At 44.1% G+C, this 124596-nt stretch overlaps 1 protein-coding gene and 1 pseudogene across 2 annotated transcripts; both read left to right on the top strand.

The window, feature by feature from the left end:
• Nucleotides 1-5162: 5162 nt before the first annotated feature.
• Shq1 (SHQ1, H/ACA ribonucleoprotein assembly factor) lies at nt 5163-89979 on the top strand. Of its 2 annotated transcripts, XM_042680192.1 has the most exons (12): nt 5163-5168; nt 9625-9798; nt 13641-13705; nt 15216-15338; nt 15936-16096; nt 20953-21065; nt 28680-28807; nt 36180-36334; nt 38217-38270; nt 40554-40677; nt 54261-54381; nt 88691-89979. In XM_042680192.1, the coding sequence occupies exons 2-12, from the start codon at nt 9656-9658 to the stop codon at nt 89262-89264; spliced, it is 1761 nt and encodes a 586-aa protein (XP_042536126.1). In that variant the 5' UTR covers nt 5163-5168; nt 9625-9655; the 3' UTR covers nt 89265-89979. The 2 variants fall into 2 exon arrangements, with proteins under 2 accessions (XP_042536126.1, XP_042536125.1); XM_042680191.1 differs by lacking the exon at nt 5163-5168 and having other exon boundaries at nt 9595-9798.
• On the top strand, nt 24829-25450 carry LOC122107884 (annotated as a pseudogene).
• Nucleotides 89980-124596: the final 34617 nt, after the last annotated feature.

Raw genomic sequence — 124596 nt, 5'->3', positions numbered from 1 at the left:
CAGAGCCCAAGCATTATTTTCTGAAATGGAAAAAAAAATTCAAAACAGTGGTAGAGGTGACCGCTTTAAAATTGCCATTTGTAAAGCTTTGAAGCTTGGAAAAGGCAAGTTTAAATGTTCTTTTTTTCTTATCTAAAGAGAGAATCTAATTAAGTTTGAATTATGACATAAAATATCAACATCAGAAAGCTGCTAACAACTGAAGTGACCCTGAAAAATGAGGACAAGTAAACAAATAAATAAATGTAAAATAAATAAACAAAACAAAACAAAAGGTTGATGTGAAGCCAAGAAAATATCAGTGTAGGAAAAGGTGTGTGAGCAAATGGAAAGACAAATGAACTCTTGCAGAAAATATGCAAAATTCAGAGTGGAAGTTAGAGTAAAAAGCAAGACAAGAAGATGGATGAAGACTCCAAAGCTACTTTGCTGTGTACAACTGACAACAGTGAAACTGCTACCTGCATTTTATTCCCTGAAGCATCCTCATGACAGAATCTGTCCTTATTTAGGGGAAAAGAGACTCATGTAAATTCCTCTGGAACAAAAAACAATATTAAACAAGCCAGTGATGTGATTTTTTTTACTTTATAGGAAGTGCTTATAGTGAGTTTACAATACGTATAATCAACAGAAATAGTTTCAAATTGCAGGGGGAAATATTTTTCATTTACTTAGCTTGTGGTTTCGTTGTTATTGTCCACAACATTGTTTTTGTTTTGTTTTGTTTTGTTTTGCCAAGCACTAGTGGCTCATGCCTGGAATTCTAGTCATTCAGAAAGTTGAGATCTGAGGATTGAGGTTCAAAGCCAGAAAAATCTGAGAGACTCTTATCTCCGTTTAATCAGCAAAAATCTGGAACTGAAGGCATGGCTCAAGTGGTAGAGTGCCAGCCATGAGTATAAGCAAGATGCTCTGGGTTCAAACTCCAGTTCTGGCATGGGTGCATTGTATGAGCACGCAGGCATGTGTACACACACACTCAGACACACACACACACACACACACACACTTCATTCAATGCTGGGCACCAAGGACTCACATCCTAGCTACTGCAATCCTAGCTACTCAGGAAGCTGAAATCCAGAGAAGCAAAACCTAAAGACGGTTCAAAATGTGATACTGGCAAATAAAAAAGAAAAGACAATGAGCCTTAAAACTGTTTGGTAGATGATGTTTGTCTTTTCCTATTTTTTTTTTTTGAGGCAGGGCCTCACTGTGTAGCTAAGGATGGCTCGGAACCATGCCCAACTAGTGATTCCCTCAATGAAGATAAACCAGAAAATGATGCTGCAAGCCAATCAAGAAGGAAGCCACAGAGTAAATCCTGAGAATTTCACCATTTGGGAGGATGGACCTTTGGCACAGGTAGGTGTGTGTGTATGAGGGGTACTGGGATGAAACTGAGGTCTTATATATGCTGAGCATATACTCTACCACTGAGCTACACCCTCAGCTTCCATCTGAACACAGACATTAAGGAGAGTTGGGTACACTTGGGTACATGGGTACAGAGCAGGAAGAAGGAATTGTTCAGTACAATTGCAGCCAAGTCCTTTGTCCCTTCTAAGGAGAGCTCTTGAGATGGTAAGATGGGTTAGACGCCCCCTTTCCCCAGTATTTTAACTGCCTTTTCAAATTCCCTGTCTGAGGCAGGGAATTTGGCCTTTGTACTGCATCAGACACTGGTGTGGTTTAACATTGGATGAGGTATTTCTCCGCAGCTGAGAGCAATGTGCTTATGTGTAGAACACAGGTGCCAGCAGCAGCTTATCTTCCCAGCATCCTCTGCTTGTCTAGACATCTACAGATTCTCCTTTTTACTGAGATAATTCAGTAAAGTACTTAACATTTAAATCAGTTTTCAGGTTTTTCTTTTGCCAGTCCTGGGCTTGAACTCAGAGGGCCTGGGTGGTGCCCCTGAGTTTTTCAGCTCAAAGCTAGCATTCTATTACTTGAGCCACAGCTCCACTTCCAGCTTTTCTGGTGGTTAATTGGAGATAAGTGTCTCACAGACTTTCCTGCCCAGGCTGGCTTTGAACCTCGATCCTCAGATCTCAGCCACCTGAGTAGCTAGGATTACAGGTGTGAGCCTCCCACATCCAGTCTAGTTTGATGAATATATATATATATATGTATATATATATATATATATATATTCAAGCAATCCCCACCCAAATCAAGATTTAGCTACATTCTCAGTCCCCAGAAAGTTTGTTGTCCTGTATCTTTTCCAAGTCAATAATGGTTCCCCCAAAGCCAGTCACTATTTTTACAGCTATGACAATGCACTAGTTTTGCCTGGTTCTGACTGTCGTATAAACGGAAACATCCAGTGTGTGCTTTCTTGCATACATTTGACTTAATAAACCTGTGAAATTCATCTATGCTATTGTAGACTGGAAACTGAAGATTGGTTCTGGCCCCTCCCCCACCATCAGTACCCAAATCTGCAGATGCCCAAGTTATTGTATAAATGGCATAAATTTTGCACATGACATAACAAAAGATTATCCTATTTAACTTTAAATTACCTCTAATTACTTATGTAGTGCAGTGCAAACACCGTGTATAAGGCATTATACTGCATTGTTTATGGAATAATGACAACGAAAAAAGTCTATATACATGCAATATGGATGCATTTTTTTCCCCCACTACTGTTCATCTGAGCTTGACTGAGTCTGCAGATACAGAAGCTTGGATATAGAGGGCTGAAGGTAGTTCATTCTCACTGCTACGTAGCAGTATATACTACATATGCTATGTAGCAGTACAACCTATCTAATTTATATTCAAGTTGTTTCCATTTTGGGCTGTTCTAAATAATGCATTCCTGAACTTTTTTTTTTTGGAAGTACAAGGGATTTGAACTCACGGACTTATTCTTGCTAGGCAGGCTCTCCACCAATTGAACCATACTCCCAGTCCTTTTTGCTTTAGTTTATTTTTTTCATATATGGTCCTATGCTATGCCTGAAGTGGCCTTGAATCATGAACCTCCTATCTTCTTCCTAAGTAATAATAACATAAGGAGTGTGCCACCAGGCCTGGCTTATTTTTCACTAGCTTTTTAGCCCAGGTTGATCATGAACTATAGTTGTTCTATCATATCTGCTTCACAAGTAGCTGGGATTGCAGAAATGCCCATGAACATTCTTGTGCATATCTCTTAGTGAACTATAAACATTCATTTCTGCCATATACCAAAGAGAAGAATTGCAGGGTGTTATGACATATGTTTCTTTGGTGTTCGTAGATACAGCCTTAGTGATTTTCTTAAAAGGAAGTTGTAACTTTTCTTCAATCCCGCCACAATCTTTGAAGCTAAGATGTGCATTAAAATAATTTCTGCATGAGGAATAAAAATATGTTCTCTCTAAATCAAGAAAATGGTTAAGGATACCGAGGTTGTAGGATTCCTTTTAAAAAAACAAGAAAGAGCTTGAGGCAGGCACTCTCTGTGGACACTGTAGGTACTTTCTCCAGTAGTCCTGAAGGACTATGGAGAATATTCAGAAGTTCTTAAGATGTGGTCATAGGTCAGGGGCCCTACAAGTAAAACTCAGTTTTGGATCAGGATTTTTCTGTCTCTGTCTCCTGAGTAGGTAGGGTCATAGGCACGATTCCTGACCGCTCTGTGTGTATCTTTAATAAATATATTGAACAATAAAGGAAGCTTGCAGTGCTGTCTGGTTAGTATTCCTATGTGATCCTGTATCTCATCAGGATCCTGTTTCAATAGGATGGGATTAGCCGCTCAAAGGCATGATGCTAAGCCCTTAGGTACATCACACAGAAATGTTGTGGACAGATGTACTGATGTGGTCTGTGGCCATTTTGTATTTTTTTTTCTTTAGATATGAAACCGAAAGTGGAACTTGATACCTGATGCTTTTCTACTGCTCATTGGCCGGCACTCTACCAACAGACTGATGCCTCCAACCTCCAATTTGGGATTTTCTTCAGAGCTTTACTGAGTTTGTGTAAAGTTGGAATTGGGCCATATCCCACCTGAAATACTCACTCATAGCATTGTTCTCCTGAAGTTTAGTCTTGACAACTATAACTTGAATTATAGGATAGGAACGACTGCAGCAAGGGACAAAAATAACTACAGTTGCAGGGCACTGATGGCTCATGCTTGTAACCCTAGCTATTCAGATCTCAGGAGGCTGAGATATGAGAATTGTGGTTTGAAGCCAACCTGGGCAGAAAAGTCCCTGTGAGACTCTTCTCTCCAATTAACCACTCAAAAACCAGAAATGGTGCTGTGGCTCAAAGTGGTAGAGCAATAGTCTTGAGCACAAAGAGGCTCAGGGACAGCACCCGGGCCCTGAGTTCAAGCCCTACAACCATAAAAAACAACAACAACAACAACAAAAAGCCCCCAACAAACTACAGTTAAATAAAAAGTATTTTGGAAACCACTAGGAATATTACCAGTATCTGACTCATGTTTTGTGGAGCTGTCTATATACTGTCTATGTCCTTAGATTCTTTAATTGTTCTTCATATATCTGTTGGGTGCACATGAATTCACCCAAGCCCTTCCATAGTAGAGATGACCTCAAATCTTACAACTCAGGATAGCTAACCCTATTGCATTTAATAAAGGATATTTTTTAAACTTCAAAATGTGTAATCTAATATCTTTCATATTCTTGTTCTAGGAGGTGTGTGTGTGTGTGTGTGTGTGTGTGTGCACACGTGCGTGCTGCCTGACTTTGAACCTTGATCCTCACATCAGCAGCCTCCTCAGTAGCTAGATTACAGGCATGAGCCCTTGGTGCCTGGCTTGTTCTAGTTCTTTTTTTTAATCTATATTTATGATTATGGCCTTAGAAGAATGATTTCATTCTTCTTTTCTCAAAATGAATCACCTGAGTTCAGTTCTGTTTTTTTCTAAAGTTACAAGTACTGATAAGTACTTGTACAAGTATATATAATTATGGATAAATATTCTTGGAAAAAAATGTAGTCGAGTGGGATTAATGGGATTACATACTAAGTAAAAAAGTAAAATGTAGAGTATGGCACCATTTTTGTTGGAAAATCTTCCTATGCTTCTTTAAAGAGAATCTGAAAAGTTGTCTATAAAGGTAATAGCAGTGTTTAACATGTAGCTTGACAGCTGCAAGAACCCATCACTCCCCTGCACAGCTCCGGTAATAAACCAGGGGCATGCATGGTTAATACCAGAAAACATTTTCCAGGTTAAAATTTAAGAGGTTAAAATCCTGTTCTTTTAGTTGGTGGTGTTCATTTACCAGGCACACGCCCCCTTCTGGAAATATGGTATATTTCACTATTAAAAGACTTCCCAATGTAAGAATTTGATAATGAATGGAAATTAGAATAGTTTATAATTGCCATTTTTATTTAACATTTAATTCTAAAATTTACAGATCACAATCATGTTTGTTATGCCAGAAGAGGGAATAATTTACTATCATGAAAGATGATAGACTAAATATGTGTCCTCCATAAAGAAAAAATAAAGCCTATTTTTTAAAAATCTCAAAAGTTTTGCCCAAAGTAGGACTTACAGAAATGTAAAAATAAAAAAATATTGAATTGTCTCAAAAATGATGAAAATTTCATACACACAACATAAAATGTTAAAATAATATTTTTATTCTTAAGCAATGTCCAGAAATAGGAACTCATTTTGATCTATAAATCAGCATAGCTATAGCTCAACAAAGTTCTCAAGTAAAGAAAAAGCATATTCCAGAATTATATTTATACCATGGTAATAAACTTAAATAAAATATATGTTGACATAAAGTCACAGAGAACACAGAAATACATGTAGAAATATAGAAGATCTTCAAGAGTAGCTAGAAGGATCATCTTTGGAGAAAAGGAAAGAGAACCAAAGTTGCTCTATAGTTTTGTTTTTTTTTTTTTTTTGTGCCAGTACTTGGAGGAACCTCATGCTCTCGCTTAGCCCCCCTCCTTTTTTACCCCTCAAGGTTATTTTACCCCTTGAGCCACACTGTCATTTCTAGCCTTTTGCTGGTTAATTGGAGATAAGGGTCTCAGGCAGAGGCTTAGATCAATGATTCTCAGGTGTCAGCCTCCTGAGTAGGATTACATGTGTGAGCCGCTGGCATCTAGCCTATGCTTTTTAAGGAAGAGTGAATTTATACTCTGTGTGATTTACCACTAACTAGGAATACAAAAGTAAAGAGAATTCAGAAAGTCCCTCTCTTCAAAACAAGATGATGCTGTATAATAGTCTGCAATAAAATACAAGTGCAAGAAAGAAAATATAGTCTTAAGTACAAGCATTTTGTCATATAGCAGCAAATAAAATATTTATTTCTAACAGATAATAGCAGCACAAATTGCAATAGTGTGTGTGTGTGTGTGTGTGTGTGTGTGTGTGTATGTGTGTGCGCATTACCAAACACATATAATAAAGTATACAGGAAAAGTATTGCTCCAGTTTGTAAGTGCTTTTAATTAGAGTTTCCTGTGGCTAGAATTAGGATGGCTTGTTTCAGCTAAATCTCTGGCATTAATAATTTAAAAATATTAATGTTTGTGACCTACAGGAAGGAGGTCCCATGGTAGATGTAAAGATTCCTCCTAGAGAAGTTAATTTGAAATAATTTAGCCAAAGACATCTCTCAAGGGACCTCTTTAGGGCCTTACTGAATCTAGGTTGGCCCCAATTCATTAGCAATATTATGAGTGCCTATTATTTGTAAGGTTTAGTTTGGTCCAAAGCAGGCAGGCTTGCCTCAGATTATGAAAATAAGGGGTCGATGATACTGTTAGCTATTGTTTAGTAGTTTAGAGCCTGGACCCAGTACTCAGACTTTCTGGGGCTTCAACCCCTATTGAACCACTTTGTGGCTATGGGGTCCTGCATACTGGGGGGGGGGGGATATATGAAGCCTTCATCATAGAGCTGTCTGTCAAACAGGAAAATGAGGTCATAGAAGGGTTACAGCGGTCTTATCACATAGTTAAGTATGTGATGAATGTTAGGTCCCATTAATATATTTTATTATTTTTTTGTGCCTGTACTGGGCACTATCCCTTGGCTTTTTTGCTCACCACTTCACTTCTATTTTTTTTCAGTGGTTAACTAGAGATCAGAGTCTCTGCCTGGGTTGGCTTCAGACAGTGATCCTCAGATCCCATCTTCCTGAATGAGGTATTGGTGTCTAGCCCATTAATACTTTAAAGAAAGTTTCAAGATTGTCCCTTTCAAATCATAAAACAAAAAGCAAGCAAACAAAACTAAACCCCACAGATGCTGAAAAGGCATTTGAAGTTACTTGGTTATCTTCACTGTCCTAGAAGGTGACTTTAAATGTTTTTATAGATACTTAAAACCAAGCGATAAATACTATACTTGGACCATGCTAGCTTCTGGAATGGAATAACAGGGAATGAGAAGGGCAGGCCAAGGGAATACATGGGAGAAAAGGAAGACCAGTAGAAGCAACATTGGGAAGTATGAAGAATATAGACTAAAGGGAGAATATCCAGTAAAGAGGAGGAAGGGGGGAAAGGCAGAAAAGAGCTTTGACAAGTGTAAGGAGAAATGAGAAAAATAACAGCAACAACAATGAAATGGACTAAGTACAAAGGGACAACATTTCAATGGAGGTAACTGATTCAAAAGGCAGATTGCAAGTCAGGAACTGGTGGCTCACGCCTGTAATCATAGCTACTCAAGAGGTTGAGATCTGAGGATCACAGTTTGAAGACAGACTGGGCAGGAAAGTCCATGAGATTCTCACCTCCAATAAACTACTTAGAAAAGGCTGGAAATAGTTCTTGGCTCAAGTGGTAGAGCACTACCGTTAAGTACAGAGAAGCTCAGGGGCAGAGCCTAGGTCCTGAGTTCAAGTCCCAGATCATAAAAAAGTCAGATTGCCCAACACTATGATTCCCTTCCCTTATGATGGAGAAACATTCACACTTGAGGGAATTGTGTTTTTCTGAAACACAATTGCGTCCACAAATTAATTATAAAAGTTTGGCATGTCTATCTGCACTTTTTTGTAAGCTATTCTCTCTGCAGATACTATGCGATCACCTTAGATTCTGGGAAGAACTGGAAGAGCCTTCTGACAAGGAACCAAAACTTCCTCTAGGAACAATAAAGCCTCCTTAGTACAGATCCCCTATAAAACAAGGTGATTTGTCTTCCGTGAGGATGACAGTAATCACCACTTCTCCAAACAAGGACTAAAGATAATCATAAACCAGGCCATGTTCTGAATAGGACTGTTTAATAGTTGCATTCCTCTTCTCCACCCGCCCCCCCAATCTCTGTCTATAAACCTAAAGTTCACATCTGTACACCAAAGATGTACTCACGTGTTGTCTTCCCATGGCTACCATGTGCTAACTTTTCTTTCTCAGCCTTTCACCAGGTCCTTTATTTGGCATAGAGTCGATTGGCAGGACATGATGTGGAATTCGTGGGGTTTGGACTCTATCTAAAACACTGGTTTCAATTTGATTGCCATCCTTACATGTCTAAGAAGCTAGGCTTTGGTGTTAGCCGTCTTCTATAGTACAGATTCCTGAAGCACATTTCCTAAAGTCATGCAGCAGGAACTCAGCAGAAAAGGGACTCAAATGTACTCAAATGCAGGTCTGTCTGACCTGCCAAGTCAATGCTGTTAAAATAATTTCCTTTTTATTTATTTCTGTGCCACTAGCGGGGCTTGAACTCAGGGCTTCTGTGCTCTCTTAGCTACTTGAGGCACATCTCCATTTCCGGGTTTTGCTGGCTAGAGATAAGATTCTAAACAAGATTGCCTTCTCCAGCTGACTTTGAACCATTAATCCTCAGATCTCATCCTCCAGAGCAGTCAGGATTAGAAGTGTGAGCTGAGGGTGGCTGCTTATTAAAATCATTTCTAAGAACCTCTATAGACCCTTTGTTGGCTTAAAAGGGATTCTTCTGGGGCTGGGAAGGTGGCTCAGTGGTAGAGCGCTTGCCTTGCATGCGTGAGGCCCTGGGTTCGATTCCTCAGCACCACATAGCAAAAAGAAAAGAAGCCGGAAGTGGTGCTATGGCTCAAGTGGTAGAGCGCTAGCCTTGAGCCGAAGAGCTGAGGGACAGCGCCCAGGCCCAGAGTTCAGGCCTCACGACCAGACCCCCCCCCCCCCAAAAAAAAAGGGGGATTCTTCTTTCTGTTCTACACAAATTTCGGCTGGATAAAACTCGTGTGTCCCAGCATAATAAACTCTCTCCAGAACATTTTATTGGGGGGGTCGGTCGTGGGGCTTGGACCCAAGGCTTGGGCTCTGTCTCTGAGCTCTTTTGCTCAAGGCAAGCTCTTTACCAATTTAAGCACAGATCCTCTTCCGGCTTTCTGGTGTTTAATTGGAGATAAGAGTCTCTCAGACGTCCCTTCCTGGGCTGGCTTTGAACCGCAATACTCAGATCTGAATAGCTAAGATTACACGCGCGAGCCTCTAGCGCCCCAACTTTTGAAAGCTCCGCCTGGCCATTTAAAAGCGTCCTGTCTCCATGGAGACGGGCGAGGAGGCAGGACTTCCGTCTTACGCGCGAGCACTTCCGCCTCGAGCGGAAGCGCCGTGGCTGACCGCGCGGGTGCTCGCGCGTGCGGGCTTTCGGGAGAGCGGTGCAGTCCCCGCGTGCGGCGCAGCTGCGATGCTGACCCCCGCGTTCGACCTCAGCCAGGACCCCGATTTCCTGACGGTCGCCATCCGCGTGCCCTACGCCCGCGTCTCGGAGTTCGACGTGTACTTCGAGGGCGTGGACTTTAAGTTCTACGCCCAGCCGTACTTTCTCAGGCGAGTCCCGGGCGGGCATGGCGTCTGTGGGGTGCGCACCCTGCGGCGTGGGGGTCTTCCTTCGGTGACTGCTGGTGGCGGGAGCCGCTCTCCACGGAGACGACGCCGTTCCCGCGCCTCTCCGGGGCTGACGGGAGCGCGGCCGGGCGGCCGCGGACGCCGGATCCCTTCCCACACCGCCGCCCGCGCGCGCGCTCCCCGGAGCCGCCTTACGTCGCGGGCCCGCGGCCCGACGCCCTGGGTCTCCAGGACGCCCTGGGTCTCCAGGACGCCCTGGGTCTCCAGGACGCCCTGGGTCTCCAGGACGCCCTGGGTCTCCAGGACGCCCTGGGTCTCCAGGACGCCCTGGGTCTCCAGGACGCCCTGGGTCTCGAAGCCTCCCTCTCCCGCCTCTGCCCCGCCCGGACTCGCGCGCCCACCTCCTGTTCGGTCCTGCCCGGCCCGTCCTGAATCTTTCGGACTCCTGCCAGCGCTCCTGGCTGGCTTCCCATCCTCTGCTTCCTGAAATCCTCACCTTCTTTGGCACCTCCGTGCCAAGCTAGCGAAGCTCTCCCCGACCCCGATGCCCGGCTGCTTCACTGTCCGGCCGGCCCCTCTCCCCCTGGATTTTGGGGTGTGTTGCTCCACGTTCTTCCCGCGAGAGGCACCCAGCTCCCGTCGAATTGGATCTTTTCTCCACGCAGACTAAAAGTAGCCGTAGCTGACGCTAGTCACCCACCTTCGGTGTGATGTGCAAAGTGCTGTGCCACCTTGGTTGATTGTTCGGCAGCGATACTTGAAACGCGCTCCTAGTTAAGTTCCATTCTTCAGGAGGCTGCGTTTGTTGCCAATCCCTTGTGCTTCCTATTAGAAACACACAACGAACGGCTCTGCAGTGACTAATGAATTAGACACAAAAAATACAAGAGATTTCGTCAAGGCACTTTTATTTTTGTGCTGAAGGATGCAGCACCCTTACTCTATCCACAGCTAGGCAGGCACACTGGACAGGGAAGTCTGCTAGGTTTTTGTAAGGCTCCAAACTGTCCCTCCTCCTCCTCTTCAAGGAATTAGACTCGCATTCTAAGTAGAGTTGATTACCAAGGTTAGGAAGGGGGCTCTTCTTTGACTCTTATCAAAGTTGTTTTTGTTTTTGTTTTTTTCCTCTCACAGCTGACTGGGAGCAAGGCTGGGAATGGGGTGGCTGACAGATATAGTTGGAGGAGGTAGATGAAGTCAATAGAAATCTACTCAAAGAGTCTTATTCCTTTTAACTCCATTGATAAAGATTTATGTTCCTAACATGGCTTGCTGGTCACAAGCAGCACACCTAGTAGTTTGCAGTTTATTTTTAACTCCTTTGATGAAGATTCATATTCCTAGCATAGTTGGCTCGTCCCAGATCGTACAAATAATCATTACAATTGAAGTCAAAATGCAAATAATTCCAGGAAATATCAATATACAAGATGGAGGTACTTTGGTTTGACAGAAAAGACTGCTTTGTCTCACATTCCCCTTTCCCACTAAACATCCTTCTAATCAGGTTGGCTCAGTGGGGCCGAACCATCAGATCCTAGCTTACTAACTTAACAGTGTCCACTTTGTCTATGGGAATGGGCCCTCAGTGGAGACCTGAGACAAGGGATGGTACTGAGCCCTATGTATACCTTCCTACACCTACATACTTAAGATCAAACTTAATTTATAATCTAGGTTTCATAATAATAATGAACCTAACAAGTTAACAATACATTCTAATAAAGTTTATGTGAATATAGCCTCTTTCTCCCTGAAAACACCATGTCATATTGTACTGTGTCTGGATCTTGGACAGGAAACTGAAACCACAGAAACTGGGGAGATACATATTAGCACTATGTATGTGGAGGGCTCACTGAACCTACTAACCCAACCAAACTTACAAAGTGTGAAATGTCAGCAGTCATTTTTATGGACTCCTGGCTTCTGTGGGTAAGGAATTTGGTTAAGAGCTTGGCTAGTCTGTTCTGGCTTGAAGGCTTTAGTGCCACTGTGGTCACTTGATAGCTGGACCTAGAATGTGAATAGTAAAGAGTGGAAACAGCTGGAAGTGGAGGAGTGTTTTCCTTTGAAGTACCCTAGGGCTTCTTTGTGTGGCTTCTTTATCTGTCTTTTTTGTGTTTTGCAGGAGAGTTGGCCTGATAACACAGTGGCTATCATTTTAGTTATTTATTTTTTGGCAGTTATGGGGGAAGAACTCTGGGCCTGGGCGCTGTCCCTCAGTTCTTCAGCTCAAGGCTAGTGTCCTACCACTTGAGCCACAGCACCACTTCTGGCTTTTTTCTGCTTATGTGGTGCTGAGGAGTCGAACCCAGGGCCTCATGCATGTGAGGCAAGCACTAAGCCAACTTCCCAGCCCAAGTTGCTACCATTTTAAAGAACAAGAAATTCCAGCTAATGGTAGAATTCCTATCACCTTTTAGGACCTAACTTCAGAAAGCACAGTACTACTTTTTATTTTTTTAATTGTGTTGATGAAAAGCTGCAGAAGCCAGCTGAATATTAAGGGATAGAAACCCTAGACCCAATCAGATTTCTGTGTTGGAACAATTCTTTCTGAGTTCTGTGGAAGGCTGCTTGAAAAAGAGTTCACCTGGAAGCAAAACAGAAAAACAGTTCTCCTCCTTTAAGAAAAAAGAACTTATGTAGTAGTCATGAATTTTGAGGAAAACTTTTGCTTTCTGCCTTTTTTTTTTTTTTTTAATGCCTGTCTTGGGGCTTGAATTCTGGGTCTGGGCACCGTCCCTGAACATTTGTGCTCAAGGTTAGTGCTCTACCACTTGAGTCACAGCTCCACTTCCAGCTTTATTCATAGTTAATTGGAGATAAGATTCTCACAGCTCTTCCTGTTGCAGCCTGGCTTTGAACTGTGATTCTCAGATCTCAGCCTCCTGAGTAGGTACGATAACAAGTATGAGCCACCTATACCTGGCTTCTGTCTTTTTTATAGTAGGAATTTTGGGGCTGGAGGTATGGCTCAAGCAGTATAGTACCTGCCTAGCAAGCATGAAGTCCTGAGTTTAAACCCTAGTACTACCAAAAAGTTAAAGGTAATTTGCCTTATATCAACAGTTGTTTTTGTTGTTTATTGTTTCCTGTTTTCTCCTAAAATCAAGTTAGTATACTTCTATTGAGCATCTTCTATGTCAGGCACCAGTTATATAAATAATTCTCTTGTTTATTAAAAAGAGAGAAGTAATCCTAGATACTTGGGAAGTTTAGAATGCCTTCCCAGGCAGAAAAGTTGGCTAATTTTTTTTCTCAAACCATTTGTGGGTGCAGTGGTATGAACCCATCATCTTAAGCTATATGAGACACAGATTGGGAGGATTGCAGTTCTATGCCAGCCCAGACAGAAAAGTCTAAGAGACTCTATCTCAGCAGAAGGAAGCCAGTTGTGGTGGTGTATGCCTATCACTCCAGCAATGATGGGTAGCATAAAATAGGAAGCAAGACTCTTGTCTACAAAATAACCAGTGAAAACAAGATTGGAGGTGTGGCTTAGTGGTAGAGGGCCAGCCTTGTAAGCATGATGGGTCAAACTCAGTATTGCCAAAAAAGGGGGTGAGGAATTACTGTAATTATAGTGATACCTATTTGTTCTGGCTTTTGTTTTATTCAGTATCTATTTGATGACTGGCCTGTTCTGATGGAAAGTTTTTTATTTACATGGGGAAGGAATCTAGGTTATTTAGTTTGTAAAATGTGAAAGAAATGCTGAAGAACTTCCTCTTAAAATGTTTGTAGATTTTGATGGATAAACATGTTGTATTTTCATTGCTTTATAACTTAAGGACTTAAAACTTGTGTTAAATCTGCAGATTAAATCTTCCTGGAAGAGTTGTAGAAAATGGAAGTGAGCAGGGATCCTATGAAGCAGATAAAGGTACTGTCTTTGCATTTTTGTCTTTGAAGACATTATGAGGACTTGAGGTGTCTGGCAATTGCCATCTTTCCTAGTCTCTCTTAGTGTTCAGTCCCTGGTATTCTTGGATATTTGGACAATTATAATTTCCTCAGTTCTTTAAAATATTTCACAGTAATCTTCAAAGTAAAGTTGAATTAGTTATTGGCTCATGCTTCTACATTTAGTAGGTGTTTAAAAGTGAAAATTGGAATGTGCAAGACAATTGATTATAAAATGTATAGATAATTTATAAGCTTTTGAATAGACCCTTTCTTGTATAATTTTTATTTTATTTTATTTTATTTTTTTGGGTCCGGTTGTGAGGCCTGAACTCTGGGCCTGGGTGCTGTCCCTCAGCTCTTCAGTTCAAGGCTAGCACTCTACCCCTTGAGCCACAGCACCACTTCTGGCTTTTTTCTTTTTGCTTATGTGGTGGTGAGGAATCGAACCCAGGACCTCAGGCATGCAAGGCAAGCGCTCTACCACTGAGCCACCTTCCCAGCCCTCTTGTATAATTTTTAAACTTAAATTTCAGTGACAAATAGTTGAGAGAATAGCTATCCTTGGGTGGCTTTTAAAGGCTAATTGTATTTTTTTTCTCCTTCATGATTTTATAAATACCACATTTTAACTAGCCACAAAACCATTTATTTTCCTTTTCTAGAATGCTTTCCTTTGTCACTGGATCTGGATCAAGGGGATCCTGTGTACTTCTGTATCATTTATTGAATGGCTGTTTATGGCCTCAGTACATGAGGATAATGGAAGGAAGTAGGATGAGAAGTTGTAGAAGAGTTTTCACTCACAGTTATTGTAATTAATGTGGTGGTGAAGTCTCAGGGAAACTGCCTTTTCCACAGTAATTACAGTTACTTTGTGTATTGAAACAATTACTACATGTTAAAGGTTTAGATAGGTTATGGATGTAGGAGTTGAATTGCATTTGTTTTATTGGGATGCAATTCACTGCTCTCGGTGTTAAAGATAGAGTTTAAACATAGATGCTAGGCTTAGTGGCACAAAATATGATTCCCGCATTTGGGAGGCTGAGAGGGAGGAGGATTTTGAGTTTGAGACCAGCTTTGGCTGCATAGCAAGCCCTGTCTCAAAAAAACCCAAACACTAAACAAAAGGCTAGTAAGCATTGTAATAAGTTTATAAGGGAGGCTAGTCAAGGAGAGAAAAGTAGTAGGTAGATTAAAGGTCTGCCATAGATAGACTGTGTGTCTCTGTCTCTTGAGATAGTGAAGAAACTCTATTAAGCCATAATTACTTTTATGTTGTTGTTGTTTTGGTTGTGTGTGTGTGTGTGTGTGTGTGTGTGTATGTGTATATGTGTGTGAATGCACGTGTGCATGTGCATGGGCCTTGAACTCAGGTTTTGGGTGTTGTCCCTTAGGTTTTTTTTTTTGTTTGAGGCTGTATTTCTTAGGTATATTTGTGAAATTTTGACTGTTTTGATGTGATTAAGCATAAATTTGCCTTTAAGGAATTTTTACCATTCGATTGCCCAAAGAAACTCCTGGCCAACATTTTGAGGGGCTGAACATGTTAACTGCTCTTCTTGCACCAAGAAAATCCAGGACAGCCAAACCACTTGTGGAAGAAATAGGTATGTTGACTGTGATTTGGAAGATGTAATGATAAAATGTAAAATAAAGTGAAAGTACTTGAAATGGCCTACATACTTAGAGGAAAACAGGAAATGGGAGAAAATGTTTCAGATGACAAGCTAAGTAGTCATGTGAAAATCACTTATTTGATATGTAATAAGAAACATAAGTGACTTTAGTGAACTAGTCACATTTTTGGACCAAGTAAAAGATCATCTTGCCATAGTAAAAAGCTGATTGAGTTACTAAATATGAACACTAGCTAGGTCAAGAACTGAAATACTTATTTCCACCACCCTGGGATCTATCTGATATCTCGTTCCTAGTTACCTTGTCCTGTCTTTAACAGTATGGATTAATTTTCTTTGACTTCTTGTTTATCCATGTTGTAGCATTTATCACTATGTGATATTCTGTTTTCTAAAGATACCACATTTGTTTCTGTTTCCTCCTTCTGAACATATGGGTTTGTTCTGTTGCTTTGACCATCAAGAATAGTGAAGCTGTACTTGTAGTACACACATTCAGACACTTTTTCCTATACTTTTTTCCTCCCTGTTACCCAATTTTTTAAAAATTTTGTTTAACACAATGAGGTGGTTCTGCGGTTTCTGAAGATGTGGTTGAAGATGATGATGAGGAGTTTGATTGGGACATTGAGCAGACCCCCTATGAGGAGGTGCCAGACAGTGCTTTGAACCGGCAGTGCTACTATGGATTTGGAAACCTGCGATCGGGAGTGGTTCAGCGGTTGCAGGTATGGTGTCCTGGAAGAGCTCAAGGCGTAAGGTTTTCTTATTTGCGTATTTGAGTTTCAGTTCTGCCTGTTCTCGGATGAGTTCATGGATCACTAGGACATTGAGACCATAGATACACTGGCTAATGCCATCAGTGAGGCTGAGGTGAGTGTGGTGCTTATCAGCATGGCTTCCGGCTCATTCAGCAGGTTGCACTGGAAATTTGGGTCTGTGAGAAGCAGACAATCAGCAAGTGGCCTGGAAACATCATGGTTTACAAAGAGCATCTCAAGTCCAAGCTAGAAGATGGGGAGTCCCAGCTCACCAAAAGCAACTACAACAGGTGAACCCTTAGCCAGGCTAGGGTCAAGAGACATGTTGAGACTGCCAGCTGCTACCTGACCCACTGCTCAGGAAAGAACCTTGGGTTTCTACTTCCACCTTGCTTTAGTACTGCCCACCTCTCCCTATGAGTAGGCCAGCCTTATCTACAGCTGCGCAGCACCTGTTTGTCTCCATCCTCTTTGCAGTTCCATCAGTCCCTCTGGGTTCAGCTGGATGATTCCTCCAGTTCTTTGCTGGTTACCTTGTACTGAGCGAGATGCAGCAGAGGTTTCCTGGATTAGCCCAGGCCTATGCTCTGGGTTTGGCCTGTGAAAGAGTCTAAGAACCTCATTTTCTGGGTTTTGTTGATATTGGAGGAATACCTCCCATTCCTTAATGCTTCTGCTTGGGAGCTCTGGACCAGGACCTTGATTCTGATCAGGTTTTTAAAAAGTCATTGTAACAGAATAGCTCTTAGACCTGTATGACATCTACAGAGCATCCAATAAAGAAAAAGGAAGCCATTAAAAATAAATACAAAGGTAAAGGTAAAAAACTGCAACCCAGGTATCTTGTCTTTCTTGAATAATTTAAAACCTTACAAAGGATATAGTCTTTCCTTTTAACCTTTTAAACGCCATTGCTTATAAACTTGTGTATTCTATGCTGATAATGGGAAGAAGTATAAATATTTTTGCTGAAACAAATTATCTTTTACCATTCTCCCCTGCCCCCTCCCCCCAACAAGCACAAACACATGCACACACTCCTTTCTTTTCTAACATTACTGGCAGACACCAGCGTGTCTTTGGAAAACTGCCCTAACTCCTCAAAGTCAAAGCTGCACAACAGGCTTCTGGCAATGGTGGCTGCCAGCAACCACAATCCTCGAGTCTCTGGGCGCTAGCCCAGCAAGCTCCTGGGACCACTGCTGCCAGCAGCTGCAGAATGCCAGCCTTGCTGTTCCTTCCCTTCCCTTGACTTGCCTGGGGAACTGAGGTCTTTGTTTCCAGGAGAGCCGCTGGGTGGTTGTACACACAGTTCATTTTCTCTCTGGTTGACACTGCCTTGCCTGTGGTTTCAATGGAAGTTAGCCTGATTGAAATCCTCTGTGGACTTTGCGTGGTAGTGTCTTTTAAATAGCTTTCATGACTAGTGACCATAGCAGTTCTTTGAGCAAAAAAGAAAATGAGGAATCCATGCTATGGTTTAAAACTGTTTTCTTCCTTCCCACTTGGTTGGTTGATGGCTCAGACTTTTTTTCCAACTTTCCTTCCCTTAGGTTGTACCTTAGACCTTTTAAATTTCAAGCTAACTTTGCTTTTTAGGTTTTTGTTTTTTTTTGGCTTCTCTTTTTGGGTCCAGTTTGAGCAGGACTACAGTGCACAGCTGTGCAAAGAGCAAGACCTGTCTTGAACGGTTGGGCTCATCTATATACATGTTGCGTATCTGTATATGGAAGCCCTGAGTCAAGGCAAAGATCAGTCCTCATCTGCATGAGAGCAAGGACCTTATCTATGTGTTAGTTACTTGATTTCCATTCCACTTCTCAGACAGTACCTAGCCTATGGCAGGCCTCACATAACTCTGTGCTGATTAATGGCTAACATTGACTACTACACCCAGTGCTATTGCACAGTGATAAAGATGATAGAGAGACCCCTATCTTCATGGAATGAGATACACAGTTAACATGTAAACAAGGATACAAAATGATGGCTGAGTGACAGGTGAATGGGAAGGGTGATTGGAGATATCCCAGGCAGGGATACTAGTTTGGTTAGGATGCCTAGAGAAGACCTACTGAGGATGGGATGTTTCTCTGAGTTCGGGATGAGAAAGGCAATGTAAATGCAGACACTCAAGATGAAGAATGAATGGATATGTTCCAAAAACGGAAAGAAGTTTAGTGTGGCTTGAGTGTACTTGAGCCAATCGGAAAGGGAAACCTGAGTTTCAAAGGCAGGACAGGCTAGGTGATGAGGGACTCTGCCGAATCTGGATTTGTTCTCAGTGCAGTTAGATTTTGAGAATTTGTCTGGTTACTAGCGTCTGTTTTTCCTCAACTGTGGGGTTATCTATGAAGCCTCACTTATTATAGCCAGAAGTTCAGATTTTTACTGTAATTCCATTTTTAATTGCCATTAGTGAAGCAGAGGAGGATCTTAACTCTCAGTAGAAAGTTAGTCAGTGGGTAAAGGAGATAGGAAGGAACCTACTATTGAGTATTATTAAGTATATTAAGCCTATGCTTGATTACTTATATTATCTCAATAAATCCTTATAATTGTCCATGTTGCCAAATGATTGTCATCTCTCTCCTCCACCTAAAGGAGGTGTTCTTGTGCTTATCCCCAGAATCTGAAGATGTTACCTGGTAAAAGGTATTTTGTAATTAAACCAAGGATCTAGAGAGTACCCTGGATTATCTGGGTAGGCCCCATCTACTCAAAGGTATAACAGGGAGACAAAGAAGGAAGGTCATATGTACGAGAAGCAAAGGGAGCAATGGTGTCATGCTGTGGGCTGCAAGTGAAGGACAGGGACAACCTCTAAGCTGGAAAGGCAAAGAAACAATTGTCCTATAAACCTCCACAAGGGCATGTAGCCCGGCTGACACCTTGTCTTTAACCCATCGATCCTGATCTTGAACTTCTAACCCCTAGAACTGTGAGATAATAAATATGTGTTGTAGTAGACAACCAAGTCTCTGGTAATTGGTGGCAGCAACAGAAGCAAGAGGAACCGAATCTCCCACACTGTAATAGAAATGTCACTCATGTCATGTGAGCAAGCAGAGATTCAGTGATGCTGTCTGATACAACTGCAGCTAGGACTTACATTTAGGCTCATCTAACTCAAGACACGCTTTCTCCTTCACCATAAAGCATCCAGAAGTGTGGCAGGGAGAGAGGAGAGGACTCCTAGGGGCTAGGAGGAAAGAGATGACTTTAGGTTACTGGGGAGTGACTCTGCTATCCAAGGACAGGACATGGTTCCCATAGTGTTCTTCTCTGTGAGTTTAGTACCCCAAGGCCTGTTTCAGCTCCCTGGCCCAGGCTGTGACTCACTGTGAGGTTTAGGCAGGTGTGGATATGAAGTGAAAGAGGAAGAATCCACATGGACTTGGTCAGAGAAGAGATGTTTCTAATGGATTCACCTGGAGAAAATGTATTTCCCACGGGTGTACTGCTGTGTATGTCGTGTTCCTTATGAATTGCAAGTTCCTTATGAATTGAGAAAACTTGAAGACTTCCCTGAGAATCTTAACTACTATTTATAATGGTCTTTCTGTAGGAAAATAAGTTTCCAGATCCCCCCAAAAGTAGATTGCAAAGGTGTTTTTAGAATGCAGATTTTTAAAAGTTTTTAGGGAGCCAGCAATCTGGTTTGTTCAGAATGTTGATACTTGGAAGCATTAAGCTATACTGCTTTCATAGCTTCCAAAAAGGTCTCTGGACCCCATCATTATATTCAAGTGTACTTAGATTGAATATTGCTATCTGACCTAAAAGGATTGTGATAGACAAGAAATTTCATATTGTATAAAAATGTGTATGAGGAAACTGTTTCCTAGGCATTTTTACTAAATCAGGGTAGCTCACTAATTTTAGTGAGTTTGCCTTACAGCCATCCATTTTTAAACCTGCTGTTAGGTGCTAACCTGTCATTCCATTGACACATCTTTTTTAAGTTTGCCTTGTTATTTCCTTTGGTTTCTTTTAGCTTACGTCTTTTCAGTTTCTGTACTTCCTCATTTGGGGTTGGTAGTTGGAGTGGGAGCTTGAAGGAAACTAAGGAAAAGCAAGAGCACAGTTTTAGAAATACTTTACATTGTGTGAGGTGTCTGTGCTTCACAGGTGGACCATGTAGTATCCTGTGCAGCTTCCTCCTCCACACCTATTATAGGGGGATGAATGCCACATGTTAACATGTATCATCCTGATAAAGAAGTCACAGTAAAGTGAATTCCCACTTAGGATTAGATTTCTAAATTTTCAGATGGAAAATTGTCTACATGAGCATTGTCCATAGATAATTTTCAATCAGTTCATAAAGTTGGTTTTATGTTTTATGGTAATTCTTTGCAGAGACAAGCTGAGGGAGATTGAAGGAGAAGGAAAAGTCTCTGTTGATGTCTGATACTCTGACATAGCTCTGAAATCTCCAGGAGTAAGTGGGAAATGGATGAGGAATTAAATGTTCCTGCTTGCTTGCTTGAGTTTATTCCATTCTGGCTTCTATGTTAAACTTTTATAACCCTAATAGATATGAGTAAGTTCATTTATTGTAAGGATTAAATGGGATAATCCACATGGAAGTCTCCAGAAGGACCTCGGGAGTAGTAAGTGCTTAACAAAGTTCATTAGATACGAATTGTAATGTCACAGGCACTATCCTAGTTTGCTGTATTCAATTCTTTGTGTGCTTGGGCATTTTTTTTTTTTTTTACTCCTCCCCCTCCCAAAAAAAGAAAAAAACCTTTGATTTTTTTTTTAGGTGATAAAAATTGGTGATAGCAATTATTTTCTCCTTTTCTGGTTGTTTTTAGGATGAATTGAGCGAGGTTATTGATGTTAAAGATCCAGATTTCACGCCTGCTGCTGAGCGAAGGCAGAAACGCCTGGCTGCTGAGCTGGCAAAATTTGATCCAGATCATTATCTGTGAGTATTGAGTTTTAGAGAGTTAAAAATTTTACTTAAAAAAACGTTTTTTGAGTGTCTTTAGGTGTAGTGGGCATGTAGGTTATGGGGGTCATGAAATTAGTGATGGCTGAAACCCTCACCGACGTCTTCTTAACCTGCAGCTGTTCTGTGTTCCTTGGTGATATTTGGAATCTGATATTGAGTAGTAGTTCGCCCCAGCAACTGAGAACTCTTCTAATATGTTCTTAAGGTTTTTCTCACCAGGCTTAAAATGAAACACTGAATACCCAGACTTCTAAGTAGACTTTTTATTGTGATGGATGGTATGTGAAGCTATATCTGGTTTTCCTTAAGAATTGGCCTGTGCTGCATTATTTGCTCATCCATTTCTTCCTAACACTTTCATCTACCTATATCGAGGTCTGTTTCAAATGGACAAAGAATTGTCCTTTGTAGTAGCATTATAAATAGAACCTAATTTTGAGGTTTGCTGTATTTCCCACTGACAGTAGTTATGTCTTTAGCGTGATGAGTCTCTGTAAAGCTAATATTTGCACAAGGAAGGAATATAATTAGAAATTATGCAGTCTCTCATGGGCTGTGGTAGTTTCAAATTGTCACCAGCCCCCTGTGAATACTTGCCTCTTCTCTTCTGGAATGGTTGGAGAATGGACATTATGTGTTGAGGTAGAACTCAGTGTTCTTACCATGCTGTAGGCTCACAAGTTCTCAGCAGTTCCATAGGCAGCTGTAATCATCATTTTCTCTTATGTTTGTGCAATGTTTACCACTTATCTAGTGCCCTTGTGGGATTATTTAATTCTGTTTGTACAACAGATGAGGAAAAGAGGTTAAGTGACTTGCCTAGGGTCACACTACTACTAAATGACTTGGCCAGTACTTGAAAAGAGACTCTCCATTTGTCACTCCGTGTTTCCTTTTTATGTACACTATTTCAGTTTAACTGCTGTTGCTCTTGTGATTAACATTCTATCTCCTGTGACACAGTGGGATACTAATTGGAATGGCAGAAATCTATCTTGTGATGTGCAAATGGAATGAGTGATGTGTGATGATGAATGGTTGAACCATTTTATGTCCTAAGGGAAGCTGGGTTAAGAGCAGAGTCCGTTAGATTTTGGAGGACATCTGAGAGATTCAACTCCATTTACATTGCCATTTCTAATTACCTTTATCTCTCCAATTGTGGCTTTAAAGGTCCACTGAAGAGTAATTTGAAGAAACCCATTTAAAATCATGCTGAATATTTAAAGTGGAAATTTCATTGTCAGCAAATTTCTGGGTCTAGCATGAATACAGAATGAGCTTTGCAAGACTGAAATTTCAAATGGGAGGGAGCTTAATTAGAAGAACTGCTTATCCTCTTTTAAAACTAGAAGAATAAGCCTTTGGCCTGAGAGAATTAGGAAATTGAAATTTATAGTTGGTACTGTGATATTCTAAGCAGCACATATCCCCCCCCCCCCCCATCTTCTGTTTTTCTTTACCCAGAAGCTCATTTTCTTTAATTGTATGCATGAAGTGTTCTATCCCAAGTAGTAGTGCTTCTGCAGTGGCTGGAATTTAGGAAAGCCTAAGCAGAACACAGTAAGTAGAGTACATTGTATATTGTATATGTGGAGATTTATACATTCCAAAAATAGACATAATTGATTATGGATTTATGTTATTTTTAAGGTTTTTTTTGTCTTTTTGTTATTGTTGGAAAATCTGATGTCAGTGTGGTTTGGTTTGTATTATTACTATTGGTACTGAAGTTTGAAGTCAGGGCCTCATGTTGACTGCTGAGCCATATCGCCATCCCTTTTTGCTTTAGTTGTTTTTAGATTCTGTCCGTCTGTCTATCTGTCTGTCTGTCTGTCTGTCTCTGGCCTAGGCTAACATGGGCTAACATGAGGTTTGATCCTAGTGTTGACGTTTCTTTCTATAGTTAGGATAACAAGAATGTATCGCTATGCCCAGCCTTTGATATAGAGTCTTGTGAACTTTCTCTGGCAGTCGAGATCTTCCTCAACTTTCTGTGGGGCTGGGATGACAAGTATTTGCTGGCAGTACCAGCTCCTGGTTGAAATGAAGCCATGTGAACTTCTTGCTCAGACTGGTCTTGAATTGCAATCTTTCTGGTCCCTCCCTCCCCCTTCCCAAATAGCTAGTGTTATAGGCATAATCTACTAAGGCCTGGCTTGAAGTACCATTTTAAATAATAATTTTTCATTATTTTAAATTTGTTAAAGATAGATTGATGTGGCTTTTGGCTATACAGAGTGGATCTAGTAATCATGCTGGTGCGACAAGGAGGCTGCGAGTTGGGTTCCATGCATCCAAGATAGTTTCCTATTCAGAATACCAAACGTAGGAAATAGCCTTAGAATAAAAACTTCACTCAGTCTCATTTGTGTGTTTATTGACTCAACAAGCATTTGCTTGAATGGACTGCATGCCAGGCAAAGGAAACCACAGTGAGCATGGCAGGTCTTTGCACTCTGTTGGGGGAGAGGGAACTTGTGTTGTGACAAGGACTATGAAGATAAAGCAGCTTGAAGGCGTGGACAGTGACCAGGCATTCCTTTGACTCCTCTGTTTCAGTGTGTCCAAAATTGAGCTCATCATTTACCTCTGAAGTCTTCATGAATTTTCTCACTTGGTTGAGTGCCCTATTTTTCACTCCAGTCACTGAGGTTAGAAAGCTGAGATTCATCTCTGACTCCTTTCTTATCCCACACATTCAGTCAGTCAGGAAGCTGTGTCATTTGTCTCTGCATTATTACCTTCACTTCATCTCTTTGTGTCCCTCCTCTATGTCCGGCTTTGTAACCAGCACTCTGACATCTCTCCAATCCACACTTCCAAGTTCCTCAACCACAAAACCACCCACCCACTGATGTACCCACATGAAGATCTGCTTCCAGTATACTGGGTGTTGTGAATAATGCACAGGTCTCTCACTTCTTGGTATCTCTGAAATTCTCTATGACCTGGACCTGCCACCTCTGTCACTACTTTTTGCCACTCTCTGCCAGCATTTTGCACTACTGCAACGAAAAAGGCTGTATATCACCCCTCTCCAAGCCACGTGGTTTCACGTGCATTCCTTCCTTTCACTCCTGCTTTTTTCCTGCTGGTTCTCCCCTTCCCCATTTGCCCAAGGCTGGATTCAGCCATCACCCACCTATAGCACTGGATTTAGACTGGCAAAGGAGGCCTCCCCAGTGCTCCTCTGTGGCAGCTTGTCTTGTCTTCACCACATGGTGTTAGAACCCTGCTCTCTATTTTGTGTCCATGGTTCCTAGTGAATTGTGGAGTCCTTGGTGGCAGGAGCAGTCTAAATGATCATGACTGTTACTGATCTTTGACTCCTAGATTCTGCCATCAAGGGCATTCAGTGACTGCTTGTTGAATTAGAGGCATTAAAAAATTTGAAAATAGGGGGCTGGGAAGATGGCTCAGTGGTAGAGCACTTGCCTTGCATGCATGAGGCCCTGGGTTCGATTCCTCAGCACCACATAAGCAAAAAAAAAAAAAGTCAGAAGTGGTGCTGTGGCTCAGGTGGTAGGTAGAGTGCCAGCTAGCCTTGAGCTGAAGAGCTGAGAGACAGTGCCCAGGCCCAGAGTTCAGGCCCCACGACAGGACCAAAAAAAATTTTTTTTTGAAAATAATACATTCTAAGGACAGAATCACCCTTAAATCATGTTCAAGAAACTCTTACTTCGCTGACAGTACAAAGAGAAAACCCCTCAGCCTGCGGGGGCACAGCCTCTCTATGTCTAGGCATCTGCAGGAGTACAAAGTGGGTGACCTTGTCTTCTCCAAGATGAAGGGCAGTACCTGCACTGGCCCACCGGGACTGATGAACTGCCTTGGGGAGCCGCGAAGCCTCCAGTGAACAAGTATCCTATCTTCTTTTGTGGTACTCATAAAACTGCATTTCTAGGTCCCAAAGACCTTTTTCCACCAAAGGAATAATACAAAAATAAGTTTGGAAAGTCAAACAAATGGAAAGGATTTAATGAAGGATTGTGGGAAATAGAAACTAGCCCAGGATACCAGGCAATTCAACAACAGAGCTCTTCAGAAACTGAGGGAAAAGTCAGAAATACTGCAGATACAGTCAGTGAGGTTGGCACTAGAGTAGAAGAAGATGGAGAAGGCAAAAGAAAAACTAGAAAGAAGCTCAAAATGGAAAAAGGCCTATGCTTCAAAGAAATCCTCCAAACAGTGCCAGAAATTTCCAGGAGATGAAGATTATAAAGACTGCAAGAAAAAGAAAACAAAAGCAACTCTGAGGATGGGGAACACCAGCAATGACACAAGAAACACAACTTCAGACTTGCAGGAAACCAGCAAAAGGACCTAACTACCATAGTGAATTCTGCATATAAGAGAAACCACAAGAAGGTTCAGTGTTTGGTTGTCTAATAGTCTTAGATTTGTTATGAACCAACACATAGTTGTCATTGGCAGCCCATTTGTATGTACATCATCCATATTCTTCTGTTATGTTGGAAAAGACATTTTAACCTTAATTTTTGGTTTTGTTTTTTAATTTAATTTCTTGTTACTTGGTGGCATGAAATTGCCCATAACCACTGAGAATTACTGAGGTTTTTGCACAGATTTCTGTATGTCTAGGATCCTTTTATCAAGGCAGTAACGTGCATTAAGTCCTGCCATGGATCCATTGTCACCAAACACACAGCTAACTATGAATGTTTTTTACATGACCACTCAGACAGGATTTCCTCTTTGAGCTAATTCCTACATACATAATACTGGTAAATTGGAGTTGGAATTAAGTTGTCCTTCAGTTCTGAGGCTACATGTAAATTTTAGCTATACTGTACAATGTCTGTTTTATGTTAGAAATAGCTAGTCAATTGCTTATATTTCTCAAAAATCATTTCTATGTGTGAAAGCAGTGAGTCTTCTGTGTTACTCCAAAATTATTTTTCCCCAACATCAGTACAAGCTGATCTAATCAGTCAAGATGGATACTTTACCTGTTGAATTCAGCAGCAGCTCCATGGAAGTGACAAGGCATTGATTTTGCCGAGTCTTTGAAAATGAATTGTTTCCTTTTGGAACTAGAACTAGAATAGTTAGTAGCCAAAAACCATTACTATATATACATGATTGGTGCTTGTGATAATAGAGAAGTTAGTTTATTTTTATATCAGCTTATCTTGTGAGAACACATCTAGTCAGTTTGGGTTTTATGAATCCTGTTATGCTAGTCCTTGGAACATTTTTTGGTTATTTGAGGTTTGTAGTTGAAAAGTTAATGTAAAAAAAATTAAAAACAAAAAAAAATGCATTGATTTACAGACAAATATATTGGAATGTGTATTGGGAATAAGCTTTGAGTTGTAAACAAGTCAGTGTAATTTGGCTTTTTGTGTGATATGAGGTATTAATGTAACTCATTTATTAAAGCAAAAATTGCTAATAGAAAAAAAAGTAAATGCCTGTAGTTTAATGGCCCATGCTGGGACTTAATGCACGTTACTGCCTTGATAAAAGGATCCTAGACATACAGAAATCTATGCAAAAACCTCAGTAATTCTCAGTGGTTTAGGGCAATTTCATCTACCAACTAACAAGAAATTAAATTTTTTTAAAAAACTTAAAAATTAAGGATAAAATGTCTTTTCCAACGTAATAGAAGAATATGGATGATGTACATACAAATGGGCTGAGTTAGTGAAATTTTATTTAGAATGATTTGTAGCTTCTTTGAGGGAAGGTGGGAGGCAGAGGTGTTAGGAATGCTATTCTATGAAGCCAGTTTGGTTTTTCCCATCACAGTCTCCCTGGAGGAAAGCCAGCATCTTTCCAGATGGCTCTCCTGCTGTCTCCTGTGTGTCCTCTGTGGTCCCATGTCCAAAGCTTTTTCCTCTTACCGTGCATGCCACTGTCCTGTGTCACGCCTAATGTGCGTGACTCTTCGTGTCTCTCTATTGAGATCATACTACTATCATACTTCCTGTTGCACAGAGCTCTGTAGGTCCAGAAAGGGCTCATCAAAGTCAGCCCCATCCAAGTAGAAATTGTCATCTCTCCTCACATCTGTTATCCCAGTCTTATATGTGCTATGCATGGGATAAAAATGAATATTGGGATTCCCATTTCAAGATACTAATTCTTTAGTTTTGTTCACTATGTACTTTATTTCTTCACCATATCAAAATCAAACATGTATGCTTGTTTGAGAACACTGTTTCTGAGCTGAGTGTGGTAGCTGAAGCCTGTAATCCCAGCAACTTGAGAGGTAAAAATTGGGGAATCAAAGAGAAAGGCCAGTCCACAGGCTGGGCTCAATGCTGTCCTAAGCAACAGGAAAAACACAGTGACTGGATATAATGGCATGCATGTGTCATTCAAGCCATGGGACAAGCATAAAAGGGATTTGTAGTCTAGCCTGGACTGAAGGTAAAGCAAGACCCTATCTAAAAAATAACCACGTTGAAAATAGGGTGGTGGTGTGGCTCAAATGATAGAGCACCTGCTAAGCAGATGCAAGTCCCTGAGTTCAGTCCCTGGTATTGCAGGGGGTATGTTGATTCTGGATTAAGACTTAATGGGCCCACATCCTGGTCAAACATTTTACTGGTTCTTTGAACTTGGCCAAGATGTGTCACTTTTCTGGGCTTTAGTTTCCCATGTATAGTGTGTCTTCTCCCCGTGGTGATGGTGTGAGGATTCAAGGAAATAACAGTTAAAGCACCTGGTACAGTGCCTGCCATATACACAAAGAACTCAGGTTAGCCATGGTTTTTCCGATTTTAAGAAGATTTCTATCTCAGGTGAAAGAAAAGTGTGTTAAGATGGTAAAACTATTAGCTAGAAAACTCAATGTATCAAAGAAAACTATTCTTGGAATTTTTAGTTAACTAAAATGTAAGTGAAATTTTTACCATTTACTACCATACTCTGTCTTGCTTTCTCCACGAATGCCTATTTCCAGCTCTGAGCACAGGATAGCATGATTCTGAAGTATCTTCCAAGACGAAAGGTACATTGAACGTAGCCATCATTTTTTCTAGTTAACACAGAGAGCATAGAGAGCAGAAAATTGTTACCTATAAAGGTTATGTTCATCTTTTTCAGGAGTTTAAAGTCTAGGAACCATGAGGATTAGCATTGCTAAATAAAATAGATCATAATGGAAGATATGGTGAAAATAGCATGTGTTTGGGTGTGCATGTGGATGTATGTGTGTGCATGTATTGGTGTATAACCACATTTAGTCTTTGTAGAGACATCGTATCCTGAATTTCCTACTCATCTGTTTTTCTTTGCTGGCTGATTTGAAAGCTCTTTTGTCTTGTAAGCTTCCAAAGGCTGTGCTACCTGCAAACCTTGCAGTGTCAGTCCAATGTATATTCAGATTTGCTCCATTCCACATCACTGAATATGGGATGGGACGTGAGGGTAGTACTGGTTGTCTGTGGGCCTTCTATTCACAAAGATCAGAAATATCAGATGTCCCATAGTCAGATGCTTGCCATTTGTTTTATGCCATTTCCAGTGCAGATGTGATATGCTAAGATTTTTTTTTTTTATAATGAAAGCCAGCCTAAGCCAGTATAACAAGCTCATTGACTATTTTCCCAGAGCTGACTTCTTTGAAGATGAGCCAATTGAACAAGTTTTGAAGTATAATCCTTGGTGGAATGATATGTACTCAAAAATGAAGGCCTCTTTGGGAAAGAGTCAGAAGCCAGAAGATCATGCTGCATTAGGTAAGAAGCTCAAAATCAGGCTCATTTGTGTAATTTTTAAATCTCATGGTTTACCAAGCTTACAGCCTTCCCTATTATTTAGCATATGATTTTAATTGCTTTGCACCGTGAAAATATGACTTTTGGATTACTGATTTTGGAAATGTAATTTTCATCCTTGACTTGAAAATGCCATTTAATTTATTTGTGTTTGGAAAGTCTTCTGATGTATGTTTTCCTTCAGGATAATTGGGGTCTTTAAAAAACATTTTCTTGACTTGTTTTTAGTAAATTTAGGAATACTTACAGGCAGAACATTCAGAGTTTGGAATGGTCTGTCTTGAGAGGTGCAGACTTCCTTTGTGGTTAGACATTTGAGTCTTCATTACGATGGGAAGGCACCCAGTTCTCTTGCCTTCTTTGGTGAATGAATTTGGTCTGATTTCAGTTTTTTTTACAGGCCATTTTATGAGGAAACTGGAATAGATGTCCTCCTGTTGTAGCTTCTAGAGCAGGGACAGGCCAGCTTGAACTAGTGAAAGCTGAATTGGAGATTTTATGAGCCAGGAGAGGTGACTGTGACGTGTTCAACTTTAAGCCAAATGTTACCCATAAAGAGTCTTTTCTTAGTGGTGTGCTGTTACTACCACTTTTAAGTTCAAGGTTTGCATACTAAGGCTATACATTAGAGCCATAACCTATTTGGATAACTCGGGAATCAACCTTCTACATTGTCTTATATACTGATTTTGCTTTCATTTATACATCCAGAGTGGAATTTCTATGTTTAAATGCATTAAATAGAAAAGTACATTCATTCTGAAGAACAGCAAATGAGATTTTACTCCAAGTTCTCTTCCTAAAGGCACTGTTAATAATTTGGAATATTTTAAATTAATTTTTGCGCAGAGGATCAACCCCAAGACCTTGTGCATGTGTAGTACACATCAAGCATAGAGTTATACCCTCAGCCTGGGTATTTTTTAAATACACATAGCCACATCTAAATACCTATAAAGCTTTCATACACTGTTATTAAATTCCTTTCCTTGGTTGGACTGTATGTGGCACACTCTTCTGAAGGTGCTCCCAACAATTGCTCTCCTGTTTGTCTGTGTCCTGGCTGACTGACATGTACATTGGTTAGTTTTCTGTTCTGTGGATAATGCAGTGGTCTTCTTTGGCTTCAGTGTGAAACATCTATAGACGCTCTGATATCTCTTTTTATTCTCCCCATAGAAGTGCAGTAGCCTGTTATCTGCTCTTACTTCAGTGTCCGGTGTAGTACCTGTTACCTAATGGGCCCGGAACAGCTATTTATGAAAAAATAAATACGTTAGTGAATATTTTTGTGGTAAAGTTTTGTTAGAGTTTAGATGATTTCTACCAGATTGAAAAAAAATTGCTCTTGTAGTTTTAGAAAACAGACAGTAGCTCTGTTGTGTAACAAACTATTACATGACTCTTGATAATGCTTGTTGCTTTCAACACATCCTGGGCTTATATTTGATTTGAGTTCAAGAAGCTGTCAAGAGACTTCTGAAGAGACTTTCCACATGATGTCGATGTATTTTCAGATGTAGTATTGCTAGCACAATTTAGGCAATTAACTATATGCCATGTAGATCTGAGAAAGCTTTCTCAAGTGGCAGTCATCAAAGATACCAACTGGTGTGAATCAGTTTCCCCAGTTATTGCAGAGTTTTAATGAGGTGGTGTGGGAGACTGGTACTTGTGTAGGTGCACTTTCTGTCCACTAGGGCGAGCTAGTTGCCCTAAAAATCAAAAGGTATTACCTTTGATTTCAATTCTGATTTACTCTCCTTTGATAAACTGTAGTGTGTTCTCAGTCCAGTTCTCTGTATCTGCAGTGCTTTGAGTTAGGTTTCTCTGCTGTGTTAACAGGAGATGACCCTTCAGTCCTTCCTCTGATCCATGCATTCTCTCCAGGCTGGTGCTTCAGGTGGTCAGAGGCTGCTCAGCCATTATGGTGATTCATTTTAAAAGTCACCTTTACAAACAGTGAGGACATGTGAACCAACTGGCATTCTTCTAGTATGACAAGTATAAGGAAGGCTACATATGGAGGATATGAGCTGAATGTGAGCTTGAGATTTAATATCTTGCTCCATCCTCTACAGGGTGATTTTGCAACTTTGGCTTGCTCTAGGAAATCCTCTGCGCCCAGCTCAGAGTTGTCATGAGGGTTGTGGATGTTATTAGGAAGTAAACCCATTAGTAGGAGAGCCAAAAATGGAATGACTTCTCATGATGTCACCTGTAGATTGTATAAAACTTCTAGAGAAATTAGATTTGTGTCTTCGTTGTTGTTGTTGTTGTTCAAATATTTGAGACACTCAAGGGCTGGGAAGATGGCTCAGTGGTAGAGCACTTGCCTTGCGTGCCTGAGGACCTGGGTTCGATTCCTAAGCACCACATAAGCAAAAAGCCGGAAGTAGCACTGTGGCTCAAGTGGTAGATGCTAGCCTTGAGCTGAAGTGGTGAGGGAGTGCCCAGGCCCAGAGGTCAGGCCCCAAGACCGGACCCAAATACAAATATTTGAGACACTCAGAATTGGAGGAGTTAACTGAAGTGCCATGAGCCATGACAAACTATGGGAGAAAAGAAAGAAGCCAAGAAACAAGCTCTGAAATGTTCTGTTTCCCCCAAGATACATGCTGTTGTGTCTCTCCCCATTTTCCTTCTCTCCTCTCCCCCTGACCTTCTTCCTTGGTTGAGGTGTGGCCAGGTGGCTGTTGTCCATTAGCTGTTGCCTGGCTGCTCTGCCTGTGGGTGACGGGTGTGCCTTGGATTCACCATTTACCCCTCATGTGTTAGCCTGCACTGTTTGGAATCCTGGACAACTTGGCTGGTACTCTTTGTGTGGATTGTGATTCTTGTCAGATTTATTGGAGCCATGAATTACAGCAGGGAGATGGTGATGAACATCTCCAGCTTTGTAATGATCTAGATTTTCCTCCCCAAAGGCTTGTGAAAGGCATTGTTAATGTGTTGCTCCTGGAGCTCTGGCTATGTGGGGATGGACTCAGTACATTCCCCAAGTTGTATTTCAGTGGTTAGTCTCAGCCCATGAGTCTTGGCGCTCAGTTGCTTGTTATGACACCACATAACATTTATTGTCGATGAACTTCCTGGTAGGGATATCCTGCAGGGTTTGTACAGATAACTGTCAGTGTCATCTGTGAAAGTTGTAGCACAGCAGGGCTGCCCCATTTTAACTGATGGTCTGGTTCTCCTGATCTGTTTTCAGTAAGTGCACAGTGCAACAGACAGATAGGCATTACTCTGAGAGGAGCTGGATTGTGGATAATTGAGGCACTGATCCAGGTAAGACGGGGATGTTTGAGAGGGGGATTTAGAGAGGAAAGGGAGAATGAAAAGCAATGCAATTAGAAAAGGGTTGGGAGAAAAACTGACCCCCTCAGTGACACCTTTTCATTTTAGTGGGAGACCCTTTGTTGGCCATTTACTTCTATGCTTAGGCACCAGTTAACTTCCCCTAAACATATCTAGCTTTTAGCTGGCTCTAGTTTTCACTGTAGATTATTTTTAGAAGTATAATTAACCAAAATGTTGTGAACTGTGTAGCGAAGTTCTGTTCTAGCATAGCTACGTCATACAAGCTCTTGACAAATGTTGCTCGTGGTGGCACTCGCCCAAGTATTGTTGGCACTGCATCTGTAGGTGTTTCCAGTATGCTGCTCCGTATGCTGACCTGATTGTGTGCGAACCTCCCAAGTTCCCCTTCGGGTGATATGATTTACAGCGCTAATAAAAAGGGCCACGGGGAGTTCAGACTTTTGATTTCTCTAGTGATATCCGGGCTTGTTGCTAGTGTTATTCATCCTCTCTGATTTTTGTTTTTGCTTGATTTTCAGGACAAAAAGTACATTTATGTATTATTATTGTACTCAAAATGAAACTTAAAAATGGGCAGAGGAAGTTGGTGGTGTTTTAAGGAAAGGTTGGAGGCATGTAGGAGTATAGTCAGGTTGGCTCTTCCAGTCATTGACAGTGACATGAGGAGGGGGAGGGGAGGGAGGACTTAGTTATGGGTATTGAGCTTTAGGACCCACTGTGTTCTAGCCAACAGTTCAAATCACTGCAGGCACCCAGATTGAAGGCGTGAGTTTGTTGTGAAACGCTTTGCTACGCTTCCTTTTAGGTTCAGAACTATGCAGATGTAGAGGTCTTTGTTAGTCAACTGGGGTACAAAAGCTTTTCTCCAGTGAGATAGTATCTTGAACACCTGGCACTTTCCTATTAGCTAAATTAATGAGTGTCTGACAAACTGCTTAAGGGAATACTGTCTCACATCTTATTGTTAAATATCAGGGCTCTTCCCGTACTTTCTCAGTGTACTCTTCTTCCTGCAGTGAGGATGTTCCATCATGCAATTTTCTTAAGTTGAACTGCTGGAAGTGAACTGAAAGCTTTTATTTAAATTAAGGAATCTTTAAATGAATCCTTTAATGAGGCAATCACCACCCACTTTATCTGGCTTATTTCATTTTTAAACAGTCTTTAAGGACTGCTTCACTTGACTCCTACCTATATTAAAAATTTTTAGTGTATTTCTTTACCTTGATGACCAGCAAACTAAGTGCATCTTAATAATTATTTGTCATTTTTATAAGCAGTACTTGTATAAATGCATTCATTTCTCTTTTTTCTTTTGCATAAGGTTGATTACATGGTTAAAAAAAAACTATATACTGTCAAAAACCTATTGCTTGCACTAAGAATTAAGGAAATACTTAAATGGTTATACTAAAACAAGTAATGCTTCTCTTAAGTGTGTTTAAGACCTTCCCTCCTCCCTCCCTCTCCACCCCACTCCAGATAGGCTCGAAAACAACTAAAAGCTTTTGATCAAAAAGAAGCCATGTAAAACTTGTGACTTATAAAAAAGGACAGAAATGCACTTAGAATATTTTATGTGAGAAAGGATGTGTTAACTGTTACTTTAACAAAACACTTGAGATAATCTGCGTAAAAAGGGGAAAGGCTTATTTGGGTTCATGATTTCAGTCCTTGAGTTTTGTTGCCTTTGGGTCTGTGGTTGGGCAGTATACCTTAGCAGAAGTGGTAGGTGAAAGCATTCACTTTTGTCCCAGTTACAAAATAAAGATTGGAGGGACTGTAATGCCACTATCTCCTGGTTTTCATTTTCTTGGCCTTGTAACAAACTGCACCCCAAACAGGCAGGGCCTCACAGGTTTCACCTATGCTCAGTAAGGCCTGCATCTGCTGGGTCTTCTGCTTAATATCCTAGGAGGTTATAGCCAAATGTGCCTATATTTGAGAAGAAAAAAAAAGTTTGTTGGCTGGGTGCCAGTGGCCCATGCTTATAATTCTAGCTACTCAGAAGACTGAGAGTTGAGGATCACAGTTTGAAGCTAGCCCCAGCAGGAAAGTTAGTGAGATTCTTACCTTCAATTAACTGCCAAAAAGCCAGAAGTAGAGCTGTGGCCCAAATGATAGAGTGTCAGCTTTAAACACAAAAGCCCAGGAACAGCACATAGGCACTGAGTTCAAGCCCCAGCACTGACACACAAAAAATAGGTTGTTGGTAGCTGCATGCCAGGCTCACAAAAGTGTTCACAGAATTCTCTCCGTGGCTGCTGTAAAACCAGGACTCTCTGTTTATCAGGTCATAGAGGCCCACAGGATCGTGTTCCCTTTTTCACAGGGCCCTGCCAAGAGTCTCATTGCTTCAAGCAAGGCCCAGGTCGTCTGCTAATAATGGGATGTAGTCATGGCAGTGACTGCCTGTCACCATTGCCAGCTTCTTGAAAAGCTTGCTTATAGCAAGCACTATCCTGGTACAATAATGTTACTTCTTAGGAATTTTCTTAGAATTCTGCCTACTGCAGTCACTTAATTCATTAAACCTGGAATGAATGGAAGAGCCCTATTAAGTTCATTGCCACACATGGGAGGTGAACATGGGAAGATGTGCCCTTTAAACAAAGTATTTATTTAAAACCTTGGTATACTCTTTTTTGTAGCCAGTCCTGGGGCTTGAGCTCAGGGCCTGGGCACTGTCCCTGAGCTTCTTTTGCTCAAGGCTAGCACTCTATCACTTGAGCCACAGTGCCACTTCCAGCTTTTTCTGTTATGTGGTACTGAGGAATTGAAACCAGGGCTTCATGCATGCTAGGCAAGCACTCTACCACTAAGTCACATTCCCAGTCCTTGGTACACATTTTGAGCCAGTAAGTCTATGACTGGCGATCTTTTAAGGGAACAAAGCCTTAGTCAAGGACTACAGTAGGGACATGTTTTGTAGTGCCATTAGTAGGAACGCAAAAGTAGAAACTAAGAGATACTCATCAAGCCCAGTATAAAGTGACTTGAAGGGATTTGCCAGAGATGGTTTTGTGTAAGGGAGATATATTCATGTGACCAACTGTGTGATCATATGGGTAAGGAGAAACTACAGAATGATATATACAGTGAAAGCTGTCCATGAGGAAGAAGGTGGATAGAGGGTACCAGCAAAAATCTGTTTCTTTTCCACACGTCTGCTCCCTCCCACAGGTCTGCTATGTGTGCTATAGTCGTACTTGTAAATCTGTGTAAAATTTTGTATGCATGGATTAAGAATAATAAGAAATACTATGCTTTTAAATCTGGGTACTATAACCTGGGCATTAATTTTAAGCCAGGCACCAGTAGTTCATGCTACTCAGGAGGCAAGATCCTTGAGATCTTATGTCTGGTATATATAGTATATATATATATGTAAATTATGTAATAGTACGTGAAATATGTAATACTGATATATATGTTATATAAACATTAAATATAAACTTATGGTTTATAATATATAATGCTAATATATTAATATAATATTATCTTATTCCTATGTATTATTTATACTATATATTACATATATAATTTCAAAGTTTTGTTTTGTGCCAGTCTTGGGGCCTGAACTCAGGGCTTGGGCACTGTCCCTGCGTTTTCTGCCCAAAGCTAGCACTTTGCCACTTGAGCCACACTCCACTTTAAGCTCTTTTGGTGGTTAATTAGAAATAAGAGTCTCAGGAACTTACCTCCTTCATAGCTGGAAACACAAACGAGCCATCATGCCAAGCTTAGAAATGTGTTGAAATGGGGTGTCATTAACTCTTTGCCCACGCTGGCCTGGAACTGCTATCTTCTTGAGTAGCAGAGATTATAGTTATGAGCCACCATGCCTAGTTCATTGCCTACTCTTCAAAGCTGTTTATATATTCAGAGTTAAGTAGAAATAACGTTTATTCCAGTTACTATATTCAGAGTTCAGATTATTGGCAAATCTTTCACATTAGCAGTTTTTAAATCCTGAAGGAGACATTTAATTTTCAAATGCCTTTTCTTCTAGTGTCTTTTTCAGAAGAGGAGAAATACCAGCTACGTAAATTTGTCAATAAATCTTACCTGCTGGACAAGAAAGCTCACTGTCAGGTGTACTATGGTTTAATTGATATCCTGCTGGCATATTGCTATGAAATGCGTGTCACTGAAGGAGAGAGGAATGTAAGTGTCCATGTGTCTTGTGTGTCACTTTGTGCTACCTTGCCTGCTGTGCTGGGTAAACTGAGTCTGAGCCTCAGTGCTTTTATTGGAAGCAGATCCTGTGGGAACAACTTCGATTGGACATGTCTCAGATAAAGGTGGGTGTGCATGCATGCCTGCCTTCACCAGCACTGAGATAGAGAGGAGGCATTCCTGAGCTCATTTCTTTGAGGCTAAAAAGGAGGGAGGGCTATGTTGTGTGACCTTGACATTGCTTCAAGTCCCATGCTCATTTATACTTCTCCAAGTGGTCCATCAGCAGACACAAGGTATAGCATTTACAAAAAGGGATTTGGCATGTACCTTCAAGTGTCTCTCAATTCATAAAGAATGTGGACTTCTGAAAGATTTTAAAAACTTGGATTTTATCTTTTTTCCTAGTTGGAAAAACTACCAGGAGGCTGAGGCAGGATTATGATCTGAGGCCAGCTGGGCTCTATAGTGTGACCCTCCCTCAAAAAAAAATACAATAAAAATGAATAAATAAATAAGCCATATTATAAGTTACATCCTTTTGTAAACTAAATTATCTCTTAAGTGACCTTTTATGAACAATATAGGCTTTATTATATCTCTTAAACCATGTTTGATTTAGTAAATGAAGAGACAAACTTCTTTCTCATCTGTGGATTTTATATTGATAAAACCATAAATCATATATTTTAAAAGGCTGTGGGTTTAAATGAATACATTAACTAAAAAGGCTCTTTCCATTAGTGTGGTTCTGCAACTATTTTTGTGTATAGAGTTTAGACCTGAGCATGTGATTTTCAGTTTTTGAATCACACAAATGACATGCTATCATAAAGGAGAATACACATGTGAAGAAAATAATTGAGGTTTCCTTAAATGTCAGTGATCAGAAATAGCCACCATATGTGTATATATGTATACTTACAGATTGTATAATCTGCATTATATTTAATGCCTATACTGTTGTTTAATCTACTTTTTGCACTCAGCATTACAGCACTGGAATCCTTTAGAGTTCTATATGTCTGTTTTTTGTTGTCATGACTCTGAAAGTTGCTGTGTTAGCCCTCCTCCCTTTGCAAGGGACAGGGGGATAGTACTAGGGCCTGAACTCAGAGCCTGCCTTGTACTAGTACTTGGAAGTTTTTACTCAAGGCTGGTACTCTGTCACTTGAGCCATACCTCTACCTCTGGCTTTTTACTGGAGATGAGTCTCATGGACTTTTCTGCATTGAACTAGCATTGAACTCTGATCCTTAGATCTTAGCCATTTGAGTAGCTAAGATTATAGGAGTAAGCCACCAGTGCCCTGCATGCTGTGGTGACTCTTGTGGCTGCGTATGACTCACAAATGAAGAAATTGAGTGTATATACACTATAACGTGTCTGAAAATATTTTTGTTTTCACTGTAGTCGGCTTAAATTTTTTGACAAGCGCTTCATGATACTGATTCCTGATCATAGTTATCTTTGATCAACTTTCTCAGGGTTTATTCTTCTGTTTGAGAAAAATCATGAAGTCTTGCAGCCTTGAGAATTGTTCTGTAATACCTTTTTTCAGCTCCACAAACAGCCTGTTTTCAGCAAGCAAGTTAGTGGAACAGGACACCATGTACTCCTCTGTTTCAAGCCTCTGTTTACTTGCTTTTGTGTCCTGGGACTCAGTGTTTTGGAAAGTTTCATTTTGTCATATATCAAGCCAAATACACCAACACCTCCCAAAATCTCTGAATAAAAAGATTCTTTTTCTGTACTCAGATACTTGGTTTTCCTGTGTTAGTCCTACTTATATACTAGTTGAAGCAAATGTACTTGTTTTATTTTTCAAATGACTTCTAAAGGTGATGACTGTCTTTTCTCCACAACAAAGGTCGAGTCTGCATGGAATGTCAGAAAGCTAAGTCCAACACTATGCTGGTTTGAGGTATGATTTTTACTTGTAATTATTCAGATTGTTGTTGCTTAGTTGTTTTTCTCTTGTCATTACTCATTTTGTGCAACCTAAGCCATTCCTTGGTGTTTTAGAGATACAAGATTTATTGTAAAATTTCATTCTTATCTTTTCCATCAACTTGTGCTGGGGAAGCCAGGTAGGGGTTCTGGACATTGGCAGAAGAAACACTTTGGAGGGCCAGTGAAAACAGAGTGTATCAGGGTAGGTTGCAAATGTGCTGGTAAATTGGCAGGTGTTGGAAACTCAAAAGAGGGAAGCAACCCTAGGTGATAAAGGACTACCAGGGCTTGTGGTAACTGTTTTATACCTGTTACTTTACCCATTCCTCTTAATACATGAGGTGAGTTCCTCGTAGCTTTAGTATCCTAGGTCCTATAATTTTCTGGTAATGCTGACACCTCTTTCCATATAGTAATAATTGTTTTGTGTCTGTTTTCTAGATACAATCTTATTAAAATATCAGAAAATGAGAGCTTTAAATTTACTGGATTTGAACAAACTGTTGTACACTGAAACAGTAATTGAAAGTAGAACTATAATTGAAAGTAGAAGCATTTCAAAAGTATCAACTTAAGCAATTGATAATGGCATCACCAGTTAAGAGAGCTGGTATTATATGGTTTTAAGCCCAAGGTGATTTCCTGGGTTACTCTGTTTATGAAGAATGAGATACACACAGGAACTGAGACAGTTCCTTTATCAGAGACGCCATCAGTTACTTGTGAGTGAATGATCCAGGACTTACAGCCTCAGTGGGGTCTTGCTAAACATAGGGCATCTGAGTCTCCAGTGTATGGAAGAGAGACTTAGTTTGGAGCTAGGCCTAAGGTAGTTTGTACCCATGTAAGGGACATGTAAGGCTTCTTCTTCTGTCCTGGCTTCCTCTGGTTCTCTTGTGCCACCATAACATCCAGTAGAGAAGTTGGGTTTGTGATAGTGCACTATAATATGGGGGAATAGTTGTAATGGATAATTTTGTCATACAACTAAAAAAAGATACATGAAACTTGACCTGCTTATAATTTTTTTTGGGGGGGGGTCGTCCAGTCGTGGGGCCTGAACTCTGGGCCTGCGCACTGTCCCTCAGGTCTTCAGCTCAAGGCTAGCGCTCTACCACTTGAGCCACAGTGCCACTTCCGGATTTTTTCTTTTTGCTTATGTGGTGCTGAGGAATCAAACCCAGGGCCTCATGCATGCAGGGCAAGCGCTCTACCACTGAGCCACCTTCCCAGTCCGACCTGCTTATAATTTATCTTGAAATTTTTATTGTTCTGAGATGATTTGGAATTGCCAGACATATTAATACTTTTAAGTATTTAGATTTTGCTAGAATTTTTAAAACATTTATAATTCCTTTTAGATGTAAAATATTCTTGTCAAATACTAAGTGTATATAATTAGATCTCTCATAATACATTAAGGCTTAAAATAATGTAAATTATCTTGCTCCCTTAATTTAAATTTTGTATTTTAAGTTTCACATATGATTTCCATTTTTATATGTTGCTGATCAAAAAGCAATTAAAAGATAATTTTATGAGTTTTGAATTGCTAATGGTATCTGTTTGATACCTCTCAAGATAAAATATCCCCCTTCACAGAAATCAGTAAGGTAGTGTTTCCTCTTGGACAGATTTAAACAAAAGCTCAAGTAAATATCATTTGTCACTCATATCAAAAGCAAAAATGAAAAGTAGAAAAAGAGGAGCAGGGAGATTGGACACACTTCACTAATTAGTCTGGACCATCTTGGATGGCCCTTAGGGACAAAATATGAAGGAAGTATGCATCCTTTAGAAATACCCTTTTTAAGTCTGCATTCTATTAATGTCATGTGTTTTTTATTCTTATTTGTCTTTTTTGTGTGTATGTGGTTACTTGGAGATAAGAGTCTCATGAACTTTCCTGCCCAGACCAGCTTTGAGCTTTGATCCTCAGATCTCAGCCTCCTGAATAGCCAGGATTACAGGCATGAGCCACTAGCGCCTGACTCTTATTTGTAATTCCTACTGCTTTAGTGAGTTTTAAGGAGCTTTTGTGACATGTTGATATAGATAGCAATATTATGAAGACCAATGAGCTAGATTATTAAGATGTGCAGAGACTCCCTACCTGGATTCCTATTTCTCTTGTACTTGTTAATGATCCAAGTTCATAGGTATTCATTGAGGATAATTTCCTGTTGCATTTGTGTGCTTCTGTTTGTATAACATATTATATAAGAATACTACTTCCTGCTATAACTCTTCCCAGACTTGGATGAATGTTCACGAGATCCTGGTGTCTTTTGCAAGAAGAGTGCTATGTTACCCGCTTTACCGCCACTTCAAGCTGGTGAGAAAGGCCTGCACGGACACCACAAAGATACTGCAGCTAGGTAAGATCATGTGCTTGCAAATTTGTCAGCCAGGAAGTTGGAAACTTTTAATATGGTAAGATATAATTATGAGTTTTGCTCCCCCCCCCCCATTTTTGTAAGTAATGAAGAGAATCAGATCCAACCCAGGTATGGGAAGTAATAAATGCAAGGAACTAGTCCCTGTACTAGTACAGATGTGGAACCACGTAGTCCTTTTCTGAGAAGAGTGAGAAGCCAGTGGAGAAGGCACATGGTATTCCAGGTTCCTTGGTGCTGCAGACAGTTACATTGTTCAGTGCAGGTGTGGGTTTAAAATAAGAGAGATAACTACCTTGCTCTGGTGAGTTATAGCTTTGTCAGGAAGAAGACAGTAAATAAGTGACTGCAGTGGAAAGCAAGAAGTGTTCTGCTGAGGGGATGGCATGGGCCATTCAGAAGGGTGCTTGTCACCGAGATGACACTTGTCACTCAGGATGACAACAAAAAGCACACCTCCTCTGAGGTCTCAAGATTGCTGCTCAGCTCAGCCCGAGAAGACAAATACTTGCCAGCATGAAGGATGTGGAAACTTCCAACTCTAAAACAGATCTCAAAGTGCCATAACCGTGTCATTAGACTAAACATATCATTTCCAAGATGAAACCTTCAAAGGGACATATCCATTGTGGGCATTAGTTCTGGATATCCATTTAAAAGTCCTATCTGGTACTTTGTGGTCATTCTCCTTGTCGAAAAGGCAAAGAAGGGACGATCCTGCCTCTGTATCTAGGAGACTTTGTTAGCCTGACAGGGAGAATGCCATCACAATGGTTTGTCCCCCACCTCAAGGGACTCCTAGAGTCTCCTCTGGAGGCAAGGGAGTCGTGTTTGAAGGAGATTCTTTTAAAGTAGTCGATTTTTTAAAAAAGAATTGTTATATGAAAGATATCTTTATATTCATCTAGTTGGCTTAGACATGCACTATTTTATTTTGAAGGATCGCTATTGTGATAAAGAACCACTCAGTTTGAGATCTGTCTTCTGTAACCTAAATGTGGGAAACTACTTGTGTTACTGTTGTTTCTCCTTGCCATCCAAGGTTTTTTTTGTTGTTTTTAGCAAAAATTACCTTGAAAAATCAATTCACTCTAAGTAACTCGTTGCTGAGCTTGAACTACATGCATATCACAATTAACTTGCTTTTTTTAAGTCATTGCTAGATTATATGGGTGTTGTGGATTTCAGCAGTGGGTGGGCAGCTTTCAGTTCTCCCATTGCATCAAGGCCTCCAGAGGGAAGACTGTAGCTACCCCTTCCTGTGTGTGTGTGGTTGTGTGTGTGTGGTTGTGTGTGTGTGTGTGTGTGTGTGTGTGTCTGTCTGTCTGTCTGTCTGTCTACATACCTGCCTGCTCTCCCATTGCATCAAGGCCTCCAGAGGGAAGACTGTAGCTACCCCTTCCTGTGTCCTGTGTGTGTGTGTGTGTGTGTGTGTGTGTGTCTGTCTCTCTGTCTGTCTACATACCTGCCTGCCTGCCTGCACATACATGCTTCTCTCATCTGAACTCATGCTTGTTATTCTTTATTCTGCAAAGTTACTGGCTCTCTAGATTTTTATTTGATTGCCTTGACTCCTACTCTTTATCATTTATTCCAACAGTTTTAGCAGATTAGAATTGAAATTGAGACTTAGCTTTCATCAATATGTCTCTGACTGTAAATAGTCTTAGCTACATTATAGTAGGAACAGAAAACTTGAAGTACCGCTCTGCAGGCATCTACTGAACATGAATCTGAGCTTGCTTGGGCCGTTCACCCTGGGTTTGGCAATTAGTTTGGTTGTGGTTGTTAGTGCTGGAGCAGTGCACTGGGCTGTCTAGAATTCATGCTGTCTGCTGTGAGATTAGCTCTGAGTGAGGCTTGACATCTGTATTTGTACAGGTGGCTAGCACAGGCATGCCCTGACTGTCACCAAAAAATCTCGTTTGTTGGGACACTCCATAATTTAAGTGGAAGTAGCGTTTAGTGTTTCCTAGAATGAATTTGTGCCTACTTGCAATTTAAAATGTAGTCACAACATTCACCATTTTTACTATAAAGGTCAGTCTAATGCTTCCATGGTCGAAAGTAATGAATAACTCTTTTTCCCCAAAGAAGTATTGATCTTAGGTGGAATGAGCTTCCAGAACCAGCAGAAGAATGCTTCAGAATCTACACAGCAGTTCCTTATGGCTGATGGACTAAGGGGCCTATTCAAAGAACCATGAGTTTGCGTTTCAGACTTCTCATGGCGGTTACCAAGATCCTTTGCTAGGCTTTGGTCCTGTCAGTTTTGTTTATCAACTCTTGTTCCCTTCCTGTTGCTGAATATTGAATCTAAACTTCATGGAAGACAGAACCCTGGCTTTGCCCTGTTATGTACTGTTTTAGTGCTTAACAAAGGCTCTTGGCCATGAGTTAATGCATCTTCTCTTGGAGTACATTACCCTCCCTTCCCCCTTTTATCCTCTGGTCTGACTCTTCTGCCTCCTCCTTGTTCCATTTCTCTCTCTCTCTCTCTCTCTCTCTTTCTCTCTTTCTTGTGGGGGATGGATAGGTAATCGTACCTTAGCTGCTGTTAGCCAATTGGAAATAAAAGTAGGATTATAAAAAGAGCAGTTTTGCTCTTTTGGTGGTTCTGGAATTTGAACTCAGGTCCTTGTGCTTCCTAAGCAGATGCTCTACTACTTTTGCCTTGGTTATTTTTTCAGATAGGGTCTAATGCTTTTTGCCTATGACAGCCTGAAACATTGGTTCTCTACCTACTTCTGCATTGTAGCAGGATTACAGATGTTCACCAACATGCCTAGTTTATTCTTTGAGATATAATCTTGCTAACATTTCCCTCAAACCTTTTTTTATCTCTGTTTCCTAAGTATCTGAGAACATAGTTTTTCTGATGTATCTTTAGAAGTTTTATTCTACCTAGTTATAACAAGTCCCATAGTTTAATAGTTGGTTATACATTATACGGTTTACTGAGTGTTAGTATACTAATATCTGCATCTTATTTTGTGAGATTCCTCACTGTACTTCTGTTGGAAGGACTGGAGGTGATGGGGTGAGAGGGAAACAACAACCTCATTTTTCTCCCAGTTTCCCTTTTGAGCTCATTCTATATGCCTCCTCCCCCACTTTGAAACACATATATATATTTCTCCTGTAACATATATGCTGTAGCTTTCCTGTCACTTCATGTCATGAGTTTTCTCATCAATTCTAGTTAGGAGTCCAGTTTCAGTACTTAAAGTGTTCTCTTGCTGTGAAAGTAACCTTGGGCCTCTCAGCTTAGGAGCCAGCAAGGATGAGGAGTCCTTTTGTAGGCAGGTATCTCTTGACAGGTTTAATGGGGGGATTGCATCTCTAATGAAGGTCACTGTGCTGACCTTTGGCTGTTGTAGAAAGCAGCCCCTCCCCTGAGCCACCACTGCCTGTTCTTTCCTGCTTCCTGAGGATGTCAGATACCAGTTTTTGTGCCTTACAGAGGAAGTAGGTTGAACTGTTTTAGAGCCTCTCCCATGTAGGAGATCTCTACCCATGTAGATATTTGGCACCTATTCTTCCCTTGGTGAGCCTTGCTGGAGATGACCAGCAAGCTTCTGGGTTGGTCTACTAGTACTGCAGTATAACTACAGTTGCCTTTGATACTTCCCCATCTTTCTTTTCTTGTATTGAAATCCCCAAAGCTAAGAATTGCTGTCTCTATTTTTGCAGAGAGGAAGTAGGCTAGTATGTATAAGGAAGTCTCTGGGTTCCATCCCTAGCACCGCCCCCCTCAAAAAAAGGAAAGAAAATGTGTGGCTTTATTTATCTGTGTTGTTTTTAATGCTATTAGAGCTGTACCTTTCTCTAAATACTTGAAGTCTAATGACTAGTAGATGGATGGCAGGAGAAACAGCCTTCAGGGGTCTAGTTACTGTCACCAGTTAAAAGCCAGTTTTACTTCAGATCATTAACAGCCCTTACATACCAGTCATTAACTCGCTCAATAACAATCAACTTTTCTGAAATTACTGCTTTATTAACCTCTCCCGTAGACAGAGCATGATCACACCATGAGAGGGAGGAGCCAGGGCCCTGAGCACAAAGAGGGAGGGTTTTGTTGTTGTTAAGAAAAATGGGTGTTACAGTTAAAGCATGTATGCCGTGTATGACATGAACTCCAATTTCTGATGAAACTTTAAAGGTGAATTTCTTTCTCTAACTAAATTCATTCTCTGCTCTCCTGGGCCTGCTGGTTCTGTAGTGAGAGTGGTGTTGACTGCTCTCTGAAGCCAGCCAGGGCCTGAAGGAGGAGGGGGTTCCTGCACTTTCTAAGGAAGCCAACACCTGGAAGCCTTAAAGAAGCCGGTCCCTTCTTCCCACTATTTCTTATTCTTGTCAAGCACAGAGGGGTTGTCATGGCACACCATTACCTCCAGTACCATGCCTCATTCTTCCCCACAAGGTGCCCGGGGAGTGGGGAGCGGGAAGTGGACAAGAAAGAATCAACCACATAGGCCCAGCAAATGATGTGCTCTGGTAGTTGATACTTAAAGAATATGCAGGAATAAGAAGAATAAAAAAAGATGTGGAGGAAGGAAAATCCCTAAGAAAGTAACAGTAAAAACTCACAGAGAGGAGCCAGTGGCTCATGCCTGTACTTCTAGCTACCCAGGAAGCTGAAATCTGGAGGGTCATAGTTTGAAGCCAGTCCAGGCAGAAAAGTCTGCAAGACTTAATCTCCAAAATAATCAGCAAAAAGCTGGGCTGGAGACCGAGCTTAAGTGGTAGAACACCAGCCAAGCCACCAAGGCAAGCAAGCTGGAAGCCCCAAGTTCAAACTCTAGAACCAGGGGGAAAAGAAATCAGAGAAAAAAATGAGAGTTCTGTATCCAAGAAGTAGCAAATCTTCTCATTGTCTGGGGCCTGGGGTGTGAAGACTTGGTAAACTTGGTTGTTGAGGTATGGCCTGGCTGAAGAGATGGGGTCTTACTCAGGGAGAAGCCACCAATCTAGTACTGGACATGTGACATGTTTCTGCAACCTAGTTCATCTGTGGCAAGGGTTAGGATAGTGGCACTGAAGGAATGAAGTGTGGGTGGCATGGAGAGCAGAGGAGCTTGTTCCTGCTTGGGCCCTTGGTAGCCTAGGGACAGGCGGTGTCCCCAGGGAGCACTAACAATGGCTCCAAGGAGGAAAGACAAAGGGACAATGAAGTAGGAATAAGAAAAGGGACTCCTAGGACTCTTGCTCTTTGTGACCTGTTGTCCTTCTTCTTGCACATGTAAAGTGCTTGCCAGAACTCACTGACTCCTTTAATTCCATAGCACTTCTTAAGATTTTTTTTTTTCTCTCAGTTTACTCCTATGGGAATAGCTGCAGATAAGGCCGAGGCCTAAGAAATGACCCCAGGAGCACACAGACTCTGGGCTGCCCAGCTTCTCTACAGCGGAACAGTCCTAATTGTTTTGCACTGCAGAAAAATTAGCTAAGAACTACATAAGATTATTTATGCACAGCTTTTTAATGATCTTTCCTTTAAAAGTGGAAACCAGAATCCAAGATCTTAATTTCCTAAGTTAAAATCTCCATGCAGGGCTGGGAAGATGGCTCAGTGGTAGAGTGCTTGCCTCGCATGCATGAGGCCCTGGGTTCAATTCCTCAGCACACATAAGCAGAAAAAAAAGCCGGAAGTGGCGCTGTGGCTCAAGTGCTAGACTACTAGCCTTGAGCTGAAGATCTGAGGGACAGCGCTTAGGCCCAGAGTTCAGGCTCCATGACTGGAAAAAAAAAAAAAAAATCTCCATGCAGCTTTCAGAATGAATTAAACTTCCATATAGCTGTAAATATTAAATTGTTTTTTCTCAGTGATATTTATGACTCACTGATTAAAGTGTAAAGAAGCAGAAGTCAGACCTAGCTGGATGACTTGCTTGTGACAGCTCAGGTTTGCAGAAGGGCTAGGCTTCTCTGCATTTCACATCACCATGTGAGTGAGACTCAGTGGTAAGACTGGGTTAGTGGTCAAGTTTAGGAGCCACTTAAAATATCCAGCTGGTTCATAGATTATGAGTTTACATTTCTTTTTTCTGATTTCACACACAGTTCTAATTTTCCAAATTTGAAAGTGAAATCACTTCCAGAGAATTAGAATTTTATATGTCTATGCCAGGGCTTGAACTCAAGCCCTCACGTTCTCCTTTGGTTTTCTTGTTCATGGCTGGCATTCTACCACTTGAGCCACATCTCTAGTCTAGCAGTTTTTCTGGTTAATTAGAGATGGAGCCAGGAAGACTTTTCTACCTGGGCAGATTTTGAACTTCCTAACCTTTGCCTCCTTTGTAGCTAGGATTACAGGCAGGAGCCACCGTGCCAGGCTCTGAATGTGTAGTTTCCTTTTAAAGTCCAGGTTTAGACTGTAGCTGTTTTAAGAACTTTGTTCCACATATCTTCAGCTTCTTTACCTTTACTTTTTTACTTACTATATATAGAGAGGTTTTTTTTTTTTTTTTTTAAAGTTCTACTTTGTATTTGGACATCTTACTCTTGTCTGAAGAAGTTGAAATTAGTTATGTCACCATTAGGTCATTTTGATGACATTCAGCTGTGTATTTCTAAACTGAAACAGTCACTGCTTTGACAGGTGACCTAAGGAGGAGGACAGAGTTAATGTCACAGCTGTCCTTCCAGACCAGTACATCTTACAGGGGTCATTAGAGCAGAAGAAGCATAAAGCAGCCCCTTGGGTTAAATTGCTCATTGCACTCTTGATGGTGCAGTGTGTGAAGAAGCTGGCATGGCTGCATAGTGTTCTTTCAAGGAATAGATAATGAGGGAAGATGTGGTCACTTACAGGAAATCCAGACCTCAACCAGCGCATGGTACCTCAGCATGGCCTAGATGTGTTGAAAGGCACGTTCTGCACGTTCCAGACTAGATTAACAACCAGCCTTTATTAAACAGAATTATGCAATTTGCTAGCCATTGTTCTAGGCCAGGGAAGAAAGATGAAAAGTCATGTCCTTTCCTGTCAAGAAGTTCCCCCCACAAGGTAATACATACTGACACTGCTCAATGCACAGTGACCTGGAGGCAAACTTAGTTATTCTTAGATTCTGACAGCTGTTTCCTAGCTGTGACCTGGGCCAACTCTTTCATATCTCTGAGCATTTTTGCTTTTTTATTCAAGGCTAGCACTCTGCCACCTGAGCTAAAGCTCCATTTCCAGATTTTTGGTGGTTAATTGGAGTTAAGCATTTCATGGAGTTTCCTATCTGGGCTGTCTTCAAACCACGATCCTTAGATCTCAGCCTCCTGAGTAGTTAGGATTAAAGGTATAAGCTGCTCGTCCCTGGCTACATTGGTTTCATGCTTGCCTTTGGGACTTTGGTTTATTGTATTCTTTTTTCTTCTGAGATAGGGTCTTACCATGTTTGTAAGAGCTGGCCTTGATCTCTCAATCCTCCTGCCCCTGGCCTCACAAGTAGCTGAGGCTACAGGCTTGCCTCTTTTAATTTTTAAGTTTTGTTTTGCTGGTTCTAGGGTTTAAACTTGGCCTTGCGCCTGTTATTCAGACATCCTTGGATCTCACATTTGCTAAGCAGGCAACACGAGCCAGGTCACCGACCCTTTCATTATTTTTCAAGTAGGATCTTTTGGGCTTTTTGTTTTTATTTTTTGTTTTGCCCTGGCAAACCTGGACTGCAATCCTATTACTTACACATTCTGTGTAGCTGGATGCCAAGTGCACACCACCATGCCTAGCTTTTTTGTTGAAATGAGGTCTCACTAACACTGTCTGGACTGGCCTCAAACCACAAGCCTACCTTTTGATCTCTTCCCAAGTAGCTGTTGGCTTTTATTTTGAGATGACTTTATAAATATAGATGAAGCAGTACTTCCTTCAGGTCTTAAAAATAGCCACTATTTTTCCTTTTTTTTTTTTTTTTTCTTGTATAGCTAACACACAAAAAAAGCAGAGCTAGATACCTAGGAAACTGCAGCCACCTAGTTGTTGTGTTGGATCAGCACTTGATAAGAAATTTAGTTCTTACTGTTTAGAACTAGCAACTTGTGTTATTTTTTCCCTCTGATGGCTTTTAGTCAGCAAAAACATCTATCCCAATCATCTTCCAAGGTTGTGAGCCATTTCTTAAGTGCCTCCAGCCATGTGCTGGTCTGTCAGTGAGAGATTATTGCCAAACCTGGTCTGCTAACAGGAGGATTTCAAATAGTCAAAGGATTCTCACACAGAGAGCTCAAGCTTTTCTTCCTTTCAAGATATATTAGCCTGGGTGGCCACATCAGTCCAAGCAGGAAATCACATAGCTTTTAGCTTACCTTCCCTTTGAAGGAAAGCCAGAGAATATGTGCAATTCTGTTTACTGCCCACCTGCTTCCCATTGTCATTTGTGTTTTCTTTATGTTGTCATCATTTTTTTTGTGCACCCTCAGTGGACAGTTACTTCCTGGAAGTAAAACATTCATGGCTCTTGTCATTCATAATGCTCCAAGCCTGGTGTGATAGTGCCTACATGAGTGATAGATACCTTGTTCTCAGCCAGTCATACATGGATAGGATTAGATTGACCAATCAAGCTGGACAGTCCCTACTGGCTGGGAAGCTGGGGTGGGAGCAGGAGGGTGGGGGAGATGCCATGTTTGACATCCTAGCAGAGCAGTGAGCTTTTCTGAAGTGAAAAAAAAAAAATGGTTACCGTGGTTACTATGCAACATACCTTCCTCTCTTCCCAGCTTTGGGCCAGGCAGTGAACTGCTGGGTAATGCTCCTTTCCTGTAGTGCCTTTGAGCAGAGATAAATGTCTTAGATTTGGACCTGAGCAGGTTTTTGGTGTTTTTTTTTTTTTTTTTTCCCCTCTGTGATATATGATAAGCCCATAGCTGGGTAAAGCCCCACAGGAAGCAGGGACTTTGAGTCACTGGGACATCTGGCCACTGACTTTGTGACAATCTAGAAGAGGTCTGTTCTGTTTTTGTTGTTAGCTGCAAGCTGAGTGGTGGAGGACTTGATAGGAAGAGCAGCCTCCATAAGAGATGTAACAAAAAGCTAGTTAGCCACCTGCCTGGGAGTGCCTGGCAGTGCTGTGCCCATCTCTGGGAGAGAGAACAAAAGACTCCTGTGACCATAGAGCACAACACAGTGTTGCAGGACAGGTGACTTTACTGCACTTCTTCTAGATTGCCAACAGCAAGTAGCCTACTGTATTTATCACAAAGAATTCTGTGAAAATGGTTTAGAAATGGCTTTAGAAAACAGTGCCTAACTTTCCCTTTCCAAACTGCTTTCATGTCATTCTTAAAACGTACCTTACCTATCCATGCACTGGTGGCTCAAACCTGTAATCCTAGCTACTCTGGAGGCTGACATCTGAGGATCGTGTTTCAAAGCCAGCCCATTTAGGGAAGTCTATGAGACTCTTGTCTCCAATTAACCATCAAAATGCTGGGAGGAGGAGTGCCTCTAGTGGTAGAACACCAATCTAGAGTGGGAAAAGTCAAGGGAAAACATGAGGCCCTGAGTTCACTGGCTCAAAAAATAAAAGTAAAAAACAACCTCACCTAAATACTGCTTCTCAGTTATTAAAAAATGTATTTCTATGAATTAGAACATTCCTTTGCCAGTATTTGAGGGGTTGGTTTAGAGTGAAGTATGTCTGATTTTGCTTAAGTAATGTTTTGGACAATTTTGACAAAGCGTTGCAACAGTGAACTATAGCACTGGCATTGGGTTTGAACTTGCAAGGAGAGCAACTCTACCACTTTGGGCCAGGCCTCCAGCCCTTGTATTTTTCTTTCTTTCTTTCTTTTTTTAAAATAGGGGCCATAACATGTTAATCAATGTAATTTATCCCCTTTAAAGGGATAATTTAGTTGGACCTTTTTAAATGTTGTTATTTGACATTCTCTTCATTGGTAGTTTTTGCTTATTCATTGTTCTTTTGCGTAGCAAGAAGGTTTGGTTTTACCCGAGACTTGGCGAGGGGGCACCCACAGTGTATCCTGTCCGCTGAATGAGGTAGTGTAATTTCCTTCAGTGCCAGCAGCTCTGCTTTCTCTGCATGTGTGACCTAACTTCTGACTCTTCCTGGAGCTCTCTCAAGTTTGTCTTTTGTCTGAGCCTTTTTTGCTCAGCCTATCTGATGGCATGGAGGCCATCATCTCTTCCTGGCTACTATCTCACATCTCCCAGACTTGTTTCCTTCTGCTCCTTGTTTTCCCATGTCGAGCCTTCTGCTCAACCTGCATTTTCTGTCCACCTGCTGATGTTAACGAGGTATGGGAGTCAATCCCACTATAGAGAAGCGTATTCAAGTGATAAGCAAATAGTTTGATTTCCTAGTGACAGCCCACAATTGACCTCTTTTTTTTGGGTCAGTCATGGGGCTTGAACTCTGGGCCTGGGCGCTGTCCCTGAGCTCTTCAGCTCAAGGGTAGCGCTCTATCACTTGAGCCAAGGCGCCACTTCTGGTTTTCTGTGTGGTTTATTGGAGATAAGAGTCTTATGGACTTTTCCGGCCTGGGCTGGCTTTGAACTGAGATCCTCAGATCTCAGCCTGCTGAGTAGCTAGGATTACAGGTGTGAGCTACTGACACTCGGCTTTCACAATTGACTTTTAAAACTCTAAATCAGTCTGTTATAAAAAGTTAAGCTAACAAACTCCTTTAGTCTGCACTGCTTTCTCTGAAAATACAGGAATCAAGAGAGAAATGATAGGCATTTGCTTACTATGACGATTGTTTTTCCAGTGGCAATTAAAGCTGTTCAAAACACTTCTTAGAGATGATGTTCTCTCTTGGTTTTTGGATAACATAGATAATGTAACTAACTTAGTTTTGTCACATTTAGGAGTTCTGATTGTATTTCCTCTTCCTTTCATGAAACCTTGACTTTAACTGTGCCTGGTTTATAAATATAAGCCTAGGGAGGGGTCCACATTAATCATTTGGCCTAATTAACCTGTCATCTTCTTAGGGTATGAACTTGACCAAATGAACTTGACCTCTTGTAGTTTGGGAGCTGCTAAGTATTATTATTTCCTAACAACTAGTGTAGCAATATAGCTTTTATCAGCTTTCTGCACATCTGCATATGAGGAAGCCACATAGTTACTGTTTTTTAGATCCTGTGACTTCTCTTTTCAAGGACTTACATCCTGCCTAGCTCTTCAGCATATACCGAAAGGTCCAAGGACATGAAAGTCCTTGTTGTGGCACAGTGGATGGCTTCTAAGCCAGTAGGGTTGGAATTCAGTCCTGACTCCTCACTTAGTTGTCCTTCCTTGGACATCCATACTGAAAGCTCAGGGTCCACCTGTGTGATGAGAGCAAGGAAGGCTATGGAGAGGATCAGCTGAGTTCCCTTTCCCCTCTCTCCCCTACATATGGTTTGATACGGAACCTGAGGATGGGGAAGTCAACTCGGGCTTCCTGGAAGATTGAAGGCTTGAGATCTCGATAGCAGGTTAGTTTGCACAGAGACAAAGAACAGCCAGTTGAACAGAGTCAATAGAGATGTCAATAGAGAGCTATGAAGGCACTGAAGATGGGGACGAAGGCAATTCAGTCTAGGCTTGAGATGTGGGAGTGAGGGGTGCTTAGGTGGTGGTGGAGAAAGGGCAGGTCCAGGGGGGCATTTCCAAGGAAGAGTTTCCAGGATTTGGTGTAAGATTGGGGTAGAAGATGTTGCAAGGGTTTAAGCTGAGTGATTACTGTTGAGTTCATTTGTTTTATATCCATGTCAGTTCTAGTGCTTGAAAACTCAGGGCCCGGAAGCTGTCTTTGAGCTTTTGTCTCAAGGCTAGCACTCTACCACTTGATTGACAGCTCCACTTCTGGCACTTGGTGGTTAATTGCTGATAAAGAGTCTCATGGGCTTTCCTGCTTGAGCTGGTTTCAAACTGCAATCCTCAGATCTCAGCTTCCTGAGTAGCTAGGATTATAGGCATGAGCCACTGGCACCTAGCTTCAGTATTCATTCTTAAAATGCCCAAATGGAAAACTTCCTGCAAAGGTCTCTTCTAGGTATTAGGGATTGACCACCAAGCATACAAATTCCTGATTTTTGAAACTTACTTTTCAGGATTAACTACATAAATATTTTTAATATTTTTCAGTAGTTTTACGAAGGAGTTGCCCTTTAACAAAGCAGTTTTTTAGTTCAGTGCATCTTGATCAATGTCACCCTTTTCAACATTCTCACCCACCTCTCCTTATATTAATATTTTAGAGATCTGGAGATGGCATCACATAGCCCATGGTTTTTTTCATGTTATCCAAGAAGAGGAGATGGTGGAGACAACACCTGTTCTATCTCTGTGAAATCACTGGCCAGATTCCCATGTTTCTGAGCTGTAAGGATAAGAGTGAACCTGTGTTTTACAGATGGCTGGAAGTAGTGCTACTTGTGCCTTAGGATTTTGCCTCATATTACCACGCATTTGAAACACCTTGGGCCTGGTTGAGTTACAAAAGGTGTCTTTTGTGTGTTCTGGTTGGATTAAAATCAGATTCATTTAACAAGCAGGAGGAAGTAATTAGGTTGAACGAGACTCATGGCTTTTTCTCCAGTGACTTTTGTCAGTTTAGCTTCGAAATAGTTTTATGACACTTTTCCTTTTCAGTTTGAGTTTTCTAAGGTGAAAAAACATGTTTGTACTAGGTAATTCCTTGATGAAAAATATTGCCATAAGAAATAAAGAGGTGTGAAAATTAAAATGTGATTTACTATGTTATTTTGAAAGCTTGGAATGGTAGAACATTATCTATCTAGAATTATGCTGCACTTAGATACTCACTTAATTTGGAAAATTTCCCTTTCTTTTTTTTTTTTATTTTGGGTCCGGTCGTGGGGCCTGAACTCTGGGCCTGGGTATTGTCCCTCAGCTCTTCAGCTCAAGGCTAGCACTCTACCACTTGAGCCACAGCGCCACTTCCGGCTTTTTTCTTATGTGGTGCTAAGGAATCGAACCCAGGGCCTCGAGCATGCAAGGCAAGTGCTCTACCACTGATCCACCTTCCCAGCCCCTCCTTTTCTTTTGTTTATAGATTCTGTTGTATTTCATATCATATTTATGGTCATCACAGTTAATCTGCTTGACAGTAGAGATTGTGTATAATCATCAAGGAAAGAAACAGAGGGGTTTGAAAGTAACAGGACTTGTATGTACTAGCTCCTTGAGAAGCAGAGATCAGGATGATTGAGGCTCAAGGCCAGTTCAGGCAAAAAAATTATAAACCATTCGTCCTAACCAATAAAAAGCTGGATATAGTGGTAAGCAGCAACATGGGAATCATAAATAGGAGGATTGTGGTCCAGAATTGCTAGGCATAAATATAAGACCTTATTCTAAAAATGACAAAAGCAAAAAGAATTGAGAGCATCTCTTAAGTGGTAGAGTGCTTGTTTGGCAAGTACAAGGCCTTGAGTTCAAAACCCTACTACCACCATCACTGAAAAAAGCAAAACAAAATAGTTTAAAATTCTAAGCTGTTTTAACTGTTTTACATCTCAATATCTGGATATGTCAGTTAAAAGATTATATTTCTTTTGTTAAGGCTAATTGAGTGTTTTACCTTTTTCTTAGGTAAGAGTGCAGTTTTAAAGTGTCTCTTGGATATTCACAAGATTTTTCAAGAAAATGACCAAGCTTATATTTTGAACGATCTTTACATCTCAGACTATTGTGTGTGGGTCCAGAAAACCAAGTAAGTTTTGTGTTACTTAGGAATTTCTAGATGCTTACATACTTGCCATACCACTGACCAGAAGGAAGAAAATGAAATAGCTTGGGGAATGCATTTTAATAGGAGAGACACTCATGTAGCTGCCTGACATTTTAGAAATAACTAGATTGACATAGGAGTATGGCAAATTTGTATAGGTAGGGAGTAGATGGTGAAAAGCTAATTTTATCAAAAGAGATTGGCATGGGCGGGCTGAAAAGGTGGCTCAGTGGTAGAGTGCTTGCCTTGTATGCATGAGGCCCTGGGTTTGATTCCTCAGCACCACATAAGTAGAAAAATCCAGAAGTGGTGCTGTGGCTCAAGTGGTAGAGGGCTAGCCTTGAGCTGAAGAGCTTAGGGACAGACAGCGCCCAGTCCCAGAGTTCAGGCCCCATGACTGGCAAAAAGAGAGAGAGAGAGAGAGATTGGCATGAGCACCCTAGGAATTTGTTCCAGTACTCTTACCTCTCTAATATGAAATCTCAAGACCAGGGATCTGAACATGATCTGAGTTTATTATGGAGGAATGTGTGTGTATGAATATACAATCATATTTACATGTGTCAACATCATAGGATGCAAACCTACATCCCATCTAATCCAAATGAGAGCTCTGCATTTCTGTACTAACACCTGACTTACAGAGTCCATACTTCAAAGTATAAAAAGTATACAACCTTCATGGTCTAGTACGGTGGTTTTTGATAAACACTCACTAATGGATTCCAGCACTTGATAGGTTAAAAACTTCAGAAAACATTTGCCATTGTCTCAATCAAGAAACATAATAGGGTATTCACTGAAAATGCAGTGAATTTTTGTTTAGGAAGAAGTTTAGTGGTAGTTGCTTCTTATCAGACATGGTCAAATAAATGATTCATTTCAGTAGAAAGAGACTATTAATTGAAAACTTAAACAGAACTTCCTTTCCCCTCCCTCCCTCCCTCCCTCCCTCCCTGCCTCCCTGCCTCCTTGCCTCCTTCCTTCCTTCCTTCCTTCCTTCCTTCCTTCCTTCCTTCCTTCCTTCCTTCCTTCCTTCCTTCCTTCCTTCCTTCCTTCCTTCCTTCCTTCCTTCCTTCCTTCCTTCCTTCCTTCCTTCCTTCCTTCCTTCCTCTCTGACAGGGTCCTTGCTATGTAGCCCAAGCAGTCCTTGATTTTGCAGTCCTTCTGCTTCAGTCTACTGAGTACTAGGGTTACAGATGTGCCCCCCCGTACCTGGCAAAAAGAGCTCTTCATTGGACTGATCCCTTGGTGCTATAGAAAACAATGACACAATATCACTTGTGAATAACTATGAGATTTTTATTGTTACTGTAATTGGCAAATAAACACTTGTATAGCTTTTAATGCCAGTTTTTTCAATAGAATAACACAGGAACCAATTTGAGGCTTACTCTGCCTGTTATGTGGAAAATGCTCAGGGGTTGGTCGAGATAACGCCTAGTACAGACCACAGGTGGTGTCAGTAGTTGTGTTGGAAAGCTAGATGTTGCCAGATGGAACATGGAATCTTTCACCCTGAGGTCAGAGTGGCATGTCTTTACTTCATTTGATCCCCCTGCTAACTGAGCTTATCAAATACCCTGCTGCCATTTCCTGTGATTACTTCCTCTTATAATAAAATTAAATCGACAGAGTCTATGTGTGGGTGTTTTGTTTTTTTTTCAGATTAGGGATTGGACAGCTGTGTATTGAGTTTGAGGTCTGTGCCAGGATGTCTATTTGTGACAACCCTTGTTAACTACAGGAAGATCACATTGCATGAAAGTAAAGAGAAGGAGGTTCCTAAGCTCATCCAGGGATTTTCAGTTACTTTCTCTTTAAATGTTCTCTCTTTTCCCTGGGGTTTAAGTTGTGGGAAATTAGGCAGAATTCTTAGGTTCTTAGTTAATTGTTCTGATCATGTTAGGTTTGGGGAAGAAGGAATTGTGGGGTAGGGCAGGAGAAGGAAATCAGGAGGAGCTCTTCAAATGACTGAAAAAGCAGTTGCTTCATCTTTACCAATTTGAACATAGCTTTTCTTTCTCTAAGTAGGCCTTGATGTTTTTTACTTTGAGTTTAAATTGAATGATAATCCAGCTATTTTTCTCCTTCTTTGAATTGACACATTTCTCCATTCATCTAATTCTTATTAAAATTCATAATATCCTTTTTTATAACCATAGTGTGAATGGACATTCTATTATCATCTTTCCTGTGAACTTTCTTGGCTATAAATTAACTCTTTTTGAGAGGGTTGGCATGCCTCTAAATCATACTCACTTACTTATGATTCATTGATAGTACGGGGGGGGGGGGGGGGGGTTCCTGTGAAAATTCTATGTATATATACTATGTATTTTGAGCAACTTCACACCCTCTATTATAATTCCTTAATTCCTCCCTTCCCTTTGAAAAACAGTCTTTGTTGTGTGCGTGGTGTGTGTGTGTGTTCACGTGCGTGTGTGTGCATACTTGCCCACACATATGCATGCATGCCAAGCATGGAGCTTGAACTCAGGGTGACAGTGTTCCTGAATGCAAATAACCAGTTTTGCCAGCACCATTTGTTAAAGAGGCTGTCTTTTCTCCAACATATGTTTTGGGCTCCTTTTTCAAATATTAAATGGGTGTAAATACATGAATTTGTTTCTAAGTCTTTGATCTTTGTGTCTGTTTTTGTGCCAGTACCATACTGTTTTTGCTATTATGGTTCCGTGGGATAATTTGAAGTCTGGTATTATTTATGTCATATGGAGAGTTATTATTGGTATTGTTGCTCTGTTTGCGAAAGATTGCTTTGGCTATTTGGGGTCTGTTGTGCTTCCATATGAATTATAGGATTGATTTTTTTCTGTGTTTGTGAAGAATGACATTGAGATTTTGTCAGGGACTGCCGTGAATTAGTAGTGTAACCCAGCTCTAAATTAGCATTAATGCAGTGAATTTCCATGAGTTTTATTACTGATTTTTCCTGATTGTTTTGCCTTCTGGTTTATTTCTTTATATAGTGAACTTATGAAATCTAGCACCTTACTTTTACATTTTAAAGTAATTACGTATTTTTCTTAGTCTATATTTGATTATTTTATTATGGTCATAAAAACTATAAATTTTTATTTCAAATACTAAACAAGTTCACAATTCTAACTTGCACAAAAAATAGCATCTCACTTTCATAGCCATACGTTTACTTTGGAAAAAAAACTTGGGTTGCAAGCAAATCTCATGCTGAATTAATGAAGTTTGAGCATCAGTTACATTAGTTTTTGCCTTAGTATGACTTAGGCTTTTCCCTGTGATGTCTGGCTTGTAGAGTGTGTTTGCAAATTTTAACAGTTCAAGCTCTTGAATTCTTTTTTTGTCAGTTACAGAAAACCTTCATCTCTTGTTGCCTATCACTCTAAGTGACTTTGAAAATGATGAGTGAGAGACCAGTGCAGTGAATTTACCTGGTGGCAGCATGTTAGGAAGTGATTTGCTTGGGATCATGGCTTACAAAAGATAGATCTGGAGCCACAGGTGTGTCTCAGTGGTAGAGCTAGCAAGTTTAAGCCTCTTAGTTCAAACCCTAGCATTGCAGGTTTAAAAAATAAAGGTATGATAGTGTCAGGGCTTCTGATTTTAGATTTCTTATTTTCCTTGATGTCTCCTACAAACCCAGTTGTCTTCACCCATGGAAGGTGGGAGAAAAATGCCCTCTGTCCCCCCAGCTTTCCCCTAGAGGGAAAGGCATGACAGACTGTCATGCATCAGGGATGCTTTCCTGACACTTGGTTGAGAGGTCACAGGATGCATTTCATGTCTGCCTCATACTACAGTGATCTAAGTGCTTGTCACTTTTCCCTTTGAAATTTGAAGGGCATGGAAAGAGCTCCCATTTGGGCCTGTCACAGTTCCTTGTGAGTACAGTTGAATTGAATGGCATCTATTAGAGCTAATTCAAGGAGAATTTTTCATTGTTTAAAAATACTGGAACTCCTTAAAACCAAAAAAAAAAAAAACAAGAAAACAATTTGGAGTTGGGCAGTGATGACATATGCCTGTAGCCCTAGATACTCAGGAGGCCTTCAGTGTAAATCTGAGCTAGTGCCTAACATATCAAATTACTTTTTTTCTCCAGTATACTTTGTAGTGGTTGTTTTGGTTTTTGTTGTGCTGGAGATCAAACCCATGGCCTGACAGTTGCAAGTGCTTTTCCTCTAAACTTCCAACTCATCTAGTATAGTTTTTTGTTTGTTTTTTAAGTAAAAAGGAAGGAAAAGAACAGAATAAGACAAAAACCCTGTCTTTGAAATGCTGCACCTATTTGCATTCTAACTGGTAGTTAATTAGTTAATAATTAACGATAGCTAAATGTAATTCTTGTTACATTTAGCTTTCCACTACCTTTTGCATATTTTTCCCCGGGGGAATCTTACTCTCTGTGCTAAGGTGCAGTATTTGTGGAGACAGCTCTCACTAAACAGTTACATCTCGCTTGAGAAATCTTGGACCTCAGTTTCCTCCATTGTAAGTGAACTTGAGTCATTTCAGCACTGAATTCATGACAGTGAACATTTAAGGCCATATCTCTGTCTGGTTGGTAGCCTGCATATGTGTTTGGTGGGGAGCTAGCCTTCCACTTCTCAGAACTATGTAGGTATACTCATTTCTTGTGGCTCACTCTTGTGATGCATGTATCTTCCTGAAGGCTCTGATCCAGAGGTCCAGCATCAGCCCTGAGTGTACAGGTGGTGTGGTGTGTCCTTCAACATTACTAGGCCCTCTTGTGTGCCAGGTGCTGATGTGGGTGTTAGGAGTATGTTCTCCCAAAGCTGATCCTGCTAGGGAATGCAGATTTAAGCAGAATATCTTGCTATGTCTGGTAGTGGCGACAGAAGGGAAGTACAGTGCTATTGAAGCTTCTAGAACAGCATACAGTAAGTCTTTGAGTTTAGGAGAAGGTTTCTATGGTTTGAATATGGTTTTGTTTCCATTGGAACTGCTAAGTATAGAGAAGTAGTAGACTTTCAGAGATGATTAGCTCTTTAAGAGTGGTCCATGTTTTTCTCATGAGACAGCACTGTCACAGAAATGGACTTGTTCTCATGAGAGTAGGTAATATTGTAAAGCCAGGTAGCTCCTTCCCCACACTCAACTCTGCACAGGCCCATTCCCCCTCTGCTTTCCTTCCATGCATGGGCTGGCATGTGGCTCTTGACAGGAGCTGATCAGGTACAGTACTGTGCTCTTAGATCTCTTGAACTAGGAGCTGAGATAAACTTTTATAAGTTACCTAGTCTCCGGTTACTTGTTAAGCCACAGAAAATGGATTCAGACACTTCTGGAGAAAGAGTACAAGATCTAAAAGACAAAGAGTTAGGACCTGGTGAGGTAGCTCAAGCCTGAAATCCCATCTACTTGAGAGTAGATAGGAGGATTGCAGTTCACATTCAGCTCAGGCAATAGTGAGCTCCTGTCTTAAAAACAGTCCAAGTCTAGTGGCTCAAGCCCATTCCAGCTGCTATTTGGGAGAGCAATACCCTGTATGAAATGCTTCCCTGGTAAATGCCTGAGTACTGCTAAAAAAAAAAAAGATCAAGACGAGTTAGTCAGATGGGCCACTTCTCAAGTACTGGCAAACTTGGCATGGGTAGATCACAGGTTGGCAACAGGGAGGCAAGAAATGAAGCTAGAGAGGTTGTGTATAGCTGTGTGCATCTCAGTTGCTGGGATTGTTGTGAAAATGTAGAACAAGTAGAGAGCCTTCAGCTGTGCAGTGTCTATGTGAGTGTCATCCTCAGGTCGCATGGATGGGGATACTGTGGTGCTGGCAGAGCTCAAGTCTGTAGGAGGTATGATGATCCAGGCAAAGAGCAGCCTTAGCCTGAGCCATGGTTGTGGTCAGGTTTGAGAGGTAGGTGAGACAGTTGGGGTAATTGCCTGAAGGGAGTTGGGTAGAAAGGGAAGGTGAGACCCAGGTTTTTACTTGGTTGGTGAACTTGGCCATTGTAGGTGCAGTTGCTGAAATACTGGGGAACTGTGGGTTGGGGGATAAGATGAGAAAGGTGGTCTTGGAAATGTTGACTTGTGACCTCTGAAAAATGAAAGAGGTTCAAGAGCATTTGGATTGCAGCTGGGGACATGTATGGAGAAGAATTCAGACAAAGAAGGGATGTGAATTAAATAGCAAAATATAAATATGCTCTCAGCTTGCATGGTACTGTCTATTTATACCCATCTGGATATAATAACTGTGAGGAACAGATGCATTCCAGGCTGGGAAGTAACCGCGCAGAGATGACAAGGAAACAGGGTAGGACGTGGCTCACAGCTTTCCCGGTTGTGGCTGGGGTGTGTAGGAAGAGCAAGAGTGAGTGTGAGGCTGTTTGGTTTTGGATCATACTTGTAGTCTCCTAACACTGTTGAGTAAGAGAGCCTTCTGTTAGCCTCTGTGGCCCTGAGGTTTTAGTAATGAAGTTAGATAAGAAATTTGCACTAGAGGCTGCCAGTACCCTGGTTTTGCATTAGCTAGTCACATCATTATTATTTTTTGGGGGGGGTCCAGTCGTGAGGTCTGAACTCTGGGCCTGGGCGCTGTCCCTCAGCTCTTCAGCTCAAGGCTAGCACTCTACCACTTGAGCCACAGTGCCACTTCCGGCTTTTTTCTTATGTGGTGCTGAGGAATCGAACCCAGGACCTTGAGCATGCAAGGCAAGTGCTCTACCACTGAGCCACCTTCTCAGCCCCTCTAATCACATTATATAAAAGAAACTCATTCAGACTGTCAAACTGTGGCATGTTTGTTAGGAGAACACAGTTATTGTCTGGAACCCAAGTGTGGAGTATAGCTAGCCTGGTGAGCCCAAACCATGTGACAGTGAAGCAGACGCTTGCTCTCTGGCAGATGGCCACTTGGGAGCTCCCTTCTGCAAGCTGCTTGGTGCAGACAGACGAGTTCTGAGTTCATGTGTCCTTACATACAGCAGAGATGGAACCAAGCCCCTGCTTTGTTACTCCAGAAAACTCGATTGTCCAGTGGTCAGTGTCTTCTTCTGTCCAGTTGCCTGGTTGATGTGGAGTGAAGGAGGCTCTGTTGGGTGATATTCACTACTTCCCACTTTAGTAGAAGTGAGTGATTCTCAGAGAAGAGTGTACAAAGGCATGCCACCACTTCCTGAGGACTTAGCTATTTTCCACCTCAACATTTTAATACTGCCATGGAAAACAGATGTCCTTCCTACCATCACCTCTGTCACTTGTATTCATGGTAAATCTGCAGTGCTGAAGACATCCTATTAGATGCAGGCTGGCCAAGTTGATAAGCAGATACTCTAGGTGGTTTAGTAGTTCTCAGGGAAGTTAATTCTCTGACAAATTGTAAAACATTAAGTGTTATATTTAGTGCTAATGATTTGCATGTAAAAATTTCAAGAAACAATTGTGCATATTCTAAAGCAAGTTAAACCACCCTTGAATTGGAATCATTCTTGGTAAGGGGCTTACTCTGGCAGGTCAGGTTGTTCTTCAGTTTTACTGTTTATTTTTAATTAAGCACACACATTCATCCTGGATGGAAGCGCGGTTTATCTCCATGAGGGAGGATTAGTCCACACCAGTATCCAGGCACTCGAAAGTCTGCCATGTGGTTTCACGGAGACAGGATTTACTTAATGGCTCTCTACCTCACCACCAGGGCCTCAACAGTGCCCACTGGGGGTTGGTGTTCCTCATTAGACTTCTCTTACAAGAAATTTGCCAATAAATCATAGCACTACAGAGGTTTCCACAGATTCAAGATTAAAATAGCCCTTTGTGAAGACGTGAAGGCTCTCTGTAACTGTATATGGAAAAAAAAACAAAACAGAAGAATTGTATATCCACGTGATAACATTTTATGGGATTTGCTCTTGGTTTCCTTTTTGTTTGTGATTTTATCCTACTTATTCTTTTCAAATGAGCTTTTTGTGTTAGTTTTAGAGTCATAGACAAATTATAAAGATAGTAGAGAGAGTTGCCAAATATCCTACACTCTTTACCTCTGTTGTTGACATCTTACATTAGAATGACATATTTGTCATAGGTGATGAATCAGCATCGATATATTATTAGTGACTGATGCTCATTCATACTCAGGAGTATTCTATGCATTATGCCTAGCTATAGCTCTGGCCCTGTTACATTTGTCTCTGGCCTGTCTTGTTTTAGTCTTGGATACATGGCTCTGGACTGCTCTGTCCTTTGTTTTGGCTGGCTGGAGCTGTGGTTTACACAGTAAGCAAGTGCACCTCTTTGCTTTTGAGTGTTTGGGGGCCTCAGCTCTTGGGAGGAGACTGGCAGGATCGAATAAGAGTGGGTGATGATTGATGTAGTCAGGTTGTGTAAACCAGCATCTGCAGGTGCTGGAGAGTTTTCCCTGTGTCTGGAGTGCCTTAACATCTTACTAGAGAAGAGACCTGCTTGATTAATGTGGCGTGTGTGGTTATCGCACTCAGAGAGGGCCCTGCCTAAGCAGGGGCTTCATCAAGAACATCCTGTGAACAGTCACAAGCTAGCTTTTTTTAAAAACTGACAACTTCAAGTACAATTTCTTTTTTCATCTGCCTATTATGATTGAAACCCAATCCTTGTTATAACATAATTATCTCAGCTGAAGCCAGCAGGGAATTGCTGCCTTAATGGAAGGGGTGTGAAGTCCCCTAAATAAATAGAGGATTAATTACATTCCCAGCATGTTGTGAAGGTGATGAAATTGATTGTGATCATTCGACTTGTCCCGTTTCCTGCTCTGACTACTTTCTTGAATAAATAGAAGCTGGGAAAATAATAGAGCTCCAAAGTGTGCTGTTGGCCAGGAGGTGTGGAAAAGGATCTCTGTGAACCTATTTAGAGTTTAAGTGATTTGTGTGTTTACTTAAAATAATTTTATCACTGGTTGTGCTTATACTGTTCTCAGTTTAACACCTTTCCAGGAGATCACTTTTATTTCAAGAATATGATTAATAGCTGAGTATTACTTTGATAGATTTTTGTTTTTGTCTTTTATTTTGAGACAGGGTCTTGCTATGTATCTGGGCTAGCTTCAGACTTAAGATCTTCCTGTCTAAGCCTCTCAAATGCTGGCATTATAGGTGTATACACTATGCCTAGCCAACAAGTTATACTTAAATGGATGGATATCAGAAAATTCTTTGCTTTTTTTCTGGGAGAGGAGCAGTGATTGAATTCAAGGTGTAAGGTCCGCTCCTGGATGGCAAGCAGACTCCACCCTCCTCGCAGCAAAGTCTCCACCCAGTACCTGCGTTACCTAGGCAACTGAGACACCTGGAAGAGGTCACATCTGAATTTGATGTGGCCACACCTTTCCCCGCCCATACCCTACATAAGGCCTAGCCCAGGCCCAGACTCTCTCTCTCTCTCTCTGATCGTTTCTAACTCTCTATCCCTCTTGCTGTTCTTTTCTAGCTCTCTCTCTGCTCTAACTCTTTCCTCTCCCTTTCCCAGCCACGTGGAGTGCCAACCTTGCCTGTTCCCAGCAGGTCTACTGAATAAACCTACCCCTTACCTGAATACCACGTGCATGCTGGTGCTGTTCTTACTTGGCTACCTCTTTTTGAAAACCTAACATAAATGGTGCCGTGACTCGGATAAAGGCTTAAAGTCAGGAAAGCTGGGATTTTTCTGTTTTTTTTTCCTCTTTTTTCTTTTTTTGTTCTTCCCTTTTTGCTCTGAGGAATACCCACAGTTCTGACGGCCTTTTGCGAACTTGTCTGTCTGTGGCGGAATCAGCGCATCGATACCATTGCTGCCTTCACATCCACGTCCACACCACTTCTCTACTCTGGTGAGTGAAACTACTCTACGGCTCTCTGTTGCTCAGTCTCTGTCCAGACGTGGCGCCACGCCAGAGAGCTCCTACGGCCTTTAGCTGAAAGGCCGGTCACCTCTGAAGCCGAGGACGCTTGGCTTTGGGGGCTTGGCCATTTCTCTCTAGAGGGCTCTGGGGGAAGTCGGGACGCCGCTTCTGCCTGGTCAGCTCTCCTTCACTCACCAGACTGACTCTACTCATTTAATGGGGTGCTACGAATCACGCCTGAGCCGTGAAACCCCTTTTAAATGTCTCCTGCGCTCCCTGGAAAGCCAGAGAGCCTCATTTTTATGCCATTCTCAGAAGTACAGTTTTTGCTACTGCAATGGTAAATGGTCAGAAGTTTGTTTAATTTCAGGCTCTCTTTGCTCTCTCTCTGCCATTCATGTGCAACTTTCTACCCTTTTTTCTACAACTTTTTGGCTTATGCCCTGAAGAGTGCGACGCAGGCTGGGTCCCAGGGACCCCCCTCTAGGTTCCCTCTCAAAGGCTAGCCAATGTAGGCTTGATCTATTTGTTCAGGGTTTCTTTGCATTCTTTCAGAAATTCGCCATCTTGAATTCGCCATCTTGGCCACGTGGTGGGTTAAGGGTTTGGCCCCATCTGACCCTTAACCTTCCACTAAGTTTACTACTCCATCTATTCTAAGGTGCCTTGCTAACAAGTTGCTCTTTTCACAGGCCCTGGTAACGGAGCCCCAACCATCTGATATGCTTTGTTAGCAAAGATGTCTAAATGTTGTCGAAATTTTAGGTTTTGAGTTTTGCCTTTTTTGTTTTGTGTTGTATATTCTACTACTGACTACATGGTTCTAAAATACTGGGCATATCTATGCTAAAATTCTCATCACATCTAATGAGTTTTGTTATTTCAGAATATTTGTTGGTCAATTCTTGATAAGAACCAGGTAAGCTCTACTTATTCTACTTGATCTCCTTGTTGCTTTAATTGGAAATAATAAAGGGCTTTTGTGGCAAAGATTTCGGTTCAAAGCCAGCCCAGGCTGAAAAATCCCTAAGACTCCATCTCCCAACTAACCTGCAAAGAGCCAGGCTGGAAGCATGGCTCAAGACTCTTATCTCTAACCAGCCAAATACTGGAAGTGCTATTGTAACTCAATGTGGTAGAGCACTAGCCTTGAGCAGAAGTGCTCAGGGACAGTGCCCAGGCCTTGAGTTCAAACCTCCTTGAATATTAGTGGTACTGTAACTCAAAGTGGTAGAGCACTAGCCTTGAGCAGAAGTGCTCAGGGACAGTACCCAGGCCTTGAGTTCAAATCTTGAATACCAACTGGGACAAGCCATCCCAGCAATGAGCACCTAGACTCAGCCAGTCTGGGGAACAAGGGAACATGGAGAAGAGTAAGAGGAGATAATGTCACATCAGCTACTTTGTGCCTGCCCTTTCAAAATTAACCAGAGCCGGGAGGTCAGTGGAAGTAAGAAGCCTACCCAGCTAATGTCTATACCTGTGTACCTATTAACTGAACAGGAATTTATATTCTTGCCTTTGTCACCTGACTTCTCTACCTAGTAGCCAGATGTCAGAAGTAGCTAGGGACATTTCTAACAACATTTTCAGCCCAAGTCCTTCCTCTTGCCATTTATTTGCTCTCTAGTATTTTTTTCCAGCCCCTCAATGCTCATGAGACTTCTCCAGACTTCACCTAAGGACTCACGCCACCAAGGGACAGCTGCTGCTCACTGCCTTCTCAGGGAGGGGACCAAACTCCAGCCTTTTACCCCTATTGTCGACGCCCCTTGTCAGCAGGAAGTAGCCAGAGAGAATCCTCGCCCTATTTCATGATTATTAAAAGGCTGGAATGTAAGGTCCGCTCCTGGATGGCAAGCAGACTCCACCCTCCTCGCAGCAAAGTCTCCACCCAGTACCTGCGTTACCTAGGCAACTGAGACACCTGGAAGAGGTCACATCTGAATTTGATGTGGCCACACCTTTCCCCGCCCATACCCTACATAAGGCCTAGCCCAGGCCCAGACTCTCTCTCTCTCTCTCTGATCGTTTCTAACTCTCTATCCCTCTTGCTGTTCTTTTCTAGCTCTCTCTCTGCTCTAACTCTTTCCTCTCCCTTTCCCAGCCACGTGGAGTGCCAACCTTGCCTGTTCCCAGCAGGTCTACTGAATAAACCTACCCCTTACCTGAATACCACGTGCATGCTGGTGCTGTTCTTACTTGGCTACCTCTTTTTGAAAACCTAACACAAGGCCTTTCACATGCAAGGCACTAAGCTATCACTAGCCCATTATCAGCAAATGTCTGGTCCATATTTAGATGTTTGCATTATGCTATTTTTTTTTTTTTTTTTAGTTTTAGTTTTTCGGGAAGTACTAGAGTTTGAGCTTGGGGCCTTGAGCCTAGCAACTGCTCTATCTCATTGGGAACCTGGTTGAGGAGGCAGTGGTATTATACTGTTTTGAAAAATCATAAGCCGAAAGTGCATACTGAACTGGTTCAGGCTTATTAGAAACATTCACAGAACAAAATCTCAGAAGGACACATATTCATGTTCCTACAAATTATCTCTGGTTGTGAACTCATGGACAGATTTGCTATTTTACGCTTACTTTTGGGCATGTTATAGTAGTGAATATATATTCATACACACATATTGTCTTAAGTATACATCTTAAGACATTTAAAGAAGTGCTTGAAGCCAGTGCTGGTGGCTCATACCTGTAATCCTAGCTACTCAGGAATCTGAGGTCTGAGGGTCACAGTTTAAAGCTAGCCTTGTGCAAGAAAGTCCATGAGATTCTTATCTCCAATTAACACCCAGAAAAATGGATTTTATTTAATTTTATTTTATTTCTGCCCTTAGTATATCCTAATGCTTCAGGAAAATTAGCCTGTAGTTCCTGCTGGAAGTGACTTCACTTTCAGTGTGATGTTTAAAATTATAATTATCAGCATCCATCCTAGCTAAATTGTCTTAATAGACACAGTGGTTAAAGGGACTTCACCTATTTGGTGTAAGCTGAAGTGATTGGACCAAAATGTGGGTTAAGTACTGGATTAATCATAGAAAGCAGCTTTCAAAGCCGGAGTTGTGAAGCTGGGGTTTTGAATGCCACAGCACCAAACATCTTTTCCTTTCAGAAGTTTTGCCCTAGCAGGATTTCAGGTGTGAACTTTAAACTTCACCTCTTCACCTGGTTAAGTCTAAGCAACATCTTACTAGAAAGATTCAACCTTAGACCTTAGCTAAGCCTGGTGGCTTAAGGCTATAATCCTAGCTACTTGGGAGGCAGAGATCAGGAGCAGCCAATGGCTGAGTGCTATGGAATGTACCTGTATTCCTTGTGATAAAGAGAGAACCACAGTCCAGGCCAGCCTGGACATGCCTTGAAATTAACCAATGCAAAAATAGGCTGAAAGAATGCCTTCTTAGCAAGTGTGAGGCCCTGAATTCAAATCCCAGAACTACCACTGATGACGACAAGGAGGAAGAGGAAGAAGCCGAGGAGGAGAGAGAAAAGAAAAGAAGAGCTTTATTCCAGGTTGTGTGGAAACAGATTTGTTGTGGTCCTTCAACAGAAAGTGGTGCTGATGACTCACTACTACTCAGGAAGCTGAGATCTGAGGACCACGGTTCAAAGTCAGCCTGCACAAGAGGCCATGAGACTCTTATCTCCAAAAAAACTACTCAGAATAAAACCGGAAGTAGTGCTGTGGCTCCAGTGGCAGAGTGCTAGCCTTGATAAAAGAATCTCAGACATAGCTCCCAGGCCCTGAGGTTAAGCCCCATGACTGGCATTTAAAAAAAGGTGTGGGGAGGGTCCTCCTGTCATCTGGACAGGTCAGTTGTAACCTATTCCCCTTCCCACCTGCTGGTACAAGATGCTCTGGGAGTACAGGTTCTGTCAGACACTGCCTTTGTTTCCTGTCTTTGGGATCTTGTCTTGGGAAGATGCTCATGTATCCATCCATTGACTAAACAATAGAGTTCGGACCACGTGTAGGATTCTGTGCTCTGATACTGGATCTGCCATGGTAAATAAGAACCAGACCTGGCCCTGCCCCTTGGTAGAGAGATGAGCATCAGAGATTCACATTCACAAAAAGTGAACTTGAAATCTTGGGGAGTGCTGCTTAAAGAACATATTCACATCATAGCTGCCTAGACTGCTGAAGTGTAGGAAGAGGGAAGAGGTATGTCAAGGGAAGATTCCCTATGGAAGTGTGTGCTTTGAGGATTTGAGAACCTCAGGAGTTGGCTTCACAGGGAAGGGTGGTGATCTTCAGGGAGATGCAGTAGATCCATCATGTGCAAAAGCCCTTTGGCAGGAAGGAATTCTGTGGGTGTTCCAGAAAGTAAAGGTTTGGAGGTGTGGCTCAAATGGTAAAGTGCCTAGCAAGCATGAGGCCCTGGGCTCAAACCCCAGAACCACAAACACAAAGGCAAGAAACAGGAACTGGAGGATAGCCAGGGTGACCAAAACATAGAAGAAGGATATATGTGTATAACTAGTGGGCAAGAGACTGACAATTTAGGCTGAATTTAGACCATACTTTGTCTTCCAAATACTGGAGAATTTGAGTCTTATTCTAACAGCATCCTTACTAGTAAGGATTTAGAGAATCTGATGGAGATCACTGGGGTTGCAGTCGGGCATGTTTAGGGCAGTTTGAAGGCTGTTAAAGGGCCCTTGTGAAGGATGGATGCGGCCTGTGTGGGGAAGGAGGATTTAGGAACTAAAATAGATTTGGGGATGAGAGAGAGGCAATGTGGAAGGTGATGCCCGGGTATGTGGTTTGTATGTAGTATTTCTCTGATTTTGGAAAAGTCTCAACATAATAGCTTTTGTGGGGAAATCTTCAGTCTATAGAACTTAATCTCTTGGGATAATTCAGGCAATAGCTACTTTTCTTTCTGTGTCTCTGTTGTTTCTTTTTATTATGTAAAAGAGCTATTGCGCTCAGTTATCTATTGAGAGTTTGCCTTGAATGTCTTTTCGTGTAGTTACAGAGTATAGTTATTTTCTTACTATAGTCCCTTATAAAACATAATAATATATAACATATATGTATAGATTAAGGAATAACATTAAATGGAACAGGAACGTACTACCCCCATCAATGTCAAGAAGTAGAACAATCTCTCAGAGGCTCCCTTTGATACTAGTGCCCCCCCCCCCACAGCCCCACCCACTTCCAGAAACCACAGCATGAATCATGGGGCAGTGGTTTCTTTTCCTTGACTTAGGTATATATCCTGGGTTTACTGTTTGTCTTACTTGCTTCATTTTTTAGTTTTTGGTAGTTCTGAGGTTTACTCCACTTGCTAGGCATGTGCTCTTACCTCTGAGCTACACTTCTAGCTTTCTTTTTTCCTGGTTCTCTTCAGGATAATCTTGCTTCCTACTCAGGCATGCACTGTCCACTCTAGGCTTCCCATCATTGCTGGGATCATGGGCTCATGCAGCTGCATCCAGCTTCCCTCTGGAGATGGAATGCCATGGACTTTTCTGGCTGGCATGTCTTAGATCCATGCGTGACCCTCCTGTTTTCAGCATTACCCCCAGCAGTGTGCTGCAAAGGGGTCTCACTCACCAACTTCTCTGCCTGGGCTTTGCTTGAAATCCAATCCTCCTTATTAGTTAAGATTACAGGTGTGAGCCACCTGCACCCAGTTTAATTTTCCTTGCTTTTGAACGTTGAGCACATGAAATCATTTGAGATGTGTTTGCACTTTTCCATAGTTAATGGAGCAGAGCACACACATTCCACGTAGTTTCCAGTCACTGGTGTTTCCACTCCTGTGAACCCTCTGTCTGTTGTACTCTGCACTTTCTCAGTGGGGCTGTCTTTCTCTTCAATTTGTAGGACTCTTCCAGTATCTTAGATACTAGTCCTTTATTGGTTAAATATGTTACACACATTTTCTCTCGGTGGATAGTTGATCTTTCATTCTCCTTGTAGTGTCTTCATAAACAGAAGTTTTTAATTTTAATGCTGTAGAACTTTATCAGTACGTTCCCTCATGGCTGTGCTTTTTGTTTCTTGTTTAAGAAAGTCTTTATGATTTGGATATCATAAAGATATTTTCCTATAGTACCTTCTAAAATTTGTATTCTTTTTGCGATTGGCATTTAAGTTCTTAGTCCACCTGGAACTGATTTTTTTTTTTTTCTGTGTTGTGAAGTAGGAAATCCAGTTTCCTGTCTCTCCATGTGGATACCCTTATCTCAGCTCTATTTATTGAATGGTCTAGCCTTTCCTCATCTGCCGTCATAAATCAAGTTTACATGTATGCCTGGTCTGTTTCTGGGTTGGCTGTTCAGTCCCCCTGATTTACTTGTCTGTCAAGCACCGGTACCACACTGTCTTAATTACTGTAGCATTCTGGCTTAGAATCAGCTTGTCAAGTTGCATGAAAACTGTTTTTATTGGAATTGCTTTGAATCTATTAATCAGTTTAGGGAGGGTGAAACATTTGGTCTTTCTTGCCAGTAACATAGTATGACTCTCTCAAGTTTTCTTTAATGTCGTTCACCATAAAATTCTGTAATCTTTTTCATAAAAGGCTTACACATATTTTGCTAGATTTATTGCTTTATATTCTGGTTGCTCTTGTAAAGAGGGTCTCTTTTTGAATGGTTACTTTCAAGCTGCCTGTTTAAAGGGCATATGGGCACTTTTTATATTGACTGTAATTCTAGCTGCCTTAGCGCGCGCGCGCGCGCGCGCGCGCACACACACACACACACACACACACACACACACACACACACACACACACACACACACACACATTTCAAACTATGTCCTTTTTTCTTTTTCCTGTTTTCTCCACCTCATTGTTATCACTTAGACCCTCCAGTACCATGGTGAATAGATGTGGAGGGTTTAAATCTGCCCTTTTAAGAATATGGTGTGTACTGCAAGCTTTTATACATGTTTATCAAGTTTTAAGAGGTTCTTAGTTTGCATAGTTTTTTGTTCCAAATTGTTATGGAAGGTCTTTTTGTGTGTGTGTGGTTTTTAGTTTGCTTTTGGGTATGGTTTTGTTTGTTTGAAGACTGTGATTTGAATTCAGGGCTTCAAGCTTGCTTACTCAGCTGTTACTCTGCCACTTCAGCCACACTCCAGCCTGGCTTTGTGCTGGTTATTTTGGAGATTTTTTTTTTCTGGTACTAGGGCTTAAACTTTGGACCTGGGCCTTATCTGTAAGCTTTTTTTGCTCAAGGCTAGCACTCTACCACTTAAGGCACAGCACCACTTCTTGCTTTTTCTAAATAGTGTATTGGAGTAAGAGTCTCTTGGAGTTTCTTGTCTAGGCTGGCTTTGAAATGCTATCCTCAGATCTCAGCCTACTGAGTAGCTAGGAACACAGGCATGAGCCACTGGTGCCCTGCTTAGAGATGGATTTTTTTTTCTTTTCTTTTCTTTTGCCCGGGCTCTCCAAACTGCAGTCCTCTGGATCTCGGTATCACAGGTGTGAACCACTTGTGCCCCAGCTGGTTATTGAGTTTTGTGGCATGGTTTTCCTCATCTTTATTGATGATCTTGAAGTTTTCTTCTTTAATCTGCCAATGTATTGAATGCCATAATTTAAATTAGGCATTGTGTTTTGGGGATAATCCCATCTTGGTGTATTATGTAAGTCCTGTGCTAGGTTTGGCTTGCTAGATGTACATGCGTGCCCTAAAGGGAAGACAGGGAGGAGGAAAGATTGACCTGTGCTTTTCCATTCTTGTGCTACCTTTTCATGGGTTTGTGATGAAAGTTATACAAGCCTGATAAGATGAGTTGGGAGTACTGCTTTTTCTCTTCTTTTGAAATAGTTTATGTAAGGTGGAAATTATCTGTTCCTTGAATCTTTGATAAAATTCAACAGAAAGATATCTTGGATCTGGGTACTGTGGCTCATGCCTATGCTTCTAGGTACTCTGGGGGCAGAGATTGGGTGGGAGGAGTGAAGGTTTAAATGCAACTGGTGCAAAAAGTTTGCCCCATCTCCACCAGTAACAAGCTGCTACGATGTTACATGCTTGTCTCAGCTACTTGAGAAGCATAAACAGGAAGATTGTGAACCAGGCCAGCCTGGACATAAATATTGTACCCTACTCAAAAAATAACTGAAGCCTGGGTACCAGTGGCTCAGGCCTATTATCCCAGCTATTCAGGAGGCCAAGATCTGAGGATCACAGTTCAAAGCCAGCCTGAGCAGCAGGAAAATCCATGAGACTCTTATCTCCAATGAACAGCAGTGGCTCTGTGGCTGAAGAGCTGAGGGATAGCACCCAGGCCCAGAGTTCAAGCCCCATGACCAAAAAAAAAACCACAACAACCAAAAAACTGAAACACAAAAGGGTTGGAGGCATGGCTCAAGCAGTAGAGTACTTACAAGGCCTTGAGTTCAAATCTCAGTACCATCAAAAAAAGTTTTGATTCTTGACTACAAATTTTTAGTTGATAAAAGACTTATTTTGTCCCTTATTTCTGAGTCAGTTTTGATGGGTTCCATTTTTCTAGAAATACATTCATCTTAGTATACATTCATCTTAGTATACGTTTGTAGTATTTCTACTTTTTCTTGTTTTCATATCAGTTTTGCTAGAGCAAATTTGTTTACTTTGTCACTGTTTTACTGTCTTGATACTGGCTGGTCGTGCGTTGGTTATCTTTGATTATTATTTGCTTTTGTCTGTGTCATTGGATTCCATCTCCATGTTGGAGGTTCGTTCTATTCCTTCCCCCACAACTTCTTAGGTAGATACTTATTACTACATTGACATTGAGCCTGTCTTCATTAAAAACCATGAATTTTCCCCAAGTGGCTGCTTTGTGATTTCACAGGTTTTGAAATATACTGAGTTTTCATTAGCATTCCACTCCAAATAATTTCAAATTTTGCTCATGAAATGTTTAAAAGTATGTTTCTCTACTCCAAATATATGGACTTTGGCAGTTTGTTTGTTCTTGTGCTGGTCCTGGGGATTGAACTCAGCGTCTGGGAGCTGTTCCTGAGCTTTTTTTGCTCAAAGCTAGTGCTCTACCACATGAGCCACAGCTTACTTGAGGATTTTTGCTGAGTAACTATACATAAGAATCTCACAGACTTTCCTGCCCAGGCTTGCTTCAAAATCAATCCTCAGATCTCAGCCACCTAAGTAGGTAGAATTACAGGCATGAGCCACCAATGCCCAGCTAGCAGTAATATTTTTATTGTTGATTTGTAAAGTCATTGCATTGCTTTCAAAGAATGATACTATTATTTTGAAACCACCTGAAATTAATTTTGTATCTACCTACGATGTAGTCACTCTTCATAAATTTTTTATTTTAGTCTTCAAAATAATTATTTTTGGCAGTGCTAGGGTTTAAACTGAAGGCCTCACGCTTGCTAGGTGGGCTCTCTATGGTGTGAGCCACTCTGCCAGGGCATATATTTTCTATTGTTAGCCTTCTGTATGTCCTCATGGGTGTGTGTGTGTGTGAGAGAGAGAGAGACACAGAGAGAGAGAGAAAGAAAGAGAGCTGTCAGTTTTGAATGGAGAGATGTATGGACATCTCCTGCTGTGCTGACAGTCCTGTCAATTTCTTCCTGTAGACCTGTCAGTTCTTACTTTCTGTGTAAAGGCATGTCATTTGCTGTTAACAGTTTGTAATTGTTATAAATTGTTATGATAGTTCTATCTCTTGGTGAGTTAACATTTTTCATTATGTAGTAATCTATTTTTATCACTTGTAAAACCTTTTGCCTTATAGTCTGTTCTGTTTAATTGTGAGTAGCATAGCTGTCCAAGGTACTTTTTAAATTTTGTCTTGCTTATATTCTGGTCTTCGCAGGGTTTAATTTTTATCAACATTTTTTTTTTTAGGTAAACCTTGACAGTATCAGGGTTTGAATTCAGGTTTCCTGCCTACTAAGCAGGTGCTCTGCCACTTGGGCCATGCTTTCTGTCCTCTTTTTGGCTTTGTTATTTTGTTACTTTTGTCCAAGGCTGTCCTCAGACCACAATCCCTACCCATGCTCCAGTATAGCTGGGGTGACAGGTGCATACCTCACGCCTGTCTTGTTATTCAGAAGGGCTCTGATGAACTTTTTGCCCTCAAACTACGTCCTCCTACCTCTGTCTCCTGAAGAGGTAGGATTTACAGGCAGGAACCAGCATACATGGCATCAACTTGATGACTGGTTTCCAATAAACTCAAATATAATGGTAAATTTACCTGTTGTGTATGTGGAGAAATGTACTTTGAACATATGATGTACAGAACTGGTCCCCAAATTATTGAGATACATCAATAATAATTTGGGGACCAATTATACCTTTCCACATTTTGGTTTAGAGTCATCATGTTTGGTTTCCTTGAGTCACATCTTTCTGTCTGTGATTCCCGACTCCACAGTGTCTTTAGTTCTTCCTCTAGCCTCTTGTGGACGTCCCTCTCTTCTGGTCTCCTTTCCTTCCTTTCTCCTTTCCTGCCACATGCTGCCACAGTCTGACACTGCTTCTTGGATTTTCCCACTGTAATGCCAGCCTGGCCATTCTGAAATGATATAACCATCGCTGTCTTGTTCAGAAGTCCTTGGCGTTCCCCTGGTCCACAGGATAAAAGCCTAAATGTCTGGCCCTTCCTTACATCCTCTTCCTCACAGTGGAAGCATGCACCTCTGACTGGACACCCGTCCTCCTGCCTCAACTTGTGATCCTCCTGCCTAGTCTTCTGAGTTCTGGATTATAAACATCACCACATCTAGCAGGTTACACATTGCCCTGGCTTTCTCTAATAATCCACCAAAGTCTTCTCTCTGTAAGAGTTAAAGCCAATGTTGATATCACTTCATTGGTGCTAGTCATATAATGCAGCCAGTCACAGAACTGAAAATTCTGTCAGAATCCTCTTCTTCTTAGGCCTTTATTTAGTGAGTCATTCTGCAGTGTCACCCCTTTATTCTTGCTTAGCCCCATCAGGAGTAGCCCCAGCATGGTAAACTCCCTGTGACTGAGAGACCTTCCATCTGAAGTAGCTGAGGTGGCCTCACCACCTTCCTCCTCAGCCGTGTGGATATTGGAGGGTGAACACTGTTCTCTTTTGCTCCCAGTTAGTTTTTCAGTGGTCAGTAAAGCACTTTTGCCATTAGTATTTAATCAGCATCAGTTTTTGCCTTCCATGATCATAGCTATACTTCTACCCTACTTTCTTCCCTTGTCTATCATTCTTAGTTTTTTGAACAAACTGTGAGCTCTGGTCAGACAAAGAGAGGCAAATACTTCCTTCCTGGAACTTCTAAGATGTACTCTGGTGTGTGTGTGTGTGTGTGTGTGTGTGTGTGTGTGTGTGTGTGTGTGTGTGTGTGTGTGTTCTTCCCCCCCCCCCCCCCCCCCGCCACACACACACCCTGGGGTTTGAAATCAAGACTTAATGTTTGCTAGGATAGTATGACATCACTGAGCCCACACCTCTGGCCATGTTTCTCTCTGTACTTCCCACCTGGGCCTACATCTGAACTGCTGCCCTTGAAGCTTCCTGTCATTGCTAGGATCACAGGTGTGCACCACCATGATCCTCCTGTTCTCAGCCTTCCAAGTAGCTATGATGACAGGCATGAGCTACAGTACCTGGCTTCATTCTCTCTTCTTAAGCCAGGATCCACAAAGCCAAGTCTTGTTTTTAATTGCAAGGCTGGGATCAGAGAATCTTCCCCTGCCTCTAGAACTGAGCAAGGCCATATAGACAATCATGATTCAGAGTTGGGATCTGGGGCCTAGTGGCAGCTTCAGATACCTGCTGTCCTTGGACAGCCATTTAAACCCTTTCTCACTTCAGCTATCCCTAAAATAGAAAAGAATTGGCAAAATTGGATGGCCTGATCCTTGCAGTACATTTAGGGCATATTAACCCAGAACTCAGAGTTAGTAAATACCTGCTAAGATCAAAGCTATGTTGAAGTGATACTCATTGAACTGAGGCCGTCAGTCCACAGAAGTAGCTGTATTATTTATCAAGTGTGTACTGTATGCCAGGCATTGGGCAAAGAACTTTGTGAACATTATCTCTCTTCATCTCACAGGCTGCCTATGAGTTTTGGTTATGTCCTCATTGCAACTTGGAGAGATCAAGTAATCCAGGCCTGTTTGACATCAGAGCTGGAAGTCTTGGCTGCCTTGCTGTGGTCACCCAGCCATCTGGTGTCTTCCAGAACTTGCAACCCCCTGGTGGCCCTGCATGTTCTGCTGATGAGCATCAGACCTAGTGTCTTACAAGCTTCTGGTCTAGTTAGGGAGAGAAGACAAGATATAGAGGGACCATAGTTAGAGAACTTCTGAGTGACCTCTCCTCATCTCAGTTGGTTGTTAAAGATATGGTAATAAGAAAGACACAGAAGGGAACATCAGGCTGGAGCAAGGACCTGAAGGTGTTGGATCTGACCTGGCACATAGATAAAAGGAAGATGATCTTAGCAGGGACCTCCTTGGAGCAAATCTCAGGTCAGAATTGACCTGTCAGGTGTCATCACCACCCTGCAGTGGTGGTCTATGTGTTGAGCCCATAGGGTACGCAGGAATGGAGAGGTGAAACTAGATCTGCAAGTACGAAGTTGCAAGCTAGAGACCCTTGGGTCACATTTAGCTCTCAGTAAGTTTAGGAAAAGTTAAATTAGTTGTCAACACTTAAAAATTGGAAGATTTTATAGAAAAGTCTGGATTTACAGCTGCTCTTGAAATCATAGAAGTACTGGCAGTTGCTGGGCCCACATCCCCACATGGCAAAATTGGCTGGAGCTAGGGCCAGCTGTCCCCATTATGTAGGACAAGTGCTCTCCCCTCTGTCACAGACCCCCATCTACCCACTAGGCTCCATCTGTCTGGCCCTGCAGCCACAGAGTTTGTGGCCTTGGCCTTGGCTTAACATAGGAGCTCTCATGTTGGACTGGGTTCCAGACACACTGCAGGCCCTAGGCAAATCGGAGCCATTTTTTTTCTTTGCTGCTGGATTGCAAGGGCCTAGCAGCATGCCTAGCAATCCTGGGCACTCAGGCCATGTGGCACCTGGGTAGCAGCAGTGACTGCACTGGAGCAGAGTGGCTTTTGGATGCTGCCACAGCGCTCCAGGGTGTTTTGGTGAGAAACAGGCCTGTCAGCCTGGTGGCTTAGTTTGAACCTTGTTCTCAAGGCCTACTGTGGCTCACCATTAGCACAGAGGAGGCTTGTGGTACAGGAAACAATCTGCATATATTTGTCAAGGACCAAACTACAGCTCCAGCATTGCTACTTTCAGCTCCCTGCAGGAGCATGGAGCACAGTCCTGTTGTTTTCTTTTCCAGACAGCCACTGAACAATAGGAACAGAAAGTGCACGAACGAGGAAGGCAGGCTTCCAGCACAGACTTTGTCGCACACAGCAGGCTAAGAGCATGACAAAGATCACAGCAGCGCTCTGAGTCCTGTGTGTAAACCTAGTTACCTTTGTGTAAGGCTCTGATCTCCTTCCTAGCTGCTGACAGCAGCTCTCCACATTTAGCCTGTTGTTGTGTTGCTTATTTATTTATTTACTCCCTTTTCTTCTGCATTTGATATTCCTCCAGGTACCATCTTAATGCACCTTGCCTTCCGGACAGTAGGCAAGAAGAAAGTCTTGCTGCCTCTCCCTCAGGCTCAGGTTTTGGAAAATCAAAGCCAAGGCAGAGGCAGTTCTTCCTGCCTGCAGCAGGGTCAGCGATGGGTGTAATGTGTCCCTCTCAGTGCATTTCACCTGATTCCTTGTGTTGTTGAGTAAGGGAGTGAAGAGCTTCTGCCTTTTTAGGCAGGTGGGGTCTGCAGCTCTGATCAAAGCCAAGCTCTGTGCTCCCTGTTTCTTTGTGGGCCTGGGTTTGCTTCCACAGAGTGTAGAGTGTGGTGGCTCTTGTTCTAAGCAGGAAACATTTCAGTCATTTCAATACTATCCTTTGAATCAAACCATAATTAGGCTTTTGCATCCAGTTCTTGTAGGAACACGAAATGCCCGGCAGCCAACAGGTTTGGTTCTAATCACCATCCTCTCACAGTGGAGGTTTAAATGGTATTGTGTGTTCCTATATTTAGTAAAATAATCTCTCACAGCCACTCTTTCATTCTTATATTTAGTAGTCAGTAATTTTTGTCGATAGCAATTTGAGTCTGACTGGGACATATTGGCAACTCCTCAGTTCTAATTATAGACTTTTGCCTGTGATTCTTGAGGACTAAGTGAACGCAGGATTTTAGAGATGGCCAGCAAACTCCTGGAGCGCTCATCTCTGAGAGTCATTGTCCCTATAATAAAATGTGGACTAGGTCAAATATAGCTTCAGTTTGATAAAACTAGCCTGGGAGACGTACATACATGAGTGCCTTGTCCAGTATGGGTGGCATGATGAAGGACTGGTTCTATGGTGGTTCTACTAACAAGCCTTGGCTCCCAGCACCTTGGTCAACTTTTATGTCATCAGTTAACATTATTTACGGAAGTGGCCTTACTGCTTCTGAGGATGGTCCAGCCTACCAACATGGGTCTATGCATATGAAAATCAGGCCACATATGACTCTTGTGGCTCTGGAGAGTAAACACTTGGCCATCCAAGGAGTGTGGAGAGTTTCTTACCTCCTAACACGGTGGATGAGATCAGCCAGGCTCATATATGTGGAAGCAATTTGAAACCCCGGAGGCCAAGGCCAGCAGGAGAACATTAGTACTTGGGATTTGTGACTCCCCTGTGTTGTTCCCTGATGTCATTTACATTCTCTAGGCCTCATCCGGGAGACGTGCTTGCAAGTGATGAAGTCATTACCTGGTGTGTTTCTAGTGGCTGAATGCTTATATAACTACTTTCCTAGCTATGTTAGTTGTAAAATGATACAGCTTATTATATTTATAATATAAAACGCTATCCAGCTCATATTTATAATGTGAAATTCCAGCCAAAATTGTTTTCTTGCATTCTCTTAAACCTCTGGGTCTTCCTTTGAAGAAATGAGGTGATGTGTTATTGCTTTCCATGCACATGGACAGTGCGGGCTGGATATCAGGCTGAGGCTTTGATTATAGAGTATGAGTGTGGGCAAATGGGAATTCAAGTTTCAAATTGGCCCCCAGAATTGGACAGAAGGTTTGATAAGAGGTTGTCTAGGGATGGTACTTGAGCTAGAGACTCATAATGGCTACATGAGGAGCCAGAAGTGGATGTACCATACACTAGGTAGGTAATCAACCAGAGAGGGAAGGTGCGGAGAAGTACGATAGCTAAAGGCAAGAATAAGCTAGATCCCACAATGTCAGCCTCTCAGTGTATTTGGTACCTGATGTCACCTTTTTTGTGGGGCTTTCCTTAACCATGCATAGACATGCATGATTGTCCCCAACCCTGAGTTGCTCTCTGAGCACCTTTTCAACTGTGGCCTTTTCTGATACCTGTACTCCCCAGCACACTGTGTATCTAACTTAGTTGCTGTTTATTGTGTGTTTGTGTACATGAGTACAAGTTTGTGGGTAAAGAGTCAATGCGGCACAGTGAGGAACAAGGAGAAGGTGCCGGCCTGCATGCTGTCCCTGTGACACTGGAGGTAGTGGCTGCTTCCACATGCCATGTCACTAAAGCCTCCTTCCTGCCTTGCTCCCCTCTCCAGCTCCTCATAGCCTTAGAACAGCCTCCGTTGATAATACTAATCCTTTTCTAGAGCCTCTGCCTCTTCTTCCTGTCCTTCCCTCACCCCATTCCAAGCCCAAATAGCTGACCTCCTGGGTGTCTGGTGGCTGACTCCTGCTGTTCTGAGAGTCATGGTCTGTGAAAGGCTGCAAACACTGAACTAGCAAAAACCCGAGCCGCTGCTCCTAGGGGAGCTGCTGGGTAGGCACCACACTTCCACCAGCTGATCAATAGAAACCTTGTTTTCATGTGCGTGTTTCTGTTTAAAGACTCCGCATTTAATAAACGCTGCTGACTCTACCTTGAAGTCATGGCCAGCAGCACTATAAGCCCTTCTCTGAAAGCTATGTCCAGCCCTCTTCCCCTTAGGAACACCAGAATCAGGTTGGGGAGCATTTAAAACAGAATCACCAGCAAAAAGCACGACTGTGGAAACCAAGGCACTGTGTTTTAAAACAAAACAAAAACAACGACAACAACAAAACCACTTGTTTGGAGTGTAGAGGCCAAAGCTGAACTAGAGGCAGGGCATTCTGCTTCTCTCCCACCCCAGCTAGGGCCCTGTGTATCAGGTAACTCAAAGCTTTCACCTCCTGGGTGTGACATCAAAAGGCCACAAAAGCACAGTAAATACTGATGTAGAGGTTGATTTTCAAACAAATGTTAGTGAGTAGGTGAATTCTCATATACCTTCAAATAATGAGGAATGGCTTTTTCTTAAGGATAGTACACTCCAGGCAGAAGAGCAGAAATAAATGTGCTTTTTTCCCTCCCCTTAAAGAATTTGATAATTGAATATTTTTTAAAAAATAGCCTGGGAAGAATGAGGATTTCAGCAGTCTTATTACCTTCGTGTTACGTCAGATGGAACTCTTTCCCCTAAATGTTCTCTCCTCATCCGCTTTGGGTTATCATGGCTACTTCTTTGCCATACATAGAGAAGACATTATCTTTTGGATCAGAAACTGTACTTTGTGGCCATTGTTATACCCACTATAACTAACATATGATTGTTGGTCAATATGTATTTGTTCAAAGACCAGCGTTGGGCCTGGGACAGTGAGCTGGAAAGCCACAGCTCAGTCTGATGGTTTCTGATACTAGCCCACAACACCACTTCAAGAAAATTAAAGTTTTCAGGGCAGTTGGCAGCAAACCTTCTAGCATGAACTCGTGTAAAGACGTAAGAGTTGACAGGCTTGAGAAATTCTGGTCATTGATGACAGGACACTGCTGGGAGTCATGGTCACCTGTGGCATACGTCCTTTCTTTCTGAGAGGAAATTAAAAGCTCAGAATTCGGAGTCTCGGGAGGTCTAAGTACAAGTACAAGAATTTCAGATAAGACGTGGTCAGTCTATTGTTGAATTTAGGCATTAGAAATTTTATTTCCGGGGCTGGATGCTGGTAGCTCATGCCTGTAATCCTTAGATATCAAGAGTTTGAGATCTGAGGATCTTGGTTCAAAGCTAACCTGGACAGAGAAATCTAAGACTCTCAGTTCCAGAAAAAAAGCCAGAAGTGGAGATGTAGAGCTCCAGCTGGTTGCAAAAAGCTAACCAAGAGTACAAGGCCCCGAGTTCAAGCCCCAGTACTGGTACATACTGGCATAAACAGAAAGAAAGAGAGAGAAGAGGGAGGAAGAAATGAAAAGAAAAAAAATTATTTCAAGGGATTGAGGTTCAGAAACTAATTAGCTAGACCTCTGGCTGATGAGAGTAAACTTAAAGTGGCACAATCTATGGTATAATTTCTAGGGAGATGACAAACAGAGTAAGAAGCCCCAGGGTAGGTATGAAGAATGCCAGAGAAGTTTCTGTGGTTTTGAAGAGGAAGCTTGAAAAATGAAAGCATGTGATTTGATTAATCTTAGCCTTTCATTATAGATTTAAGAGTATGCACTTTTAGTCTGTCTATAGAAGCCTATGTCAACAAGCACCTGAATAGAATTCATCAAAGTGTTCACCTGAATTGCAGAATTTGATTCTAATATCTAAGTTAACTATTGTTTCACAGAGAAATGTGTTAGTAAAATATGCTCTTCTATTAAGAGTGAACAAAACAATTGAAGAGCCAAGAATCCCAGCAACCAACCTCAGTCAGCTGAGCTCTACCAAAAGCATTTCCCCACTGTGTGTCCTACAATGATAATGCATAGAACTCCTGAAAACTTAACATGGCTGTCTTTTTTCTTTCCAAGGGGGGATCTCCTGTAATCATGTGTATTTTCATTACAATTATAGATATTGGGTGTTAATGAACATTTATGTGCTTTAAAATAAAAACTTTTTAGAAAATAAGTTTAATAGAACACAAGTCAAGTAAAATTTCTCCCTTTGATTAAGTACTCAAGTAGAATAAAGATTCTTAGTGATACTATTTAGATTTTTGCTAAAAGAAAGTATTAGAAACTTGGAAACAATACTAAAGTAAAAATAAAGAAAATAAATTCTTTAGTTTGGAAGGTATTAAGAGTGGTCTGTGGATCCAAGTCCTGGGAGAAAATGTCTTTTCTAGTAACATCTGAAATGACCCAAAGGCAGTGCTTTCCTACCTGAAGAATGAGTTCAGTAGCAGTGAACTGTGTGCTTGTGCAAAGAAATGTGGCCTGTCCTCTGCACACATACTGAGCTGGCTGAGGGACCTTTCTCTTGGCAGTTTGGAAGAACATGCTTGTCTTTTAAAAAGAACTTTGAGGTGAGGGGTAAACTATTAGGAGTCACAACAGTTTGCTTTCCTGGGGAAAGCTGATGCTGTCCCTGGATGCCACCCATACTTCCCACTCTACACACTTGGCTCCACCCCCTTCTCCCCAACCAACCTCCAGATGCCTGATGATTCCAAGACTCCCAATATGGGTGGGTGTTTTTTGTCGATTTTTGCTGAAGTCTGTGCAGATTATAAGTATTTAAGTCATTAGCCTTCATACAGCAAGATACCAGGAACCCACCTGGCCCAGAGTTGTGATGCAGAGACACCCAGCGGGTCTTTCCTGCACTCTCTCAACACTACCCCGTGACCTGCATCCTGATTTCTTTGCTGGCAGTTGGTTTTGTCTGCTTTTGAACTGTGTGTAACTAAAATGTTAAGTATCGTCTTATAATTTTCATGTGTGGTTTCATTTATTCAGCATTACTTAAGGAGCATTCCTATTCTAATTTCAGTTCTTAAAGATCTCCATGGGGCACTTAGACAAAATCTGACAAGCTGGAGTGAGTGCAAGACAGTAGAGCCAATTTAAGTCATGTAGCCACCTAAGAGGTGTGAGTAGGGGTTCTGGGGAGAGTTGAATGCTGAGGTGGGCATGTTTCTGAGCACTTTCCTCTTGGCCTTTGTCATAAGGCACAGCCATAGGACTTCCTGCCCAGTCCTTGCCAACTCCCCATTCCAACCAGGACAGAACCTCTAAAGGCATCGGACTAGCACCCCTCCCCCAGTGCATGCAGTGTGACCTCACCGCCTCTTAACTTGATTACAGCTGTAGAGACTCTTTTTTGGATCTGTCTTGCACTCTACCAGATATATAGTAATAAACCTATTTTAACATTTTTTTATTTTCATTTTCTATTTAAGGACTAAAGCCTGTCATAATTTTTTTGTTGTTGTTGGTCATGGGGCTTGAACTCTGGGCTTGGGCACTATCCCTGCGCTCTTCAGCTCAAGGTGAGCGCTCTACTGCTTGAGCCATAGCACCACTTCCAGTTTTCTGGTGGTTAATTGGAGATAAGAGTCTCATGGACTTTCCTGCCCAGGCTGGCTTTGAACTGTGATCCTCAGATCTCAGCCTCCTGAAGCTAGGATTACAGGTGTGAGCCACCAGTGCCTGGTTTATCATAAATTTTAAAAGAAAAACAGTGGTAGGGTGTTAAGTGTGATGGACTCACGCCTGTAATCCCAGCTATTGAAGAGACAGAAATTAGGAAGATTGAGGTTCTAGGCCAGCCTGGGCAAATAGGGCAGATCCCATCATAACCAACAAACATGGCATGTTCCCAGTTACATGGGAGGCAGAGATAAGAGGACCACAGCCCAAGGCCAGCCCTAGACAAAAGCATGAAGGCAGTAGAGGTTCTTCAGAAGCTGTGCTTGAAGCATGGCATTCACTAACAATCAAAGAAGAAAGCTTGACAATAGTAGTAAAATTAGGGGAAAATCCTTGTTTTGGATAACAAAAGGTCATTTGAGCATCCATATGCTGAGAAACCTTTTACAAAAGTGATGATGCCTTGGTTTATTTTCTGTAAAAATTAGTGAACATTCCTCAAAGACCAACATAAAGTGATGGTGCTGTAAAGCAAATTCTGTTAGAGCTGTGAGTAATATAATTTGTATTTGATCCATTTTTTTATCTTGAGAATCCATGTGTATATGAAGTTAAAACCTGCATATTATTCAGGTTGCTAAATATTTCATCACTGTACGTCAGAGTGAAGTGTAAACCTTCCATCACTGTTTGCTATTACATTTTAGTCTCTGGTTTAAGCTGATTAAAAGGTCTTTTTCTGGTCATAGTTACTGTCTGGTTCATAGTTACTGTCTGGTTCCGTAATGTGTTGTATAAGCATGTGTCCCTTTGAAATTCTTGTCCTTCCCAGAGCCTCAGAATCTGACTTTATTTGGAAGTAGATTCTGCGCAGATTAGTTGAGATGAGGTCACAGTAAGGTAGGGTAAGCCTTAATCCAGCACAATTTATGTTCTCTTAAGAAGCCACCCGGGAAATGGTTGTATGAAGGGGAAGTCACAGGCACATAGGGTCAACATGCTGTGATGGCAGGCGCAGCTGGGAGCCTTGTACTGAGTCAAAGAACACCAGTGGTTGCCAGTACCATGGGACACTACAAGAAAGACATGGGATATAGTTCATCACTGCTGGCACCTTCATTTGGACTCAAGGCCACTTTGTAGTTGTCATCTGTGGCAGCTATAGAAAGCAAATACAAGGGTTTCATGACTATCCATAGATGACGTGTTTCTTATCACCTGTGCCCACATCAGGGCTGGCATCTTGGCAACTGAATGAGAAGTCATTGCATTGGCCCAAGTTAAATATGTCTTGCTTTTTCAAAGGAATTGGATGTTTCTGTTCCTGACAAAGCTAGGAGTAGTTTTGGCTACTACAGTAAAACAGCAGACAGTTCTGAGTTATCTACATATCAGTTGGTAATTATTTTTTATGGCGGCTCTCAGATGCCAGCTAGGAATCATATAACAACTTCTGCTTCATAGCCTTTTTGATTAGGTATAGAAAGGTATATGGGGAAGAGAGCCTAAAGATGGAGTTGGTTCTGAGTTTTCAGTAGACAGGAATAATGATAAGACACATTATCATCAGTGCCCTTTAAGAAGAAACTCTGCTTGGTCCCAGATAGATGCTGAGACTGTAAGCATTGGGTTTGAGGGGTGAATAGAAAATGGAGTGTCTTAGCCAGTCTGCTGTCCCATATGAACAGGCCTTGGATTGTCTTCTGACATCAGCGGGGCTTGGCTGGCAGTCCACTGGGTTTAGGCAGAAGAAATGAAACCTAGTCATTTACCAGAGCTTGTGGTAAGCAGTTATTGCAGGAAGCGGTGAGAACTTGGTTGGTGGTTGAAGATGAAACTCTATGGTGAGAAACAGGATGCTTGCTTTCCATTTATGCCCTAGGTTACCAGTGTGAAGTTAGCGAGGAAATTTCTTATTAGCGTGGCCCTGGCAGAGGCATGTACTATGCTTTCCCGACAGTTACATCTGCTGTTACTTGTCAACAATCAGTTTTTAAATCTTCCATATAGGATATTATCCCACAGATATAGAATGAAAACATTTCTTAAAGGTTACATGATAGGATTAAGTTTACAGTAACTTTCTAAAAAAACCCTAGAGTATAACTTTATTAAAATACTACATGTGTTGCATCTCTTTTCGATATTAAATCTCTTCACTCTAGTATAAAGGTTCTCCTTATGTAGACTTAAGATAACACTACAACCATGTCCCATACTCCACATAGCTTTTCATAATCTACCAGAATGGTGTTTATAAGAGTCTGGATGTCTAATAATGTCATTTGGCAGTATTTTTCACATGGGCTAGCTATGTTCATTTGGAATATATCAGAGAATACCCGCTGCCTACCTTAAAGAAGCTGAACTGGCAGCACCATTATTACAGCATAAGTTCTAGAATTCACAGGGAGTGACAGATTAGAACCAACCTGTGGCTGAAAGAACAAAATGACTGCTCTGTCATGGTTTAATTCCTTCCCAAAAGAAAGGCTTCCTTTTTGTTTTGTTATATATGTAGACCTAAGTTTTGTTCAATACCAATTTTAGTTTGGAATGTTAATCTATATGGGAGAATTTAGAATAGTGCTTTTATAGACTTATACTTTATACCAGAACTTTATTGCTAATCAGGAAAGTAGCCAGCTTGGACTACAAAAAGCGGGATACTAAAAAATAGCAATGAATCAGCTTGGTGAAAGATCAAAACTGAACACATAGCCCTTTATTTTTAAACATATACATTTAATCGTAGAGTGAGAAACAAGCTTTTGCCTGAAGGATAGAAATTCACCTGGCTGATTTCAAGCATGATTCCTATTTGCATCACACGACTCTTCCTCACCCCTTTCCTGTCTGTGACATCAGGCAGGTGTTAGCCTGGCCGTAGTGGGGTGCTGCCTGAAAAGAGCCAGGAGGAGTAACAGGAGGAGCTTGCAGCATCTAATTTGTAAAAGACACTTAGGGCGAAACATTGTGTAGTAGACAATAACATTTCCAAGTAATTTCCACTTGGGAATTATAAATCTAACGTATTCAATAATATTCACAAAACAATCTTCCCCATCACCCTGTGCATCTGCACACTGACCCCAGGGCCCTGCACATGCTGAACAAGTGCTTTCCCACTGAGCTATCCTCAGCCCAGTATTAACAAAAGTAATTCAATTTTCCCTCCTTTCTAAACCTCTGCAGTTAAAGCCTAGGTGTATACTGCCTTTACTGTTACTAAGCTAAAGGTGTTAGTCACGCTTCCTTTGGAGAATGTTGGGCATTGTGTCAGAATTTACACGTTTGGAAGATGCGAAGCAGAACTCAAATGATTGTGGTCTTAAGGAGGGGAAAAAAAGCTTTATAGAGCCCCAGTGTTGGTGGAAGGCTCTGCTGCGGTGGAAGAGCTGCACATTGAGGTTTGGGGTTCCCTGTGGCTGGGATGTGGCCTTTGTGGCTCTCTTCGCCCCTCAGAACCTGTTCACTCACCAGTGGAACTGATTCCGCAGGTGGTTGTTGGGAATAAATGTTTGAGGAACGTTGTGTTAATCAGCTTTGTTACCGTAACAAAGTACCTGAGGCAGTCAGTTTATAGGAGGAAAGATTTATTTTAGCTAATAGTTTCAGAGGTTTTAGTCCATGCTTGCCCTGCTACTTTGGACAGCACGTCATGGTGGCAGCATGCGGCAGAAAAGGCCTGGTTACTTCATGGTGCCTAGAAACCAAAAAGAAAGAGGAAGGGAGGGATGGAGTGGGGCTAGGACTCCACAATCCCCTTCAAGGGCACCCTCTGGGTCCCACCTAAAAGGTACCTCCCACCAGCCTGAACCAGATACCACTGGCACAGGCTGGGACCAGGACTTCAGCACATGGGCCTTTGGGGGACATTGATGAGCCATTCAAAATTCATCATCCTAGCTACTCAAATCTGAGGATCATAGTGTGAAGCTGGACTAGGCAGGAAAATCCGTGAGACCTCCTATCTCCAGTTAACCACAAAAAAAAGCCGAAAGTGAACCAATGGCTCAAGTGGTAGAATATGAGCCTTGAGATAGGGGCCGGAGGGGGGGGGGGTGTAGAGAAGGAGGGGCGGGGAGACAGGGGTAGCTCAGGGACAGTGTCCAGGCCCTGAGTTCAAGCTCCAGTACTGGTATAAAAATGTAAAGAGAAAAGAAAGTGATTCTCCCTTCACAGCCTTAGAAATAGGCGATATGGGCTGGGAAGGTGGCTCAGCGGTAGAGCACTTGCCTTGCATGCTCAAGGCCCTGGGTTCGATTCCTCAGCACCACATAAGCAAAAAAACAAAAGCCAGAAGTGGCGCTGTGGCTCAAGTGGTAGAGTGCTAGCCTTGAGCTGAAAAGCTGAGGGACAGCGCCCAGACCCAGAGTTCAAGCCCCACGACTGGAGCTCCCCCCCCCAAAAAAAAATCTGCCAGTATCTCAGTATATAATGAATTTGTGTTTAAATGTCACTTGTATTTTCTCTTGTGAGGATTGTCTGCTTGTATGTCTGCCCATTGTTATGTTGGATTGTTGTATCCACTTTTAAGAACTCTGTTAGGGGAAGGAGGGCCTGGTCTTGTGAGCTGCAAAGATTTTCTCTGCTTCAAGTCAGCCTTTTGGTGTAGCTTATCATGGGGCAGGGTAGGGAGTGTGTGCCTTGCTTTTCCTTCCTTCCTTCCTTCCTTCCTTCCTTCCTTCCTTCCTTCCTTCCTTCCTTCCTTCCTTCCTTCCTTCCTTCCTTCCTTCCTTCCTTCCTTCCTTCCTTCTCTCTCTTTCTCCCCTCCCCTCTTGCGTTCTTTTCTTGCCTAGAAGGAGTTTTTATTTCCTTAAATTTATCAAGCTTCCCTTTTGTGGCTTCTGTATTTTGAGTCATGATTAGAAAAGCCTTCCTTATTCCAAGACCATAAAACCTGCATTTCTTCATAATGCTTTTGTCCCATCTCCTTTTTCACGTATATCTTCCAAGTTTGCTGTTTATGCTTGGTGGGATGGGTGGCGTGGGGATTCTGCTCCAGCCAGGCTAATCAAGGAATAATCCTAATATCTCTTCTTAATCCTAATATCTCTTCTTGTCCAGGTCCAAAAAGCTGAGTACTCTTGCAGAAGCCTTGAAAGAAGTCTCCCTCACGAAGGCCCAGCTGGGGTTAGAGCTGGAGGAACTGGAGGCAGCAGCGCTTCTTGTCCAGAAGGAAGAAACATCAGGAAAAGCTGGCAGATCAAGTCCTGGCCCCTGCCCCGAGAGCAGCGAAGAATCCACGGGAGAATCCGAGGCGGAAGAATCATCAGAGGCAGAAGAGTCATCGGAGGGGGAAGAATCAGACAGCTCTTCATCCTGTGATGGCAAGGACGCGGCTTTAGAGGGAGACCAGCCACGGCTCGGCCAGACAGAGCCCATTATTTCTTTGCAAGGCTCCTCTCCGGGGGCGGGTATGAGCACCCTACTTCTCAGCGATGGCCAGGTCCGCGAAAACACAGTCTGGCAGGACTCTGTCCTCAGCCAGGGTCAACTGATGGCCTGTTCTGGGGCCCCCCGGGAGCGCAGACCATTGATTCAGGAGCTTGGGGATCAGCTGAGCAGCACCCTTCAGGTTTCCACAGCCCGGGACAGCACAGCAGAATGCGGGACAGAGGTGGGGACGGGTGACCCTTGAGCCCACGTGGGTTGTTCACTGTGGGGACTTAGGGCAGCATTCGCTTCTGCTGTTAACTGCCTTTCACTGGATGCATTTCAGCACATGTATCCTATGTTATTTGTCAGTGAGCTACTCTTACATTACTCATACCTTGGGTTTCTTGTTATATCTTGAAAAATAAAGTTCTTAAAGAACTTTTTCCGAAGTGTAACTGTGCTAAGCACTCCACAATGCAGAGCCCAGTGCTGGCTTTTAGCTTTTCAGTGGTATACTGACCATGTGAGAAAGTAGTCATATTTGAGGTGTGAGGAGTGTTTATCTATGAATACACCAGATAAAACATCACCATAACCCAGGTCATGACCTTGTCCATCATCTCCAGGGGTGGAGGGGAAGGGCTTTCTTATCTGTCCCTCCCTTCTAGCCAAAAACCATCCACTTGCACCCCCTGGGCTGCCACTGATCTGCTTTGTGTTCAGTGCAATGACTTGCATTTCCCAGATCTTACATAAATCGAATCTTGCAATACGTGTTATTGTATCAGGTCAGTATTTCACTCCAAGTAGTTATTTTGAGATTGAACCTAGTGGCAGCCTGTTTGTTTTGTGTTGTGTTTTCATTGCTGAGTATTATTTCGTTGAATACACCTACTGGGATTCACCTACTCTGGGCATCTGAGTTGTTTCCAGTTTTGCACGGTTGCAAATAAAGCTGCTTTGAGCATTTGTGTACACGTCTTTGTCGGACATATGCTTTCATTTCCCTTCAGTAAATATCTGGAAGTGGCTCTGCTGAGCCGTATGGTAGGTATACGTTTAATGTTTTAAGGAGCTGTGGATCTGTTTTCCGGTGGCTTGGCTGTACTGGCTTATACCCGGCAGCACAGACGACCACCCTAGCGTTAATCACTGGGTATGGTCAGTCTTCTCAGCTTCCCATGCCAACAGGTGTGTATGGGCATCCCTTTGTGCTTTTAATTTGCATTTTCCTAAGCCTGACAGGGTTGAGTGTCTTTTCATATGCTTATCTGTCATCACATGTCTTTTTGAAGTGTCTGTTCACATCTTCTGCCAATTTTTTTTAGACGTTGTTTGTTTTCTTATTTCTGAATTTTGAGAGTTCTTTATAAAGTCTGGGTGTAAGTCCTCATTATGAGTCATGTTTTCCTGCTTCTTTTCATGCCTTGTAATCTTTGATCCAGTGCCAAACTTTGTGAATTGTATCTTGCTGGTGCTAGATATGTAACCCTACAGATTGATATTCTAGACACTTTGTTCTGAGGTGCAGCTAAGTGACTTGCTCTAGTTTGATCCTTGTGGATCTGGCTTTTGTGATTTGTTAGGCAGCAGTGATTATCCTCCAGACTCTTCTTCTACCAAGGTCCCATGAGTGCTAGCGTTTTCCAGCGTGGCTGATGGAAGTGGACGTTGCTCTCTGTGCGAGTACTGACCATCTCTGCCAGTCCATCATCCTAACTCTTCTCCAGTACTAGACAGGTTTTCTCTCCCTCTCTCATTATTCCTCTCCATGTCCCTCCCTCCCTCTTTCTTCTCTTTCTTCTATTCTTCCTCCTCTCCACCCTCACCTCTCTCCAGATACTCTGGGTCCTCTGGGAAGGTCTCTTCTCTGGAACCTCTTCTACAAACTCCAGCCACCTTGGTCTTCCTAAGTGCTCAGCTCTGTCTCCAGGGCTCCATGGCTCTGGCTATGCCTGGATTTTCCCTCCTGCACAGCACTGGGTAGGATTATTTTATAGTCTGTGTCACCTTGTTTTCTGCACCTTGGGATCAGTCTTCATCACCAAATGTTCAGTGTCTTGAAAACACTTTCATATATTGTGCCTGCTTTTCTTTAGGTTATGCCCAGACCAGAACAATCTAGTCTGGCTTCAGTCTTCCTGCCTAGGAGCTTAAGTCACCATTTGTATTTTAAGCATGCATATCCCTACTAGAGTATAAGTTCCTGGGGAGGAGGGGCTGTGTCTCATCTTGTCACCACTGAACATCAGCACCACGTTCTCAGCGCTCCATAAATAGTTGGTGGGAGAATGAATGGGTGAGTTAATCCAATTTGCTTTGGGGAGGAAATGCAATGAAATCTGATCGGCACTAATCTCAGTAGCATTTTTTTTTTATTCCAAGAGAAGGTATGATCCTTTTTATTTTGGGTTTAGAAAGACTGCAAGGGATTTGTTCATAACATAAATTCCAGTTTGTACGAACATGATAGTTGGGGTGACTGTGCCATTTGGCATGCGTGTTAACTCCTGAACACTGTAACAGCTTGGTCAGAACGTGTCCAAGACTTTCCTCAGGCTCCCCGGAGAGCTTCAAAATATCTATGACCGCCTGAAAAATGCCTTTCCACTCCACACATGACCCGAAGCCAGTTTGAAATGCATCATCCATTACACCAGCCACTTACCACTACAAAAATCAAGCCAGTTGAACAAACCTACTTTGGTCACAAACTTTAAAGCCATGGACATTTTTTTCTTTTCTTTTTTTTTTTTTTTTGTTTTTTGTCGGTCGTGGGGCCTGAACTCTGGGTCCTCAGCTCTTCAGCTCAAGGCTAATGTTCTACCATTGAGCTGCAGTGCCACTTCTCGCTTTTTCCTGCTTATGTGGTGCTGAGGAATTGAGCCCAGGGCCTCATGCATGCGAGGCAAGCACTCTACCACTGAGCCACCTTCCCAGCCCAAAGCCATGGAAACTTTTTTCCCTCATCAGTTTCTGTCCTTAATGTTGGAATTTTGACAGAAGATCCTCCATGAGATCTACTTCTGTGAGACTCAGAAAAACTCCCTTCCGGGCTGGGAAGTCGGCTCAGTGGTAGAGCACCTGCCTTGCATGCATGAGGCCCTGAGTTCGATTCCTCAGCACCACATAAGCAGAAAAACAAAAGCTGGAAGTAGCGCTGTGGCTCAAGTGGTAGAGTGCTAGCCTTGAGCTGCAGAGCTGAGGGACAGCACCCAGGCCCAGAGTTCAGGCCCCACGACCGGACCAAAAAGAAAAGAAAAACTCCCTTCCTCAAAGAATAGGTGAGGGTGGTCCTTCTCATAAACCCTTAAAATCAGAAGCTCATTGGACATCCGCACGGGCTTTAAGGGCAATGTGAGTAAACTCCTTCATTTTAGACTCCATAGCCCTATTATTTATCCTACGCTTTGTTCACAGGGACTCAAGCTTTGTTATATCACATTACCTGTTCTTTGTTGAAGATCAGCTAAGAACACTATACAACACTACATCTGTGACCCAAAGCACACCCCAAGGGGCTGCCTTTGATTTGTTTTTAAACCAGACAACTTGCCAAACAACTTGAGCGATGTCCTATAACAATATGAATTTCCCAAAGCACTACCTGAATGATGGAAGGAAAAAAAAAAACAAACCTGTAAGTTAAGGAAAGAAGAGGAAGGAACCTGCCTAGTTGTAATTCATAGAAGGAACTGAGACTTGAGGGGAGGGTGACCAGACAGCAGAGCCTCGGCTCAGGTGTGACGAGTCTACACAAACTAGGCCACCTATGCACATGCAATGTCTGGTTGTACTTCCAGTGGAGGACTTTTTAAGAGAACACCTCATAAACTAGAATGTAGTAAATCAGAGTAAAGGTTCATCATTGTTGTCTGACTTTCCAGAGCTGAGCTGGCCTCGATTTAGCTACCTGACGACAGGTCACAAGGGGAGCCAGCACTGTGAAATGAGTCAGCCCACTAATCGCTTCTGAGACAGGCTACTGGTCAAAGTCTACACAGTTCAGCAGATTAGATAGAAATATTAATTATCTCAATGAATCACAGCTCTGCTTTGTCTTCTAAGCTTGCATTATCATTGACCTATTTTTCTATGTTCCATCTCTCCTCTCCCATTATCCTTGAAGAGTAATGTGGGGCCTTGCTGTGGGCATGGTTAGTTTTAGGGGCTGTAACTAAGCTGGTATCATCTTTCACTGGCACAAGATTAATTTACCAGTGAGACAGGGCTGCTCCCTGCCACATGCTAAATTGGTTGACAGCTGGGGGGCGGTTTTCACACCTGCCAATGAAAAATCCACTTTGGGTGTGTGGATCAAATTCTATTACCAAGAAACAGAGGGAGCAGAGGGAGGGTCTAGTTTCTAGTTGTCAGACTATCAGACTGTGATTCTAAACAGAAGGGCTATGTTATTTTAAACAGATTATTATTTTATATGTTGGAACTGGAAGTCAACTGACATAATCAATAGTGAGAAAACAGATACACTCTATAAAAATACACCAAATCTTCAGAATATGTTAGTTATAAAATCTTTTTAAGCCAGACACTGGTGGCTCAGGCCTGTAATACTAGCTACTCAGGAGGCTGAGATTTGAGGATTGTGGTTCGAAGCCAGCCCAGGCAAGAAAAGTCCGTGAGACTCATCTCCAATTAACTACTGAAAAAAGCTGGAAGTGGTTCTGTGGTGCAAATGGTAGAACCCTAGCCTTAAGCTAAAAGAACTCAGGGACCATGCATAGACCCTGCGTTCAAGCCCCACAACTGACAAAATGTATCTCTTTGAATAGAAGTGATTTGTCATGTAAAGTCATCTCATGTCAAGTACATTCCAGTTAAACTTCCTACACAGAAATCTCTGTGATGGATCATCTGTCTCCGTTTAAGCGAATCAAAGATTCCAAATGTTTCCTTAACAACGGTTCATCTGAATCCCAGTGGAAGTTTAGTTTGTGATCTGCCTCTTTCCCGCCTGTTTTCTGACTGTTATATATAGTCCCAGCCCATAGCAAATGAAAGAAAGCATTGATTAGACTTGATTTAAGGCAGCCAGTGATAAATGCAGCTGGGAAATTGATTCATGTCTCTCAAGTGACGGGAGCACCCGTCCACCATTGACACAATTCCTGCCTCAAGGCTGGAGAAAACAAACAGGGAAACACATGTCAAACAGATAAATGACTTAGCTGTTTTCAGCTCTCTGTGGAGGCCATTTGTTTCAGAGATAAGGAAGACTGCTCTCCAAAGTCATGAGAAGATAAGCTAAAAGAAAAGGGTGGCTGTGGAGTTGGATGCCTAAGCACTGGGAAATAACAGCAGCAGCAGAAGACAGGATTTACCTCCCAGAAGGATGTGCTAGGAGATGCATTGTGGAATGCTCTGTCCTCAAAAATATCTATATATGTAATACACACACACACACACACACACATACTGGAGAGTTTGCCAAATAGGCATTCTACCACTGAAATCATTACCCTGGTCCTTTTGCTTTTAGCTTGTTTTTCAGATAGAGTGTCATGCTTTTGCCTGAGCTGGGCTTGGCCCTTGATCCTCCTACCTCCTCCTCCTCCAGAGTAGCTAAGATTACAGGCCTGTACCACCATGCCTGGCTATTTTAAATGTTTTCCTGGTGTGCATTGTTTTTGAAGTTGTATCCAGAGAGCTGTTCGTTGTGATTGTTCTGACTGGAGTGAGTGCAAACCCAGCATCCTCAGGAATGACTTGGTGATGGGTTTTATGATCCCATGAGGAACTGACGCAACCAGCCTAGACGCTCCCTGGAAACAGGAGCGCCTGGCTCTGTGGAGGCTTCCCCACAGAGCATGGTTAGCTGTTTGTTGCAAGTGTGTCCCTTTGTGAGTGTTCTCACCTGCTTATTTACTCCCCAAGGCCTGCCTTCTCTCCTCCCCCCCCCCCCCTCCCTTACTGGTCATCTACTCAGTTCCATTTGACGGAGCCTTCAAGGCTCTATCAAATGCCATTTCCCACAGAAGGTCACCCTCCATTCCTCCAGGCTAGAAATAATTTCCCTCTTCTGCACAGTCAGAACAATTTATATCAGTCTTCGTGTGCTCGCTGTCCTCTGCTGGGACACACAGCAGCCAGCTGTGTGTCCCGTCTCCTTCAGAAAAGCGTGAACTTCCCACAGCACTTACATAGAGCCCAAACCGCAGGATCCTTTCAGCCTCCATCTTTCTTATCCAGTAACAGCAATCCTGGCTACTCTGCCCTTGTTTTCTTCTGCACATCTTAGTTCTCATCATCGTGTGAGTGTTCTGCCAACCACATTGTGAAGATCAAGTATATCTCTTCTGGCCTTGAAGAATTTCCCATATTAAGTTTTCTTTGCACATTCATAGCTCATGGATAGCTGCTACCTAACAGGGAGACCTTTGCGAGGCTGAGCCTGTGGGTGGGGATCAGGCAATTGGGGGGGGGGTGCTCTTGAGGTGTGAGTTAGTTGTTCTTGCAGAGTGAGTTATAAAAAAACAAGACTGACTGCTTAGTCTCTCTTCCACCGTGAGGCTCTCTCACCAGAGGACAAATCAACGGGGCTTGCTTCATTGTGGATTTTAAACCTCCAGGACTAAGAGCTAAATCTCATTTCCTTGTAAGATACCCAGCCTCAGATTATTATGTCACAGTCATGAGAAACTAATAGACTTTGGTGCTTCCTTCCTAGATCTTCCCCACGTTTCAGCAACGTGGTTTATTTAAAAGACAGCATTCCTTGAAATGCTGAGGGGGGGGAGGAAGCACTGAGCAAGATGCATTCTGTTCATAAACTGCTTTGTCAAATAGCAACTCCTTCACACAACTACTTAAAGATAGTAAAGTATTTTTTTTAAGAACAAGATTTTAATGACAACTATCATTTGTTAAGCCACCGTATTGTGTTAATGCACCAATGCTAAATTCGACTGAAATGAGTTAAAGAGGCCCTGGCTCCAGTTCAGTTTTTCTGTAGCCACAGACCCTGCTAATGGAAGAGGGTTTGGCCAGAAGACAATGTGGCTTTGCTCTTTGATGGCTACATTGGGGTGGAACTTCCAGTCTGGCCCAGGGGGTTTTGACTCTGCCTGCACACTTGACCCATCCAAGAATGGGAAGGATGGGTGTCCAGTCTCCTGGCGGACAGTGGAATCTGAGTCTAGGGGGTGTCTAAATGTTCTGGCCTGGGCTAATCCCTATTCCTGCTCTCAGCCATGAGCTGGGAAATGCAGCTTAGGCCCTTGGCAGGAGTGAGGGTGAAAGGCTTAAGCAAAGTCACAAGTGGATCTGGAGCCAGTCCTGCAAGCTCAACTCAGGGAGGAGGAGGAAGATACAAGGGAGTGGAAACAACATACCAAGGAGAGGATAGCTGTTGAAAAAAAAGTGTGGCATCATTACATCATATTAGTGAGGTGCACACTCACCTACTTCTGCCTGGGGCCTAACTAGTCATCCCTCAGACATCCAGTCAGTCTCCATTAGTGTTCTCCCAGTACCTGTCATGGCATTCTAGTGACTGCAGTGGCTGCCTGTGTCCACCATTGTTTACTACTCTGTTTATGGTCTGAAAACATCAAATGGAAAATCCCAGAAACGATTCACAAGTGTGTGCGGTTGTGAATGTGATGGAAGCTCACACCGTTCAGCTGCGTCCTGCCAGCAGCATGAGTTGTCCTGTGTCCACCTGGACACACCACTGCCTGTTGTCACCTGCCAGCTGTGCTGGCCGTTGGCTCCCACGTGGTAGCCTTGTGATGCTGTGTTCAGGCGATCCTTACTTTACTGAATAATGGTCCCCAGAGCACAGGAGTTGTGATGCTGACATGTGGGTGTGCCTGAGAGAAGCTGGAATGGGCTCCCCTAAGTGAAAAGGTGAAACTTCTGGAGTCACCAGGACATTTTTAGAGAAAGGAGAGAAAGAGACAGAGACAGAGACAGACCATTCATTTATCTTAATACAGGTTATTGCTACAAATTCTGTTATTGTTCATTTCTTCCTGTGCCTAATTTATAAATTAGACTATCATCGGTATAGTGTACATCGTATATATAGGATTTAGTGCTGTCCAGCATTTCAGGCATCTCCTGTGGGGTCATATGCGGGACATGAAAGGGGACTGCTCACAGGACACAAAACAACTGCTTGTAAAGAGGACTGAGAGTTCCTGAAGCTCGGAGGTAGAGAGGATTTCAGCAGCAGCTTAGCCCTGCCACTCCACAGGGTGATGATAGCCCCTGTTTTCTTCTGGTCACTACCCTGCCATCCTGTGTTGGCATCATCTCAACTAGACATCTCTCATGTCCCGCGGTGGCTGCCAGCTGCCCCCATAGCTACTTGTATCTCTTGTCAACGTGTGACAGTAGAGCCTGTGTCTGCCTCCTCAGCGGACACAGATTCCCTGTTATTGTGTCAGTGTTGGTAACACTGATTCCTTCACCACTGGCCACTCAAACTGTGTGTGTGTGTGTGTGTGAGATGGGAGCTGTAGAAGAGGGTGGAAAGGTGACTGATAAATGCTGGGGCTGAGAAGGTGGCTCAGTGGTAGAGCGCTTGCCTTGCATGCAGGAGGCCCTGAGTTCGATTCCTCAGCACCACATAAGCAAAAAGAAAAAGCCGGAAGTGGCGCTGTGGCTCAAGTGGTAGAGCGCTAGCCTTGAGCTGCAGAGCTGAGGGACAGTGCCCAGGCCCAGAGTTCAGCCCCACGACCGACAATAAATAAATAAATGCCACCTTTCCACCACCGCGCCCAGCCAGGGGAGCACCTCTGGGGACGGGGTTAGTCGGTGCTCACGGTGCAGCCGTGTCCAGTGTATGCCAGGCCCTGGGCTCCATCTCTAGCGGAGACAAGACAGACCCGGGAAGGGAGGGGCGGGCAGAGTGACTGGCAGCTCCCCCCCCCCCCCCCCGTCCCCCCCATCCGCAGTGTGGGTTCGGGCGCCCTCGGTCCCCGGGCTGGTTCCTGCCGCTGGCCACGGGGCGGTGCTAGCGCGGGCAGGTCTTGCCCTGCCAGGGCCTTGTCTGCCAGGCTGTGCGTGGCACCGACGCCCCGCGGGCCCCGAGCGGCCTTCCCCGCTCCCCGGAGCAGCCCCGGGGCACCTCTTGGTCACGTGGCCGCCCCGAGCCAGGGGGAGGGGCCGGGCAACGGGGCGCCCCGCGCCTGCAGGAGGCAGGGCCCCGGGATTCCCTGCGGGGCCCGGCGGGGGCAGGGCGGGGAGGGCGGGCGTCACCGCGCCGCGCAGGGCTGGGGGACCCGGCAGGGCCCGGTCACGCGGGGCGCGGGGCGCCGGGAGCGGGACGCCCCACGCGCCGCGCCACCCTCGACGACGTCGGTTCCCCGCTCTGCCAGCCCCCCTCGCATCGCGCGTTGTCCACTGACGTGTCCGAGGCCGTGGCGCGGCGCGGCTGCCCGGGCGCCGGGGCTCCGGGCGGAGCGGGCCGAGCGCGCCGCTCCCTCGGTCCCTGCGGGGCGGGCCGGGCGGGGCGCGGGCGGAGTGCGCATGTGCGCGGCCGGGCTGGGCCGGGCCGGGCGGCGCCGCCGCGCGGGGCGCAGGTGCGGGCCGCGGGGATCCCAGCGGCAGGTGCGGGTGCCCGGCTCGCCGCGGCTGAAGTGTGCGCCTGATTACAGCCGTTCTCTTCAGGAACGGTGCGGGTAGCGCCCGTGGAAGTCCTGAGCGGAGCGGGGGAGCCGCGGGGGCCTCGGGCACGCCCAGGCCCGCCCCCGGCCGGCCCCAGGCCCGGCGCGGCCGAGGCTCGCCCCGCGCCAGGCAGAAGTCCCGAGCACCCCCTCTCCCGGCGATGCTGGTTGGGGGTGGTGTTTTTAGGGGGGGCGCCTGGTTCTCCGGGCACCCGGAAGCTTCACCCGCAGAGAATGGATCTGCGAAGACGAACAAAAACGCGCCTTTTCTTGAACCAAATGCCAATAGCAGCCACCACGCGCCGGGTCCTTCCCTGTGCGCAGCGTCTCCTCCTCCTGCCATGTCTGGGTTTCTGCAGGGCCAGCCCCCTCCCCCACCCTCCCCTCCCCCTCCCACACTCCCTCCCCCACCCCATCCCCCATTCTACTCCTCCCTCCCCCCTCCCACTTTCCCCTCCCCTCCCCCATCCCACTTCCCCTCCCCCATCCCCCCTCCCCATCCCACACCCCCTCCCCCATCCCACCTCCCCCTCCCCATCTCCCGTTTAAGTCCTCGTTGCTGGAAATGGAACTCCCCCAACCCCCACACTAAACCAGCTCTCCACGGCCCCCTCCTCCTGTTCCCAGGTGATGTCATTTTAAAGAGCCGACTCAGACTTTCAGGGTCGAGGGTGGGGCAGCTCAGGTGGAGAGACTTGAAGCACCAACCAACCCACCCTGTGGCTCAGGACCGCTGGGACCGAAGGGTGGGGTGCGGAGCAGGTGGATTGGGGCAACCCCTAGGACACCCCATCCAGAAGAGGGCCCAGACTCAGCACTGTTGCAGAGAAGCATGCCTCCGTGCAGTGTGCACAGCCGTGGGAACGCTCTAGAGCAGTTACTGTCACCCCTGGTGCAGTGTGTGGTGAGTCCCAGAAAACACCTTCTTTTCTGACTTTCACTGCCTCTTGCAGTCTGTCACTCTCTTAGAGCCTCTCTGCCCAAAGACTCACTTTTCCCTGCTCCGATTTTCCTCTTTATGGGGTGATTTGTGAGATGTAAGCTACCATCTTGCTAGGTGAGGTCGTTCCTGCCCCGTTATGGAAGTATGCTGCTGCTACGGAGAGCTCACATTGGTGGAGCCCTTCACGCCAGGCTCTGGCCTGAGGTTTAGAGGCCTGGTGTCACTGGCAGCCTCCCCATGGGTAGTGGCAGCCCATTTGACAGATAAGAAAAGGGCGTCCCTTGCCCCAAGACATGACCTGGTAGTGTTAGCAACTCAACTTGCTTCTATTTTCAAGGGAGACCAAAAGGATGGACTAGAGAAAAAAATGGAAAGACCACATGAAGAACACACACTTTGTTTTGAAGACAGATTGGGAAGTCACCTGCCTACCAAGCGCAAGGCCCTGAGTTCAGACCCCAGGTCTGTCCTCAGACTGGCATTTACTGGCCTGCTAGCTCTGACCTAGGGCATCTTACTAAACTTCCCTGGGTTTTAGTTTTTTCATCTGTGAAATGAATGCTGCTCACACCTTTCAAGGACCCTCCAGCTGCGGCCCATGTGGGGCTTCCTCTCCTCCCCGTGAAGACCAGGCTGAGCGGAGCCTTTCTACTTAGGTGCAGGGAGATTGGGACAAGCGTGTAGTCCGCACATTCGAAGTCAGTCTGTTCCTTGAAGTGGCATTTAGACAAAGGTCCAAGGATCCCTTCTGTCAGGGAATGTACTCTTTGACTTGTAACCTATGATCTGTGACTAATGGCCTCCTTCCACCCTTGTTCTTGGGAGGCTGGGGGAGGAGTAGTATGGGGAGGGGGGGGAGGAACCTTTACAGCTGCTTTACTCCTGGGGGCTGGAAGGTGGGGACAGCCAGGAGAACTGGCTGTTCAGGATGGACATCTGCCTTCCCTGTGATCCCCAGAAAGACAGCAGTAAGAATTGGAGACTGGCATGGAGGTTAGGCCGCCTGTGGACCCTGAGATCTGGAGTGGATAGGTGTGCGCAAAGGTTTTCACTGGACCACATCATTGTCACCTTCAGAAGCCTTGTGCTATGTATCAAACCAAACATCATGGTGCACCATGTCATCTGCATGTGTATAAATACTTTTGAGCCCACTTGCCTATGAATAGTAACTTGTTTCATTAAGGATTGGTTCTGTTTTCTCAGTAATCATTATGCAAACTCAGCAGTTCTTGCAAAATGAAGTGATCAACCCACCAATTATTTTTAGGTTTAATAGCAACATTATGAAAACAAAACAGTGAATAAAATGGACCCAATTGTTTTATAGACTTTTTTGGTATGTGTACATGTGCTGGCACTGGGTTTTAAGCTCAGGAGCTCGGCAGGCTCTCTCCCATTTGAGCCACACCTCCACTTCTGGCTTTTCATGTGAATTGGAGATGAGAGGTTCTGAGATTTGTCTGTCTGGGCTGGCTCAGAACTGTGATCCTTAGATCTCAGCCTCCCGAGTAGCTAGGATTGCAGGCATGAGCCACCAGCACACGTGTCTCTGGCTTTTCTGCTTTCACCCTGAAATCCCAGAGGGCTGTTTGCTGGGGAGGTGGTTGGGATGGGAGGGGGGAGGGCTGGAAGGCAGCTGGGGCCGAGGCTTTGACTTGAACCTTGTGAAATCACTTAAACACCTTGATTTTCTCCTGTCATTTACTTTGGGGAGTGGCTGGTGGAAATACACAGGCTCCTAAAGCATCCCTTGGCAAAACTGAGCTCCTGATCCTACTCATCAAACCCCAGAACCCCCAGCCCCTCCGTCCCCGGACCACCTGCCGTGTGATCTTGCTGTTCTTGGCTTGGAGAGCTGAAGCAGGAGTTTGTAAGGAATGACTGGCATCAGAATCCCTGCCCCCTCCTCCCCCCTCCCCCACCCCCATGTGGGCACTGGGCAGTTCCTGTTCCCGTGGTTCATCCTTCAGGACCCTCGCTAAGGGCGCAGACCATTCTGTAGGGAGGGGACAGTGGCGTTGCACCTGGCACTGAGGACCCGGTGAGGATCTGGCAGTGACTGGTACCAAGCAGTGGCATTAAAGGACATAGTCGCCCAGGGAAGCATCTGGAAATCTGGAAGCTCTGTCACAGTCCCCAGCACACACCCTGACACCTACCTCCCACCCCAGGACTACAAGTTTGCCATCCCCAGACTCCTGGGGAAGAGGGAGAGAGACCCCCCAGCCTCCACTCCAGCTGACGAGAGCGGACTTGTCTTGACACCAGCCGGAAGCCTGCTCTGTCCTTTTGTTGGCTGATGGCCTCAGAACTGCTCTCCTGTGCCTCAGTTTCCCCACCGGTAACAGGAGGTGGCAATGAAGCTGCTCTCCATGTAGACTTGTTGGGAAGGTTAAATGATGTCTAAAGTTCTTGCAGACAGACAGACCCAGTATATAGAGTTGGTTAAATAATTCTTTTTCTTTTTTTTCATCTTTGTCTACACACATTGGAAAGGCTCTGGGTGGCTATGCCAGCAAGGTCAAACAAAGGGCCAGGAAAATGGATCAAGGAACTCGACAGCCATGTAGGGACAAGGGTTGACAGGTGATGCGTTAAGTAGGACTCTGTGTGATCATTTATTCATTCGACCGGTACCTTTTGAGTAACTACATGTACCAGGCCCTGCGCACACTGAAAGGTTGGTAGCAGCGACCCAGTTTGCATGTAAGTGTTGGGTGTATGCAAAGCACAAGCAAGCACATAAACAAATAACTTCAGAGTGATAAGGACTAGGAAGGAAATAAATGGGACCAAGTGAAAGGGGAAGCGGGGTGTGGGGCAGGGTCACCTCAGGGAGAGTCAGGTCCCTTCAGGATGGACAGTCAGGAAAAATAAGTCATGTGAGGCTGGGGGAGGTGGGGCAGGGAGAATCTCTCTACCAAGGAAGTAGCAAACGTAAAGGCCCTGGGGTGTTTGAAGCTTAGAGGTGGCTGTCATGGCCAGGAGGAAGGAGAGTGGAAAGAGGTCATTGTGGACAGGTGGATGAGGCCAGATTTGTGAGGCCCTTTTTTCAGTATTGAAAATAGTTGCAGCCCCTTTCCCACAGGGTCCCTTAATCCTCTGCAGAGGTCAGACCTGGGTGTTTGACTTTCCCACAGAGACCTAGGCTGGGCCTGGTCTGGTCTCTACGTCCGTAGCTTCCTGCTCTGAAGAGAGACGTGTGGTTTCTATGTGGTAGGGAGGGACCCACAAAGCTGATGACTTCGTTGCTCAGAAGGACACCAGTTACTGTTGTTTTTTACTTTAAACACCAACAAATTAATTAATTTAGTATCCTCTCCCCAAGGGACGGTAGAAAGTCCTGTCTGCTGCGCTTTTTGAGCCTGCTCCATCATCCCGACTGGTTTTCTCATTAATGAATTAAATAAACGTTTGACACGTATTTATTCTCTATTAGTTTAAGAGTCAGGTTTTTCTCCTCTCAATGTTATTCTTTGACAGAGCTCTCTTCTAAGTGAGATGAAAACCTGGAGAGGGTTTTAAGCGGGCCTCTGCCATAATTAAATTTGCCTGTGGACGTCAGTGTTAATATTCTTCCGAGAAAAATTAAAGAGACTCGGGCTTCTATTTTTCTTTTTTTAACCTTCGAGTGGGAGCCTTTGCCTATTGGGGAAAATAATTGGTTTGGTTGAAGACCGGTCTGCTGTTCTTATTATCAAGGGTAGCTTTATTACAGGGTCTTTCTCTAATCATTGTGGTGTCCATTTTGTTATGATTTAAAGCAGCAGATGATAATTTATTGTAATGGGATCTAAACTAATGAACTCCACTTACAATTAAAATGTTTCAGAAAGCTTTCTTTTCTCCTGGGTCTCCCCAGGAGGTCCAGCTCTGACAGGAGTAGGATCACTCTGCCACCAGGAGAGCCAGTTGCTCATAAACTGTCAAGCTAGGACGTGTGTGTGTGTGTGTGTGTGTGTGTGTGTGTGTGTGTGTGTGTGTGTGTGTGTGTGTGTGTGTGTGTGTGTGTGTGTGTGTGTGTGTGTGTGTGTGTAGGGGAGTGGGGATGCCAGCATCCATTCCCATTGAATAGGAATTTAGAATCCTGTTTGGAGAAGTGTTGAAATTGCATGTGCTAATTGGAGACTCAGAATCCGTGTGTGGTCTGCAGAGAGGAGCCTTGTGATTGTCCCCCAGAGTTCTGTTCAGAGTAACAGTGACATTGGATGTGAAGTTTAGTTCAGATGTTGAGTGTCGCTCAGAGCCCCCTGTGGTAAAGGCCTCATCCCCGGCGTGGTGTTTTGCGGAGATGATAGGCCTTTAAGAGGTGGGGCCTGGTAGGAAGTCTTTAGGTCACTGAGAGCATGACTTCCAGGAGAACTGTGGGATCTCAGACACTCCCTCTGCTTTTCCAGTGCATCAAGTGCATGGTTTTGCTCCCCATTAGCCCCAAAGCCACGGGGTCGGTAGACCCTGAGAGCCCAAACCAACCCTCCCTCTCTATAAGCTGATCAGCCCTCAGGCTCTGGTTTTCGTCCTGGGTTGCTGACCGGCACAGGCACGAAGGCAGCTCACAGATGGGAGCAGGCTCTCCCATGGCCCTTTCCGTGATCCCTCAGAACGCTCTGAGGGGCCCACTGGCACCTTGCCTCAGGCAGGGACAGAGCTCTGGCCTGGCTGGGTCATGTCACTAATAGGTGCAGAGGTGATTTTGCGTGCAGGTGTTTTGGATTCAGCGTGCCAATGTGGCTTCTGATGACTTGCAGACGTTCTTCTGTTATTTTTCCCCCCAATGTTTGTACTTCAATGAAACCACCTACTTCTGTCCATAGCAAGCAGGATGCTGTTTCTGCTTTGCTGTTGGATCCATGCCTAGGGATGCTTAGGACCAGAGCCTGGCCAGGTGGGGAGAAATGCAAGAGGGGGAAGGAAGGCAGGCTGAGAACCTGACTTGTACAGGAGGAGATGTGAGGATACTTCCAGCAGCCGAGCCCCTGCGGTGGCCTGGACCTCTTACATTCACAGTGTGACCCTGAGCAGGCAGCGGAGCACAAAGGTCAAAGCCATAGACTCCAGAACCAGACTTTCTGTCTGGCTTCTAGTCTTAACATACCGCCCATGTGCTGTGTGACTCTGGGAAGTTACTCACCCTCTCTGTACAACACTATGTCAATACCATCTGAGAGTAAAAAATCATTCAAGTTTTTTTTTGTTTGTTTTTGTTTTTGTCGATCATGGGTCTTGAACTCTGGGCCTGGGTGCTGTCCCTAAGCTCTTCAGCTCAAGGCGAGCACTCTATCACTTGAGCCATAGCGCCACCTCCGGTTTTCTCGTGGTTCATTGGAGACAAGAGTTTCATGGACTTTCCTGCCTGGGCTGGCTTTGAACCTTAGATCTCAGCCTCCTGCGTAGCTAGGATCAGAGGCGTGAGCCACCAGCTCCTGGCTTCTAGTTTCTTTTTCAAGAAGAGTAAGTGAAAACAGTTATAAATATACAGTACATCTTTCTAATAAAGCTAAGTCTTACTGTGCTGGGACTTTGTAAGAGGACATGCATGATCCTGTATAGCTGGGAACACAGCCTGTCTCCTTATCTCAGGTGGCGTGTCCAAGACCAGGATCCATTGTTGCCCATGTCTTTGAGCCCCAATGCTGAGCACCACGTCTGGAACTTACTTGGTATTCAATAAATGTGCTGCATTAAATTGAATCAAAAGTAAATACCAAAGGGCATCAGAATGATTCAGTAGCCAGGAAACAAGGGTATCCATTCACACATGGCATCAGCCAATTATTATATCACTAATTCATTTAACAAGTGATTCTTAAGGCTTCTACTGACAGAGAGTTCCCATAGCATGCGATCTGCCCAGGAACGTGTGCGACTCGGTGATTTTTGGCGTACATGTGGGCTTGTGGAACTCTGGCTCGTCACAGTGAGCTTTAGAACGTGTGCATAGCTATCCCTGGCCAGCAGCTGCTCCTGACCTGTGGCGATATTCCCTTTCCTCCCGGCTGCCCAGCCTGACATCACCCCTCCACTCTGTCTCCACACATCACTGGGCATCTCCTGTCTAGGTGGGACTGTGCTATGTGCAGGAGGGAGAGAGACAGAAACACACACACACACACACACACACACACACACACACACACACACACACACACGCCTCTCTCACTTAGCACAGTGTTGCTAAGGATCTCTGTACCATAGCACGTGCTGGTAGAATAGGAAATGTGAAACATCTGTGCAATGCCATGCGAGAGAGCGGAGGAGGGCTGCAACCACGGGCGTATGGTCTAGAAATCACGCTCACACCAAAAATTGCACGATCGCTCACAGCTGGTCCAGATGACAAGCAGCCTGGCTGTCCTTCAGCTGTAAGTGGAGACGCACACTGGGCCCCGTCTCCCGACACAATGCTCCCCAGCCTTGTGAAGGGGCTGGGCATGGTGAAGGACCACCTGGATGGGTGGATTTCACACCAGCGTGCCAAATGCAGGAGCCCAAACATGAAAGACAAAAGAGGTTGTCTGAGTCCATGTGTGGGAAATTCTAAACAAGGCAAGCCGCGGGGATGGAGGATTAGAGGTTGTGGGGGCTGGGAAGTGGCGGGAGGCTGGCGTCAGGTGAGAGGCCCCCCCCCCCCCCCCGTGAAGTTCTGGGGTGTAGGGCCTGCTGGCTAGAGTGCTGAGTATACTTCTTGGACAACTACCAGAAATCACCCAACTGTAGAGTGACAATAGGGGGATGTTTATGTACTTTGATCAGAGAAGGACCACTACCAAAATCACATAGTCCCTAAGCTGCTGTTTATTAACTGAGACTTCCCAAGGCCAAATACTGCAGCTCAGAGATATGCACCATGCGGACCACAGGCCACAGGGGCCCAGAAATGCAGGCCTGGCTGCGATGTCACCACCCACAGGATGGAGCCGGATGTCAGAGAGCCGTCACTCACTCCTTGCACCCCTGCCCTATAGTTGGTTCTTTGCAGACCCTTAGACCCGTCTGGCCCTTGTGACAGGCACTGTTGAAATGAGGAAACTGAGGCACAGGAGATGAAGTGACCTGCTCTTGCTCCCGCAGCTGGTAGATGGCTGGGCTAGGGTTTTGTGCTAGCAGCGGTGGGATCTAGCTTGTATCTGCTAGGGTAGTGCGGTACCACGTGAATCCCACCTCTAGCCATGTGTGCATGTGCCAGTGCCAGTCTTGGGACTTGACTTCGAGGTCTGGGCACTGTCCCTGAGCTTTTGTGTCCAAGGCTAGCACTCTACCACTTGAACCACACCTCCACTTCAGGCTTTTTTTGTGTGTGTGTGTTTTAAGATTGGAGATAAAGGTCTCAGGAACTTACCTGCTCAGGCTGGCTTTGAACTGTGCTTCTCTAACCTCAGCCTCTTGAGTAGCTAGGATGACAGGCGTGAGCCACCGGCATCTGTAGCCTTTTTCTTTCTTTCTTTCTCAGTTTACTGTTAGATAGGGCCTCATGCCAAGGGGTTACAGGTTGGACTACAGGTATGCGCCACCATGCTTGGCTCCAAAGCTGGGATTGTTAAAGAAGGTGGACCTGGCTCCTAAGTCAAGAAGATAGAGCCCCTGTACTCCCCACAGGGAAGACATAGGCGCTATCTATGTATTTACAGCCTAATCCCACTTCCAGAAACATTCTCCTTGGCCTGAATTATGTTGGATGTTTTTATTTAATGTTAGAATTTAGTACTCACTTCTAAAAATAGGGAAGTTTCACACTGGATGCCCGTTTCTGTGTCTCGGGGAAGGTCTGGGAAGGACCAGCAGTAACGATGGCCGCTGCTTTAGGTGGAGTAGAGCCATTGTGGGGGTTGTCACAGCTCCATCGTCTGGTACCCGAGCCTGGGGATGTCCGTGACCCCAGGCTGCCATGGAAGTCCTCCTGCCCAACCCCCTCCCTCCCTGCAGGTACGAGTGCCCAGCCAGTAGATCCTCACTGATGGGCGCCTCTGCCAGTCTTCTTCCAGGACACATGGCACACACGGGGTAGGAATCATTTCCTCGAGGGTCAGGAGGCTGGAGGCCACCGTGTGAGCGGGAGGAGAGCTGGGTTCTGGGGCCTCCCCTTGGCTGTGGATGGCATCTTCTCCCCGCATCCTTCTCCCACAGTCCCTCTGTGTCCCAGTCTCCTCGCTGGTAGACAGGACACCACCGTAACTGGGTTAGGTTCTTGATTAACCTAACAATGTCTTCGAAGGCCCTTTGGGTAAATGAGGTCACATTGTGAGGTCCTCAGAGCGGGGAACGGGCATGCCAGCGCCCGTGGAAACCAAATATTGGTTTTCTCCCAATGGTATTTAGGGGCCAATTTTGAAGAGCTGCTTTCTGAAAAGTAAATGGACATCTGTGGAGAGTGGAGCGTGGAGCTATTGGTGCCTGAACTGAGTCACCATTTCAGTGTGTTCTTGACACTCCAGCAGCCAGGGCTGCAGCCCACGCTAGCCTCTCGCCCATCACAAGAGCTGGGAACAGCTCCCTCCACCCCGAGAAGGCTTTGGCCACCCACTCCCTCAGCCCTTGGCAGGTTCTGCCTTGTATCTTAACTATGGCTTCTCCTTCCTCTATTTCTGGCCTTTCCTCTCCAGGCCCTTGTGACACCTGCTCCACCCAGGATTAGCCAGTCCCTACACAAGGGGCGTGGCTTCTGAATGCAAACCAGCCAATCAGAGTCTTTACCTGACCCCTTCACCAAGCATCCTTCTCCACCCTCCTGCCTCACCCGGTGCAGACTCCGCTGCTCCTCCCCCAGGCAGTCCACCTGCCTCCTTTGCCCTTGTTCATGCTTTCCTCTGCCCCTCTGGGAGCTGTGGTACCAAGTGAACTTTCCAGTGGCAATTGTCTCTGGATCTCTGGGCCTTGCCATAGCTACAGAATTGTAAAATCTCTGTTTTCCAGAGCCACGGCTCCCAGGGCCCCCTGGGTGGTAACAGCCTGGACCAGCCCCGCCCTCCTCTCTCTTCCCCACCAGCGTTCCAGGCCTCCCTGGAACAAGCCAAAAGTATTCCCGTCCCTTCCCCAGGGCAGCTTCCAGGGAACAAAATTAAGTGAGCACAAAATGGAATCTTTATTTTAAATACAGAGAGGAAATAAAACTGGAGGCAGGGGACTTCGCTGATGGCCTTTCCACTGGCAAGTTTTACCAAGACACGTGGGTGGCCCCGGTCCAGGCCCTGACTGTGCGATGGGCCCTTCCACCTCCCTGACCGGACCCCCCCTCTCTCCCTGCCCCCCCCAGCCTGGCTGGTCTCATTGTGGCTGGCACTTGGTCACTGTTCAGTGACGGACAGTGCCAAGGAAACACCAATGAGGCAGAATACACTTAAGAGTCCTCGCCCTCCCCTAGGTGCGCCTGGGTAGGGGGTTCTTGGAATCCCCCTTGCAGCCAGGCGTCTTCAGAGACACAGTGATGTTTCTTCAAGGGAATCTCTTTCTTGCAGGCTGAGGAGTCATCTTGTAGTGTGCTCATTTGATCCATGGCCCCTGTGGCTTCCTGTTTTTGTTTTTTGTTTTGCTGGAGCAGGGTGGTTAGGCAGACACTGCTATACCTGGCACAAGGAGCAATGCTTGGAACTAACTAAAATGTGTTGTAGGCTAGCAGAGACCCAGGGACAGCTTCCCAGCTCCCTGCAGAGCAACCTGTCAGTCTGTGAGCCTCAGTTTACTCCTCTGTAAAATAGGCATGATGGGAGTAACCACGCTCTGCTGTCAGTGAGGCCACACTGCCAGCCCTAGTGCCAGGCTCCCTCATAGCTAGTGTTCAGTACGTGGGGGTGGAGCATGGGAGTGTCAGAATGCACCCCAAGACTGCTAACCTTGTGAGGCGAAGTTCTCAGTGACCTCCATGAGCCAGGCGCAGGACAAAGACCGTTCTAACATGGACATTGATTGGTTTCTGGAAGCTTGTGTAGTACCAGCAAGGAACGCTCTCACATGAGCCAGGCATAGTGCTGGTGGAGCATCCTACAGACTCATCCCACCCTTTGTCAGTTGCCAATGAACTACTGACCCAGGGTATGTTGTTTACCAACAACAACAACAACATCTTTTGTTTGTTTGTTTGTTTGTTTTATGCTGGTCCTGAGACTTGAACTCAGGGTTTGGTGCTGACTTCTGAGCTCTTTTGCTCAAGGCTAGCACTCTTCCACTTGAGCCATAGCTCCAATTCTGGCTTCTTGGGAATAATTGGGGATAAGAGTCTCACAGATTTGCCCGCTCAGGTGGGTTTCAAGCTGTGATCCTCAGATCTCAACCACCTGAAGAGTTAGGATTACAGGCATTAGCCATCAGCCCTGGGCTACCAACAGCTTTTTTTTTTGGAGGGGGGAGGGGTTCCGGTCATGGGGCCTGAACTCTGGGCCTGGGCACCGTTCCTCAGCTCTTCAGCTCAAGGCTAGCACTCTACCACTTGAGCCACAATGACACTTCCGGCTTTTTTCTTTTTGCTTATGTGGTGCTGAGGAATCGAACCCAGGGCCTCAGGCATGCAAGGCAAGCGCTCTACCACTGAGCCACCTTCCCAGCCCCCACCAACAGCTTTTGGTAACACTAAGAGGGTAAATCTAGTAGATGTGCCATGGGAACAAAAAGGGGAAAGTAAGGGAGCTATCAGGGAGTGAGAGAGTATGCAAGAATGTGCTCCCTTGACAGGTTTTGTTGACCGTACAGTGTGTTAGAAAGAACAAATAAAGAGAATATGAAAAAGAAGAAAAGAACAAAGAACAGCAGGACAGGATCGTGGTCCAGGAATCCAGTGGGATCTGTCCTCTAAGGTCAGGCAAATGCTAGAATTGGTATAAATAACACATACCATCTTGAAGTATCCTCTGTTCTTGGGGATTGTGTCAGTGGCAGACATCACTAATCAATCACCATACTCTTTCATCTAGGCACAAACAACCTCCGACTCTGACTCAGTCCAGGAGCCCAGGTCAGCACCACTGTCATGCTGGCTTTTCAGCTGACCCCCCACCAGCTCCTGAGACATAGAGGCAGAACTGGACAGGCAGGCCCATCTCTAGAACCCAGACATTCAACCTCCTTGCACTATTGATGCCAGGAAAAGAAAAAAAAATAATCTTTATCAGTGAGCCGAGGGATTAAGAAGTCATGTTCGCAGTGATTTTCAGGACACTCGATTCAACCGAATTCACATTTCTGTGCCTGTGTGTGAGTCCTTGTCAAGGAAGAAAACGATGGAGGGAATTAAAATGTCTTGAAGAGATTCCCTTTTATAATTAAGCCTTCCTGGCCTGCTCTCCGTTACCCAGGCTGACACTTTACAGCAATAAACAGCGCCAGGCAAGGCCGCGCTCCTGTGTTCTGTCAGCCGTGAGGGATGGGGTGTCACACGGCGCTGCCTGCTGTGGTCAGCCGTTTCCAGGACCTGCTGGGTCCACCTTCGGAGCTGCCCACAGCACCAGAGAGCTGCTGGGATGGATGCTCTGACGGGGCATCTGGGTGTCAGCTCTCGGTGGAGCGTCTTTGAGGAACTTGGGCCTTCAGGGTGGCCGGAGGGAGGATGGTCCACTCCGCCTCCGGCGCGGGGCCCGTGGCCATGCGCTCTCCCTGCAGAGAAGGAAAGCCTCCTGCATCCTGCACACTGGGGTTGCTGTGAGCAAGGTGAGGGGTCAGGAATGTTCTCTATCCGCAGTGGGCTGTGTGTGGGAGACACAGGGCTGCCGAGGGACTGACCCGTGAACTCGGGAAGCAGGACGCGGGGCTGCAGAGCTGGCCTCCGCCTCGCTGGCCAACTCACTTCTCCAAGCCTCACACCTTCCATCTAGAAAACAGGAGAAACGTCCATCAGCCTCTCCCCCCTTCCTTCCCCGCCCCCCTCCCCTCGCCTAGCCCCTTCTCTCCTCTCCCTCCCGGCCCCCTCTCCTCCCCCTCTCCTTCCCTCTCTTCCTTCCCCTCCTCTCTGATCCCCTTCTCTCTTCTCCTTTCTCCTCCTCTCCTCCCCTTCCCTCCCCTCCCCTCTCCTCTCCCCTCCCCTCTCCCCTCCCCTCTCCCCTCTCCCTTCCCCTCACCCAGAGAATGTTGTTTGCCAACAACAACATCTTTTGTTTGTTTCATGCTGGTCCTGGGACTTGAACTTGGGATTTGGGCACTGTCCCTGAGCTCTTTTGTTCAAGGCTAGTGCTCTATCACTTGAGCCAGAGCTCCACTTCTGGCTTCTAGTGCTTAATTTCCCCTCTCCCTTCTCCTTCCCCTCCCCTCCCTCTTCTTCTCCCTTCCCCCCTTCCTCTCCCCACCCTCTTCCTCTCCCTTTCCCTCCCCTCCCCTTTCCACTCTCTTCTCCTTTCCTCCCCACTCCCCTCTCCTTCCCTGTTCCTCCTCTCCTTTCCTTATTTCTGGCTCTCCCTCCTTCCATCCTTCTCACTCTTTCAAAATGTAGGGAAGGCCAGGCACTGGTGGCTCGTGCTTACAGTCCTAGCTACTCAGGAAGCTGAGGTCTGGGGACTAAGGTTAAAAGCCAGCCTCGGCAGGAAAGTCTGTGAGATTCTTATCTCCAAACACAAAAGGCCAGAAGTGGTGCTGAGTCACCGGTGGTAGAGCACTAGCCTGGAGCAAAATAAGCTCTCCAGGACAGTGTCCAGGCCCTAGGTTCTAGCTCCAGGACTGGCACAAAGAAAAACAAAGTGGCAAAGATGGCTGCCATCCTCTGATCACCGCCTCCTGAGAAGCCGGGTCTCCCTTGAGTCCCAGGCCTGCCGCAGCCTCCACTTAGGTCTTTTGGAGCCCTGTAGGTGATCCTCAGCGGCCCCATGTGGAGGCGGTGAGACCTCCCCTGGAGCCTCAGGCCGCATCCCAGCCCAGCTGCCCGCCAGCCTGGTGCCAAGGCACCAATTGTGAGAGGCCGCCTTGGACCCCTGTGATAAGCCCCTCTGCCAGGTAAGTGCCACACAGCCACCCAGTCAATGCTGTGGGGACCAATTACTGGCCCGAGAGATGCTGCTGTAAACCACTGAATGTTGGAGGGTGTGAGCATTCATGTGTACATAATGGGGCTTGAACTCAGGGCACCTAATGCTCTCCCTTAGCTTTTTTCAAGGCTGGTGCTCTACCACTTGAGCCACAGCTCGACTTGTAGCTTTTTGCTGGTTATTTGGAGATGAGTATCATGGTCTTTCCTGCCCAAGCTGGCTTTAAACTATCATCCTCAGATCTTATCCTTCTGAGAAGCTAGGATTACAGGTGTGAACTACTGGTACCCTAGCTCTGGAGTCATTTTAAAAATTTTTTGTTATAATTTATTTAATGATTTTCTTCTGTCTATGTGGTACTGAGGAAATGAGCCCAGGGACTCAGGCATGCTAGGCAAGCACTCTACCGCTAAGCCGCATTCCCAGCCTCTGGAGTAATTTTTAACACAGAGAAGGACCAGCAGGGTTTGAGCTCATTCGTGCTGGAATGACTCTCATAGCACATGGGCAGGGCGTGGCACATGGCAAACACTCAAAGTGCTGATCTTCCTTCAGGCTTTGTGATGGTATGCTGGGGTACTCTGGGGGACAGCAAGCTCTAGGTATCTTTCTTACTTACGCTACTGACTAGAGCTGTCTCCATCATAATCCCATTCTTGGAAGGGCATTGACAACGGAGATGACAGTTTGTTAGACTTCCTCTGAAAAGGTTGCTAGAGTTCACCCACGTAGTTGGCAGAAGCCTTGCCTGGCCCCTTCTTTGTCTTGAAGTCATAGCAACCTCCTCTTTCCTGGAAGATGTTAGAGCCCATGTATTGCATTGCTGGCACAGCTCTCCTCTTGTTTTTCCTTCTTGCTTTTGCCCTTGGGTCTTTTCTTTCACCCAGTGGCGGGGGCAGCCACACCTGCATTGGGGGAACATTCGCTGCCAGTGCTGGCCGTGGGCATGTTGTGGGATATTTGCCTTGGCCAGCAGACCCAGATCCTGTGCCTACCTCTGTGGTTGCTTTCCACAGTGCAGCTCCCGAATTCCTTGGCTCCCTTTTCCTACTGATCATAAATCTTAGAGACCCAAGGTTTCTTAATGGGCTGCTTTGCAGAGTGTTTTCAAGGAGAAGCTGGGGTCTGTGAGATGGAAGGTCTGGAGCTGAGGAGGAGGCGGTAAGCAGCACGGTATCCTGCAGAGACCACAAATTTGGGGGTCACTAATTCAGTAATTCAACAGTTACCACCAACAATCGCCAGGCCCAGGCTAGGCACGGAACTAGACGTATTTGGTTCTGATGCCCAGATCTTCAACACAAAATGTTATCTCAGATCCAGTCAGGGGAATGGGTGAAACAGCCCATCGTCTTCACAGGACACACAGGAAAGGGAGTGATGTCTCCTGTGCTGCTGGAGGTGATCTAAGTAGGCCCAACCACTTTGGAAAACAGAGTCTTCTAGAGATGAGCTTTTCTCTCATAAGTGCCCAGGAAGACATGTCCACGGTTGAACCGAGCTCTATGCAGAAGCCAGCACTACGCAGTGACCCAAGTGCTCATCAAATAAATAGATATCTGTACTGTGGAATATTGTGCTGCAATGAGAATGAATAGATGAACATGAAAAGGGGTGATCATCTGGGGAAGTCTCACAAGGTTGCGAGAAGGATGTTGGGGAGAAGGAAATCAACTGTGCTGTGACTTGCTAGGGTTTTCCTGTGTCTTCCAAATGTACCCTCTCTCCTACTCCCTCCCCCCCTCCCCCCCGCCCAGTTGTGGGGCTTAACTCAGGGCCTGGACACTACCCTGAGCTCTTTTACTCAAGGCTTGTGCTCTACCACTTTGAGCCACAGTGCCGCTTCCAGTTTTCTGGTGGTTAATTTGAAATAAGAGTCTCATAGACTTTCCTGCCTCAGCTAGCTTTGAATCACGATCCTCAGATTTCATGCCTATAATCCTATGATTATAAGCATGAGCCACTGGTGCCCTGGTTCAGGTGCCCAATTTTAAGAGGTAAGGGAACCTTTAAGGGGTAGTTTAGTGGAAGGTGGTTAGACCACTGCAGTGGAATAATGTAGTTCTCACAGGACCTCAACTCCCTTTGAGGTGTTATCAAAACAGCACATCTGACCTGCTGTCACACCTTGCGATTTCAGCTGTGCCCCTGCCATTGAGGCCCTCACCAGAGGCAAACAGAGGGGGCTGCCAGATCTGGAACCTTTACTACTCCCACCACTCCCCCTCAACCAAGTTAAACAAACCTGTTTTCTGAATATGTGTTCAACTTCAAGTTCTGTGTTATAGCAAGTGACAACAGACAGCCCTATGGTATGGCTCCATTAGTGCAGACTGTAATCTAGGCACAGTGAGTGGCTGGCGTAGATGGGGGTTAATGAGGGCAGCAAGGAGGAGCCAGGCTGCTGCAGTGATGTGCTCTTTCCTGGGTGAGATGTGTGCATTTGTCTTCTAAGATATTCTATAATAAAAGGCTAGCAAAATATGGGACAGGGTTGATTAATAAGCTACATTGGAGTGGATGAGAGCCATGTTGTAACTCACTGAAACACGTGAGCAGCGTCATATGATAGCGTGGCTCTTGTTTGTATTATGGATAAGAATGCTTTTTCTTAGATTCCAATGAGTGCTTTGAAAGAAAATCTGGGGAAATCCCAGCACTGTGAGGCAGAGGATTGAGAGATCTAGGCCAGCCTCAGCTGCATGAGGAGATGCTGCTTTGAAATAAATAAGAATATCTTAGTGAACAGAGGAAATAAATAAAAATCATAGGGAAATATTATTTTTCAGATGAGAAAGAGATAACACATTCCTGAAGAGGATTTTCTGTGGTGTTAGATGACTTGACGTCACTTGGAAAATGGAAAAAAATGTTCATTTTTGTTTGGGGCTTTTTTCATTTTTCGTGTGTGTGTGTGTGTGTGTGTGTGTGTGTGTGTGTGTGTGTGTGTGTGTGTGTGTGTGTGTGTGTGTGTGTGTGTGTGTGTGTGTGGCTTGGACTCAGAGCCTGGGCAATGACCCTTAGCTTTTTTGCTCAAGGGTCACCACTTAAGCCACACCTCCACTTCCGGCTTTTTAAATCCCAGCCTCATGCTGACATTTCTGCCTGGCTTCAAACTGGCTGCTTTGGAACCTCAATCCTCAGATCTCTGCCTCCTGAGTAGTTAGGATTACAGGCATGAGCCACTGGTGCTTAGCCAGCTGCCAGTTCCTCTGTCATCCTGGAAACCCCCTCTCCAAAATGTGCCCCAAGGCCAGAGCTTTGGGGGAGAGAATGTAACAGTACTGGGGGAAAAATGCTGCCTGCTGCCTGTCTCTCGCATGCATTTACAGAACATCAGAACGTGACGGAGGATGGGTTTGCCCATTGCTCAGGAGCTGAACCAAGGGATTCGGTGTCTGCCTGAGAGCCGGGAGTCTCCTTCCTTCTCAGGGCCCTGTGCCAGGCAAACAAAGAAGCCAAGCCAGGCCCTGCCCTGGCTGATTCTGGCCTGGAGAGACTGCTGAGCGTTCACACTGTCGATTACCTTGCAGTAACTTAGAAACTGTAATCCTGGACCTAGCCAGGGGAAACCAGACCCAGCTGTTCACAGCTGGATGAGCAAAGGCCTGCCAGGGTGCTGGGATTCCCACCCCTCCTTCCATCCACATTCCTGCCCCCTCCCCCCACCTCCCCCAGCACCTCAGTGTGAGACTAGAACCCCTAAGAGGCCAGGTTTAGAGGTGACTGGCGATGAGCCCACTGCTGCTGGTGGGTGCACACTCGAGGGCCAGGCTGGAAATGCCTGAGTGTCCTCCACTGCACATGGCAGACGTGACACAAAGGTCCAGCAAGTGTCACTTAAGCAGGCCCTGGACAGCGAGCTACAAGGGTGCTTCTGGGCCCATAACAACTCTTGTCAGTCTAAGGACTTCAAGTGACCTCAAGGATGGCTAGGCTGGCCTCAGTCCCTTGCTCCCATGGAAGAGGGCGATTCGTTCAGATTAGCCCAGAAAGGCCGTGGCTGTGATCATGAGGGGTAAAACCCGTGCTCACGGGGTACAGAAGGCTGAGTATTTCAGAAGGCCCATCGACTGGGTGTGGAGTGACGCATCTTGAAGGAACGCAGCCCTTTTGACCTCAGGAGTTTTGACTGAAGTGCAAATTTATTTATGAACCTTTAGCTCACTAAATTTGTCCAAAGTGACAAACTTAACAGGTTTCCCCACACCATGCCAACACTGCCCATGCGCGAGCGTTGCCCCCAGCCATGCCTGCTTCACAGATGAGGAAGATGGCCTTGAAGAGAGGGCTAATTAGCTTCCAGAGCCACAGAGTTTACTTGGAGATGGCAAGGGACTTAGGTGGTCACAGCTGACCTGTCCCCAGGGAATAAACTCCTGCCTGGCTCAAACCCATTTTTGTTGCTGGGCTCAGGGTGAGGTGAGGCTTTAAGCAGGACTGCCTTGATCCCCTGGAGTTTTCTCAGTGAAATCTACACGTGTTCTTGGTTAATGAAAGCAATGCGCTGGCAACTAGAATGTTCTTAGAACCCTGGATTATCAGCCCAGCAAGACAGGAAATAACCTCCATGACTGGGAATTAGAGTCTGGTGAAATCAGTTACTTGATGTCTACGCTTTAGAATAGTAAACAGTGTGCAAATAAATATCACAGGCCTGTTTGTTGTCATGGAAAGGTGTTCCTGTCACAAAAAGGAACAAGGTGATTAGATTTTACACATTTTCCTCTCTCTGTCTTTGTATGTATATGTGTATAGAAACAACAGCTTAACAAGTTATTTTCTCTGGTTTGAGATAATTGATAGTTTCACCCTTCCTTCCTTCCTTCCTTCCTCTTTACCTTCCTTCCTCTCTTCCTTCCTTCCTCCCTTCCATCTCTCCCTTCCCTCCCTTCTTCCTTGTGGTACTAGGATTTGAACTCAGACCTCACATTTGCTAGCCAGGTGCTTTTCCACTTGAACCACACCCCCATCCCTTTTGTACCTTATTTCTTCAACAGGGTTTCATGCCAGGTCTGGCCTGGACCCCAATCTGCCTATTTATGTTTCTTACATAGTCATGGGGACATGTGTGCAGCACCAATTAGCTGTTGATTGAGATGTGGGGGAAGAGGGCTTGCGGTTTGAGGCCAGCCTGCCTGAAGCCACAATTTTCCCGATATCTGCCGCCAGGGTAGCCAGGATGACTGTTCAGGGCCACTGTACTTAGGTATTTTTTTTGCATTTTGCTGACCTTTCTGATTTAGGGATAATTAGCATGTATTCCAAGTCTAATTGGAATAACAGGCTATTTCCACTTGCAGGGAAAAAAAAAATCTTTCTCTCTGACACATAGAGGGTGGGGTGTGGCAAAGGCACCTTGCTTCAGTTTTCCTGTGAAAGCAAGAGAATGGCCCACAGGGGCCAAAGTCTGTTCCGTGTCCTTTGGAGCCCCACGCTCAAAGCACGGCCCACCCAATCCCCCTCCCCCCGGAGGGGGCCTGCTTGGTACAGCAAGCTCGCTTAGCCAGCACTTAACTGTGGCTTGCTCCACGGTGTGTGAGCACTCATGTAACCCAGTCCACGGTGTGTGAGCACTCATGTAACCCACATAGCTCTGAGGAAGCCTGAGGCACAGAGGGGCTGACTGGCCTGCTCCAGCCACAAGGCTGCTGGCTGGCAGAGGGGACCTTCAGATTGGTGTTTAGCTGTAAGCCTGGGAGCCCAGGAATCTGAATTTTTACACACTCCTGATGTGAGCCTTGTGAGGTACCCTTATCTTGAAAGTATCTCTTGACTTTCAGCTGTAGGCATTGTTTTGTCAGAAGGAATCTGGCCCAGGGCCAGTGGCTCACGCCTGTAATCCTAGCTCATTAGGAGGCAGAGATTAGAGTGATTAGGGCCAGCAAAGACAAAAATAAAAAAGTGGGACTCCATCTCAACCAATGGCTGAGTGTAGTGGCACATGGCTGTCATCCCAAGCTAGAAGAAGAAGCATAAAGGCTGGGTGCAGTCACACTCTCTCTCTCTCTCTCTCTCTCTCTCTCTCTCTCTCTCTGTCACCCCAGTGATTCAGGAAAGCACAATTAGGAGGATCACAGTCCAGGCTAATCCAGACAATCCAATGAGACCCTATCTTGAAAATAACCAAAAAGAGGCTGGTGGAGTGGTTCTTTGGTAGAACACCTGCCTAGCAAGCTCGAGATCCTGAGTTTAATTCCCAGTACCATCCAAAAAGGAAAAATGTTATGAATGAATTTAAGAGCCTATACTGATGTAAAATTCTTCTAAAACTGTTCGACATAGTTCATAAAATCTGTTCTACATATTACTTTAATGGAAGTTGTGTAGAAATGTATGAGAAAATGTAAGAGTTTCAAAGGCTGGAAATGAAACTAATATTTAAATCTTATTTAAGACATAATATCACTCAACCACTATTCCCAATCCATTTTTTTCTACAAAGGATGAAGTAGATTGCAAAAAAAAAAAAAAAAAGAGCACAAATTAACTATTAAAGCAAAATCAGCCCGAAGCCAGTGGCTCATGCCTAGCTATTTAGTAGGCTGAGATATGAGTCAGGAAAGTCTGTGCCACTGCTATCTCCAATTAACCTCCAAAAAACCGGAAGTGAAGCTATGGCTCAAGTAGTAGAGTACCAGCCTTGATCAAAAAAGATATGGGATAGTGTCCAAGCACTCAATTCAAGCCCCAGTAATGGCACACATACAAAACGCAATGCCATGGGCTGGGATGTAGCTCAGTGGCAAAGCGCTTGCCTAGCAAGTGCAACGTCCTGGGTTTGATCCCCAGTACCAAAAAAGAAAAGACAAAAAAAATACAGTTAAAAACAAATAAACAAGAACAAAACTCAATGCCAGCATGGTGCCAGTGGTTCACAATTGTAATCATAGCTACTTGGACGGCGTAGATCTGGAGGATTGCAGTTTGAGGCCAGCCTGGACAGAAAAATTCATGAGGCTCCATCTCTTCTCATAGCTGGGTGCAATGAGGTATGCCTGTCATCCCAGCTATGAAAGGAACATAAATGGGATGATAGAGGTCCAGGTCAGCCTGGGCAAAAACCCGAGACCATCTCAAAACTAACTAGAGCAAACAGGGCTTGAGATGTGGCTCAGGCAGTAAGTGCCTGCCTCGAAACTCTGAAGTCCTGAGTTCAAACCCTAGCACTACTGAGGAAGAAGTGGAAGAAGAAAAAAGGAGGAAGAAGAGGGAAAGGAGGAGGACTGGGAGGAAGAAGAAGCAATGGTAGTAGTGGTTTGCTCTGCATGGGCTGTGAAAGGCCTGTGTCTCTGTGAGATCATCAGTAAGAAGTAGAGAAGACTGACTCCCTGCGTGCTTTGCCATCCTGACCCAGTCTCCCTGGTCTTCTTTGGAAAACTCCTTTGGAACAAATTCCAAAGGATCCCAGTTGAGGAGAATCCCAGTTCCAAACTATAGCTGTGCTACTTTATCTGAATGAAGACAAGGGGACAGTGAAGTAGGAACACTGGATCTAGTTGGCACCATCTTGGCCATGTGGTGGATGATAGAGTATTGGGTTTAACTGGCACCATCTTGTCCCACCTCCTGGGTGATGGGCATGCCTGAATTCCTGGAGGCAGGGGCGGGGTCTTGGATGATAGGTTACTGGACCTGTCAGACCTTGTGCCTTGAACTTGGGAGATTGCAGTTTCCTGTGACTCTACCCCCTGACCCTGGCGCTATTTAGGTGCACACTAGCTCAGGCACCATGATGCCATGCCTCCGGTGTTCCTGGCTCTCCTCCGGTCACCATGGCTTCCCACTTCAGCTCTCTCTCTTTCCTCTTCTGCTCTCATGGCTCAGTTTTCTTTTCTTTTTTAAATACGTTTTTTATTGTGAAAATACTGCATAGAGGGGTTACAATCACATGAGCAAAGTAATGAGTACATTTCTTATCAAGCATTGTTGCCTCCTCCTTTGTTTTCCCCTACCATCCTTTCCCTCCCATCTCCTCAAGTACATCACACACACACACACACACACACACACACACACACACACACACACACACACACACACACGCCTAAATTGTAAAGTTTATTTTTTGACATAGCATCTTGTACATCTCGTTGTTGCAATGGGTCCACCTGTATCCCTATTTAAACAAATTTTTCCCTTCCCCTCCACAAATTATACCAACATCAAATACAGTGAAAACAGGGCTTATACCGTGGAGGAGGGACATACTAAGCAACAAAAAATCACGAGGTACCTTATCAATACATTAGAAACAATAGCAAGAAAAAAAAACAGTTGTGTCCTTATCTTGGGGTCATTTCACTTAACATCATCTTATCTGATCTTTTCTACTTGTCTCAGACATATACTAGTTATTGCAAATAAGGGAAACCATGGGACCTATGTTTCTTTGGGCCTGGCTTACTTCACTTAATGTAATTATTTCCAAGTTTTTCCATTTCCTAACAAATGGGGCAATGTCATTCTTTCTGATGGAGGCATAGAATTCCATTGTGTATATATACCACATTTTCTTGATCCATTCATCTACTGAGGGACATCTGGTTTGGTTCCATATCTTAGCTATGGTAAATAATGCTGCAATAAACATAGTTGTGCTGGTAGCTTTAGTATGGTCTCGTTTATGATCATTTGGGTAAGTGCCCAAAAGTGGGATTGCTGGGTGATAGGGGAGCTCTATATGGAGTCTTTTGAGGAACCTCCATACTACTTTCCAAAGTGGTTGAACAAGTTTATACTCCCACCAACAATGCATTAAGGTTCCCTTCTGTCCACATCCCCTCCAGCATCTGTTATTATTAGAGTTCTAACTGGGGTGAGGTGGTATCTCAATGTTGTTTTGATTTGCATTTCTTTTATGGCTAGAGAAGTTGAGCATTTCTTCATGTGTCTATTGGCCATTCTTATTTCCTCTTCAGAGAAGTTTTTCTGTAACTCTTTAGTCGACTTATTTATTGGGCAGTTGTTTCTTTGAGGATTTGTTGTTGGGGGATTTAATTTTTTGAGTTCCAGGTATATTTTAGATATGAGACCCTTGTCCATTGTATGGCTAGTGAAGATTTTCTCCCAATCCGTGGGCTTTCTATTGATCTTGCTAGCTATGTCCTTTGCCATGCAGAAGCTCTGCAACTTCATGCAATCCCATTTGTCCAACCTTTCTTTGATTTATTGTTTCTGGGTCTCTATTAAGAAAGTTTCAGCCTGTGCCAAGGAGACCTAGGGTTTTTCCTATTCTGTCCTGTAATGTTTTCAGGGTGTCTGTTTTGACTCTGAGGTCTTTGGTCCATTTGGAGTTGATTCTGGTGCAGGGTGATATATAAGGATATAGCTTTAGTTTTCTACAAGTGATTAACCAATTTTGCCAGCACCATTTACTGAAGAGGCTGTTTTTTTTCCGTTCTATTTTTTTTTTATCTCCCTTATAGAAGATTAGGTGGCTATAAGTCTGTGGGTTCATTTCTGGGTTTTCAATTCTATTCCATTGGTCCTGAGGTCTGTTCTTGTGGCAGTACCAAGCTGTTTTGATTACTATGGCTTTGTAGTAGAGTTTGAAATTTGGTATTGATATTCCTCCAGCACTGTTCTTTCTGTTAAGCATATTTTTTGCTATTCGGGGTCTTTTATTGTTCCATATGAATTCTTGGATTGCCTCTTCTATTTCCTTGAAGAATGAGGTTGGAATATTGGTAGGTATTGAATTGAATTTGTAGATAGCCTTGGGAATTACTATGGCTCAGTTTTCTAACAGTATTAAGTGTATTCGAGGGACTGCAGGTCTTTTTGACAGGAGTCTGCTTGCAGATACCGGCTTTCTAACAATGACTCCCAATTCAACCTCTCAAAGTATGGCATCTCTGTTTCTTGAAATTGAGTTACATTACAACAACAGAAATATGTACAATATCCAGGGTCTCCTGCAGTCCCTTCTCTCTTTTTGAGGACTCTGAAACAAACTGAAGAACATGGTCTAGAAGCTGGGATCGTTGAAAAGAGGAGATTGTAATTACCCAAAGGCACCCAGCCTGTTCAATGCAGTGTCTATCCAGAATGTATCGATTCAACCTTGGACTGCTGACACTCTTATTAATCACGGTGGCCAAAGAGCACTGTGTCAAATAGGTAATGGAGACATCATCATTTTTGCACGTTGCAATGCTATTCTTCAATGTGTTAGTCAGCTTTCCATGACTGTAACAAACACCTGTGATAATTGGATGATAAAGAAAAAAGGTTTATTTTGGCTCACCTTTCTAGAGGTTTGGGGATGGTGGTCTGGTTGGCCCTGTTGCTTCTGGGCCCTGGGCTCAGGGGTTGTAGTACAAGGTGGCAGGAAGTGGGAGATGGGACAAACTAATCAAGGTGGCTGGGAGGTGAAAGAGCCAGCCAGGAAGGGGCCAGGTCTCCAACGTCCCTTTAAAGGACACACCCAGATGTGATGGAAGGCTTACTGCTGAGCCTTGCCCTTTAAAGGATCTGCCACCCCTCAGTAGCACCACAAGATGCTGTCTATGCCAAGAGCACAGGGGCCTTTAAGGCCCATTCCGGTCCAGTCTGAGGCTCCTCTCATAGTTGACCTGCCCAGAGCAGCTGGAGTTTGGAATCCAGGTGGAAGTCAGACCCTGCTAGGGATGAAGTGGTGTGGTCCATAATTTCATCTTGAGGCTCAGTTCCTTGTCCCCATTGGAGGCGGGGCTGGTGGGAGGAGCTGTGTGTTGGGGCAGAGGGCTCAGGGATGAATTCAGACCTCTCTCTCTTGATGTGGGGGGAGGGTGGGTAGCTGTGGGGGGTGTGGGCCCATAGCTACTCATCATCCTTCTACTTTCCCACCAGGGAAGGCGCAGAGGCTGAGCAGAGGAGCGGCTGCTGTTGGATTGCCAGCACTGGACCCCCAACAAGTCTCCTCACTAGTCACCAGGGCTCAGGGGTTCGGTGGTCACAGATGGTGGGCCAGGCGGGAGGCCGCAGGAGAGCTGCTGTGTGAGCCCTGAGAAGGGAAAGCCAAGGCTCCAAGGAGGCAAATCACCAATGGTGCCTTCCCCGCCTTCCTGCCACTAAAGGTGTCCCGGTGGACACCACAGCCGGGCTGTCACCTACAGATAGCAAGAAAGACACTTGGACATGGACTCCCTCTATCTGGGTCTAAAAAGACGCCTGTTGAGTGACCATGTGGCCCCTGTGGGTGACAACTGGGTGAAAGACCTCTCTACAAGCCCAGTCACCCAGGACTCAGGTTTCCTTTGTCTCATTTTACAGATTAGGAAACTGAGGCAGGGAGACCGGTGTGTCAGTACTTAGCCAAAAGGGGCTGAGTAAAGAAGGCCTGGGGTCTCCTTCCCCAAGGGAGCAGACTTTACCAATATAATAGCTGTCTACCACAGAAGCATGAAACCTTAGCTCTGGTGCTTTGAGTTGGGACGAACTCCAAGGCCGGCTTTCTACTCCTGCAGAACCAGATTTCTCCACGTTTGCTTGGTATCCTCCCTTCCCTAGGTTGAACTCCGCCAGCCAGCCCCCACTTCCTGCCTGCCACCCCTGGGAGCTCTTCCTTAATCAACCACTTGCACACAAATCCTTCGCTCCTTCTGGGGACGGCGCAGTACCGCTGGGCGCACGCTTCCCAGCTGCTCTGTAAATATTTGTTGCTTGAGTGAACGAATACATGAATGGATGAGCGAGTGGGGGAAAGCTCCGGCAGGTGGATTCGGAACAGGTTATTATACTAATTACAGGCTGGCTCCTCTTCTTTCCCTCCACCTCGGAGGAACAGGCTGGCCTCTTGGGGAAGATTTCCTAATTGTGCAGGCCATAGGAAAGTGAGCTCATCCCCCAGGGAAGAGGATGGTGCTCAGGACTCAGAGCCCTAGGGTGAGGACAAAGGTGATTGGACATCGTGGTGTCCCTTGTCCCTTGAGCAGCTGGAGGGAGTGACCATTGTGGGGAATCCAGCCACCTTTTGACCTCAACTCCAGTTTAATTCACTCTTTCCCCTCCATTAGCCAGCGTGGGGTTGGGGAGGCGGGAGGAAGGGTAACGTATTTTATTTTCGTGGCATTTTTTATTCCCCATGACCTGCTG

This window comes from Dipodomys spectabilis, unplaced genomic scaffold (genome assembly GCF_019054845.1).
Source record: "Dipodomys spectabilis isolate Male_0828 unplaced genomic scaffold, ASM1905484v1 ptg000054l, whole genome shotgun sequence".
NCBI classification, from domain to species: Eukaryota; Metazoa; Chordata; class Mammalia; order Rodentia; family Heteromyidae; genus Dipodomys; species Dipodomys spectabilis.
This window is presented reverse-complemented; position numbering and strand designations above follow the sequence as displayed.

What these genes read in the sequence shown, in the direction of transcription:
- Shq1 (XM_042680192.1), top strand. Translation starts at nt 9,656, where the DNA reads ATGCTGACCCCCGCGTTCGACCTCAGCCAGGACCCCGATTTCCTGACG. An exon ending in ACCACTTGTGGAAGAAATAG is followed by an intron (nt 15,339 to 15,935) that starts GTATGTTGACTG and finishes TAACACAATGAG; the next exon opens with GTGGTTCTGCGGTTTCTGAA. An exon ending in CAACACTATGCTGGTTTGAG is followed by an intron (nt 38,271 to 40,553) that starts GTATGATTTTTA and finishes AACTCTTCCCAG; the next exon opens with ACTTGGATGAATGTTCACGA.